General features: G+C 45.9%; 1 protein-coding gene and 1 pseudogene across 2 annotated transcripts; one reads left to right on the forward strand and one right to left on the reverse strand.

The window, feature by feature from the left end:
* Positions 1-56,417: 56,417 nt before the first annotated feature.
* Positions 56,418-76,575, reverse strand: LOC125535923 (annotated as a pseudogene).
* Positions 76,576-77,186: 611 nt separating this feature from the next.
* LOC125536904 (asparagine--tRNA ligase, chloroplastic/mitochondrial) lies at positions 77,187-97,855 on the forward strand. Of its 2 annotated transcripts, XM_048700196.1 has the most exons (16): positions 77,187-77,524; positions 81,194-81,262; positions 81,771-81,875; positions 84,713-84,820; positions 85,338-85,475; positions 93,232-93,348; positions 94,957-95,031; positions 95,590-95,667; positions 95,768-95,836; positions 95,931-96,005; positions 96,132-96,215; positions 96,320-96,406; positions 96,872-96,967; positions 97,049-97,123; positions 97,261-97,387; positions 97,563-97,855. In XM_048700196.1, the coding sequence occupies exons 1-16, from the start codon at positions 77,216-77,218 to the stop codon at positions 97,676-97,678; spliced, it is 1,728 nt and encodes a 575-aa protein (XP_048556153.1). In that variant the 5' UTR covers positions 77,187-77,215; the 3' UTR covers positions 97,679-97,855. The 2 variants fall into 2 exon arrangements, with proteins under 2 accessions (XP_048556153.1, XP_048556154.1); XM_048700197.1 differs by lacking the exon at positions 93,232-93,348.
* Positions 97,856-144,179: the final 46,324 nt, after the last annotated feature.

Genomic DNA, 144,179 nt, shown 5'->3' on the forward strand with positions numbered 1-144,179 from the left:
GAACATGGATACTATGATGAGGATGATGATAGTGACTATGATCTTGATGATGCAATGAGACACTTTGGTCTTATGGCTAATCTTCACGGCTACATGGCTGGAGGAAAGGGATGGGTTCTTGATAGTGGGTGTACTGATCATATGACCAGAGACAAAGATAAGTTTCGTGAGCTTGCTGAAAACGATTGCCCTTGAAAGTATGTCACTTTTGGTGATAACTCAAAGGGTAAGGTGGTTGGCCTTGGTAAGGTGGCCATCTCACATGATAGCTCCATACAAAATGTTATGCTCGTTGAATCTCTTGGCTACAATTTACTTTTCGTATCTAGACTTGCTGACTTTGGTTTCAATGTCCTATTTACTGAAGTAGATTGCCAAGTGTTTCGTAGAGATAATCATAAAATGGTTTGATACGTCTCCGTCATATCTATAATTTTTTATTGTTCCATGCCAATATTCTACAACTTTTATATACTTTTGGCAACTTTTTATACTATTTTTGGGGACTAACATATTGATCCAGTGCCCAGTGCCAGTTCCTGTTTGTTGCATGTTTTTTGTTTCGCAGAAAATCCATATCAAACGGGCTCCAAACAGAATAAAATGGATGGAGAATATTTTTGGAATATTTGTGAAATATGGGAAAAGAATCAACGCGAGACGGTGCCCGAGGGGGCCACGAGGCAGGAGGGCGCCTGCCCCCCCTGGGCGCGCCCCTGACCCTCATGGGCCCCCCGTAAGGCGGTTTCTGCTCTTCTTTGGCCGCAAGAAAGCTAATTTTCGGGGGGGGATTGGGGCGAAGGTTTCAATCCAATCGGAGCTACGGATCTCCGGATATATAAGAAACGGTGGAAGGGCAGAATCCCAGAACGCAGAAACAGAGAGAGACAGATCTAATCTTGGAGGGGATCTCGCCCCTCCCATGTCATGGAGGCCATGGACCAGAGGGGAAACCCTTCTCCCATCTAGGGAGAAGGTCAAGGAAGAAGAAGAAGGACGGGGTCTCTCTCCCCCTCTCTCCCGGTGGCGCCGGAACGCCGTCGGGGCCATCATCGTCACCGCAATCTACGCCAACACCTCCGCCATCTTCACCAACATCTCCATCACCTTCCCCCCTCTATCTACAGCGGTCCACTCTCCCACAACCCACTGTACCCTCTACTTGAACATGGTGCTTTATGCTTCATATTATTATCCAATGATGTGTTGCCATCCTATGATGTCTGAGTAGATTTCTGTTGTCCTATCAGTAGTTGATGAATTGCTATGATTGATTTAATTTGCTTGTGGTTATGTTGCTGTCCCTTGGTGCCCATCATATGAGAACGCGCGTGGATCACATCATAGGGTTAGTTGTATGTTGATAGGACTATGTATTGGAGGTCAAGAGTGACAGAAGCTTCAACCTAGCATAGAAATTGATGCATACGGGATTGAAGGGGGACCAATATATCTTAATGCTATGGTTGGGTTTTGCCTTAATGAACGTTAGTAGTTGCGGACGCTTGCTAATAGTTCCAATCATAAGTGCATAGAATTCCAAGTCAGGGATGACATGCTAGCAGTGGCCTCTCCCACATAAAACTTACTATCAGTCTAGTAAAGTAGTCATTTGCTTAGGGACAATTTCGCAACTCCTACCACCACTTTTCCACACTCTTTATACTAACTTTATTGCTTCTTTATCTAAACAGACCCTAGTTTTTATTTACGTGTTCTTTATATTCTTGCAAACCTATCCAAAAACACCTACAAAGTACTTCTAGTTCATACTTGTTCTAGGTAAAGTGAATGTTAAGCGCGCGTAGAGTTGTATCGATGGTCGATAGAACTTGAGGGAATATTTGTTCTACCTTTAGCTCCTCGTTGGGTTCGACACTCTTACTTATCGAAAGAGGCTACAATTGATCCCCTATACTTGTGGGTTATCAAGACCTTTTTCTGGCGCCGTTGCTGGGGAGTTATAGCGTGGGGTGAATATTCTCATGTGTGCTTGTTTGCTTTATCACTAAGTAATTTGTATTTGTTGTTCTAAGTTGTTCTCCATATTTATTTATGGATATGGAACACGAAATACCAAAAAAAATTAGGTGTACTTGCTACTCATGGAGATGGGGAACCTCCTAAAACCATCGATGTTGGTTATGTGAAAAATATTATGTACTACTTTGATAATCCTGAGAAAACCCATATTCAATTATGTAATGGGAGACATGTTGGATCAACATGAATACTTTAGGATTATCTCTTGACTCAAAAAGGGAAACTATTATGGGATCAAATTCATATGTTGCATTGGTATGCTTGGGAATTATGCTTGAGATATGACTATACTTGTTGCTCTAGGATGAAGGCTCCACACCTTCCCTTTTCATGCAAATTTAATGATGATAAAACCTTGGATTCTTATGCTAGTGGTATATATGATTACTATGATTTGGAACAAATAGAACAATTTGTTGCTTTATGGGTGCTTATGAAATTGAATCTTTGTTTAAAGAGTGTGAAAATTTTGATGATTCGGTTTATAGACCTGAAAATTTAGCTATCCTTAAATATTGCTATGAGAATTATGAATTCAATTCCGATATTGATGATTTTATTGAGAGAGTCTCCGCTGTCCAAGAAGAGACTAATATTTTGCAGGAGTCTATGGAAGAAGAAATTGATGAAACTGTGAGCTCATTGGATGAAAAAGATGATGAGGAGAGCGAAGAACAAAAGGAGGAAGAGCGGATTGATCACCCGTTCCCACCTTATAATGAGAGTAACTCTTCAACTCGTACATTGTTTAATTTCCCTTCGTGCTTACCAAAGGATGATTGCTATGATAACTGTTATGATCCCGTTGATTCTCTTGAAATATCCCTTTTTGATGATGCTTGCTATGCTTGTGGCCAAGATGCCAATATGAATTATGCTTATGGAGATGAACTTGCTATAGTTCCTTATGTTAAACATGAAATTGTTGCTATTGCACCCACGCATGATAGTCCTATTATCTTTTTGAATTCTCCCAACTACACTATATCGGAGAAGTTTACCCTTATTAAGGATTATATTGATGGGTTGCGTTTTACTATTACACATGATGATTTTGATAGATATAATATGCATGTTCTTGCTGCTCCTATTTGCAATTATTATGAGAGAGGAACTACATCTCTGCCTCTTTATGTTTCCAACACGAAAAAATTGCAAGAAACTGTTTATACTATGCATTGGCCTGTGTGCATGAATTGTTCTTTTATGACATGCCGATGCATAGGAAGAGAGTTAGACTTCGTCATTACATGATATATGTTAGTTTGTGCTCACTACCAAATTACAAATCATTGTTAATTAAAATTGGCTTTGATATACCTTGGGACCCGGGTGGATCCATTACTTGAGCACTATATGCCTAGCTTAATGGCTTTAAAGAAAGCGCTGCCAGGGAGACAACCCGGAAGTTTTATAGAGTTGTTTATTTCTGTTGTGTGCTTTTATAAAGTTTAAAAATAAAAATAATGTTCCAAGGTTTTCCTTTAGGATGTTTTAGATTGCTTGTTGGTTTGTGCGGTGCAGGACAGAAACTTTGGCTGTAGTGCGTGATTTTACGTTTTTTTACTGGAATGTCAAACGGTTCTGAAACTTTTTGCACTGTCTTTCCATACAAAATTTTTGTTATTACTAATTTTGGAAGAATTTTTGGAGTACCATAAGTATGGTGAATGTTCATATTACTACAGACTGTCCTGTTTAAGACAGATTCTGTTTTTGATGCATAGTTTGCTTGTTTTGATGAAACTATCAATTTATATCAGTAGATTAAGCCATGGAAAACTTATATTACAGTATATACAATGAAAAAAAAATGAATTGGTTGGCAACAGTACTTAGAGTAGTGATTTGCGTTATTATACTAACGGATCTTACCGAGCTTTCTGTTGAGTTTTGTGTGGATGGAGTGTTCGAAGATCGAGGAGATCTTGATGTGAGGAGAAGGAGGAGAGGCAAGAGCTCAAGCTTGGGGATGCCCAAGGCACACCAAATAAATATTCAAGGAGACTCAAGCGTCTAAGCTTGGGGATGCCTCGGAAGGCATCCCATCTTTCTTCAACAAGTATCGGTATGTTTTCGGATTCGTTTTGTTCATGCGATATGTGCAAATCTTGGAGCGTCTTTGTAACACCCCGGACGTAACTTTCCCAATTTGTACTCCAACTCTTGCCGTTTCCGGCGTTAAGTTATTATATTTTCTCGGGTTCGGGTCTTTGTCTCCGTGTGTTGTTATCGTTGTCATGCATCTCATGTCATGTCATCATGTGCATTGCATTTGCATACGTGTTCGTCTCATGCATTTGAGCATTTTCCCCGTTGTCCGTTTTGCATTCCGGTGCTTCGTTCTCCTCCGGTGGTCATTTCTACCTTTCTTTCGTGTGTGGGGATTAAACATTTTCGGATTGGACCGAGACTTGCCACGCGGCCTTGGTTTACTACCGGTAGACCGCCTGTCAAGTTTCGTATCATTTGGACTTCGTTTGATACTCCAACGGTTAACCGAGGGACCGAAAAGGCCTCGTGTGTGTTGCAGCCCAACACCCCTCCAATTTGGCCCAAAACCCACCTAAACCTACTCCATCATCTAGAGCATTCGATCACGATCGCGTGGCCGAAAACCGCACCTCATTTGGACTCTCCTAGCTCCCTCTACCTCTATCTAAAGGCCTCTCCCCGAAAATCCGAATCCCCCTCGTCTGAAACCCTAAAAATCATCTCCGCGCCGGCCGGACACGTCCGCCCTGGCCGGACACATCGCCGCCGCCCACTCCCGTCGCGCCAAGTGGCGCTGCCACCGCCTCCACCGCCGCGGCCCGCCAGGCCCAGCGTCGGCCCCCGCGAGCCCGCGAGCTGCTGCCCGCCTCCTTCGCCGCTTCGCCGCCACGCCCGAGCTCCGCCGCCGCATCGCCGCGCCGTCCCGCGCCGCCGCCTCGACCGCGCCACCCCCGCCGACGCCGCGCTCCGCCGTCACCGCCCCGGATCCGGCGCCGGCATCCCCACGCCCGGATCCGGCGCCGGCACCCCTCTCCGGCGAGCTCCGGGTCCTCTCCGGCGAGCCGCGCCGCCACCTCGGTTCGCGCGCCGGACGAACCCTAGATCCGGAGGTCGAAAATTCTACTAAGTCCCTGATATTTTCTGTTTCAAGTGCCAATGTTCATCGTGCCGTAACTTTGCATCCGTAGCTCCGTTTTTGGCATATAGCATATCAAAATGTTCATCTCAGAGAGTACATCATTTCATTCCATTGTGCCATTTTCATTTGAGTTCATCTTGATGCCCGAAATGCTTTTAGAAGAGGGCTACTTGAGATTATTGTCAGATCTGCTACTCTATTTAGCCTTTTGTCATTTTTGCCATGATTAATGTGTGCATGATATGCCCTGATGTTCTACATATGTTTTATTAAGGGTTTTGTCATCTTTCCAGAGGTGCAACCCATGTATTTTTGTGATGTGTGTGATGACTAGCACAAGCTTGCAAAGTGGTGCACTTGGTAATTCTGTTTTCAGGGACTTAGCATTTCCACCAAGTCCTTGATCTGTTATCTCATATTGCCATATGTTCATGTTGTTTCCTAGTGATCCGTGCCTTTTTTGAGGATGATCAGTAAGGATGTTTTGTTAATCTTGTAGTGCTCTTTCCATCCATGTCTTTGTTTGAAATTATGGAGCACCCTAGCTTGAGTCAATCGAGCTCTACTTTTGCTACTTTGTGAATCTGGGCAGATTGTCAACTTGTTTGCAATTTTACCGATGATGTTGTAGTTGATCCGTGCATGCTATGCTATTGTTCTTGCCATGTCTAGTTTGCATTTTGTGTAATCTTGATGGGTGTATGCTTAGATTATCATGACTTGCACCGTAGTGAGTGCATCGAGCTCGTAAACATGCCTACTTGATATCTATTTTCAGCATGCTCCAGTTTTCACTAAGTCTGTGATCTGATTATGTTTTTGTTATGTTCACATGCTTGCAATTGTATTTTATGATCCCTTTTGGCTCAAGGTCACTAAAGAACTTTTGTTAAGCTCTTTGAGTAGCTCCATGCCATGCTTTACTTTTCCATGTTCAGGTCCTGCAGCATATAGTTTTGCTGCTCCGAAGAGTGCTAGCTGATCTGAAATTCCAGACAAGTGTTAATTTCACTAAGTCCGAGCTCTGTTTGACATATGCATTTTTGCCATGCTTGTTTGAACCTATTAATGGATGAGTTGGCCGTAGCTCAGTGCTAGACTTTTGTTAAGCATCTTGTATTCATCCCTTCCATGTATTTTGTTGTCATGTTTGGGTGTTGTAGCATGTTCATCTCATTACATTTAGATGGCTACTTGCTGTAAACAGCAGACCGGTGTCATATTTGAATCGCTCGCCATTTCCAAACCGTAACTCCGATTCCGGCGTTCTTTATATCGTTTTCGAGCGATTTCATCTCATATTTCCAGTGGCACACTTGGATTCCCAAGTTGAGGCCAGGTTCATGCATTCCTTGTCATATCTTGCATTTGCATCTCGCATCGCATCCCGCATAGCATACCATCTTTGCATCATCTTGTTTGATCCTTGCACGTGGTTGATTGTGTCCTTGTTGCTTGTTTGTCTTGTTTGGGTAGAGCCGGGAGACGAGTTCGATAACGAGGAGCCTGTTGAGTTTGCTTTCGAGGATCCAGTCAACTCTGACAACTGTGTAGGCAAGATGATCATACCCTCGAAATCACTACTATCTTTGCTATGCTAGTTTGCTCGCTCTTTTTCTATGCCAATGCTACGATGCCTACCACTTGCTTTCAAGCCTCCTAAATTGCCATGTCAAACCTCTAACCCACCATGTCCTAGCAAACCATTGTTTGGCTATGTTACTGCTTTGCTCAGCCCCTCTTATAGCGTTGCTAGTTGCAGGTGAAGATTGAAGGCCGTTCCTTGTTGGAACATTTATTTACTTGTTGGGTTATCATTATATTATCTTGTTATCTTAATGCATCTATATACTTGGTAAAGGGTGGAAGGCTCGGCCTCTCGCCTAGTGTTTTGTTCCACTCTTGCCGCCCTAGTTTCCGTCATATCGGTGTTATGTTCCCGGATTTTGCGTTCCTTACGCGGTTGGGTTATATGGGAACCCCTTGATAGTTCGCCTTGATTAAAGCTTTTGCAGCAATGCCCAACCTTGGTTTTACCATTTGCCTCCTAGCCTCTTTTTCCCTTGGGTTTCCGGAGCCCGAGGGTCATTTTATTTTAGCCCCCCTCCAGGCCAGTGCTCCTCTGAGTGTTGGTCCAACCGAGCGATGTCCGGGGCTACCAGGGGCAACTCTGGGCTGGCCTACCCGACGTCTTGCTCATCTGAGTGTGCCCTGAGAACGAGATATGTGCAGCTCCTATCGGGATTTGTCGGCACATTCGGGCGGTGTTGCTGGTCTTGTTTTAACCTGTCGAAATGTCTTGAAGAACCGAGATACCGAGTCTGATCGGAACGTCTTGAGGGGAGGTCTATTCCTTCGTTGACCGTGAGAGCTTGTCATGGGCTAACTTGGGACTCCCCTGCAGGGATTTGAACTTTCGAAAGCCGTGCCCGCGGTTATGGGCAGATGGGAATTTCTGAATGTCCGGTTGTAGATAACTTGAACCTCAACTTAATTAAAATGAACCAACTGAGTGTGTTACCGTGATGGCCTCTTCTCGGCGGAGTCCGGGAAGTGGACACGGTGTTGGAGTAATGTTTGCGCAGGTTGCTCTCTAGTTTCTCGCTCGCGCTTTGCCTCCTCTTCTCGCTCTCTTTTGCGAACATGATAGCCACCATATTTGCTAGTCGCTTGCTGCAGCTCCACATATTTTTACCTTGCCTTACCTATAAGCTTAAATAGTCTTGATCGCGAGGGTGCGAGATTGCTGAGTCCCTGTGGCTCACAGATTACTATTACACCAGATGCAGGGCCTGATGATTCCGCTCCAGGAGACGCGTTTGAGCTCAAGTGGGAGTTCGACGAAGACTCTCAACGTTACTATGTTTCCTTTCCTGATGATCAGTAGTGGTGCCCAGTTGGGGGTGATCGGGACCGTGTCGCATGTTGGGTTATCTTTTATTTTGGCGTCGTAGTCGGGCCATGAGTGTTTGGTTGATGTAATGTTATTTATGTACTTGATTGACGTGGCGAGTGTAAGCCAACTATGTTATCTCCCCTTTATGATTTATATTACATGGGATGTTGTGAAGATTGCCTAACTTGCGACATATGCCTTCAATGCGATTATGCCTCTAAGTCGTGCCTCGACACGTGGGAGATATAGTCGCATCGAGGGTGTTACAAGTTGGTAATCAGAGCCTTCCCCGACCTTAGGAGCCCCATTGCTTGATCGTTTTTAGTAGCCGAGTTGTGTCTAGAAAAATGTTTTGAGTCATTTAGGAATTATATATCGGAGAGTTTAGGAATTCTTTTTACTTCCCAGTCTCCTCATCGCTCTGGTAAGGCATCCTGACGTAGAGTTTTGACTCTTCTCTTCTCAAATTTCACTAAAAAAATTAGGATCATGCGGGTATCTTGGAATCGTTCCGATGGTTTTATGATGAGAACACTGTCTTGGTGCCTCCTGTCAGGGGTTTTGTGGAAGTGTCCCGGGGAGTTGAGCTCTGAGGTGTTGTCGCCATAATTTTATCGTTGCAGTTCTGGAATACCTGAGTTTAGTACGCCGACATCGAAAATCTCTTTTATGCAGTTCGTTGGTGAGATAACCTCGACGCCACCCAGTACTGGGGCGGGAGTTCGGGAGTATCGCCATAACTTGTATAACGGATGCTTTTTGAAGGTTGAGGTAGATGGTTTCCGAAGGTTTCTTGGTTATGTGTTGAAGGATGGATACAGCTGGATGTAGGATTTGCTAGTTTGGGTGAGATATTATGCTTCCCCTGTATCCCCAACACCTGATTGCATAACCGGAAAGGTTCGGGAGTTTCATAGGTGGGAATTCTAGTAGCTCTAGTTCTTCTTCCACGGATATTGGTTTGAGATTGGGATTTCTTACCGATTATTTGTTCTTGATCCGTACCTTGTTGATTTATTTCTCTACCTTAATTCTACGTGGCTTCTCAATTTATGGATATGTGACCATTTCAAGAGGAATGCATTCGTTCATTTTGTTCGGATGTGAAGACTATATGTTGCAATTTTCATTCCGTTGGATTCAGCTTCAATATTTGTCTATCAATGTGCTAATGGATGTCAACCTCTTCAGGATGGCTCCTCCAACGCGCACGACTCCGAATCCTAATCCGCCACCACCTCCCCCTCCTCCGGAGGCATGGCAAGCTGTGATGGCCGCAACCAATGCAAACACACAGTTGATCATGCAAATTCTTCAAGAGCGCAATCAAGGCAACCAAGGGAATCAAGGCAACAATCAGAATCACTATGCTACACTCAACCAGTTCCTTGCTAACGGGCCAAAGACTTTCAGCAATTGTGTTGAGGAAACCGATGCTGACGATTGGCTTGTGGATCTGTGCAAGCATTTCGAGTGCAGTAACGTCAGTCCTGAGGACTTTGTCAAGTTCGCTTCCTTCCAACTCAAAGATCAAGCTGCAGAATGGTTCCAGCAGTACAAGGATTCCAGAGGTGGACGTGTTATCACCTGGGATGAATTTCGTCAAGATTTCCGAGCTCATCATATTCCTCAGAGCGTGGTTGAAAGCAAGTGTGAGGAATTCCGCAACCTGAAGCAAGGCTCTTTGTCTGTCTATGACTACAACAAGTTGTTTCAGAAGCTCGCCTGCTTTGCCAAGCAGGACGTCCCTGATGAGAAGAGCATGATATATCAGTTCAGGGGTGGTCTTAGAGAAGAAATTCAGCTAGCTCTTGTTCTCTTTGAGCCCTTGAGATACGATGAGTTCTACAACATGGCATTAAAGCAAGAAGCTGCTCAGTTGAGGTGTGATGCTTCCAAGAAGAGAGTCAGAGATGCTACTCCTTCTTCCTCTACTCAAGTGGCCAAGAAGCAGAAGTATTGGCTTCCTCCTCCTCCGTTCCGTCAGCCGTATCAGCAAAAGAGCAAAGGTGGGCAGTGGTTCTTCCCCCCCACCCAACCCCGGCTTTCAGAACAAGACTTTGTCTCAAGCTCCAAGATCGAGTGCTCCGTATCACCATCCGCTTTCAGAGGTCACGTGCAACAAGTGCCAACAGAAGGGTCACTATGCCAACAAGTGTCTCAACTAGAGGCGTCTTCCCCCTCCTCCTCCTGTGAGATCGGCAAGTACAGCTGTGGTCAAGCATAACACCAAGTCTGCCAAGGTCAACTTGCTGAATGCAGCTCAGGCAGAGGACTCACCAGATGTGATCATGGGTAACCTTCCTGTTAATGACATTCCCGCAAGAGTTCTTTTTGACACTGGTGCATCGCATTGTTTCATTTCCAAACCTTTTGCATCAAAGTATGAGTGCGATTAGCAGTATCTGCAAAGTTCCTTGCAAATTGTGTCACCGGGCAAGCAGATGACAGCTAACACCTGCGTCCCGGAGGTTACTATCACATTCGGCGATTACAAGTTCCTTTCTTCTCCAATGATTCTTGGTAACTCGGATATTGATCTTATTCTCGGAATGGATTGGCTTTCTAAGCACAAGGCGCATCTTGATTGTGCATCCAGGCAGATTCAATTGACTCATTCGTCTGAGGATGTAATTGTCTTTGCTGCTCATGATGATACTATTCGTCTGTTTTCTCTCAATGAGAAGGGTGAACTCGATGCTATCTCGCAAATTCCAGTCGTTTGCGAATATCAAGACGTCTTTCCAGAAGAGCCTCCAGGAATGCCTCCGCACCGGCCAGTTGAATTCATTATTGATCTTGAGCCCGGCACGGAACCTGTTTGCAAGCGTCCTTACAAGCTCGGACCTGAGGAGTTGAAGGAGCTGAAGAAGCAACTCGATATTCAAGAGAAAATGGGTCTCATCCGGCCTAGTTCTTCTCCGTGGGGTTGTGGTGTTCTTTTTGTGAAGAATAAGGATGGAACGGACCGGCTTTGTGTTGATTACCGTCCATTGAACAAGAAGACCATCAAGAACAAATACCCACTTCCCAACATCAGTGAGCTGTTCGAACAACTCAAAGGTGCCCAAGTATTCTCCAAGCTTGATCTTCGTATGGGTTATCATCAGATTCGAATCCGTGAACAAGATATTCCCAAGATGGCTTTCAGGACAAGCTATGGTTCATATGGGTCTCGCAAGCTATTGCCGAAGATTCATTGAAAACTTTTCTAAGATCGAGAAGCCTCTCTCTAATCTCCTCCAGAAGCACGTCAAGTATGTTTGGTCTCCGGAGTGTGACATTGCTTTCAACACTTTGAAAGAGAAATTGATCACTGCTCCAGTTTTGACTCTGCCTGATGAATCCAAGCCGTACGAGGTCTTTTGTGATGCCTCTCTCCAAGGTCTTCGCGCAGTATTGATGCAAGAGAAGAAAGTTGTTGCTTATACTTCTCGCGAGTTGAAGCCTAATGAGAAGAATTACCCCACTCATGATCTCGAGTTGGCGCAGTTGTGCATGCTCTTTTGACTTGGAGACATCTTCTATTGGGAAGAAAAGTGGACATTTTCACTGATCACAAGAGTCTCAAGTACATCTTCACTCAGCCTAATCTCAACCTCAGGCAAACTCGATGGGTCGAAATGATTCAAGAGTATAATCCGAGTATTGAGTATACTCCAGGCAAGGCCAATGTGATTGCTGACGCATTGAGCAGAAAGGCTTACTGCAACAGTCTGATTATTAAGCCTTATCAACCTGAGCTTTGTGAAGCTTTTCGCAAACTTAATCTGCAAGTTGTTCCTCAAGGTTTCCTCGCCAACCTTCAAGTCTTTCCTCCCTTGGAAGACCAAATTCGCCAAGCCCAGCTTCTTGATGCTATGGTGAAAAAGGTGAAGATTGGGATTGCCAAGAGTCGACCCAAGTACAAGTGCTACCACCTTGATGACAAGGATACTCTCTTCTTCGAGGATCGTATTGTTGTACCCAAAGGTGACCTCCGTAAAGTGATCATGAACGAGGCTCACAATTCTCTCCTCTCCATCCACCTTGGGAGTATGAAGATGTATCAGGACCTTAAGCAGGCTTATTGGTGGACTCGAATGAAGCGCGAGATTGCTCAATTCGTGAATGAATGTGATGTCTGCAGAAGAGTGAAGGCAGAACACCAAAGGCCAGCTGGTCTCCTCCAACCTCTTGCCATTCCAGAATGGAAGTTTGACCACATCGAAATGGACTTCGTGACTGGGTTTCCAAAGTCCAAGCGTGGCAATGATGCTATATTCGTTGTCATCGACAAACTCACTAAAGTGGCTCATTTTCTGCCTATCAAAGAGTCAACCACTGCAGCTCAATTGGCAGAACTCTATACCTCTCGTATTGTCTCTCTGCACGGTATTCCACAAGTGATCTCTTCAGACCGTGGCAGCATCTTTACCTCAAAGTTTTGGGATTCTTTTCAGAAGGCCATGGGCACCAACATCCGCTTCAGCACAGCTTTCCATCCTCAAACTAGTGGTCAAGTCGAGCGTGTCAACCAGATTCTTGAAGATATGCTCAGGGCTTGTGTGATCTCCTTCGGCATGAAGTGGGAGGATTGTCTTCGTTATGCTGAATTCTCCTACAACAACAGTTTTCAAGCAAGTTCGGGCAAGGCCCCATTTGAAATTCTGTATGGCAGGAAGTGTCGTACCCCTCTCAACTGGTCTGAAACCGGTGAACGTCAGCTTTTGGGTAATGACTTAATCACAGAGGCAGAGGAAATGTGCAAAGTCATTCGTGACAACCTCAAAGCAGCCCAATCCCGTCAGAAGAGCTACTATGACAGTAAGCACCGTGATTTGGTTTTCGAGATCGGAGATCATGTTTACCTCCGCGTCTCTCCTATGAAAGGTACTCGTCGCTTCGGTATCAAAGGGAAGCTTGCCCCTAGATACGTGGGACCTTTCAAGATTGTCAGCAAGAGAGGCGACCTCGCCTATCAACTCGAGCTTCCTTCAAACTTTGCAAATGTTCATGACGTGTTCCATGTCTCACAGCTTCGAAAGTGCTTCAAGACTCCTGACCGCACCGTCAACTTCGAGGACATTGAGCTCCAAGAAGATCTCTCCTATCTTGAGCACCCAGTTGCTATTCTTGAAGAGACTGAACGCAAGACTCGCAACAAGTCAAGCAAATTTCTCAAAGTCAAGTGGTCACACCATTCCGACCGTGAAGCTACCTGGGAACGCGAGGATCACCTCCGTTCTGAGTACCCGGCGTTCTTTCAGTCCTAGATCTCAGGACAAAATCCTTTTGTAGTGGTGGAGTGTTGTAACACCCCGGATGTAACTTTCCCAATTTGTACTCCAACTCTTGCCGTTTCCGGTGTTAAGTTATTATATTTTCTTGGGTTCGGGTCTTTATCTCCGTGTGTTGTTATCATTGTCATGCATCTCATATCATGTCATCATGTGCATTGCATTTGCATACGTGTTCGTCTCATGCATTTGAGCATTTTCCCCGTTGTCCGTTTTGCATTCCGGCGCTTCGTTCTCCTCCGGTGGTCATTTCTACCTTCCTTTCGTGTGTGGGGATTAAACATTTCCGGATTGGACCGAGACTTGCCACGCGGCCTTGGTTTACTACCGTTAGACCGCCTGTCAAGTTTCGTATCATTTGGACTTCGTTTGATACTCCAACGGTTAACCGAGGGACCAAAAAGGCCTCGTGTGTGTTGCAGCCCAACACCCCTCCAATTTGGCCCAAAACCCACCTAAAACTGCTCCATCATCTAGAGCGTTCGATCACAATCGCGTGGCCGAAAACCGCACCTCATTTGGACTCTCCTAGCTCCCTCTACCTCTATCTAAAGGCCTCTCCCCGAAAATCCGGATCCCCCTCGTCTGAAACCCTAAAAATCATCTCCGCGCCGGCCGGACACATCCGCCCTGGCCGGACACATCGCCGCCGCCCACTCCCGTCGCGCCAAGTGGCGCCACCCCCGCCTCCACCGCCGCGGCCCGCCAGGCCCAGCGCCGGCCCCCTCGAGCCCGCGAGCCGCTGCCCGCCTCCTTCGCCGCTCCGCCGCCGCATCGCTGCGCCACCCCGAGCCGCCGCCTCGACCGCGCCGCCCCCGCCGACGCCGTGCTCCACCGTCGCCGCCCCGGATCCGGCGCCGGCATCCCCACGCCCGGATCCGGCGCCGGCACCCCTCTCCGGCGAGCTCCGGGTCCTCTCCGGCGAGCCGCGCCGCCACCTCGGTTCGCGCGCCGGACGAACCCTAGATCCAGAGGTCGAAAATTCTACTAAATCCCTGATATTTTCCGTTTCAAGTGCCAATGTTCATCATGCCGTAACTTTGCATCCGTAGCTCCGTTTTTGGCATATAGCATATCAAAATGTTCATCTCAGAGAGTACATCATTTCATTACATTGCGTCATTTTCATTTGAGTTCATCTTGATGCCCGAAATGCTGTTAGAAGAGGGCTACTTGAGATTATTGTCAGATCTGCTACTCTATTTAGCCTTTTGTCATTTTTGCCATGATTAATGTGTGCATGATATGCCCTGATGTTCTACATATGTTTTATTAAGGGTTTTGTCATCTTTCCAGAGGTGCAACCCATGTATTTTTGTGATGTGTGTGATGACTAGCACAAGCTTGCAAAGTGGTGCACTTGGTAATTCTGTTTTCAAGGACTTAGCATTTCCACTAAGTCCTTGATCTGTTATCTCATATTGCCATATGTTCATGTTGTTTCCTAGTGATCCGTGCCTTTTTTGAGGATGATCAGTAAGGATGTTTTGTTAATCTTGTAGTGCTCTTTCCATCCATGTCTTTGTTTTCAATTATGGAGCACCCTAGCTTGAGTCAATCGAGCTCTACTTTTGCTACTTTGTGAATCTGGGCAGATTGTCAACTTGTTTGCAATTTTGTCGATGATGTTGTAGTTGATCCGTGCATGCTATGCTATTGTTCTTGCCATGTCTAGTTTGAATTTTGTGTAATCTTGATGGGTGTATGCTTAGATTATCATGACTTGCACCGTAGTGAGTGCATCGAGCTCGTAAACATGCCTACTTGATATCTATTTTCAGCATGCTCCAGTTTTCACTAAGTCTGTGATCTGATTATGTTTTTGCTATGTTCACATGCTTGCAATTGTATTTTCTGATCCCTTTTGGCTCAAGGTCACTAAAGGACTTTTGTTAAGCTCTTTGAGTAGCTCCATGCCATGCTTTACTTTGCCATGTTCAGGTCCTGTAGCATATAGTTTTGCTGCTCCGAAGAGTGCTAGCTGATCTGAAATTCCAGACAAGTGTTAATTTCACTAAGTCTGAGATCTGTTTGTCATATGCATTTTTTCCATGCTTGTTTGAACCTATTAATGGATGAATTGGCCATAGATCAGTGCTAGACTTTTGTTAAGCATCTTGTATGCATCCCTTCCATGTATTTTGTTGTCATGTTTGGGTGCTATAGCATGTTCATCTCATTGCATTTAGATGGCTACTTGCTGTAAACCGCAGACCAGTGTCATATTTGAATCGCTCGCCATTTCCAAACCGTAACTCCGATTCCGGCGTTCTTTATATCGTTTTCAAGCGATTTCATCTCATATTTCCAGTGGCACACTTGGATTCCCAAGTTTAGGCCAGGTTCATGCATTCCTTGTCATATCTTGCATTTGCATCCCGCATCGCATCCCGCATAGCATACCATCTTTGCATCATCTTGCTTGATCCTTGCACGTGGTTGATTGTGTCCTTGTTGCTTGTTTGTCTTGTTTGGGTAGAGCCGGGAGACGAGTTCACTAACGAGGATCCCGTTGAGTTTGCTTTCGAGGATCCAGTCAACTCTGACAACTGTGTAGGCAAGATGATCATACCCTCGAAATCACTACTATCTTTGATATGCTACTTTGCTCGCTCTTTTGCTATGCCAATGCTATGATGCCTACCACTTGCTTTCAAGCCTCCCAAATTGCCATGTCAAACCTCTAACCCACCATGTCCTAGCAAACCGTTGTTTGGCTATGTTACCGCTTTGCTCAGCCCCTCTTATAGCGTTGCTAGTTGCAGGTGAAGATTGAAGGCCGTTCCTTGTTGGAACATTTATTTACTTGTTGGGTTATCATTATATTATCTTGTTATCTTAATGCATCTATATACTAGGTAAAGGGTGGAAGGCTCGGCCTCTCGCCTAGTGTTTTGTTCCACTCTTGCCGCCCTAGTTTCCGTCATATCATTGTTATGTTCCCGGATTTTGCGTTCCTTACGCGATTGGGTTATAATGGGAACCCCTTGATAGTTCGCCTTGATTAAAGCTTTTGCAGCAATGCCCAACCTTGGTTTTACCATTTGCCTCCTAGCCTCTTTTTCCCTTCGGTTTCCGGAGCCCGAGGGTCATCTTATTTTAGCCCCCCTCCAGGCCAGTGCTCCTCTGAGTGTTGGTCCAACCGAGCGATGTCCGGGGCTACCAGGGGCAACTCTGGGCTGGCCTACCCGACGTCTTGCTCATCTGAGTGTTCCCTGAGAACGAGATATGTGCAGCTCCTATCGGGATTTGTCGGCACATTCGGGCGGTGTTGCTGGTCTTGTTTTAACCTGTCGAAATGTCTTGAAGAACCGAGATACCGAGTCTGATTGGAACGTCTTGGGAGGAGGTCTATTCCTTCGTTGACCATGAGAGCTTGTCATGGGCTAAGTTGGGACTCCCCTGCAGGGATTTGAACTTTCAAAAGCCGTGCCCGTGGTTATGGGCAGATGGGAATTTGTTAATGTCCGGTTGTAGATAACTTGAACCTCAACTTAATTAAAATGAACCAATTGAGTGTGTTACCGTGATGGCCTCTTCTCGGCGGAGTCCGGGAAGTGGACACGGTGTTGGAGTAATGTTTGCGCAGGTTGCTCTCTAGTTTCTCGCTCGTGCTTTGCCTCCTCTTCTCGCTCTCTTTTGCGAACAGGATAGCCACCATATTTGCTAGTCGCTTGCTGCAGCTCCACATATTTTTACCTTGCCTTACCTATAAGCTTAAATAGTCTTGATCGCGAGGGTGCGAGATTGCTGAGTCCCTGTGGCTCACAGATTACTATTACACCAGATGCAGGGCCTGATGATTCCGCTCCAGGAGACGCGTTTGAGCTCAAGTGGGAGTTCGACGAAGACTCTCAACGTTACTATGTTTCCTTTCCTGATGATCAGTAGTGGTGCCCAGTTGGGGGTGATCGGGACCGTGTCGCATGTTGGGTTATCTTTTATTTTGGTGCCGTAGTCGGGCCATGAGTGTTTGGTTGATGTAATGTTATTTATGTACTTGATTGACGTGGAGAGTGTAAGCCAACTATGTTATCTCCCCTTTATGATTTATATTACATGGGATGTTGTGAAGATTGCCTAACTTGCGACATATGCCTTCAATGCGATTATGCCTCTAAGTTGTGCCTCGACACGTGGGAGATATAGTCGCATCGAGGGTGTTACAGTCTTTTGCATTTAGTTTTCACTTTTCTTTTATGCACCATGCTGGTATGAGATAGTCCTTGATTGATTTATAGAATTCTCTTTGCACTTCACTTATATCTTTGAGTATGGCTTTATAGAATGCTTCATGTGCTTCACTTATATCATTTGAAGTTTGGATTGCCTGTTTCTCTTCACATAGAAAACCGCCATTTGTAGAATGCTCTTTTGCTTCACTTATATTTGTTAGAGCGTAGGCATATCTTTTGTATAAAGAATTAAACTCTCTTGCTTCACTTATATCTATTTAGAGAGATGACAGGAATTGGTCATTCACATGGTTAGTCATAAAATCCTACATAAAACTTGGAGATCATTGAATATGACATGTTTGATTCCTTGCAATAGTTTTGTGATATAAAGGTGGTGATATTAGAGTCATGCTAGTTGAGTAATTGTGAAATTGAGAAATACTTGTGTTGAGGTTTGCAAGTCCCGTAGCATGCACGTATGGTGAACCGTTATGTAACGAAGTTGGAGCATGAGGTATTTATTGATTGCCTTCCTTATGAGTGGCGGGCGGAGACGAGCGATGGTCTTTTCCTACCAATCTATCCCCCTAGGGGCATGCGTAGTAGTACTTTGCGTCGAGGGCTAATAAACTTTTGCATATATGAGTTCTTTATGACTAATGTGAGTCCAGGATTATGCGCACTCTCACCCTTCCATCATTGCTAGTCTCTTTGGTACCGTGCATTGTCCTTTCTCACCTCGAGAGTTGGTGCAAACTTCGCCGGTGCATCCAAACCCTGTGATACGATACGCTCTATCACACATAAGCCTCCTTATATCTTCCTCAAAACAGCCACCATACCTACCTATCATGGCATTTCCATAGTCATTCCGAGATATATTGCCATGCAACATCCATCATCATCATATACATGACTTGAGCATTTATTGTCATATTGCTTTGCATGATCGTAAGATAGCTAGCATGATGTTTTCATGGTTTGTCCGTTTTTTGATGTCATTGCTACGGTAGATCATTGCACATCCCGGTACACCGCCGGAGGCATTCATATAGAGTCATATCTTTATTCTAGATATCGAGTTGTAATATTGAGTTGTAAGTAAATAAAAGTGTGATGATCATCATTATTAGAGCATTGTCCCAGTGAAGAAAGGATGATGGAGACTATGATTCCCCCACAAGTTGGGATGAGACTCCAGACGAAAAAAAATAAAAATAAAATAAAAAAGAGAAAGGCCAAAAAAGGAGAAGGCCCAAAAAATGAGAGAAAAAGAGAGAAGGGACAATGCTACTATCCTTTTACCACACTTGTGCTTCAGAGTAGCACCATGTTCTTCATATAGAGAGTCTCTTGAGTTATCACTTTCATATACTAGTGGGAATTTTCATTATAGAACTTGGCTTGTATATTCTGATGATGGGCTTCCTCAAATGCCCGAGGTCTTCATGAGCAAGCAAGTTGGATGCACACCCACTTAGTTTCAGTTTGAGCTTTCATACACTTATAGCTCTTAGTGCATCTGTTACATGGCAATCCCTACTCCTCACATTGACATCAATTGATGGGCATCTCCATAGCCCGTTGATTAGCCGTGTCGATGTGAGACTTTCTCATTTTTTTGTCTTCTTCACACAAACCTCCATCATCATATTCTATTCCACCCATAGTGCTATGTCCATGGCTTGCGCTCATGTATTGCATGAGGGTTGAAAAGGTTGAAGCGCGTTAAGAAGTATGAACCAATTGCTCGGCTTGTCATCGGGGTTGTGCATGATTTGAATGCTTTGTGTGGTGAAGATGGAGCATAGCCAGACTATATGATTTTGTAGGGATGAGCTTTCTTTGGCTATGTTATTTTGATAAGACATAATTTCTTGGTTAGTATGCTTGAAGTATTATTGTCTTAATGTCCAATGATAGACTATTGCTTTGAATCACTCGTGTCTTAATATTCATGCCATGATTAGATTATGTGATCAAGATTATGCTAGGTAGCATTCCACATCAAAAATTATTATTTTTATCATTTACCTACTCGAGGACGAGCAGGAATTAAGCTTGGGGATGCTGATACGTCTCCGTCGTATCTATAATTTTGATTGTTCCATGCCAATATTCTACAACTTTTATATACTTTTGGCAACTTTTTATGCTATTTTGGGGACTAACATATTGACCCAGTGCCCAGTGCCAGTTCTTGTTTGTTGCATGTTTTTTGTTTCGCAAAAAACCCATATCAAACGGAGTCCAAAGAGAATAAAAACGGATAGAGAATATTTTTGGAATATTTGTGAAATATGGGAAAAGAATCAACGTGAGACGGTGCCCGAGGGGGCCACGAGGCAGGGGGCGCGCCTGCCCCCCTGGGCGTGCCCCTGACCCTCGTGCCCCCCCATAAGGCAGTTGCTGCTCTTCTTTGGCCGCAAGAAAGCTAATTTTCAGAAGAAAAAAATCGGGGCGAAGGTTTCAATCCAATCGGAGTTACGGATCTCCGGATATATAAGAAACGGTGAAAGGGTAGAATCTCATAACGCAGAAACAGAGAGAGACAGAGAGACGGATCCAATCTCGGAGGGGCTCTCGTCCCTCCCATGCCATGGAGGCCATGGACCAGAGGGGAAACCCTTCTCCCATCTAGGGAGAAGGTCAAGGAAGAAGAAGAAGGAGGGGGGCTCTCTCCCCCCTCTCTCCCGGTGGCGCCGGAGCGCCGCCGGGGCCATCATCATCACCGCAATCTACACCAACACCTCTGCCATCTTCACCAACATATCCATCACCTTCCCCCCTCTATCTACAGCGGTCCACTCTCCCGCAACCTGTTGTACCCTCTACTTGAACATGGTGCTTTATACTTCATATTATTACCCAATGATGTGTTGCCATCCTATGATGTCTGAGTAGATTTTGGTTGTCCTATCGGTAGTTGATGAATTGTTGTGATTGATTTGATTTTCTTGTGGTTATGTTGATGTCCCTTGGTTCCCATCATATGAGAGCGCGCATGGATCACACCATAGGGTTAGTTGTATGTTGATAGGACTATGTATTGGAGGGCAAGAGTGACAGAAGCTTCAACCTAGCATAGAAATTGATGCATACGGGATTGAAGGTGGACCAATATATCTTAATGCTATGGTTGGGTTTTACCTTAATGAACGTTAGTAGTTGCGGACGCTTGCTAATAGTTCCAATCATAAGTGCATAGAATTCCAAGTCAGGGATGACATGCTAGCAGTGGCCTCTCCCACATAAAACCTGTTATCAGTCTAGTAAAGTAGTCATTTGCTTAGGGACAATTTCACAACTCCTACCACCACTTTTCCACACTCGCTATACTAAATTTATTGCTTCTTTATATAAACAGCCCCTAGTTTTTATTTATGTGCTCTTTATATTCTTGCAAACCTATCCAAAAACACCTACAAAGTACTTCTAGTCATACTTGTTCTAGGTAAAGCGAACGTTAAGCACGCGTAGAGTTGTATCGGTGGTGGATAGAACTTGAGGGAGTATTTGTTCTACCTTTTAGCTCCTCGTTGGGTTCGACACTCTTACTTATCGAAAGAGGCTACAATTGATCCCCTATACTTGTGGGTTATCATGGTCTTTACCGGTACATGTAGAGGTGATCTTTATATTGTTGATTTCGCTAAAAAAGGCTCAACCTAGAACTTTCCTAATTGCTAAATCCTCAAAAGGTTGGTTGTGGCATAGAAGGTTAGGTCATGTGGGCATGCGAAATCTTGATAAGCTTATTAAAGGTGATCATATCCTTGGAGTAAAATATGTTATATTTGACAAGGATAGACTTTGTAGTGCTTGTCAAGCAGGAAAACAAGTTGGAGGAAGTCACCCCGTGAAGAACATTATGACCACAAGAAGAGTCTCAGTGGTAACTCATTTGGTCTAGTTATAGTTGATGATCTTTCAAGATTTACGTGGGTGTTCTTTCTTGATGATAAATCGCAGGTCCAAAAGATCTTCAAGAACTTTGCTAGGAAGGCCCAAAATCAATTTGAAGTGAAGATCAAGAAGGTTCACAGCGACAACGGAATGGAGTTCAAGAACGCAAATGTGGATACCTTTCTTGACGAAGAAGGGATTTCACATGAGTTCTCGGCTACGTACACGCCTCAATAAAACGGAGTTGTTGAGAGGAAGAACCGAAATCTTATTGAGATGGCGAGAACGATGCTTGATGAGTACAAGACTCCAAAACACTTCTGGGCGGAAGCGGTTGAGATAGATTGTCATGCAACAAATCGCTTGTATCTTCACAAGCTACTCGGCAAGACGACATACGAGCTTATCACCGGTAACAAACCCCAAGTTGGATACTTTTGAGTATTCAGCTCAAAGTGCTACATTCTTGATAAGCATCCTCTTTATAAATTTGCTCCTAAATCTCATGAAGGTTTCCTACTTGGTTATGGCTCAAACTATCACACTTACCATGTCTACAACAATTTCACCCGAGAGGTTGAAGAGACGGTAGATGTGAAGTTTGATGAATCTAACGGCTCGCAAGTAGAGCAATTGCCAATTGATGTAGGAGATAAGGATCCTTTGGAAGAAATCCAAGACTTGTCTATTGGCAAGATTCGTCCAACGGAGGTAAAGGAGAGTACCTCGTCCGTCCAAGTGGAAGCTTCTACCTCACAACAAGGTGAACCAAGAGTTGATACAGATGCATCCACAAGTGGGACACATCAAGATGAAGAAAACGAGGAAGTACACCAAGATGAACCTCATCAACCTCCTTCTCCAAAAAGACAAGAGAACAACAACGCCAATAATAAAGAAGACCAAGAAGAAGGACAAGATGATGAAGAAGATGTTCCACGCCAACCCAAGCAAAAGCTTTCACGAGTTCGAGCAAGAGTCTCAAGAGATCATCCCATCGAAAAAATCTTCAATGATATTCAAAGCGGGAGAATCACTCGCTCTAAAACTCGTTTGGCTAATTTTTGTGAACACTATTCATTCATCTCGAGCATTGAACCTATGAAGGTTGAAGAAGCATTGGAAGATCCGGATTGGATAAACGCCATGCATGAAGAACTACACAACTTTGAGAGAAATCAAGTGTGGACATTGGTCGAGAAGCCCGACGACAACCAGAACATCATTGGCACCAAATGGGTGTTTCGCAACAAGCAAGATGAATATGGTCAAGTCGTTCTCAACAAAGCTCGTCTCGTCGCCCAAGGCTACACTCAAGTCGAAGGTATGGACTACGGTGAGACATATGCCCCCGTTGCTAGACTTGAGTCCATCCGCATCTTACTTGCCTATGCTAATCACATGATATCACTTTATACCAAATGGACATTAAAAGTGCTTTTCTAAATGGTGAAATTGAGTAGGAAGTTTATGTTAAACAACCTCCCGGCTTTGTCAATCCTAAGAAACCCGATCATGTTTACAAACTTCACAAAGCTCTTTATGGTCTTAAACAAGCTCCTAGAGCGTGGTATAAATGCTTGACCAAGTTCCTTACTGAGAAAAGCTTTGAGATTGGAAAAATATATTCTACTCTTTTTACTAAAAGGGTTAATGGTGAATTATTTGTATGCCAAATTTATGTTGATGATATCATATTTGGTTCGACTAACCCTCATTTTAGTGAAAAGTTTGGGAAGCTAATGTCGAAGAAGTTTGAGATGTCTATGATGAGTGAACTCAAGTTCTTTCTTGGTTTGCAAATCAAGCAAACTAAGGAAGGCACCTTTGTTTCTCAAACAAAGTACACCAAGGACTTATTCAAGAAGTTCAACATGCAAGAAAGCAAAGGTATGAAAACTCCCATGCCAACTAGTGGACATCTTGATTTGACCAAGGATGGCAAATCGGTTGACCAAAAGGTTTATCGCTATATGATTGGTTCATTGTTATATCTATGTGCCTCCCATCCCGATATTATGCTAAGTGTGTGCATGTGTGCATGATATCAAGCGGCCCCCAAAGAATGTCATCTTAAGGCTGTGAAAACTGGAAAGGATAGCGAGATACTTAATACATACACCAAATTTTGGCATTTGGTATCCTAAGAGGTCCTCTTTTGATCTTATTGGATATTCCGATTCGGACTATGCCGGAGACAAGGTTTATAAAAAGTCCACTTCGGGTACTTGTCAATTTCTTGGTAGATCTCTTGTGTCTTGGTCCTCCAAGAAACAAAACTCGGTATCCTTATCCACCGTCAAAGCGGAATACATTGTCGTCGGTTCATGTTGTGCCCAATTACTTTGGATGCCCAAACTCTTAAAGATTATGGGATCAATGTGAAACATGTTCCATTGCTTTGTGACAATGAGAGTGCTATTAAGATTGCTCACAATCCCGTGCAACATTCTCGAACTAAGCACATTGAAGTTCTTCATCATTTCATTCGAGATCATGTTGCTAAAGGGGACATTGATCTTAAACATGTTCGTACCGATAAAAAATTGGCGGATATATTCACCAAACTACTTGATGAGAAAGTCTTTTGCCATTTGAGAGGTGAATTGAACATCATTGATGCTTCAAACTTGGAGTAGGAACTCCATTTGGATACATGCAAGGCATGACCCTATGACTAATCTTGATACTTCTCTTATGATGATGATCATATGTCTTGGATATTATTGCACACTTGCATGCTATCTAACCCTTCTAGGTACTTGGATGAATCTAAATCCATGAGATTGCAACTCACTCACATCTTGAGAAATCTCTACATCATCAAGTCTCTACAAAATGGTGGTTGAAGACAAGGAAGGATGAAACCCCTCAACATATCCTTTGACAAATTCTATATATAAAATTTCATTTGGTATCAAATTTCATGATTGTCATTTTGGATACACAAGTGCTCTTCCTTGCAAGACTAACCCATGTAGGTAGATGAACTCAACTCCAAGTGGTGCTCCCAACCATTCATGCGCTACATCAACCTTGAGCACCCCATGCAAGTTCAACTACATGATCAAGATCAACACCACCACCCAAGGTATGTCATTCCATCTTAGAGAAGCTTTACCTCAAGTCATAAGTCAAAGCAACTCAACAAGATGTGAATACATCAAATGCTTAAACGAAAAATGGTAACCCATTTTGAGCTTAAACGATGAGTATAACTTATGATCAAGTGTTCTCACTTGACTCCTTAGTCAATATACTCTAACATAGGTGACTTTGTCACCGCCCAATTCTAGATGAAGTTATCTAGTGTTTCCTTGAGTTTTTGCATTTGTCCTTTGCATATTTATTCCCTTTCCTTTTTAAAAAAAAACTTCATCTAGATTTTCTTTTATCTGTTTAGTTCTGCATTTTCTGCATCCAATTCATTGCAAATCTTTCAGTCAATTCCTTGCAAATCCTTGAGAGGTCTTATTTGCCTAGTGAGCTGAGGTGACAAGTGTTCTCTCTGTGTTGAACTCGGTCATACCGATCTGTTGCTTTCGGTCACACCGAACCAATTCGGTACCACCGAAGACTACAACTCGGTATCACCGATTTCACTACAGAGAAAACAATTTTCCACTTGTTCCTGCACTTTTGTTCCAGCTCCACTAGAAGACTCTTGTCCTCTACCAGCATCACAATCTATATGCTGCTTTGCTCTGTGACTCAAGGATCGAACCTTTTGACTCACACTCCAGAAGATCCCTTCTTGGAAATTGATGTCAAAGGGGGAGAGAGATCACATCAAAGCTTATTCTCTTCAAAGGGGGGAGAGAGAAAAAGGGAGAGAGAGGTAATCACATCAAAGGCTCCAGATGCTTGGTGTTCAAGAGGAGAGAAGTCACATGTCTTTAAAAGGGGAAAGACATGTCTATGTTATGTTTATATTTATGATATGTTTTGCTCTGATTTTGTTTCCCTATGTTCTCCCATTATCTAATACAAGATTCAGGGGGAGAAAGACTACTAGGGAAGGAAATCTTTGAATTCATTGCACATCCTTTTCCTTTGGGGACATGTATACATCCAATAGAGTACTCAGTACTCACTCTCTACATGTCATCCCAGTCTTGGTACTCTTGTGGTTTCTTTTGGTTGCTTTGGCTTGTAGATGTACCTGTGTTATCTAACCTTGTTTACTCAGGTTCATTCCTTCCTAAGCCAACTCAAGACCATAAGGTAAGTTGATGACCCACAAGTATAGGGGATCTATCATAGTCCTTTCGATAAGTAAGAGTGTCGAACCCAACGAGGAGCAGAAGGAAATGATAAGCGGTTTCCAGCAAGGTATTCTCTGCAAGTACTAAAATAAGTGGTAACAGATAGTTTTGTGATAGGATAATTTGTAACGAGCAACAAGTAACAAAAGTAAATAAGGTGCAGAAAGGTGGCCCAATCCTTTTTATAGCAAAGGACAAGCATGTACAAACTCTTATATGATGTAAAGCGCTCCCGAGGACACATGGGAATATCGTCAGGCTAGTTTTCATCACGTTCATATGATTCACGTTCGGTACTTTGATAATTTGGTATGTGGGTGGACCGGTGCTGGGTGCTGACCTTACTTGGAGAAACATCCCACTTATGATTAACCTCTATTGCAAGCATCCGCAACTACAACAAAAGTATTAAGGTAAACCTAACCATAGCATGAAACATAAGGATCCAAATCAGCCCCTTACGAAGCAACGCATAAACTAGGGTTTAAGCTTATGTCACTCTAGCAACCTAGCATCTACTTATTACTTCCCAATGCCTTCCTCCAGTCCCAAACAATGGTGAAGTGTCATGTAGTCGACATTCACATGACACCACTAGAGGAGAGACAACATACATCTCATCAAAATATCGAACGAATACCAAATTCACATGACTACTAATAGCAAGACTTCTCCCATGTCCTTAGGAACAAACGTAACTACTCACAAAGCATAAACATGTTCATAATCAGAGGGGTATTGATATGCATATAGGATCTGAACATATGATCTTCCACCAATTAAACCAACTAGCATCAACTACAAAGAGTAATTAACACTACTAGCAACCTACTAGCACCAATCTCGGACTTAGAGACAAGAATTGGATACAAGAGATGAACTAGGGTTTTGAGAGGAGATGGTGCTGATGAAGATGTTGATGGAGATTTCCCTCTCCCGATGAGAGGAGCGTTGGTGATGACGATGGCGATGATTTCCCCCTCCGCGAGGGAAGTTTCCCCGGTAGAACAGCTCTGCCGGAGCCCTAGATTGGATCCGCCAAGGTTCCGCCTCGTGGCAGCGGAGTTTCGTCCGAGAAGATGGCTTATGATTTTTTTCCCATCGAAAGACTCCATATAGCAGAAGATGGCCACCGAAGGGCCACCAGGGGGCCCATGAGGTAGGGGGGGCGCCCAGGGGGTAGGGCGCACCCCCCACCCTCGTGGGCAGGGTGTGGCCCCCTGGTCAATTTCTTCCGCTGAGTATTTTTATATATTCTGAAAACGTCTTCCGTGAAGTTTCAGGACTTTTGGAGTTGTGCAGAATAGGTCTCTAATATTTGCTCCTTTTCCAGCCCAGAATCCTAGCTGCCGGCATTCTCCCTCTTTATGTAAACCTTGTAAAATAAGAGAGAATAGGCATAAGTATTGTGACATAATGTGTAATAACAACCCATAATGCAATAAATATTGATATAAAAGCATGATGCAAAATGGACGTATCAACTCCCCCATGCTTAGACCTCACTTGTCCTCAAGCGAAAGCCGAAATCGAAAAATATGTCCACATGTTTAGAGATAGAGGTGTCGATAAAAATAAAATACGGACATGAGGGCATCATGATCATTCTTAGAACATCAACTTATATAATTCTTGTCATATAATCTATGATGCTAGAGTAATAATTCAATCACAATATCAAAATCGTAAAGTTCATTGAAAACTAACAAACTATAATCTCAGTCATTGAAGCAATTGCAATTTATCATAACATAGGAAAGAGTCAATGTATAAGAGCTTTTCAGCAAGTCCACATACTCAACTATCATATAATCTTTCACAATTGCTGACACTCACGCAATACTTATGGGTATGGAGTTTCAATAGGACACAGAGAAAGATAGGGGCTTATTGTTTTGCCTCCCAACATTTTACCTCAAGGGTAAAGTCAACAATAATAGTTCATGAAAACTCACATCCAATTAGCCATATATACCAGGATCTTTCCAACATACCGTGCTTGTCAAAGGATAAAATATAAAGAGGAGGGGTGAAGATCACCATGACTCTTATGCAAGGTAGGAGATAAAAGTAAAAGATAAGCCCTTCGCAGAGGGAAGCAGAGGTTGTCATGCACTTTTATGGTTGGATGCACAAAATCTTAATGCGAAAGAACGTCACTTTATATTGCCACTTGTGATATGGACATTTATTATGCAGTCTGTCGCTTTTATTTCTTCCATATCACACGATCGTATAAAGCTTATTTTCTCCCACACTAATAAGTCATACATATTTAGAGGGCAATTTTTATTGCTTGCACCGATGACAACTTACTTGGAGGATCTTACTCAATCCATAGGTAGGTATGGTGGACTCTTATGGCAAAACTGGTTTAAGGGTATTTGGAAGCACAAGTAGTATCTCTACTTGGTGCAATGAATTTGGCTAGCATGAGGGAGAAAGGCAAGCTCAACATGCTGGAGGGTCCAAGACAATATAATTTATCGCTGATGTAAGAAAACATAACCCATTACGTTGTCTTCCTTGTCCCACGTCAACTCTTTAGCATGTCATATTTTAATGAGTGCTCACAATCATAAAAGATGTCCAAGATAGTATATTTATATGTCAAGACCTCTCTTTCTTTATTACTTCCTATTAATTGCAACGATGACCAAAACTATGTTTGTCAACCCTCAACAACTTTTATTCATCATACTTTTTCTATGTGAGCTCATTACTCTCCATAAGATTCACATGATCTCTTTGTTTCTTTTTTATTCTTTCTCTTTTCTTTTATTCACTTAGGATCATGGCAAAATAATCAAGCCCTTGACTCAACACTAATCTTTATTATATAGCTCACGGACTCGATTACATAGAAGGATAATAAAGCAAAACTCACGCCTAGATCATACTAAGAACTTTTATTCTACTAGATCAAGATATTATCAAAAGGATCGAACTAAGAAAAAGGTAAAGATAAAAGTGATGGTGATACGATACCGGGGCACTCCCCCAAGCTTGGCAGTTGCCAAGGGAAGTGCCCATACCCATGTGATTATGTCTCTCTTTTCGGGGATGGTGATGTGATGTTCTTGGCGATGATGCCCCTCAAGATACGATTCTCCTCCTCAAGCTTGTTGACTTGCTGCTTGAGGTCCATTATTTCCTTTCGGAGTTTTCCTGTAACAGCCAAAGCTCCCTGCACCCAAGGGTGTTGCATAGCTGCGGGAGAACCAGTGACACTCTTTTTCATATTCTCATAATAAACAAATCTAACATTGGAAGGGATAACCGAGTTTGGAATAGTCGAGCTTTGCAGTTCTCCCATTGTGAATCCAGCTTGGAGGCAGGAAGTGACTTCTTGATCCTCTTCCATGGCATCTATCCTCTTCAAATCAACCTCCATCTCTTCCTCTGTTGCTGGCCCAAAGGGGCCAACATGGTTGTTTGTCGTTGATCTCGGTGCCGGATGAGACACCCGGCTCTCCCCAACTGACTCTTGCGAAGACATCCTGCTCTAATCTGCAGCAGCAACAGCTCGAAACACAAACAGGGGATAATTGCATGATACGGGAGTCAAAACCCCCGGGATATTATATAATGAATTTTTATCGACCAAAATACGTATCGTGTAAGAAAACGGAGTCCGGAGAGCACATGAGGTGCCCACGAGGTAGGGGGCACGCCCAGTAGGGTAGGGCATGCCCTCCACCCTCGTGGGGGCCTCGTGTCCTTCTCGGACTGCTTCTTATTTTTCTATTTTTCTAAATATTCCAAAATGAAGAAATATTGCCTTAAAAAATGTTTTGGAGTCGGTTTACTTACCATACCACATACATATTCCTTTTCGGAGTCTGAAACGTTCCGGAAAGTGTCCCTTATGTATTCCTTCGGTGTTACGGTTTCAATAACATTGGTTTCAACATTTATGGGATTACCTGAGATATAATGTTTGATTCTTTGACCGTTCACCACCTTCAGATTTGTGCCTTCAAAGTTGTTGATTTTTATGGCACCGGAACAATAGACCTCCTCGATAACGTAAGGACCTTCCCATTTAGAGAGAAGTTTTCCTGCAAAAAATCTTAAACGGGAGTTGCATAGCAATACATAATCACCTACATTAAACTCTTTTGTATTCTTTTATCATGCCATCTTTTAACTTTTTCTTTAAACAACTTGGCATTTTCATAGTGTCATGGAGTTGACACAGCAGATGTCCTAGAGCAAGGACTTAGTCGTAGGGCCATCGCACTAGGAAGCTTAAAGGGGTTAATCGGGATAAAGGACACGAGAGAGTTTTATACTAGTTCGGCCCCTTACGATGAAGGTAAAAGCCTACGTCTAGTTGGGATTGGTATTTCTGAGGTTTCGACTTCCAAGAGGCTCAATTCGCCGGCTTGGTTATCGACTTGGTTGTCTCTCCTCCTGAGCCGCCACCGGGTCGTCCCCTTATATACACGGGTCGACACCTGGTGGCTTACAGAGTCTCGGCCGGCTCATAATCGTGTCCGGCTCGGTGACTTCCTTTACATGCCTTTCCTTACAAGTCTTTCCGCACATATGGCAGTTTACAATAATGGGCCTTGAGCCGGCCCGAGGCCTTTGGGCTTTCTATATATACTAATAAACTATCATATTGACTGTATATTCGGCTTCTTATGTAACCCACCATTAAGGCTGACCCGGCCCCTCCTGGGCGGGTCTTAGCTGATAGTAATATCCCCAACATTAGGCCCCAGGTTGACTTTGAACTTTGTTCTTTGTCAATCTTCAATACTTAGGCAGAATCCATCCTCTGTCTGAAAATTTCCTTAACCCGCCGTGACGTCATCTTTTTGAAACACAAAAAACTTTCATGACGTCACCTTTCAACGGATCTTTCATTTTTAATGTCTTCCGGGAATCGAGGCGTCTATTCAGTTGGATAATCATTATTGGGTCTCCTTGATTTTCGTGCCTGCCTATTCGTACACTCCCTTATAAATAGGCACGACCTAGGTCTTTTCCATTCTCCCCCTTCGGTCGTCTTCTTCCTCTCGCTGCTTCTCTGCCGCTCGAGCTCCGCCGCCGCCGCCGCAGATCTTGTCTTCATCGACTCAGGCCGCCGCATCAACCTGATTAGATCCGAAGAAACTGCAACAAACCTCCGTTGCAACTCGGCATCTGTAAGTCCCTTTCTTCCTCGAGATCAGATCCGTATTAGGATCTTCAAGTTCCTTGGTGTTCTTTACTGTTCGTCATGAACTCTTTGTAGATTTCATCACCATCTCCCTTTCTTGATCTTGGGATAGTATAAAACTGACGCGGCAGCTATTTTGCCCCTGTTTCAAATGCAAACAAATTCTTTTCCATGTTCAGAGGCTTTGTTTAGCACTGATGAACTCATTTGTGCCAGTTTTAGGTCTAGATTTATTTTCCTTTTTTGAACCATCTTGATCCAAAATAATAACAACAACTTGTGAAACTTGTTTATACCAATAGTTAACTGAATTCTGCCTTCTGAGAAAATCTGTAGTCATGGCGGCTTACCACTCCGGCTTTCTTTTCCTTATATACCATTAGCCCTTAGTTAAACCGCCATTACTTGTTTTATAATTGACCGTAGGCTGAGCCGGCATGTTGTTATCTATTTTTCAGTTCTCTGCACATCATGCCGTCAAAGACACCCATCGTCTGTAACTGGGTCCCTTCGTCTATAACTGAGGAACGGTTAAAAGAGTTCTTCATCATTGGGTTTCTTCCTTCGAAGAATGTCATGTCTTATCGTGCTCCTGACCCGGAGGAAGAACGCCCCAATCCAAAAGACGGAGAAGTGATTGTCTTCACTGATCACATGAATCGTGGCTTCTCACCGCCCGATTCAAAATTCTTCAGAGAGGTCCTTCATTTTTTCAAACTCCACCCTCAGGACCTTGGACCCAATTCCATTTCCAACATTTGCAACTTAGTACTCTGTGAGGTGTATCTTCAGCAAGAGCCCACCATAGAGTTGTTTAGGGGGTACTTTTACCTAAATCGGCAGAACGAATGCACCAATGGTCCTAGCTTAGAACTTGGAGGCATTTCAATTCAGCGCCGCCAGGGTGTTGTTTTCCCTCTTATCGTCTTACCAAGTCACCCAAAAGACTGGAACCAAACTTGGTTTTATTGTCAGGATATTTCTCCAGCAAACGAGAAGCCTCTGCCGGGTTACCACCCCGGTCGTCTTGACTCCAAGTTCACCCTTCCGGATAAGCTCACCGTTGATGAACCTAAGAGGCTACTTGTAACGCCCTCGATGCGGCTATATCTCCTACGTGTCGAAGCACGACTTAGAGGCATAACCGCATTGAAAGCAATGTCGCAAGTAAGGTAATCTCCACAATAACCCATGTAATAGATAATAGGGGAAAAGGTACATAGTTGTCTTACACTCGCCACGTCACACAAAGTACATAAATAACATTACAATCATCTAATACACTCATGGTCCGACTATGGTACCAAAATATAAGATCAACCCCAACATGCGACACGGTCCCGATCGCCCCAACTGGGCACCACTACTGATCATCAGGGAAAGACACATAGTAACGGCGTGAGTCTTCGTCGAACTCCCACTTGAGCTCAAGTGCATCATCTGGAACGGAATCATCGGGTCCTGCATCTGGTTTGGAAGTAATCTGTGAGCCACGGGGACTCAGCAATCTCGCACCCTCGCGATCAAGACTATTTAAGCTTATAGGTAAGGCAAGGTAATATGTGGAGCTGCAGCAAGCGACTAGCATATATGGTGGCTAACCTGTTCGCAAAAGAGAGCGAGGAGAGAAGGCGAAGCCGAACGAGAAACTATAGAACAACCTACGGCAAACATTACTCCAACACCGTGTTCACTTCCCGGACTCCGCCGAGAAGAGACCATCACGGTAACACACGCAGTTGATTCATTTTAATTAAATTAAGGTTCATGTTATCTACAACCGGACATTAACAAATTCCCATCTGCCCATAACCGCAGGCACGGCTTTCGAAAGTTCAAATCCCTGCAGGGGAGTCCCAACTTAGCCCATCACAAGCTCTCACGGTCAACGAAGGATAAACCTTCTCCCGAGACATTCCGATCAGACTCGGTATCCCGGTTCTACAAGACAACTTCGACAAGGTAAAACAAATCCAACAACACCGCCCGAATGTGCCGACAAATCCCGATAGGAGCTGCACATATCTCGTTCTCAGGGCACACTCAGATGAGCCAGACGTCGGGTAGGCCAGCCCAGAGTTGCCCCTGGTAGCCCCGGACATCGCTCAGTTGGACCAACACTTAGAGAAGCACTGGCCCGAGGGGGTTAAAATAAAGATGACCCTTGAGTCCGCGAAACCCAAGGGAAAAAGGCTAGGTGGCAAATGGTAAAACCAATGTTGGGCATTGCTGGAAGAGTTTTATTCAAGGCGAACTGTCAAGGGGTTCCCATTATCACCCAACCGCGTAAGGAACGCAAAATCCGGGAACATAACACCGATATGACGGAAACTAGGGCGGCAAGAGTGGAACAAAACACTAGGCAAAAGGCCGAGCCTTCCACCCTTTACCAAGTATATAGATGCATTAAGATAACAAGATAATATAGTGATATCCCAACAAATAAACAATGTTCCAACAAGGAACGATCTCCAATCTTCACCTACAACTAGCAACGCTATAAGAGGGGCTGAGCAAAACGGTAACATAGCCAATCAACGGTTTGCTAGGACATGGAGGGTTAGAGGTTTGACATGGCAATTTGGGAGGCATGATAAGCAAGTGGTAGGCATCGTAGCATAGGCATAGCAAAAGAGCGAGCATCTAGCAAGCAAAGATAGAAGTGATTTCGAGGGTATGATCATCTTGCCTGCAAAGTTGTCAGAGTTGACTTGATCCTCGTAAGCAAACTCAACGGGCTCCTCATTAGCGAACTCGTCTCCCGGCTCTACCCAAACAAGACAAACAAGCAAAAGGAACACAATCAACCACGTGCAAAGCTCAAACAACATGATGCAAACATGGCTATGCGGGATGCGATATGTGATGCATATGCAAGATTTGACAAGGAATGATTGAACCTGGCCTCAACTTGGAAATCCAAGAGTGCCACTGGAAAGGTGAGGTGATTTTTGTTGAAATCGATATAAAGAACACCGGAATCGGATGCACGGTTTGGAAATGGCAAGCAAAACAAATATGGCACCGGTCTGCTATAAACAGCAAGTAGTCATCTAAATGCATCAAGATAAATATGCTACAGCACTCAAACATGGCAACAAAATACATGGCAGGGATCCAGTCATGATGCTTGACAAAAGATGAACACTGAGCTACGGCCAATTCATCCATTAACAGGTTCAAACAAGCATCGCAAAAATGCAAATGGTAAACAGGTTTCAGACTTAGTGAAATTAACACAAGCCTGGAATTTCAGATCAGGTAGCACACTTTGGAGCATGAAAACTATATGCTACAGGAACTTAACATGGCAAAGCAAGGCATGAAATGAAGCTACTCAAAGCACTTAACAATAGTCCCTTAGTGACCTTGAGCCAAAAGGGATCAGAAAATACCATTGCAAGCATGTGAACATGGCAAAAACATAATCAGGTTACAGACTTGGTGAAAAACTGGAGCATGCAAATCTGTTAACGAGTAGGCATGTTTACGAGCTCGATGCACTCACTACAGAGCAAGGCATGCAATCTAAGCACACACCCATCAATAATACATATCATAGAAGCTAGACATGGCAAGAACAACAACATAGCATGCACGGATCACTAGCAACATCCTCGGCAAAATCGCTAACGAGTCAACAATCTGCCAGGATTCACGAAATAGCAAAAGTAGAGCTCAATTGACTCAAGTTAGGGTGCTCCATAAATGCAAACAAGGACATGTATGGATAGAGCACCACAATATTAACAAATCATCATTAATGATCATCCTCAAAAGAGGCACGGATCACTAGGAAACAACATGAACATATGGCATATTGGTAAAAACAGATCAAGGACTTAGAAAAATCCTAAGTCCCTGAAATCAGCATTAATGAATGCATTACTTTTCAAGCATGTGCTAGTCACCACACACATCACAAAAATACATGGTAAGCACCCCTGTAAAGATGACATGGCATATAACAAAACTCATGTAGAACTCAGGAGCATATCATGCACACATAAATCATGGCAAAAATGACAAATAGCTATTTGATGCAGCAGATCTGACAATTAACTCAAATAGCTCTCTTCCAACAGCATTTCGGGCATCAAGATGAGCTCAAATGAAAATGATGCAATGAGATGAAATGATTTACTCTCGGAGGCGAACATTTTGATATGCTACACACGCAAAACGGAGCTACGGATGCGGAGTTATAACATGATGAAAAACGCAAAATATCTAGGGTTTCGGGGATAAAAGTCAACCGAATCAGATCTGGATCCGGATCGGCACTGTAGCGGCGCGGACTTCGAGGATGGTCGGCGCCGGAGAGCACTGTAGCCGCCGGAGGGGAGGAGCCGCGCGGTGGCCAAACTTGGCGGCGCACGCCGGTGCGGGAGGAAGGCGGCGGAGGGCGGCGGTCGTCGGCGGCGAGGCTGCCGCGGCGGGGCGGCGAGGTGCGGCCGGCGCGGGTTGGAGCTTGGCTCCGGCCGGCGAGGTGCGGGCGGCCGCCGGCGATGGCGCGGTGGAGCTGGGCGGCCGGAGTCGGAGGAAAGGGGCGGCGCGGGCGCGAGGTCTGTTCGGCCCGGACGGCGGCGGGGAGGGCCGGCGCTGGGCCTGGCGGACCTGCGCGGTGGCGGTGAAGTGGGGCTCGCCCGCGGGACAGGTGGCAGCCGCTGATTCGTCTGGCGGAGCGGGCGGACGTTTCCGGCCAGACGGAAAAGTCTCCGGCGGCGCGTGGAGAGGGAGGGGACTAGGGTTTCGTCCGGATTTCGGGGAAGGGATCTATATATAGGCATAGAGGGAGCTAGGAGAATCCAAATGAGGTGTGGTTTTCGGTCACGCGATCGTGATCGAACGCTCTAGATGATGGAAGAGTCTTTGGTGGGTTTTGGGCCAAATTGGAAGGGTGTTGGGCTGCAACACACACGAGGCCTTCTCGGTCCCTCGGTTAACCGTTGGAGTATCAAACGAAGTCCAAATGGTACGAAACTTGACAGGCGGTCTACCGGTAGTAAACCAAGGCCTCTTGGCAAGTCTCGGTCCAATCCGGAAATGTTTAATCCCCACACACGAAAAGAAGGTAGAAAGGACCACCGGAGGAGATAGGAGCGCCGGAATGCAAAACGGACAACGGGGAAAATGCTTGGATGCATGAGACGAACACGTATGCGAATGCAATGCACATGATGACATGAAATGAGATGCATGACAACGACAATAACACACGGAGACAAAAACCCAAAACCGAGGAAATAAAATAACTTAGCGCCGGAAACGGCAAGAGTTGGAGTACATATAAGGTAAATTACATCCGCGGTGTTACACTACTTCCCTCCATCAAAACAATCAATGCTCTGTTGGGCAATGGCTTAACCGGAGTAGATCTGACCCGCTGCTGGATCTCATGGTGGGTTATTCCATTAGGCTGTCGATCTAAACTGATTTATGAATATGACAGAAGCCCGGACAACTCGCTTCATCACAGCTCAGTTGATCTCACCGAAGAAGATATTGTTTCGATGTCAACCCTTTTGGTAAATGGGAAGTACGAGGATTGCAGTATTGTTGGGTTGAGTCCCTTCTGCAAGATTAATCCGGCGCCAGAAGTAAGTACATTCTGATCTCTTTTTCTTCGTGTTTTGCCCAGCTATTAGTACTTAATACTGATCTTTCTTCTTGTCTTTACAGGCCAATTCTGACTTCTGGAAGGCGAAATATGACCACGAAGCTGCCAAGAAGGCGAAAGCCGCCGCTATGAACACCAAGAAGACAACCCGGAAATCAAAGAAGAAGAAGAAAACTACTGCTGAGGATTTAATGAAGCTTGATGACTCGTCTGACTCGGAGGTAGCCCTTGATTCCCTTGGCCAACTTTTTAACAATCTTATTGATACTGATCCTTACCAGGATGATACTGGGGCTAGCCAAGCCGGGGAAGCAGAGGTAACTATCATTTCCTCCGACTCAGAGCCCTTACCAAGACACAAAGTTCGACGAGTGATCCGTAAAGTAAGGTTTTCTAACCCCTTAGCTTACTTGGATCCCAACTTTCATTTGAAAAAGCAGCAGCATGAAAGCCGTCGTGAAGTTGAGATTGAAGATGAGCCGGCTGTCATCCCTGAACAGACCCCTCGGAAACGTCCGAACGAGGTTTACTTATTACTGCCCTTAACTGGTTTTGATGAATCCTGCTCATTGTATTCCTTTTAACTCCTTTCTTTTACTTTCTCAGGAGGTGTCTCGCTCTTCGGGCGATTCATCACAAACACAATTTCCAGCTTTCAAGACTGCTCCTGGGTAATCAGAGATCCTTTTTTCTTCCGGGTTGATAAATTGTACCTTTGATGTTGGTTGTCTGTAATATATATATATATATATATATATTTAGTGGTTAGGCTAAGTCCAAGAAAGCGAGGGTAACAAAACCAGCGGAAGACCCGCCAGTACTAGCATCTGACCCGGCTAGGCCGCCTTCTCCATTAACTGACGCCCCAGAAGACCCGCCAATTATCAGTGAAGCAAATCCTCCGGAGCCGTCTCTTGATAACACCACTATCAATCCTTCTACAACCGGACCGTCAAACGCAACCGACCCGCCATCTCCACATGCTCCAGATGTTCAAATTACTGGGAGCCTCTTTGTTGAGCCGGGGAATCCAACAGTGTTGGCTCGGTGCACAACAAAGCAAGAAGCATTGGAACGGCAGAAGGTTCTCTTTGATATCACCAACTATGACCGTCTCAATGCCAGTGATATCTTATCCGGCTATCTCAGGCATGTCCACTCTAGTCGTGAGTCTGAGATCGAGATGGTCAAGAAACTTCAGTTGAAGTATGAGGTATGTTACTTCCGGTTTACCAATATTCCTTCAGCTCCCAAGTCTTCAGCTTTATGAGAGAAACGGAATAACCTGTAGACTTAAAATATAGGCCGAGACTTTTACCTCTGAATCATTGCCTGAGAGAAACAAAACTTGACCCATAGTCCCCAAGGACCGGTTTATTTTGAGCATTTATGAATCGGTACTTTTAGAATGAAAACCACCTTCAAAATACTTAACACTCCGGTTTAAACTTGAAAAAGTTGCTGAACTGCATGCATTAGCCCCCAAGTGCCAAGTGATGTTACTTTGTAAAGGACTTGGGACTTCAAATATGTTGGTAGAGTCATAAAAATTTGATTTGACATACATTAGCCCCCAAGTGTCAAGTGGTTTATTCATAAAGTACTTGAGACTTGAGTCTTGAAATTGGATACTGGAATTTGAAACCAAGTCTTGATTTATCTGAATGTTTTCACAGAATGCATTGTCTGAACTGAACTCCCAATTGATTGATACAAAGACCCAGCTAGCGAACCAGGAATCAGAAATTAAGTCTTCCACCTCCCAACTGCAAATAAGCCTTTCTGAAACAGAGAAGTTGAAGACCGACTTTGCTGTCAAAGAGAAAACGTGGGCAGATGAGAAGATACTTCTGACCCGGCGAGGTGAGACAGCCGAAACACCTCTAAAGGAAATTTCAACCGAACTAAACGGTTTAAAAGGCCGGGTGTCTCAGATGGTCGCTGCTATCTTTGGTAAGCTTCCTGATTTGATTTTTCATATGTGTTTCTTGTCAAACCGGAATATGATCCATCAACTGACTGTGAAAAATGCATGTAGGTCCGCGAAGTAAGAATCTAAACCAAGACCCGTTGATTAAGATGAAAGTCGTGTACACTTTAACTGCACAATTGTATATCGGTGCACAACGAGCTCTGGCTGCCATCTCTCCTACTAATCAAGGGTCTAACCGGATCAGTGACGTCTTGAAGAAGCTGTCCATTCTCCCTGCCAGATTCCAAGAGGTGAAACGCTCCTGCGCGCGAGCCGGAGCATTGACTGCCCTAAGCCGCTCCAAGGCTTGGGTACCAGATCTAGACCCGGCAGACGTGGCAAGGGGTTATCCTACCGTGAAGGAGGACGGGTCTCCTTTTGATTAGGATGACTTTATAGCATGCGTCCGTGAAATCCGGCCTCAGGCGACTAGCCTTGGAGATGATACCAATGTGGACAAGTATCAACCGGGTTTTGATAATGAGAATAAGAAGATGGCCCCTCCTTCCTATAAAGTAACCGACTTGATCCCACCAGTGAGAGAAGACACATTTGCCCCGGAGGTTGATCCGGTTGGCCTGATTGATGACGAAGCTGAATTTGTCGCCATGAACGGCTATGACTGGTCAAAACCCAACTTCCAGCAGATTCAAGATGTTGAGCCGGTGAGGGAAGGACAATGATCATCTTCATGGGCTTTAGAAAGCCTTGTAATAGCTTAGCTGCTAAAAACACCGTATGTTTGCTTATGCCATCGCGCATAAAACACTTCTATGTGACTCTATGCTTCCGGGTGCCAATGTTTTAATGCTTTTCTTATGCCTCGTTTAATGCTTGTCTCCGCAATGTTTAAACTCTGTTCCTGTGAACACAAGGAAAAAAGAAAGACCTGGCAAGGTGGTTTAGAAACAACTGGGATTAAACACCTCTTTTACAACTCATATCTCCACCTCAAAGAATAGAGACAAATATAAATAAAGGATAAGGTTTAATACTAACTCTTAAATTAACGCAGCTGGTAAGCGCGTGTAAATAAGAATTATACCTTGTCCTTGTTGATTCTTAGGCCGCTGGCTCAAATAACCCGGGTGACGAACTTGATAATTCAATATGTATGAAAGTTAATAATCCTTGAATATTCAATAATCATATCGCAGTTGCTCATACCTTTAGATCCTTAGACCACCGGTTTGAACAACCCGGGCGGCTGTGCTGTCTAATAATTGAGCCGGCGAACAAAACGAGGCTAACTCATTTGTAATATTGAAACAGCAAAAACTCAAAGGCAAGCAACAAACATAATTTTAACTCTGCATTCAAAATATTGGGGGTTTATGATTCAAATAAGATCAGTAAACCGGACCAAAAGGGTTAAGCTAAGGTTCGAATACGACCATATAGCCCCTAGTGGCTTTGGCGTTGCGCCGATCAAGAGGGTACCGACAGCTATGTTCTCGTTGGTTCGAATACGACCTATGTTTGAACAGGAAGCCCCCAAATGACCTTGATAGGTTTTTAACGACCCTGATTCGAATACGATCCAAGTCGACTCAAAAGGGGTTAAGCTATGATTCGGATACGATCAAGAAGCCCCCAAGTGAGTTTGGCCTTGAGCCAATCAAGAGGGTTACGACAGCTATGTTCTCTTTGGTTCGCATACGACCTATGTTTGAACAGGAAGCCCCCAAGTGACCTTGAGATTTACAGCTAGATTCGGATACGATCATAAGCCGGACTAGAAAAGGTTAAACTTGATTCAAATATGATCAGCTCCTTAATAGTCATTTGTGAAAAAAAATAAAAATGCATAATCTTTGAAAAGAAAAGAGACCGATGGGCTTACTTTATTGCTTATCATCGTATATACAACATGAACGTATGTACATGATGAGAGCCGGTGGCTCGGGTATAATATGGCCGAAGTTGAGCAATGTTCCACGGCCGGCGGGTCTCCTCTTGTAACTTACATGAGTCTGCGCGCTCTCGAACGTCAATGAGGTAGTAAGAGCCATTGTTTAAATTTTTGCTGACCACAAAGGGTCCTTCCCAAGGTGGGGATAACTTGTGTGCATCTGAAAGATCTTGGATGAGCCAGAGCACCAAGTCGCCTTCCTGAAAAGTCCTAGTCTTAACTCGGCGGTTGTGATAACGACGCAGGTCCTGTTGATAGATTGCTGACCGTGCTACTGCTAAGTCTCTTTCTTCATCCAATAGGTCAAGCGCATCCTGTCTGGCTTTTTCATTTTAGCTTCAACGTAAGCCGCCACACGGGGCGAGTCATGACGGATGCCACTGGGCAATACTGCTTCTGCCCCATAAACCATGAAGAAGGGTGTGTAACCCGTAGACCTGTTGGGTGTAGTATTGATGCTCCATAACACTGAAGGCAACTCCTCTACCCAACAACCCGGCGTTCGCTGTAAAGGAACCATAAGCCGGGGTTTTAGCCCTTTCAGAATTTCCTGATTGGCTCTCTCAGCTTGACCATTGGATTGAGGATGAGCTACAGAAGAAACATCAAGCCGGATGTGCTCTCGCTGACAAAACTCTTCCATAGCCCCTTGGGACAGATTAGTGCCATTGTCTGTGATAATACTGTGTGGAAAACCAAAACGGAAAATTATTTTCTTCATGAACTGAACCGCCGTGGCTGCATCACACTTACTCATAGGCTCCGCCTCAACCCATTTAGTGAACTTATCAACAGCCACCAGGAGATGTGTCTTCTTGTCCTTAGACCTTTTGAAAGGTCCCACCATGTCAATCCCCCAGACTACAAACGGCCAAGTGATTGGAATCATCCGGAGCTCTTGAGCCGGCACATGCGCTCGTCGTGCAAATTTCTGACACCCATCACATCTACTGACCAAATCTTCTGCATCAGCGTGAGCCGTCAACCAGTAAAAACCGTGACGAAACGCCTTGGCCACTAAAGATTTTGACCCAGCGTGATGGCCACAATCGCCTTCATGGATCTCACGAAGGATTTCTTGACCTTCTTCGGGGGAAACACACCGTTGAAATGCTCCGGAAACACTGCAATGAAATAACTCTCCATCCGAAATTGTCATGGACTTAGACCGCCGGGTAATCTGTCGAGCCAGAGTCTCATCTGCTGGCAATTCTCCCCGGGTCATGTAAGCCAAGAACGGCACTGTCCAATCTGGGATGACATGAAGAGCCTCCACCAACTGCGCCTCCGGGTCAGGAACAGCTAAATCTTCTTCTGTGGGCAACTTGACAGAGGGGTTATGCAAAACATCTAAAAAGGTATTGGGTGGTACCGGCTTACGTTGAGACCCTAGCCGGCTCAAAGCATCAGCTGCTTCATTCTTTTGACGGTCAATGTGTTCCACCTGATAACCTTTAAAATACCCTGCAATAGCATCGACCTCTCGGCGATAAGCTGCCATGAGAGGGTCTTTGGAATCCCACTTGCCAGACACCTGCTAAGCCACTAGATCTGAATCACCAAGACATCTGACCCGGCTCAAGCTCATCTCCTTTGCCACTCGAAGACCATGGAGCAATGCTTCATATTCTGTTGCGTTGTTAGTGCATGGAAACATCAATCGTAACACACAACAAAATTTATCACCTCGTGGGGAAGTTAATACAACTCCAGCCCCCGAGCCCTCCAATTGCCTGGACCCATCAAAATGAATAGTCCAATATGTGTTGTCCGGCTTTTCTTCTGGCATCTGCATCTCTGTCCAGTCATTGATGAAGTCAACCAGGGCTTGAGACTTAATCGCGGTGCGTGGAACTTACTTCAGCCCATGAGACCCAAGCTCAATTGCCCACTTGGCCACTCGCCCTGTAGCTTCTCTGTTTTGAATAATGTCTCCCAAAGGAGCAGAGCTAACCACAGTGATTGGATGTCCCTGAAAGTAATGCTTAAGCTTTCGGCTTGCCATGAACACCCCATAAACAAGCTTCTGCCAATGTGGATATCGTTGCTTAGACTCAATTAGCACTTCACTGACATAATAAACCGGCCGCTGAATCGGATGCTCTTTGCCAGCCTCCTTGCGCTCTACCACCATAGTCACACTAACAGCCCGTGAGTTGGTAGCTACGTATAACAATAGCGGCTCTTTCTCAATTGGAGCAGCTAGGACCGGTGGCTCAGCCAATTGTGCCTTCAGATCCTCAAAAGCGGCGTTTGCAGCATCGCTCCAAACAAACACATCTGTTTTCTTCATCAACTGATACAGAAGAATAGCCTTTTCCCCTAACCGGCTTATGAACCGGCTCAAAGCAGCCACACGACCCGCCAGTTGTTGAACATGATTGACGCAGGTTGGTTTGGCCAGGGATGTAATTGCCTTGATCTTCTCCGGGTTAGCTTCAATACCTTGGTTAGACACTAGAAAACCCAAAAGCTTGCCGGCTGGCACTCCAAAAACACACTTGGCCGGGTTAAGCATCATCTTGTAAATCCGAAGATTATCAAAAGTCTCTTTCAAGTCTGTGACCAAGGTGTCCTCTTCCCTAGACTTCACTACTATATCATCCACATAGGCATGAACATTGCGCCCAATTTGATCATGAAGACAATTCTGCACACACCGTTGGTAAGTCGCCTGAGCACTCTTGAGCCCAAAAGGCATAGACACATAGCAGAAAGCCCCAAAAGGAGTTATAAATGTTGTCTTCTCTTGATCCTTGACTGCCATCTTAATCTGATGATACCCAGAGTAAGCATCTAAGAAACTCAACCGTGCACAACCCGCCGTAGCATCAATGATTTGATCAATACGGGGAAGAGCAAAAGGATCAGCCGGACAGGCTTTGTTTAAATCTGTGTAATCCACACACATACGCCAGGTGCCATTTTTTGAGAACGAGCACCGGGTTAGCTAACCATTCTGGGTGGAAGACCTCCACAATGAACCCGGCCACCAAGAGCCGGGCCACCTCTTCTCCAATGGCCTTGCGCCTTTCTTCATTGAACCGGCGAAGAAACTGTCTGACAGGTTTGAACTTTGGATCGATATTAAGAGTGTGCTCAGCGAGTTCCCTCGGGACACCCGGCATGTCTGAAGGTTTCCATGCAAAGATGTCCCGGTTCTCACGGATGAACTCGATGAGCGCGCTTTCCTATTTCGAATCCAAGTTTGGCTGATGATGAACTGTTTGGATGAATCGCCAGGCACAAAGTCAACCATCTTAGTGTCATCAGCCGATTTGAACTTTAACTCCAGCTCATGCTCTGTTGTTGGTTTCTTTAATGACGTCATGTCCGCCGGGTCAACATGATCCTTATAGAATTTCAACTCCTCTGTTGCACAAACGGATTCAGCATAAGCAGCATCCCCCTCTTCACATTCCAAGGCTATCTTCCGGCTCCCATGGACTGTAATGGTGCCCTTGTGACCCGGCATCTTGAGCTGCAAATATACGTAACACGGCTGAGTCATGAACTTGGCATAAGCGGGCCGCCCAAACAGAGAATGATATGGGCTCTTGATTTTAACCACCTCAAAGGTTAATTTTTCTGCTCTGGAGTCATACTCATCTCCAAAAGCTACTTCCAGCTCGATCTTACCAACTGGGTATGCCGACTTACCAGGCACCACACCATGAAAAATAGTGTTGGATTGTTTAAGATTTTTATCCGTCAATCCCATCCGGCAAACGTCTCATAGTAAAGGATGTTGATGCTACTGCCTCCATCCATGAGTACCTTAGTAAATTTGTATCCACCAACCTGAGGTTCCACTACTAACGCCAAGTGACCCGGATTATCAACCCGGGGCGGGTGGTCCTCTCTACTCCATACAATGGGCTGCTCCGACCAACGTAAGTAACATGGAACTGCCGGCTCAACAGCATTAACGGCCCTCTTGTGGAGCTTATGGTCTCTCTTACATAAACTAATAGTAAAGACATGATACGGTCCGCTACTCAACTGCTTCGGGTTGCTCTGATAGCCGGATTGCTGCTGCTGTTGATTCCCTTGGCCGTGTTGCTGATTATATCCCCCTGGTGACCAGGATGACCATGAAAACCTCCTCCGCTTGAACCGGCGCCCGGGCCCTGAAAGCCGCCTGAGCCACCACCCGGACCGTGACCCCCATCAGACACGTTTGAATTTTTAAATGCCTTCATGATCGTACAATCCTTCCACAAGTGGGTAGCTGGCTTCTCCCTGGTGCCGTGTCTGGGACAAGGTTCATTCAGCAGCTATTCAAGGGTGGGGCCTGACCCACCCGATCGAGGGGGTTGTCTGCCCTTGCGCCGTTGATTACCACCCTGTGCATTAGTATTAGCAACAAACTCATCAGCCTTATGCTTATTACCTCCTTGATTTGCCGGGTTATGCTAGTGACCCTTGCCATTGTCGTTCTTCTTTCCCTTTGTTGCCTTTTCTTCATCAGACGTCGGGTCTTTGGTGGTATCAGAATCGGCATACTTGACAAGAGCCGCCATCAATGTTCCCATGTCATTACAGTCTCGTTTAAGCCGCCCCAACTTCTGCTTCAGAGGTTCAAAACGGCAATTCTTATCCAACATCAAAACTGCTAAGCCGGCATCCATCTTATCAGATGAATGTATTATTTCCTTGACCCGGCGCACCCAGTGGGTTGTAGATTCTCCATCCTCTTGCTTGCAATTGGTCAGATCCACAATCGACATTGGCTGCTTACACGTGTCTTTAAAGTTCTGGATGAACCGTGCCTTCAACTCTGCCCATGAGCCGATGGAATTGGGTGGTAATCCTTTCAACTAGGTCCGAGTCGTTCCATCCAACATCATGGTAAAATATTTAGCCATTGCAGCATCACTAACCTCCAACAGCTCCATAGCCATCTCATAACTCTCAATCCAAGCCCCTGGCTGTAAGTCAGCCGTGTAGTTAGGCACCTTATGAGGTCCCTTGAAATCCTTGGGCAACCGTTCATTGTGTATGGCTGGGACCAGGCAAGGTACGCCTCCGGTTCTTGTAGCCACTCCTGCCTCAACCGAGGTTGCTGGATAAGCTGGAAAGGCTTGGTGAGCTGCCTGTTCTACTGCTATCTGAGCCGCCCGTTCCGCCTCTTGACGAATCCTCTCCTGATATGCCAAGTTAAGAGCTCCAGCCCGCACCGGCTCATACCTATATGGCCGGTTGTGACATTGAGCATTACTTGACATTTCTGCAGATTCCATGTGCCTACTGTAACTCGGGCTCCGGCTTGGGCGAGGAGATGAATGAATCCTGTCTCGACTGTAGGAGTTTGCATCCTGCTGGGCCAAAGCTGTCTGAAGCAGTTCTCTTACCCTCCAGGTCTCAATTGCTGCTGGCAAGTCGCCTTCCATCGAGAGAGCCGCCAAACGGGCCGATGCTGCAATGAGGTTCTCCATGGGGTTGGAAAAGTGACCCGGGGGTGTTGCTATATAACGAGGAGCTGTATTTATGCGCGGCAGTTCCATGGTGTGTGGCTGAACTAGTGCACCGGGCGTCGCGACCCGGTTTGCCTCTGGCGGGCTGCTCCCTCCAGCTCCGGGTGTATGGAACAGATTCCTCAGATCCAGTGTTAGAGGCAGACGCGACTGAGTTTTCTGACGCCTCCTCCTCATGACTTCGTTTGATGCATTAAGGCCCACGGAGAGCCGGAAGGTTTCTGCTTGAAGCTACTGAGCACGAGCATCCAAAGCTGCTCGTTCTGCTGCCATCCGGGTTTCCTCCGCGGCCAAAATTTCCTTAGCTTGCACCATCTCCTCTCGCACGCGTGCCACTTCCGCGTCATGCTGGGCTTTATCCGCCAGCTCTACCGCAGTGGTTAACAGAGTCGTCAGTTTATCCATGAGGTCCATGAGAACCTGAGCCGGGGGGCGCGCGGGGTCTCCTGACCGGGCAGCTGCCGACCCGGTGGCTGCTGTTGTCGCTGCGGTGGAGTTCTGCCCGGGCTGCGTCCCTGCCATGAAGACTCCGGCCCAATTCGGCGGCTCAAGGGGGTCCGGAATACTGCTGCCATCGGAACAGCCCCCGAGCAAGCCGTCTTGCGGTTGGTACAACGAGTCCGTCTCCCCTGTTGATGATGTCGTATCAGAGCAGATGGCTGTCTCCCCGCCTTGCATCAATCCTTCGGAGTATTCACCGCCATGGATGCAGCCTATGAAGGTATGCTTCACGACAGATTGAACACGGGCAGACTCGGTGCGCTGAGCCATTTCGATGAGGTCGGTGTGGACATCCGGCTCAGGGCCTGACCCGCTGATCCGGCCGATGAAAACGTGGATTCCGCCAAAGGGGGCCCGGTACCCGTACTCGATTGAGCCGGCCTCGGGGCCCCAGCCTTTGTCGTCAATGTAGATCTTGCTGCGACGACTCTTGGTCATCCGGCCCACAGCGTATCCCTTGAGCCCTTCGAAGTTGCCCTTCAAGAACTCAAATCCACCGTGCACTGGCCCCATGGTGGGCGCCAACTGTCGTGGAGTTGACACGACAGATGTCCTAGAGCAAGGACTTAGTCGTAGGGCCATCGCACTAGGAAGCTTAAAGGGGTTAATCGGGACAAAGGACACGAGAGAGTTTTATACTAGTTCGGCCCCTTACGATGAAGGTAAAAGCCTACGTCTAGTTGGGATTGGTATTGCTGAGGTTTCGACTTCCAAGAGGCTCAATTCGCCGGCTTGGTTATCGACTTGGTTTTCTCTCCTCCTGAGCCACCACCAGGTCGTCCCCTTATATACACGGGTCGACGCCTGGTGGCTTACAAAGTCCCGGCCGGCTCATAATCGTGTCCGGCTCGGTGACTTCCTTTACATGCCTTTCCTTACAAGTCTTTCCGCACATATGGCGGTTTACAATAATGGGCCTTGAGCCGGCCCGAGGCCTTTTGGCTTTCTATATATACTAATAAACTATCATCTTGACTGTATATTGGGCTTCTTATGTAACCCCCCATTAAGGCTAACCCGGCCCCTCCTGGGCGGGTCTTAGCTGATAGTAATATCCCCAACACATAGGCTTGGGTTCTCCATTCATCGAGTGAACTAATATCAAATAACCTCTTCTCACCGGCAAGTTTAAAATCATAGTTGAGTTCTTTAATAGCCCAATATGCCTTGTGTTCTAGTTCGAGAGGTAAGTGACATGCTTTTCCATAGACCATTTTATACGGAGACATACCCATCAGATTTTTATATGCAGTTCTATAGGCCCATAATGCATCATCAAGTTTCTTGGACCAATTCTTTCTAGATCTATTAACAGTCTTTTGCAAAATTAGTTTGAGTTCTCTATTGCTCAGTTCTACTTGACCACTAGACTGTTGGTGATAAGGGGATGCAATTCTATGATTAACATCATATTTAGCAAGCATTTTACGGAAAGCACCATGAATGAAATGTGATCCACCATCAGTCATTAAATATCTAGGGACTCCAAACCTTGGAAAATAACTTCTTTAAGCATTTTAATAGAAGTGTTATGATCAGCACTACTAATTGGAATAGCTTCTACCCACTTAGTAACGTAATCAACAGCAACTAAAATATGTGTATATCCATTAGAGGAAGGGAAAGGTCCCATATAGTCAAAGCCCCAAACATCAAATGGTTCAATAACGAGTGAATAGTTCATGGGCATTTCTTGACGTCTACTAATATTACCAATTCTTTGGCATTCATCACAAGATAAAACAAACTTACGGGCATCCTTGAAGAGAGTAGGCCAATAAAAACCAGATTGCAATACCTTATGTACAGTTCTATCTCCAGCATGATGTCCTCCATAAGCTTCGGAGTGACACTTGCATAGGATCTATTCCTGTTCATGCTTAGGTATACAGCGTCTAATAACACCATCTACTCCTTCTTTATAAAGATGTGGGTCATCCCAAAAGTAATGCCTCAAATCATAGAAGAACTTTTCTTTTGCTGGTATGTGAAACTAGGTGGTATAAACTTAGCAACAATGTAATTAGCATAATCAGCATACCATCGAGCAGTATGAGAAGCATTTATAACATTTAATTGCTCATCACGAAAGCTGTCATCAATAGGTAGTGGGTCATCAAGCACATTTTCTAACCTAGACAAGTTGTCTGCAACGGGGTTCTCAGCTCCCTTTCTATCAACAATATGTAAGTCAAATTCTTGTAGCAAGAGAACCCATCTAATAAGTCTAGGTTTAGCATCTTTCTTTTCCATAAGATATTTAATAGCAGCATGATCAGTGTGAATAGTTACTTTAGAATCAACAATATACGGTCTGAACTTATCACAAGCAAATACAACTGCTAAGAATTCCTTTTCAGTAGTAGCATAATTTCTTTGAGCATTGTCTAGGGTTTTACTAGCATATTGAATAACATTTAATTTCTTATCAACTCTTTGCCCTAGAACAGCACCTACAGCATAATCGCTAGCATCACACATAATTTCAAAGGGTAAATTCCAATCAGGTGGTTGAACTATAGGTGCAGAGATTAATGCTTTCTTAAGTATTTCAAATGCTTCTACACAACCATCATCAAAGACAAATGGTATATCTTTTTGTAATAAATTAGTCAGAGGCCGAGAGATTTTTGAGAAGTCCTTAATGAACCTCCTATAAAAACCGGCATGACCAAGGAAGCTTCTTATACCTTTGATGTCCTTGGGACATGGCATCTTTTCAATAGCATCAACCTTCGCTTTATCAACTTCAATACCTCTTTCAGAAACTTTATGCCCCAAGACAATACCTTCATTAACCATAAAGTGGCACTTTTCCCAATTCAAGACAAGATTAGTTTCTTCACATCTCTGCAAAACTCGATCAAGGTTGCTTAAGCAATCATCAAAAGAAGATCCATAGACGGAGAAATCATCCATGAAAACCTCACAAATCTTTTCACAAAAGTCAGAGAATATAGCCATCATGCATCTTTGAAAGGTAGCAGGTGCATTACATAAACCAAAAGGCATACGTCTATAAGCAAAAGTACCAAAAGGGCAAGTAAAAGTAGTCTTTGATTGATCCTTAGCTGACACAGGTATTTGAGAGAAACCAGAATAACCATCTAGAAAGGAAAAATGTGTATGTTTAGATAATCTTTCTAGCATTTGATCGATAAAAGGTAAGGGGTAATGATCCTTTTTAGTAGCTTTATTTAATTTGCGGAAATCAATTACCATCCTATAATCGGTAATAATTCTTTGAGGAATCAATTCATTTGTATCATTAGGAACAACAGTAATACCTCCCTTCTTAGGGACACAATGGGCAGGACTTACCCACTGACTATCAGCAACGGGATAGATTATACCTGCCTCAAGGAGCTTTAGTATCTCCTTTCTTACCACTTCTTTCATTTTAGGATTCAGTCGTCGTTGATGATCACAAACTGGTTTAGCATCTTCTTCCAAATTAATTTTATGTTGACATAGAGTGGGACTAATGCCCTTAAGATCATCAAGAGTATACCCAATAGCAGCACGGTGCTTCTTCAAAGTTTTCAATAATCTCTCTTCTTCATGTTCTGAAAGGTTAGCACTAATAATAACAGGATATATCTTTTTCTCATCAAGATAAGCATATTTAAGAGTATCAGGCAACGGTTTAAGCTCAAACACGGGATCACCCTTGGGTGGAGGAGGATCCCCTAGGATTTCAACAGGCAAATTGTGTTTCAGAATAGGTTCTTGTTTAAAGAATACTTCATCTATTTCCCTTCTTTCATTCATAAACATATCATTTTTATGGTCTAGCAAATATTGTTCTAAAGGATCACTAGGAGGTACGGCAATAGAAGCAAGACCAATAATTTCATCCTTACTAGGTAATTCTTCTTCATGGTGTTGTCTACTAAATTTAGAGAAATTAAATTTATGAGTCATATCATCTAAACCGATAGTAACAACATCCCTTTTGCAATCTATGGTAGCATTAACAGTATTTAAGAAGGGTCTACCAAAAATAATGGGACAAAAGCTATCTTGTGGGGAACCAAGAACAAGAAAATCAGTAGGATATTTAGTTTTCCCACACAAGACTTCAACATCTCTAACAATTCCCATTGGTGAAATAGTATCTCTATTGGCAAGTTTAATTGTGACATCAATATCTTCTAACTCAACAGGTGCAATATCATGCATAATTTCTTTATAAAGGCTAATAGGTATTGCACTAGCACTAGCACCCATATCACATAAGCCATGATAACAATGGTCTCCTATTTTAACAGAAATAACAGGCATGCCTACCACAGGTCTTGGTTTATCTTTAGCACAGGGTTTAGCAATTCTAGCAGTTTCATCACAGAAAATAAATAACATGCCCATCAATATTATCAGCCAAGAGATCTTTAACAATAGCAGTATTAGGTTCAACTTTAATTTGCTCAGAAGGTGTATAAGTTTTAATATTGCTTTTATTAACCATAGTTGAAGCTTTAGCATGATCCTTTATCCTAATAGGAAAAGGTGGTTTCTCAACATAAGCAGTAGGAACAACAGGATCATTATAAGTGACAATCTTTTCTTCAACTTTAATAGGTGCAGGTACTTTTACTTCTATGGGAGGATGATATTTAAACCACTTCTCCTTGGGGAGATCAACATAAGTAGCAATAGATTCACAGAAAGAAGCTACTATTTCAGAGTCAAGTCCATATTTAGTGCTAAATTTATGGAAAACATCGGTATCCATAAAAGATTTAACACAATCAAACCTAGGTGTCATACCTGACTCCTTACCTTTGTCGAGGTCCCAATCTTCAGAGTTGTGTTTAATTCTTCCTAATAAATCCCATTTGAATTCAATAGTCTTCATCATAAAAGAGCCAGCACATGAAGTATCAAGCATGGTGCGATTGTTATCAGAAAGCCGAGCATAAAAATTTTGAATAATCATTTCTCTTGAGAGCTCATGATTGGGGCATGAATATAACATTGACTTAAGCCTTCCCCAAGCTTGAGCGATGCTTTCTCCTTCGCGAGGCCAAAAATTATATATATATATAAATATATATATATATAATTGCGATCACGATGAACAAGATGCATAGGATAAAACTTCTGATGAAATTCCAATTTCAATTGTTTGTAATTCCAAGACCCCATATCATCACATAGCCTATACCATGTCGATGCATCTCCCTTCAAAGATAAAGGGAAGACCTTCTTCTTAACAACATCTCCGGGTACACCTGCAAGCTTAAATAATCCACAACCTTCATCCACATATATCAGATGCTCATCAGGATGTATTGTTCCATCTCCTAAAAAAGGATTAGCTAGCAGTTTTTCTATCATACCCAAAGGAATTTCAAAGCAGACATTTTCATTTTCATATTCATTTCCAGTAGGTTGAGTAGGTTGAGGAGCAACTCTTTGCTCTACTGGTCGGGGTGAAGATACCCCAAACAAGCCCCTCAGAGGATTACTTTCCATAGTAACAAGTGACGGTAAATTTCAGCACATTATATAAATTTTCCTTACCAAATTCCACCTACCAAAGGCGCTTCACTCCCCGGCAACGGCGCCAGAAAAGAGTCTTGATGACCCACAAGTATAGGTGATCTATCATAGTCCTTTCGATAAGTAAGAGTGTCAAACCCAATGAGGAGAAAAAGGAAATGATAAGCGGTTTCCAGCAAGGTATTCTCTGCAAGTACTGAAATAAGTGGTAACAGATAGTTTTGTGATAGGATAATTTGTAACGAGCAACATTTAACAAAAGTAAATAAGGTGCAGCAAGGTGGCCCAATCCTTTTTGTAGCAAAGGACAAGCCTGGACAAACTCTTATATGATGTAAAGCGCTCCCGAGGACACATGGGAATATCGTCAAGCTAGTTTTCATCACGTTCATATGATTCACGTTCGGTACTTTGATAATTTGGTATGTGGGTGGACCGGTGCTTGGGTGCTTCCCTTACTTGGACAAACATCCCACTTATGATTAACCTCTATTGCAAGCATCCGCAACTACAACAAAAGTATTAAGGTAAACCTAACCATAGCATGAAACATATGGATCCAAATCAGCCCCTTACGAAGCAACGCATAAACTACGGTTTAAGCTTCTGTCACTCTAGCAACCCATCATCTACTTATTACTTCCCAATGCCTCCCTCTAGACCCAAACAGTGGTGAAGTGTCATGTAGTCGACGTTCACATAACACCACTAGAGGAGAGACAGCATACATCTCATCAAAATATAGAACGAATACCAAATTCACATGACTACTAATAGCAAGACTTCTCCCATGTCCTCAGGAACAAACGTAACTACTCACAAAGCATAAACATGTTCATAATCAGAGGGGTATTGATATGCATATAGGATCTGAACATATGATCTTACACCAATTAAACCAACTAGCATCAACTACAAGGAGTAATTAACACTACTAGCAACCTACTAGCACCAATCCCGGACTTAGAGACAAGAATTGGATACAAGAGATGAACTAGGGTTTTGAGAGGAGATGGTGCTGATGAAGATCTTGATGGATATTGCCCTCTACCGATGAGAGGAGCGTTGGTGATGACGATGGCGATGATTTCCCCCTCCGGGAGGGAAGTTTCCCCGGCAGAATAGCTCTGTCAGAGCCCTAGATTGGATCCGCCAAGGTTCCGCCTCGTGGCGGCGGAGTTTCATCCGAGAAGATGGCTTATGATTTTTTTTCCCATCGAAAGACTCCATATAGCAGAAGATGGCCACCGGAGGGCCACCAGGGGGCCCACGAGGTAGGGGGTGCGCCCCCCACCCTCGTGGGCAGGGTGTGGCCCCCGAATTTCTTCCGCTTAGTATTTTTTATATATTCTGAAAATGTCTTCCGTGAAGTTTCAGGACTTTTGGAGTTGTGCAGAATAGGTCTCTAATATTTGCTCCTTTTCCAGCCCAGAATCCCAGCTGTCGGCATTCTCCCTCTTTATGTAAACCTTGTAAAATAAGAGAGAATAGGCATAAGTACTATGACATAATGTGTAATAACAGCCCATAATGCAATAAATATTGATATAAAAGCATGATGCAAAATGGATGTATCATAAGTATATGCATCACACTCATGTGCATGAGGATTTCTTGCTGATGTACACACTATTTGCAAGAAGGACTCATGAGCATGTAGGTACATTTCCTATATTACATATTTGCATGACTGCATACATATAGGGGGAGCCTATGCATGTTACATGTCTTTCCAAACCTTTACTGGTTATTCTCTATATCTTTATCTAAAGCTTTGATGTATGTTGTCATCAATTACCAAAAAGGGGGAGATTGAAAGCACAAGTGCTCCCTGTGTGATTTTGGTAATTAATGTCAACATATCTCTTGTTGGACTAATGTTCTCATCTAGTATGTTTCAGATAAGTTCAACAATGGAGTGGCGTGGACTAGAGGATGTGGAACCCCTTCAAGATGATGAAGACAAATGATTGGCTCAAGCTCCAGCTCAGGACTCTACATATTCTATTTTAGTGATCCAAGATCACATTGAGTCCATAGGAAAGCCAATACTATTAAAAGGGGATGAGGTGTTGCTTAATGACTTGCTTGCTCAAAGTGCTTAGTGATATGCTCCAAAGCCCTCAACCACTTTCTCACATCCACATATGTCCCAAACCAAAAGTCAAACTCGGCCCCACCGAAATTTCCTATCCGGTGCCACCGAGTTCACTTGACATAGCCACTGCCAGAAACCCTAGTCAATTCGGTCACACTGATGGGATCTCGGTCTCACCGAGATGGGCTTGCCAACTCTCTATTGCCTATTGCAGTAATTTCGGTCCCACCGAAATATGCGATCGGTCTCATCGAGTTTACTTGCCCAACTCTCTGTTTTGCTTATTACCCAAATCGGTCCCACCGAGTTTGTGTAATCGTTCCAACCGAGATGAGGCTTTACCCTAATCCTAGCACATCGGTCCTACCGAGTTGATAATATCGGTCCCACCGAAAAGCCTAACGGTCACATTATGAACTGAATCGGTCTGACCGAGTTTTCTGATTCGGTCCCACCGAATTCGGTGATTTGTGTGTAATGGTTAGATTTTATGTGGAGGATATATATATACCCCTCCACCCACTCTTCATTTATGAAGAGAGCCATTATAACATGCCTACACTTCCAACATACATTTTCTGAGAGAGAACCACCTACACTTGTGTTGAGATCAAGATATTCCATTCCAACCACATAAATCTTGATCTCTAGCCTTCCCCAAGTTGCTTTCCACTCAAACCCTCTTTCCACCAAATCCAATCCTATGAGAGAGAGCTGAGTGTTGGGGAGACTATCATTTGAAGCACAAGAGCAAGGAGTTCATCATCAACACACCGTCTATTACCTTTTGGAGAGTGGTGTCTCCTAGATTGGTTAGGTGTCACTTGGGAGCCTCTGTCAAGATTGTGGAGTTGAACCAAGGAGTTTGTACGGGCAAGGAGATCACCTACTTCGTGAAGATCTACCCTAGTGAGGCAAGTCCTTCGTGGGCGATGGCCATGGTGGGATATACAAGGTTGCTTCTTTGTGGACCCTTCATGGGTGGAGCCCTCCATGGACTCACGCAATCGTTACCCTTCGTGGGTTGAAGTCTCCATCAACGTGGATGTACGATAGAACCACCTATCAGAACCACGCCAAAAATCTTTGTTTCTCCAATTGCATTTGCACACTCAAATCCTATCCCTTTACATTCTTGCAACTTGCATGATTTACTTTCCGCTGCCCATATACTCTTATCATGCTTGCTTGATATGTATTGTGAATGTTTAAACTTGTCCCAAAACTCCACTTCAACTTAAAGAAATTAAAAAGTGCACCTTTTCTTACTAAGAGTCTATTCACCCCCCCCCCTCCAGACACCTCTTCTCGATCCTTTCAATTGCGGGGGCCGCCTTTGGCTTAATGGCCAAGCGGGCGCCCATTATGAAACCGCCAAGCTGGAGGATCTATCCTAGAGCTAGGGCCATTCCAGAGGTGATGCTATCATTGATGAAGAGGCGAACCATCGATCCTTCCATCGACGACACAAAGGAACTCTCAATGAAAGCACCAATGCCGGTGTCAAAATCGGCCGTTCTCGGGTAATGGGTCCCGAACTGTGCGTGTGAGGATCGAGGATAACATGAGATGAAGGGGACACGATGTTTACCCAGGTTCGGGCCCTCTCAATGGAGGTAAAACCCTACTTCCTGCTTGATTGACTTTGATGAGTATAGGGGTTACAAGAGTTGATCTACCTCGAGATCATAATGGCTAAACCCTAGATGTCTTGCCTATATGAATTTTGATTGTCTCTACAGACTAAACCCTCCGGTTTATATTAACACCGGAGGGGCCTAGGGTTGTAAAGAGTCGGTTTATAGAAGCAGGAATCTATACATCCGGACGCCAATATTGCCATCTATGCAAAGGAGAGTCCCATCCAGACACGGGGGAATGCCTTCTACTTTGTATCTTCACGGCCCATCAATCTGGCCCATAATACACATGTCGGATACTTGAGGACCCCTTAATCTAGGACTCCCTCACCTACTGTGACAAACACGTATCATCACGGAAGTGTATTTTTTTGTGGTGATTGTTTCTGCAGATTATTTCATTATCTGTGTTGTGATACCTGTCGTTCCACCACATGCCATGCACGTGTACGTTGTGTGAAGGTGGCGTCTTAGGATCAATATTATGCGGAGGCTAGCAGAGGTTGCCAGATCTGCATAGAAAAAGCCTGTCCTGTGGTGCTACATCTTTGAACAATGTTCCTTAGTTGTAAAACATCTATAATGTAAATCCAATTCTTTTGATCTATGGGCCATTGTGTGGTGTATTTTATTCAAAGAACATTTGCTTGGAAATTTACAACATAAAAATAATGAGCATGGATGACTTTAACATTGGGGAAAGTCAGACCAGGGAAACTTAATCAAAAGATGTATACTGATTTTATTCTTATTTTTATACAATATATATGAAAAAAGGTAAAGGACATCGACTTTGTCCGCGTAGACCCAACTGACCCTGAATTAAGCCCTCTTACTTATCAAGGGATCGACAATGACTTGAGGCTTAAAATTTGGCTTCAAGTACTCTGAAAGCAAGTTAGCATACATGTCATACCGAGCAGTCATGCGGAAGGCCCACTTGTCTTTGATCTGGCGGCATAAGTTAAGGTCCATGTCAGATATCATCAAGCCATCTCGATAGCGCGATAGTGGCGGGGTGTAGGAAGCATCAAGCGCTGAGAAATGGCTAGATCCATAGAAATGACCAAAGTCGGCATGCTGAGGTTCCCATCACCAGAAGTGAATGGGTTTGGGAATACTTCTGTGCCTACCCGGTTCATTGATCTGACAAAGTAGCTATTTTCTATTGCAGCATTCCTTCCCTAAAATGGACCAACTTAGCATCATCAGGGTTGCTCCAGCATGAATAACAAGATAAATAATAACAAATGTCACGTGAATAGTTTTATCTATCCTCAATAGGCCACATTGGTTCACTGAGTTCACCGACGGCTGCAGATGGGTTGAAAACTATTTCAACTGCATTGAGGCCAAATGCAAGCCAATTGAGACGATGATGCATGCCGTAGCAGATGTTTACAACAACTAGTGGACCCGTTGCGCCAAATGGCGTAGAGACCTACTGATTCCATGTTAGCGATGAAAAGAAATCCATGGTTTAGTTGATTTTGTTATGGGCAATCACATATAACAACAAATTTTATCTCTCTTAGTTGGGGAGAGCGGGGACATGTTGTCTATAATAGATGTATATACACAGTTAAATTTAGTAGCATAGAACAAATCTAATCCCATTTAGTATGAAACTAAGGTATTTTGTTGTCTATAATGAGATGCATATAGACATTCTAATTTGGTAGCACACAGTCCCATTCAAAGTTATGCCGCTGGAAATACGTGCATCTTTTTTAATCCATGTGTGCATGTAGAAAAAACATGTATTAGTTGTTTTACTTGTGAGCATGCACATACAGTAACAAATTTAACCCCCTTTGATAAAATAAAAAGTATAGGTTTGTTGTCTACAATACGATGTACATGCACATTTTACTTTGGTAGCGGAGAGTCTTATTAAAATCCACATCGCATTCAAAATATATGTATTTTCAATAATCTTTTATTTGAGCAAGCACCCGCGGTAAAAATTTAGACCCTTTTATATAAAAATTAGTGGATATATTTTTGCCTAAGAACATATGCATACTTAACACCATGTATGAAATCAGTTAATGAGGCCTTATACTATTTTAAAAAGAGTAGTGTTTCTATCAATTTGTTTTCGTATGTTTGAAAAAAAAGTATTTATGTACCACTTAACCACATGTATATTTCAAAGCAGTCGTATGGCAACCAGTTCGGCCCATGAATGGAGCAACTTATTTATCCCTTCTTCCTCGACACTTATTTATCCCTTCTTCCATAGCAGCTTCGTTCAGTCAGAGAGAAAACTCCTTAGTAGTACTCCCATCATCTCAATAATTGGGATGGATATCATCCACTACAATGAAGAACAACAACATTTATGTATATCTTGAACAATAATAATGTCATTTACAGTACATTTGGTCAAGCAACCAATTAGCAGAAGAATAATAACATTTCTCTATATCTCGAATTCCACATATGGGATTATTAATATCTTAACTTGTATTGATGGCTTCACTCGTAATAATACATATGCCTTCTATTTATTTGCTTGACAAAATGTCCATCGGATGAATCAATCAAATAGGAGGAAGTGGGGAGTATTTCAAACCAAGACCAAGAATTGATCCTAAGTACATGAAGCACAGTAGCTTTAAAGCCTCTGAATTATTTTGTTGCTACTCCACCAGGAAAGTGCAGGGCTTCAAGAACCAAAAGACACCACTCGAGCTCTCTTCGGACTCATAAACCATGTTGTTGTTTATATCCCCAAAAGGTTGCCTCTTAGCATCTCTGTTATTCTCATTAGCATCTCTATTTACCATAATGGTGTTGTTTGGAAAATTCACAATACAATGCACAATGGAATTAGTGTCACATGTTGATGCCACTAATTAAAAAAACACCCTTAAGAAAAACAATCAACTGAACCTTGAACACAAGTAGGCCTAGAGCTAGAAAACAGTACATAATATTACTAAGCAAAAGCAAGTAGAAATATCAAATTGAAAACTAAAACTTAGGCCAAGTAAAACATAAACATCAGGGATTTTCTTGACGTCGCGCGGGAGACGGCAGTAGGAAACATATAATTGCCCTCTGGGTAAACCCTGGACACTTCAAGTAGAGCAAACAAAAGATAAGTATGAACATTTCTTTATTTAGTCACAACATAGCACAAGCTTACTTAATATTATGGGCATAGGCATGACTACCAGCAACATATAAGGATTTGACAAATGTGAGATACCGCAACCAATTTTAAACTTTGCACAACTTCATGAATATACTTAATCTCCTGGCAGCACTAAACCCGTTGCGCAGAGGCCTACTAATTCCGTGCATGCCTTGAAAAGAAAACCATGTATTAATTGTTTTAGTTGTGGGCAAGTACAGTAGGTGACAAATGGAATAACCTTTTAAACAAAAAAGGTTTTTTGTTGAATTTATACCTCTCTGTATCTATTTATTTTTCATTTGGAAAATAGGATCTGCGAAAATGTCCAGAAAACAAAATTTACTTACTGCATTTTCCAGAAGACGGACATACCAGAACTGTCTCAACAATGAACTAGCATCTAAACACCAGAAACTGAAGAACACTACCGTAGCACAAATCTTCTTCATAGTAAGAAAAGCAATCTTAAATTAGACAAGGATACTGATATGGGATATCACCATAAAGTACTACATAACCAAGATAAGCAGGTAAAGGGTTCATTAACAAGTATGGCCGCAGCTCACAGGCAGATTCTCATAGAAGATTCAAAGAGAACTTATTTTATTATTACTTCTAATCTGAAATGAAGACAACTTTAACATATAATACCAAGTTGCAAGAAGAAGAAAGGTCCTTGGATGAATAGCCACTATAGAACTATCTAAAAGTTGTTGTCCTACTGAGCATCTTACCGAGTTATTACTGTATGTAATGTCACGCATATAGTTGGCTCTCTGTAGCGACCATACCCCAAACAGTCTGATCTCTATGCATCAGTGTCATCCCTGGATCGGTAATGCTGACACACATAGTACTTGAGGATTTATAACAGCGTAGCAATCACACACTTATTACATCGAATGTCTCAAAAGAGAACATTAAACAATAAATATGGCTTAAGGCCATCTAAATCGATAACAACGGAAGGCTTGGAAAATAACGTGAGTCCATCAACTTCAATGGCATCACTGAGTGAAATACAACGACCTATGGCTCCTTACTCATCATCTGAAAAGTCTGCAACATGAACTTTGCAGCCCGGAACGGGTCAGCACACGGAATATGCTGGCAAAGTAACACAAGAGAATAATGAACAGAATAATTGCTATCACTACATGCATATTTGGCTGGTGGAGGCTGTATGGTAATATGTTTTTGCGAAAAGCCAATTTTTCCCTACAACAAAGGAATAAATTTATTTAACTATCATGGTAGTTGTTAAACATTGAGAAGGTTCCTCCAACTCAATCCCAATTAAACATCATCATTAAACCCAATCAATTTATCTTAAGAGTGATGAGATCAATCATGATAATCCAAGAACCAGATACTCAAGATGTCCATAACCGGGGACACGGCTAACCATGATTAGTTTATACACTCTGCAGAGGTTTGCTCACTCTTCCCCACAAGACTTGAATACCTCCATGGTCGGAGATTCGAGACACAGTCTTTCTGAAGCATTAACTCTCTACTCTGGGTAGACTATACCACCTACAACCCACTACATCTGCTAGTCTACCTCTTCAAGAGCTTCAGGCAACTTACTCAACTATGCTAGAGCCCATAATAGCTTGTGGCTGCACGCAGAAGTTTCTAGCATGATAATCTTATGATCCCTTTGAGCCTGGGTGGCGGGCCGTAGGATGATCACACGGGTCCTCCGGGATATCCTAGGACAACACTGGGTACTCCAGGTGTCCACAAGCAATCCACCCAGATGTGTATTCAAGTTTCCACCTTAAGTTGAACCATTAGTTAACAAACTCACATCTGTCATGAATACTCTCAAACCCAATCCACGTCTACGAGCATAGCATAGCGAAATAAGAAACATAGAGGTAACTCCCAAGGTTTGAAAATAGATAGGTGCATAGGTACTACCTCAGCTACTTCCCAAAACCGACAATTTAATCAGATCCTAATCATGCAAGTGTTTGAGGATTGATCTAGTGCAATAAAACTGGTTAGTAAAGAGGTTGAAGGAAATATGCCCTAGAGGTAATAATAAAGTTATTACTTATTTCCTTATATCATGATAAATGTTTATTATTCATGCTAGAATTGTATTAACCGGAAACATAATACATGTGTGAATACATAGACAAACAAAGTGTCACTAGTATGCCTCTACTTGACTAGCTCGTTAATCAAAGATGGTTATGTTTCCTAACCATGAACAATGAGTTGTTATTTGATTAACGGGATCACATCATTAAGTGAATGATCTGATTGACATGACCCATTCCATTAGCTTAGCACCCGATCGTTTAGTGTGTTGCTATTGCTTTCTTCATGACTTATACATGTTCCTATGACTATGAGATTATGCAACTCCCGTTTGCCGGAGGAACACTTTGTGTGCTACCAAACGTCACAACGTAACTGGGTGATTATAAAGGAGCTCTACAGGTGTCTCCAAAGGTACATGTTGGGTTGGCGTATTTCGAGATTAGAATTTGTCACTCTGATTGTCGGAGAGGTATCTCTGGGCCCTCTCGGTAATGCACATCACTTAAGCCTTGCAAGCATTGCAACTAATGAGTTAGTTGCGAGATGATGTATTACAGAACGAGTAAAGAGACTTGCCCGTAACGAGATTGAACTAGGTATTGAGATACCGACGATCGAATCTCGGGTAAGTAACATACCGATGACAAAGGGAACAATGTATGTTGTTATGCGGTCTGACCGATAAAGATCTTCGTAGAATATGTAGGAGCCAATATGGGCATCCAGGTCCCGCTATTGGTTATTGACCGGAGACATGTCTCGGTCATGTCTACATTGTTCTCGAACCCGTAGGGTCCGCACGCTTAAGGTTACGATGACAGTAATATTATGAGTTTATGCATTTTGATGTACCGAAGTTTGTTCGGAGTCCCGAATGTGATCACGGACATGACGAGGAGTCTGGAAATGGTCGAGACATAAAGATTGATATATTGGAAACCTATATTTGGATATCAGAAGTGTTCCGGGTGAAATCGGGATTTTACCGGAGTACCGGGAGGTTACCGGAACCCCCCGGGAGGTACATGGGCCTTAATGGGCCTTAGTGGAAGAAGAGGAGAGGCGGCCAAGGGCTGGGCCGCGCGCCCCTCCCCCCTAGTCCGAATAGGACAAGGAGAGAGGGGGCCGGCGCCCACTTCCTTCTTTCTCTCTCTTTTCCCACCTCACGAGTCCTATTCCAACTAGGATTGGGGGAGGAGTCCTACTCCCGGAGGGAGTAGGACTCCTCCTGGCGCGCCCTATGTGGCCGGCCGGCCTCCCCCTCTTGGTCCTTTATATACAGAGGCAGGGGCACCCCAGAGACACAAGTTGATCCACGTGATCATATTCTTAGCCGTGTGCGGCGCCCCCTTCCACCATAGTCCTCGATAATATTGTAGCGGTGCTTAGGCGAAGCCCTGCAATAGTAGTACATCAAGATCGTCACCACACCGTCGTGCTAACGGAACTCTTCCCCGACGCTTTGCTGGATCGGAGTCCGGGGATCGTCATCAAGCTGAACGTGTGCTAGAACTCGGAGGTGCCGTAGTTTCGGTGCTTGATCGGTCGGGCCGTGGAGACGTATGACTACATCAACCAAACGCTTCCGTTGTCGATCTACAAGGTATGTAGATCACACTCTCCCCTCATTGCTATGCATCACCATGATCTTGCATGTGCGTAGGAAATTTTTTGAAATTACTATGTTCCCCAACAGAGGTATGATCAAAGTGTTACTTGCCTTGCTGATGATCCGCAAAACCTAGAGATCGTAGTAGCACGCTTCGCACTCCGGGTACTCTATTGCAAACAGACAAGCATACAATAATCACTCAACTAGAAGCACGGGTAAAACTCAAATAAGAATATCTAACCAGAAAGTTCAACTTAAGAACTCCGGTTTGCAAAAAGAATCAAATCAAACGACGCAACGAAACTCAAACTGTGAAAGAAACAAGATTCGTTTACTAATCTGGATTAAAGTCGAATTTTACAGTAGCAAAATCTTGTTTAAGTTGGTTAAACAGAATGAGGGCTTCGAGACGAAGATCTAGGCGCTTGAATCGCCTAATTCCAACTAACGAGCGAATAGATAAACTAAAACGAAAATCGGATCAGAAATCGCGATCGAAAATAATCGCGAAAAACCTGAGAAAAAGAAAAACTAACGAACAGGCTAACGAACGAACATTCGCTGTCTGTGACTAACGGGTGAACGGAGTTCATTTAAATGAACGGACGGACGAACGTCCGCAAAATTAATAAACCGTCGGAAAAACCGATCTAACAAATTAAACCGGAAAAATAAAAAAACGGGATTTTAACCGAAGAAAACCGACTGGTCAACGGGGACGAGATCCGGCGGGCGGCGGCGTCGGCTCCGGCGACGGCGGGCGGCGGCACGGCAGCGGGAGGCGGCGGCGGCGGCTGGCGGCGTGCTAGGGTTTGGGCACGGGGTGGGCTGGCGGCGGCAGTGGGCTGCGGGGGCAGGGGCTGGCTTATAAGGAGGGGCCTGGGGAGGAGTCCGGGCCGGATACGACCCGTAGGTCGGTTCCCCTTTTTTTAAAATAATTCCGCTCAGAAAAACGAATAAAAGAAATACTAAACGGACTCCAAAAATCCTGAAATAAATTTTCCCCGTCCTTTAAAAATCTACCGGACAAGGTGAACATTTATTTGGGCCTCTAATGCAATTTTGAAAAACGCATACTTTTCCTAATTCAAATAAAATAGCGATAAAAACTCCGAATAAAATCTTATTTGATTTTAATATTAAATCTCCAATATTTCTTTATTTTGGGGAAGTCATTTTATCCCCTCTCTTTTTATTTTCATAAAAGAAATATTCGAAGAGAAAATAATTAAAATCAAACGACCCTCTTTTCAAAATTTGAGAAAACTCAAATATGAAAATAACGAAATCCCCAACTCTCTCTGTGGGTCCTTGAGTTGCGTAGAATTTCTAGGATCAAACCAAAATGCAATGAAATATGATATGCAATGATGATCTAATGCATAACATTCCAAATTGGAAATTTGGGATGTTACAAACCTACCCCCTTAAGATGAACCACGCCCTCGAGATTCGGGTTGGCTAGAAAATAGGTGAGGGTGATCCTTCTGTAGGTCTTCCTCTTGTTCCCAGGTGGCTTCGTCCTCAATATGGTGGCTCCACTGAACCTTACAGAACTTGATAACCTTGCTGCATGTGACTCGGCTGGCAAAATCAAGAATCTTAACTGGTTTCTCCTCGTAGGTCAGGTCGCTATCCAACTGAATCGCTTCTAGTGGCACTGTATCTCTCAGAGGAATATCAGCCATCTCTGCGTGGCACTTCTTTAACTGAGAAACGTGGAACACATTGTGAACTCCTGACAATCATTCGGGCAATTCCAACTTGTAAGCAACTTCTCCCTTACGTTCCAAAACACGGTATGGTCCCCCAAAATGTGGTGCTAACTTTCCCTTAAATCCAAAGCGCTTCACTCCTCGGAGTGGTGATACACGAAGATACACTCTGTCTCCAACTTCGTGAACTGTCTCCTTGCGTTTAGAATCCGCATAACTCTTCTTCCTGGACTGGGCTACCTTGAGTCTATCACGAATCAGCTTAACCTTCTCTTCAGACTCTTTAATCAAATCTGGTCCAAATAACTGACGGTCTCCAACTTCATCCCACAACAATGTTGTCCTGCACCTCCTTCTGTACAATGCTTCGAAAGGGGCCATCTTCATATTGGCTTGATAGTTGTTGTTGTAAGAGAACTCTACGTAAGGCAAATTGTTGTCCCAACTAGATCCATAGTCTAGCGCACAAGCTCTCAACATGTCTTCCAAAATTTGATTGACTCTCTCAGTTTGTCCGTCTGTCTGCGGGTGAAAGGTTGTACTGAACTCTAGCCTGGTTCCCAGAGTCTCATGCAACTGATTCCAAAACTTTGAGGTAAAATGGGTTCCTCTATCTGATACGATGGTCCTCAGAACTCCATGCAGACATACGATCCTAGTCATGTATATCTTTGCCAACTTAGAATTGGTGTACGTGGTCTTGACTGGAATGAAATGAGCTACCTTCGTCAAACGATCGACTACAACCCATATCGAGTCATAGCCTGAACGGGTCCTGGGAAATCCCATGATAAAGTCCATGCCTAGTTTATCCCACTTCCATTCGGGTATCGGCAATGGATGTATCAATCCAGCTGGCTTCTGATGTTCTGCCTTCACTCTCTGACATACATCACAAACTGCTACATACTCCACAATATCCTTCTTCATTCTGGTCCACCAAAAACTATCCTTCAAATCCAGATACATCTTGGTATTTCCTGGGTGAATCGAATACGGCAAATCATGGGCCTCTTGCAGAATCAACTTCCTGATCTCCGAATCATTAGGCACATAAACACGATCCTCAAACCATAGGGTATCGTGCTCATCCTCACGAAATCCCTTAGCTTTTCCTTTGCTCATCCTCTCTTTTATCTTAGCAATCTCCTTGTCCGTCTTCTGAGCTTCTCTGATCTTATCCATCAAAGTAGTCTGAATCTCCAATGTTGTTACATAACCTCTCGGAACTATTTCCAAACATAGCTCACGAAGATCCTCTGCTAACTCCTTGGGTAACTCTCCGGTCATGAGTGTATTGACATGGCTCTTGCGGCTCAACGCATCGGCTACTATGTTAGCCTTTCCGGGATGATAATGCAACTTCATATCATAATCCTTAATGAGCTCCAACCATCTCCTCTATATGAGATTCAACTCCTTCTGCGTGAAGATATACTTCAAACTCTTGTGATCCGTGTACACCTCACAATGGTTTCCGATGAGAAAATGTATCCATGTCTTCAACGCATGCACTACGGCTGCTAACTCCAAATCATGGGTAGCATAATTCAACTCATGGGGTTTGAGCTGTCGTGAGGCATATGAAAAAACTCTTCCTTCCTGCATAAGCACTGCTCCAAGTCCTCAACGAGAAGCGTCACAATACACCTGGTAATCCTTGCGTTGATCTAGAAGAATCAACACTAGAGTTGTAACCAAGCGTTTCTTCAACTCCTGGAAACTGGCCTCACATTCCTCAGTCCATTTAAACTTGGTGTCCTTCTTCAACAACTCAATCATGGGCTTTGAAATCTTCGAGAAATTCTCGATGAACCTCCGGTAGTATCCTGCGAGTCCAAGAAAACTCCGGATCTCTCCAACTGACGTGGGTGCTTCCCAATTTGTCACAGTGACAACCTTGGTAGGGTCTATGGCTATTCCTTCTTCGGATATAACATGTTCGAGGAATCCAACTTCCGTCAACCAAAACTCACACTTGCTGAACTTGGCATATAGCTGGTGTTCTCTGAGTTTTCCAAGTACCAAACGCATATGCTCCTTATGCTCTTCTTCATTCTTCGAGTAGACCAGAATATCATCAATGAACACGACGATGAACTTATCCAAAAACTCCATAAACACCTTGTTCGTCATGTTCATGAAATAGGCAGGTGTGTTAGTTAGACCAAATGACATAACGGTATACTCATATAGCCCGTACCTTGTGGTAAAACTTGTCTTGGGTATATCCTGCTCTCGAATCTTCAGCTGGTGGTACCCTAATCGCAGATCGATCTTGGAAAACACCTTAGCTCCTTGCAGCTGGTCAAACAAATCATTGATCATCGGTAGTGGGTACTTGTTCTTGATCGTCACCTCATTCAATCCACGATAGTCAACAACCATCCTCAGCGATCCATCCTTCTTCTCCACTTGAAGCACTGGTGATCCCCAAGGTGACGAGCTTGGGCGAATATATCCTTTATCCAGTAACTCCTTAATCTGCTTCTTAATTTCCTCTAAATCCTCTCCGGGCATCCTGTACGGTCTCTTAGATATTGGCCCTGTGCCTGGCAAAAGTTCGATCAAAAACTCAATGTCTCTATCCGGTGGCATGCCTGGCAACTCCTCTGGAAATACATTCGAGAAATCCTTCGCCACTGGTACTTCCTCCTGTACAACTCCTGATAAGGAATTTACTTGAGTCCTGTTCGGCACATGCCGGGATACATACTTGATCCTTCTTCCTTTTGGGGTGGTAAGCAAAATCGACTTAATGGCGCAGTCAATGTTCCCTTCATACTTCGATAATCAATCCATGCCTAATATCACATCCAGTCCTTGTGACTCCAATACTATTAGGTCAGAGGGAAATAGGTAGTTACCAATCCTTAATGGTAACCGATCACACCAAAGGCTAGCCATATACTCTGCTCCTGGCGAGGTTACTAACATGGGTGTCCTAAGGGTTTGGGTTGGCAGTTTAAACTTATCCACAAATCCCCTTGATATGTATGAATGTGATGCACCAGTATCAAAAAGAACGGTTGCAGTAAATGACTTAATCATAAACTTACCTATTACTGCATCGGGTTGCGCTTCAATCTCCTCCATGCTAACATGGTTCACTTGTCCCCTGTTGAAAGGGTTGAGCTTCTTTCCAGAGCTTCCATTGCCATTTCCATTGTTTGCTTCAGAACATTCTGTGGCATAATGTCTGTTCTTCTCGCACTTGAAACAAGTAATGTGACTTAGATCCTTCTTGGCGGGCGTTGCAGGGTTGGTACGGTTTTGGTTGTTGCTTCCTCCATTACCATTTCCATTCCCGGGGCCACTATGGTTGTGCGAAATCCCTCAATTGTGGTTGTGACCTCCATGGTTATGTTGAAGGGGTCCTCCCGAGTTTGGGGTAAAACGGGGTCTCTGCTAAGCTCCAGAATTATACTTCCCGTGTCCATACTTCCTCTTACGGTTGTCAATCTGTTGCTGCTTCCCTTCAATCATGAGAGCTCTATCTACCAACTGTTGGTAGTTATTAAAGGTTGCTACCATCAATTGCATGCTCAGCTCATCATTCAGTCCTTCCAGAAACTTCTCCTGTTTAGCTGCATCTGTAGCAACGTCATCTGGGGCATAACGTGCTAGCTTGCTAAAGTCATCCACATACTGGCCAACGGTGCGTCCTCCTTGGCGTAAGTTGTGAAACTCACGCTTCTTCATGGCCATAGCTCCTGCTGATACATGGGAAGTGCGGAAGGCCTGCTAAAACTGGTCCCATGTAACAGTGTGGATGGGATAGGTGACAGTGTAATTCTCCCACCATGCTGCTGCGGGTCCATCAAGCTGATGTGAGGCAAAATGCACTCTTTCAGCATATGTGCATCCTGCAGTGGTCAACTCCCTTCCAATCTTGCGGAGCCAATCATCTGCAACTATCGGCTCGGTGCTATTGGAGAACACCGGCGGATTCAGCCTTAGAAATCGGGCTAAGTGATCAACGGGTGGTGGTGGTGGTGGATTGTTGTTATTGTTGTTGTTCCCCTGATTCTGGTTCTGGACTAGAATCTGCATCAAAGCATTCTGCTGCTGGATCAACTAGGTGAGCTCCGATGGGAAAGCAAATCCATTGTCGTGTCTCGGAGGCATCTGATGGGTTTAGAAAGGATGAGAAAATAGAGTAGAATGGGGTCTAGGGAAAAAACACTACCCATATGCACATGAGACAAACACAATCATATCACTTCAATCAATTTAAACAAGGGCATACAATTGGTCTAACTATTGTGACAAAAGTGCTCGGACTATACTATATACATGGGGCAATACTACTACTGTTATGGTGGTCGACTAGAAAAAATTGCTCGGTAGAAGACTCCATAATATCTGCTCCAGCTTCATCAACAAAGTCATCATCGCTATCGTCGGGGTCTGAGTCGGTGTCGTCGATGAGGATATAGTTCTCCGGGCGGGTGGAATTGTCATCTTCTCCTCCTGGTGCGGGGTCTCCCATGAATACTCCTAGCTTTCTTGTCAGGTCGTCATTTTTCTCCACTAGTACGACGATTTCCTCCTCATAATCTTCGCGAGTAGCCTTGAGTTCCTCTTCAAGCTCGTTGATCCTTGTCATTGCCTTATTCAGATCTATCATGCCTGCGCACATCTGGTTCTCCTGGCGGCGAATGTGCTGGTTTAACTCCTGGATGAAAGCTGCAATAGATCTATCCTTCCTGGTGCTGATCATCTCCCATTGGTCATTTCGGCGCCCACAAATCTGGTAAATAGTATCCTTGAGATCCATGTGGTAAACTTCTCCAATGTGTCCCATGGTGATGTGGGCGGCCATGCTCTTGCCTAGACTCCAGGTGGGTGCGTCAAAGGAAAACTCTATGGGCTCAGTGACTGGCATGAACGTCCTTCCTGGAACTTGAACTTGGATCATCCAGCGCTCCTCTTTTGGTAAAGTGGTGTTGTAGGTCCCGATGAAGCTTGGTATTCCGATGTTCATGTACCTAGTGACTTCCTTCAAGTGTCGTCCAAAGGGTGTGTCTTCATTCGATTGTGCAAACTTGTTCCTCGCATCCGCCATCCTAAAGAGTAGAAGATGAAGAGAGGTCAGAGATGAGAAGGGAGTAGTGATCTAGGATTTTAGCTTAGTGGTCGTGTCCTACAGTCAGCGTGTGCTCTGATACCATCTTCTAGCGACCAGACATCAAACAGTCCGATCTCTGTGCATCAGTGTCATCCCTGGATCGGTAATGCTGACACGCACAGTACTTGAGGATTTATAACAGAGTAGCAATCACACACTTATTACATCGAATGTCTCAAAAGAGAACATAAACCAATAAATATGGCTTAAGGCCATCTAAATCGATAACGACGGAAGGCTTGGAAGATAACGTGAGTCCATCAACTCCAACGGCATCACTGAGTGAATGACAACGACCTATGGCTCCTTACTCGTCGTCTGAAAAGTCTGCAACATGAACGTTGCAGCCCGAAATGGGTCAGCACATGGAATATGCTGGCAAAGTAACACAAGAGAATAATAAACAGAATAATTGCTATCACTATCTGCATATTTGGCTGGTGGAGGTTGTATGGTAATATGTTTTTGCGAAAAGCCAATTTTTCCCTACAACAAAGGAATAAATTTATTTAATTATCATGGTAGTTGTTAAACATTGAGAAGGTTCCTCCAACTCAATCCCAATTAAACATCATCATTAAACCCAATCAATTTATATTAAGAGTGATGAGATCAATCATGATAATTCAAGAACCAGATACTCAAGATGTCCATAATCAGGGACACGGCTAACCATGATTAGTTTATACACTCTGTAGAGGTTTGCGCACTTTTCCCCACAAGACTCGAATACATCCATGGTCGAAGATTCGAGACACAGTCTTTCTGAAGCATTAACTCTCTACTCTGGGTAGACTATACCACCTACAACCCACTACATCTGGTAGTCTACCTCTTCAAGAGCTTCACGCAACTTACTCAACTATGCTAGAGCCCATAATAGCTTGTGGCTGCACACGGAAGTTTCTAGCATGAATAATCTTATGATCCCTTTGAGCCTTGGTGGCGGGCCGTAGGATGATCACATAGGTTCTCCAGGATATCCTAGGACAACACTGGGTACTCCAGGTGTCCACAAGCAATCCACCCAGATGTGTATTTAAGTTGCCACCTTAAGTTGAACCATTAGTTAACAAACTCACATCTGTCATGAATACTCTCAAACCCAATCCACGTCTATGAGCATAGCATAGCGAAATAAGCAACGTAGAGGTAACTCCCAAGGTTTGAAAATAAACAGGTGCATAGGTACTACCTCAGCTACTTCCCAAAACCCATAATTTAATCAGATCCTAATCATGCAAGTGTTTGAGGATTGATCTAGTGCAATAAAACTGGTTAGTAAAGAGGTATGATCAAAGTGTTACTTGCCTTGCTGATGATCCGCAAAACCTAGAGACTCGTAGTAGCACGCTTCGCACTCCGAGTACTATGTCGCAAACATACAAGCATACAATAAGCACTCAACTAGAGGCACAGGTAAAACTCAAATAAGAAGATCTAACCAGTAAGTTCAACTTAATAACTCCGGTTTGCAAAAAGAATCAAATCAAGCGAAGCAATGAAACTCAAAACTGCGAAAGAAACAATATCCGTTTACTAATCTCGACTAAAGTCAAATTTTACAGTAGCAAAATCTTGTTTAAGTTGGTTAAACAGAAAGAGGGCTTCGAGACGAAGATCTAGGCGATTGAATCGCCTGATTCCGACTAACGAGCAAAGAGATAAACTAAAACGAAAATTGGACCAGAAATCACGATCGAAAATAATCACGAAAAACCCGAGAAAATGAAAAACTGACAAACTGGCTAACGAACGAACGTTCGCTGTCTGTGACTAACGGGTGAACGGAGTTCGTTTAAGCGAACGAACGTCCGCAAAATAAATAAATCGACGGAAAAACCGATCTAACGAATTAAACCGGAAAAATAAAAAACCGGGATTTTAACCGAAGAAAACCGACCGGTCAAAGGCGGTCAATGGCCACGAGATCCGGCGGGCGGCGGCTTCGGCAACGGCGGGCGACAGCGGCGGCTCGGCTGCGGCGGCTGGCGGCGCGCTATGGTTTGGGCGCGAGGTGGGCTGGTGGCGGCGGTGGGCTGCGGGGGCAGGGGGGCGGCTTATAAGGAGGGGCCTGGGGAGGAGTCCGGGCCGGATACGGCCCGTAGGGCGGTTCCCCTTTTAAAAAAAATTCCGCTCAGAAAAATGAATAAAAGAAATACTAAACGGACTTCAAAAATCCTGAAAAATTTTCCCCATCCTCTAAAAATCTACCGGACAAGGTCAACATTTATTTGGGCCTCTAATGCAATTTTTAAAAACACATATTTTTCCTAATTCAATAAAGTAGCGATAAAAACTCCGAATAAAATCTTATTTGATTTCAATATTAAATCTCCTATATTTCTTTATTTTGGGGAAGTCATTTTATCCCCTCTCTTTTTATTTTCATAAAAGAAATATTCGAAGAGAAAATAATTAAAATCAAACAATCCTCTTTTCAAAATTTGAGAAAACTCAAATATGAAAATAACGAAATCCCCAACTCTCTCCGTGGGTCCTTGAGTTGCGTATAATTTCTAGGATCAAACCAAAATGCAATGAAATATGGTATGTAATGATGATCTAATGCATAACATTCCAAATTGGAAATTTGGGATGTTACACTCTCCTCTCATTAGACTTCATACCCGCCTATGCATATGCCACAGATGAAAGAGTGAAAGAAGGTTAAATGTTTGCCTCCGATCATACATTTATATAAAAATACTGTAACAGCGCAGAAACTGACTGGTTCCAAGCCAGAACGACAATGGAGTCTAGAAAGTATGACAACAGCATTATGTAGAAGTATACCTCAATTAGATCGACATTTAGGCCAAGAAAACGATGAACGCGGCCCATCCATTCAGCATCTCGCTGTGCCAAATAATCATTTACAGTCACCACTGAAAAAGGATTACAGTGCTTATAAATGTAAAGAAGTGGGACCAAGGACATGGATGCCTGTTTAGGGTTTAACAATGGAAATGTGGAAAGTGGATCAAATCAATGTATAATATCAACAAACTAACCCTGAATAAACATCTTTGTTTGGATCAACAAACACAGGCGAGAGTTATAATCCGAGTAACAAAAATATCTTATATATACTCATGCATAAATTATTTAATAGTATCATTTTAGGAAACTACGGTTGGGGAATATGGTGGTATTTAAGAACAAAAGAACGAGCGTGTGCATTGCGCTCATCCATGCACAATGCCATGATAGACTCAATGGTACTCCCTCCGTAAACTAATATAAGAGCGTTTAGAACACTATTTTAGTGATCTAAACGCTCTTATATTAGTTTACAGAGGGAGTACAGTTTAAGTCAGAATTTTTGATTGGCAAAACGCAAATAATCTAAATGCATACAGTACCATGAACTCCATCCCCAGTCAGTGCATTGAGATAAGCTGCCAAGGTCAACACGAGTGTCTTCCCCTCTCGAGTCTTCATCTCCGCAATGCACCCATCGTGGAGCACAGCGCCACCAATAATCTAACACAAACATAAATCAAACGAAGCTCAATCACTCCCAAACAAACTCGTGCATTACCTGAACATCCTAACAGAGCAAAACTGGTATACCTGAACATCGAAGTGTCGCATGCCGAGCGTCCTCTTTGCCACCTCCCTCACCACAGAAAACGCCTCTGGATAGAAGCAAACACACACCAACGCATATCAGACGACAACTCGAAGGGAACGCTGCAATGCAACACTAACAGTAACAGGAACAACAAGGGGACCAACCTGCCTGAACGTCGGCGAGCGTCTCCCCGCGGCCCAGGCGCGCGCGGAACTCCTCCGTCTTCCCCTTCAGCCGCAGGAACACATAAATCCATCATACGCACAACGAAAGGCCATTAGGAATCAGGAATCGTGGGTGGGGTGTTCCACGCGGCACGCCACCTGTTCGTCGGAAAGCCTCCGAAGAGGCGGCTCGAGTGCGTTGACAGCGGAGACGAGGCGGTAGTAGTCTCCCACCACCCAGGCGTTGAGGCTACATAGGTCCCTCCATGAACCGGCCTTGGTTGTCTAGCCTATGACTGGTGGGCTCGTTTGTCGCGGGTATTGGCTGGGTAGGCCGCGCGCACGTGAACGAGGATTTGGCCAATCCCCTCCATGCAAGTGCACCCAATCCCATCCTCGTCTCGCCTCAGCCGCCCCTGCACAAACCCTACCCCTTTTCTCCTCGATCCCCACAGCCGCTGCAACCCTCCCTCCCCACCTCCCTTGTCAGCCGCCGCCGCCACTCCCCCTCCCTCTTCTCTATCGCCGGCGGCCAGCTCATCCCACTACCTCGTCACCATTTGTGGAAAGAAGCACTTGTGGAGGGCAATGGCGAGCAAGGCCGTGGCGGTAGTGGCGACGCAGGACAGAGGCGCGGGGAGAGGAGAGGCCAGCACCGCTGCATTCCCTGCTTGGGAGCTCGCGCTCCCGGCCACCCCATCGGGCCCCGTGTGGTCCTCCACTCTGCTCTGGCAGCGGCGGGATCAGGCCCTGTGCGGCTGTGCTTATCCGGCGACCCCCATCTCCTGGCTTTGCACCCCCCTCGTCCACTTCTCTCCTCTACGCCCAGGCTCCTCCCACCGCTGCTGTTGTCTCTCTATTAGCGAGTAGGTAGAAGAGGAAGGCGAGGTTGAGGCACCCTGTCTAGATCTTGGCCCTGAAGATTAAACACGAATAAAAAAGTAAATCAACGGAAAGGAAATGGGAGGAGCAGATCCACGGAAGGGGGTCGGGCGGCTTGCGGGGCACCATCTAGGGTCGTCTCCGCCACCGCCTCTACGCAGGCTCCCCGCCGGCCGACGACCAGGGCGTCGCGCCACCCCACTTTTCCTAGGCTAGCTCATGCGTTTAGGTGCGGTCGTCGCTGGTGATGAGGTGGGTGCGACAAGGAGACGAGGAGGGGCTTGGGGGCAGACCAGGAAGGGGGAGGAGGACAGATGCAGGAGGGCGCGGCTAGGGTTCGTGGGGGTGGCGGCTGAGACGAGGGAGGGCCGAATCACCGGAGGAGGGAGAGGTGCGGGCGGGCGGCTGTAGGGATTGGGGGGCAATGTGCTTTCCAGGAGGCTCAACCAATTAGACCCTCACGCCGACGAACCCAGCCAATACATGACGACCCCACCGACGAAGCGGCCCATTGGTCATGCACATGGGAAAGAAATAACATGGTGAAACATGCAGTGAATATCCAACGGTGGATGAGAGGCGTGGTGGGAATTTTACCTCGATCTGACGGCCAACGAAGGAACCGGTCGAGGGAGCCTTCTCCATGCGAGTTGGCTAGCCTCATTATTGTTTTAAATTTTGCCACAAGTTGTTTCAAAGACCGGATGCCCAGTCTCACCTTCCATATAGTACGTGCTCTCATTGAAGCCGCCAACTCTTCGGATGTGATTCTTCAGTAGTGTTCAGTTAGAGACTACAACTACATTCAGGTATAAGGAAATAAAAGGGCAATGCAACCAAAGGAAAGAAAAATGTACTGATATGCGTACATTTCAATGAATGCCAATTATGTTACCATTATTTCCAATTACAACAACGGTATTCCATATAATCTCTCCATGGTTTATATCCCTTTCGAGGATCGGGCTAATAATTACCATGTTATATTTCCGTGCAAGCTCTTGAAGAAACCGAGTAGATTCTCCATCAACAGCCTCAGCAAACTCGCACCAACGTTTTTCGCGCGTGCAGAAGGCAAATGGCATTGCCTAGGCTTCCTGAAATTTGAGGGTATGGATCACAACAAATGATTTGCTTCTGTGGGAATATAAGCAAATAGAAGGTGGCGAAGCTATTTCGTAGGAAGTATCAGCCTATAAGGTTTGTTTGGATAAAGGATTTTTTTTTGAGTAATCGCAAATGGAAGGACTTCTATTCCTTCTGTGGTGCTTGGAATGGGAGACCGAGGAGATTTCAAAGGGACAGAACCGGCTACTCAATAGCTTCTGGCTTATTTTAAATAGGTGGGCTTAAGTTTCTCAAGATGATGGGTAGAGAAAGCGACTGTTTAATTAAGGCTTGAGCTTTTCTTAGCTGGCAGAAGTTGAAGTTCAGGATATATGAAGCAGAGTCTCATACACTTTGACTAATAGGACACCAGGCTTGAAAACAAAGATGTAGAAAAGAGTTATAAGAGAACACCACAAGTAAATCACCAATGTTAGAAGTACCTGTAAGCACAAAATATTAACACCAGAAGCACCAGTTGCATCTATGCTGGGTTTTAATTTCTCCATGATAGACTTCTTTTGATCAGCAAAATGACAAGTCGTTGGAACAACAATTGAGTTCTGAATTAGGCCAACTCGAACAATTCGCGGTTGCCTCATATGCTCTTTGTTAGCGTTGAAACTGAATGCCTGTCATACAAGCAGCTAAGAGTTCAAATCTTTCAAAAAAGAGAAAACAAACAAATAGTTTCAAGTTGTTAGGTACTGCTGATCTTCAAAATAGGATGTCCAGAAATGACATATTTAAAATGAAGGCAATTTATTCATAGATAACTTGCACATCAAAATTATGCGCTTGGGCAAGACCAGTGGTGGCCCTAGGCAGGGAAATAGCCTCGAGAGGGCGTGCACAATTCAGCCCCAAAAGCAACCGGGCTGCCTCCTATCACCAGATGGAGAATATATAAGTTAAAGAAAGCCCAATGTAAGAAAGAAAATTGAGCCTAAATAGATTCCTAAAACAAAATGAAGCCAAATACCATGAGTATATCGGAAGTAAAGTAAAGGGGTGAAAGAAAAATACAGGTACTTGAATACCATCAGATCACATACACAAATTCACATGGTGGCACAATTTGGAAAGTTTCAGAGATAAACGTCCTATATTGGATCAGGCATAGTTAAACTACATGGTCTCCCATCCATATTTCTAATAAATCATCGATAATTAATATGGACCGGAGGAGTAGTGGAGTAGAACATCCTATAATAATGAAGGGAGGGAGTAACAAATAGGGGTATGTTTGACTAGGAACTCTGGAAATACATACAAATTCCTTGAATATTTTTATAGGAAACATATTTGATTTCGATGTAAAATGTGAGGAGCCTTCAGTTGAATCATTTACAGCTGCTACATAGAGTATGGATTTTCTCACACTGAATGAGTCAATTGTTTCCAAATTCAGCCAAGCGGGCGGAGCCAGTGGTAGGGAGGAAGCGAGGGTCGGGTACCTTGAAGAGGTCGGGGAGAGGTTGGACTGGAGGAGCCTGTGCAACGATTCGTAGCCTCCGATCGACCCCGCCGCCTTCTTCCCTTTCCCCTGCTCCTGTCCCTACGACGGCTTGCTGTTGGACCTCTTCATCCATACGCTATGCAAGAGGAGAGAGAAGCGTGATTCATGATTTCTCCTTGCTCGTCTCGTCTTATACTACCACTACAGGAGCACATGTGATTTGATTCCGTACGTTGGCGTTATTTGATTGGATAAAACTACCCATAGTGAAAATAACATAAATAGTAATATCACATATATCTAGATAAAATATATGATGTGGCAAGCAATAAATAAGAAAAGTAACGAAAGTGGTAACATAGCTAGTTACTAGTGGTATGAGTAACATCACACATATAAGGTAAGATGAGTCTATAGTCTAATAAATAAAATATTGCATGTTACCACACATATATTACTTCACCTTGTAGAGGTAGTAACAGAGACTATTAACATATGCATCGATTAGCACTGCCGACAAAGGCAGCCAGAGAGAACCACTGAGGAATGCGCAAACCAGGAAGGAAAGCGTAGTATTGTTACGAAGGCGGGTTCCGTGGAATGGAATCACAAAACGGACGGCTCAAAAACCAGCAGATAGGCCGCGCGATAGCGTAAACCCCCCCCCCCCCCCCCCCCCCCCCCCCCCCCCCCCCCCCCCCCCCCCCCCCCCCCCCCCCCCCCCCCCCCCCCCCCCAACCCCCCCCCCCCCACCCCCAGCTGCTACCTTCGCCATGGCGGCCGCCGCCGCCGCCTGCCGCCTTCTCCGGCTGGCACCGCGCCGTCTCCGGAAACCAAGGCATTCCCTCTTTCCTACGCCACTCGCTCTCTCCTCGGCCTGGCGCCGCTACTGCGCCGCCGCGCCCCCCGTCGCGGCCGCGGCGACGCCGACGGGGGACGCCGTGGGGGAGTTCCGCCGGAGGATCAGGGTGGCGGAAGTGAAGGGCGGGGAGGACCAAGGCGCCGCCTGGGTCGGGAAGGAGCTTACCGTGCGCGGGTGGGTGCGCACCTGCCGCGCCCAGAGGACCGTCACATTCGTCGAGGTATTCTGGCTGGGCGACACTCTTGCTGCTCCTATTGTTGCCAATTTCCATGGTCCATTTTTCTATAGTTTCCAATTGCCATGGACTGCCTTAACTCGCCAGGCGTATAGTTAGCAAATTTGTTTCTGCGCAAATGTTGATGCTATTACCGAAAAAGGCTTTCGCCCCGCTTTATATATAAAGCAATGACCATCAGACAACCGGACCAAGCGATACGAACGCACGCCAACACCACACTCCTCGCACACACCCAAGGCAAGATACAAAGGTGCCGAGCACCACAACACCACCCCAATGACCCCAAACACACTACAGATACACAAGATGAACCGCTTGGAGTCGACGGAGACCAACACCAGGAGCTAGCCACCGTGGAGAGGTGAGCCGGACACGAACGAAACATGGGTTCCAAGACGGTGCCTCCAAGAAGGGGACGGCACCGGAGTGTCGCCACCATCCGATCATGAAGATCAAGTTTTCACCTGGAGTCCGAGAGAAGTGGGAGCACCGCGACGGAGCCTTCAAGAAGGGGAACAGCATCCACGATGCCGCCACCGACAGCCGGTAAAACCAAACAAGTTATGTACCCCGACGCTCACACCCTTCCGGCATACCCATGCTACGCCGAACACCAACATCCATAGTTGAGGAAAGGTCTATCTAGTTTATATGTCCTTAACTTTGGAGGATAGCTTGGTTTCACCTGTTGTCATGGTATGCCTGTATTTCCAGGAAAAATGGACCCTGAGCTTAGAAATATATATTTTCAGAGACTGGGTGACAATGGTTTCTCCAAATAAGATTAGGGACCCTTATATGGCCACTAGAAAGTAAGAGTAACTCTAGCAGACTCCCTACAATTTGGGTCTTTAAAACCTTCTTGCTGCTCCCTTTATAAATTTTGGAAGACTCTGGAGGTTCTGTGCAAAGAGTCTGTAAAACCAAGACTTTATAAATTTGAGCCCGCATGTGGGTGGGAGGGGAAAAATAATCCCCTTCTTCGACCTCTCCAGGCCCCTTCTCCCCACTCCAACGGCAGCGGTCGAATATGCGGCTACAGGCAGGAGGTAATTCAGGTGAAATTTCCTTGCTGCCAACCGCAGGAAGATATAAAGTATACTCTAAAAACTCCTCCCCAGTCTCTAAATATAAAGGCTGGTGGGCTGTTTTAGAGTGCCTTTAAAAAAATTAAGGATAGAGTGAGGTATAGGGAATCTACTAGAGTGGAAAATTGCCCTCTCTTCTTTATAATAGCCATTATTTTAAAGATCGGGGGAATTTAGGGAATCTGCTAGAGTTGCTCTAACAGTGTATTCTCTTTCCACCACATATTGGATAGCTAGCTTGAGTCCCGACTGCTACTTATACGGTTTCTTAGGTGAGTTAGGAGTTTAGAAAATCTTTCCTTGTCCAGCCTTGTGTTAGTCACGAAAGAGACCCTCATTCTCATGCATATTGTCTTTTCACCACACATTTGATAACTAGCCTGACTGCAACTTATTGGGTTTCTTAGGAGAGTTTGGAGTTTGGAAAATCTTTGTAAGGCTAGCCTTGTGCTATGACGAGAGATATCTTCGTCCTCACGCAAATTCTCTTCCCACTCTATTTGATAACTAGCTTGGCTGGCATTTATAGGGTTTCTTAGGTGAGTTAGGAGTTTTGATTTTTTTGTTGTTGACAGTCTTGTGTTAGTCATGAGAGAGGCCCTCATCCTCATGAACTAGTAGAATGATTATATTGGTCTTTGTATACATGATATAACGAATCCAAAGTTCCTCTTACCGTATCACATAAATACATTAGTATGGAGGCTGGACATTTCTTTGGCAAGAGCCCCCTCTTGCACCGTAGGTGAATCTTTGTGGGATTCACATGGTTAACCTTTTGAAACCAAATACATGGAGAAGAGATCAGCTGAAGTAGACAAAGAGGAGACTCTACTCCCCTCCTCCCCTCGCGTCGCTCCCACGAGCGACCGAGCGGGAACCCTAGCCGCCAGCGCAGAGCTCCCCTGCCTACCTCTCCTCCCCTCGCCACCGCCGGGTCGCGTCCCTGGGCAAACTTCGGTTGGTGCTGGTGGCGGCGGGGCTCTATCTCTCCTTCGCGCGTGGCGTGGGGGCTTGGCGCGAGCTGACGAACCAGGGCGGCAGTGCGACGTTGGACAAGGGCGTTGCGGCGCACGGGCGGACTAGGCGGCGTTTCCAGGTGCCGGTCGCGTGCGTGGAGGGCTGGTCGCAGCGGCGGGCGCACTTGGGTCGGCGGCGGCCGATCCAGATCTGGGGCCGGGCCCTGGCGGCGCGGGCCGAGGGTGGTGCGAGCTGCGGGCGTCCGCCACTGCCATGGCTGCGGCTGGTGGGGGTGGAAGTAGTGGCGGATGGACGTGGTGGGGGTGCAAGCTCAGGGTCGGGGACGGCGGCAGCGGCCCGACCAGATATGACCTCGCGGCGGCGCAGGCTGCGGTCGGCTGCCTCGACTGGGCCCGTTTTGGCTGGTTGCGGTGGCGGCGCAGTGGCGGAGGCTCGACCCTCTCCTCCTGCTTCATGGGGTGCTCGGATCTGCGGTTAGCGGCGCGTCCGGCGGGTGTTGTACATTGGCTCGACGCGCTCATCTTTGGCTGGCCACGGGGCCAGGGGCACTTCGGGGAGATGGCAGGGGTGCCTATACGGGTCTTGCTGTCGCCAGGGGTGGTGACGGCAGCCCGGGCCCGGTTCGAGAAATGGTGAGGTGGATGCGGCTTGGCTGGCAGCCGCCGGTGGCCTTCCCCTCGCCCGCTCCGGCCGGCTGGGCCTCGTTCTTGCCCAAAGGTGGCGCTTTGCTGGCAGCAGGGTTGGTGAACCATGGTGTAGGTGGTGGGATGGTCTCGGATGCAGGTGGTGTAGGTGGTGGGATGGTGGGATGGCAACACGGGCTCGTGGGCGGAGCCCGTGGCTCAGGTGCTGCCCGGTGGCCATGGCCATGTTGGCGGCGTGGTGGCCGGAGTGTGACGTTCAGTGGCGGTGGTGCGGCGTTTGTCCCATCTGCCAGTGGCGGCGAACTATGGCAGGGGTGAAAACCTGTTTTGTCTTCAGGCAGTCCGGCAGTGGCAATTGTCGTCCCCTTCTTGAAGACGTCGTCGCGGCTCTCGTCGCCCACCGTGTAGCTCTGGGGGAAACCTTGATCCTTGGATCGGGTGGCGGCGGCACTATGGTGTCGTGACCTACCTGAAGGCGCCGCCTTGGAGCTCACGGTTTGTCATATGCGGCTTCGTCTCCTCACGGTGGCGTGTTCACGATGGAGGACCTTGGTAGCTTGTAGTCTTAGGGGGTGGTGTTGCTGCGCTCAGCTCCTATGTATCCGGCCTTGGGTGTGTGCATGTGTTGGGGTGGCGTGTGTTTGTATCGGGTTGTCGATGATCGTTGCTTTATATATAAAGCGGGGCGAAAGCCTTTTTCGGTAAACATTGACTACTAATATATTTAGAACTATATAGTTCAACTATGTAAAATAATGTAGCTGGACTTGCAAAGTACTTTGAGAATATTTATTTTTATTCATTTGCTAGCATGATTATAAACTTGGCCAATGTGTTGCATTAGTGACTGAAAAATTAATGCAACTTATTTTTGTCAACGATGGAGTATTACTATTTTTCTTCAAGGGTCTAATAAATCCTGAAACTATATTACTCAGGTTAATGATGGATCTTGCTTGTCCAATATGCAATGTGTGTTAACTCCTGAAACAGAAGGCTATGACCAGGTACACACTTGTCTACTTGCTCGATCTAGAAGATAGAACGTGTTCTATTACTAAACTGTAACTGTTTGGAGGTGCATAGTGTAAATGCTGTTTACGCTATGCATCTTCCATTATTCTTATTGCCAGGAAAAATATGTTGATCAATGCAATGGTTACATTGTGAAAACAGCTGGGCTTACTCTGATATTTGCTCTATGCCACCAACAAATCTTAATCAGATTGGCAATACTTCTGTTATATATTTTAATATCCACTTGGACAAGGACACAGTAACTTAAAGAATAAAGAGTTACTGACATGCCTCCAGCATGCACGTCAACTCTGGGCTTGTTGTGCATAGTAAACTTTATTTGAATGGGATAAAGTAGTGAAGAACTACCCATAATTTTGGATGTTGTGATCTGTCAATTTTGTCTATGCTTCTTATTATACATAGAAGTAGTTGCTGTTAATGCGTAAATGATTGTAATACATTTCACTGGTTAATCTTTTCGTTGATGGATGTCAGATAGACTCTATCAATACAGGGGCCTCAGTGTTAGTGGATGGAGTTGTAGCAAGCAGCCAAGGCGGTAAGCAGAAAGTGGAGCTAAAGGTTTCAAAGATCATTGTGGTAAGTGTTTCATTCTGCTTATTTTTCTTTACTTTTCCTTTTTGCAGTGCATGCCTCCAAAATTTTGGCCTAAGTTCTGCATTTCTGCTTGAACGTCAATACTTCCTATTTTGCACGGGAAATAGTTGCTAAGTACTACCTCTGTTCTGGTTTATTAATCCCCATCGTATTTTGGGCCAAAGTTTGATCACATATTTGATTAGCAAAACATTAATGCATGTCATAAAAAAATATTGTTGGATTCGTATTTGAATGTAGTTTCCATTGATATTATTTTTGCTACGCATAACTTATATTTTATTAGTTAAAGTTATGGTCAAAATATGACCCAAAATACGAGGGGGACTAGTAAGTTACGATGTCTCTTTCGAATGGTAATGTCGCTAATAAGGATTGTTACAGCCAAGTTGTTACGTGCACAAATATAGGATTAGGTAATATTCTAGTAATAAATATGTATTATTTAAAATTGGGAGGAGAGTTATTTAGATAGGAAATAGAGAGGATTAGAATTAGAGATCAAAACTGTATCCTTTGATTGTTACTTAGGTTTCTAGTTGTATGAGGGACATCTGGCAGACTCTACTAGTCTGTCGCTGAACTACTCGTGGGATTTAACAAGAAATAGCCTAAACAGAGGATGATCATGAAAGATTTCCGTCAACTTTAAATAAACGTTTCATGTCAGCCAGAACATGGCGGCTAGGGTTTATACCTGGATACAGGAAGGTGAGCTCTACCTGCCCAGATCCGCGGCTTAAATAGCCTAACAAGCGGTAAAAGAAGAGAAATGCACTGAAAAGTAAAAGTGGAGCTACAGTGCTCCTTGACGGATTTTAAACAGGGACGGGTGAAGCCTTGTGAGCCGTTGGATGCTTGATGAAGGGTGAAGGAGCATAGTAACTCGTCGAACTGGTACGCTGTCATTGGATGCTAATTGGACGGCATAGGTGAGTCGAAGATGGCGTGCTCCAGCAGGTGTCCAGAATGTTCAGTTAGAAACAGTAAAACTGTCGAATTTTCAGTCAAGACCACAGGGGCCTGGCAATTCCGCCTTCTCGAGCTCAGACTTGTCCACTAGGCTGAAATCCTGGAAAGGCCTTATGAATGAAAGTTGAGTCTTCCCATGTAGCTTGTTCTTGAGGCAAGTTCTTCCACTTAATCAACCATTGCAGCACTGGTATGCTGATTTCTCCCTGCACCCTTGGTATGCTCTTTCTCTCCAGCAAAGCTTCAGGCTCAATGAGAATTGTGCCATCTGGGTTGAGCAGGGGCAGTTATGGGTTTGGTACGACTGCCGCACCAAGGTGCTTCTTTAATTGGTTCACATGGAAGGTGTCATGTAATTTGCAATTATCTGGAAGGAGTAACCTATAGGAGACAACACCCACTTTTGTCAGTACTCTAAATGGCCCATAGTACTTGGGAGTGTAACTTCAAGTGTTTGTGAATGCTGGGAGATGTGTGACTGTAAGGTTGGAGTTTTATAGACCATGTCTCTCACTGGCAGCACTCGTTCCACTCTTTTCTTGTCTGCGAAGTATTTCATTCTTTCATTAGCTTTCAGAAGATTTTGCTTGTTGGCAATTTCTTCCCGAGTGAGAGTAAAATTTGGTGTTTGCTCAGGAGGATATAAGGCTGCTTCAGCAATCATGTTTGGAGGTCTACCATACACAGCTCGGAATGGTGTCATTTTGAGGGATGTGTGGTAGCTTGTGTTGTACCACCACTCAGCAAGAGATAGCCAATTGTTCCACTTAGTTGGTTGTGCAAAGGCCATACACCTTAAGTAATTTTCCAAGCGTTGGTTTACTCTTTCTGTTTGGCCATCAGTTTGTGGATGGTATGATGTATTGAAGTGGAGTTTGACATCCATTGCTTTAAACATTTTCTGCCACAGAGCACTAGTAAAAATCCTGTCTCTGTCTGTCACAATCACACAAGGAAGCCCATGTAATTTAAAGATGTTGTCAATGAAAGCTCTTGCCACAGATAGGGGAGTAATTGGGCGAGTTATTGCTACAGATAGGAAATGATTTACCCAGGTTTGGGCCCTCCGGGAGGAGTTAAGACATTACTCCTTCCATTGATGGTTGTATTGCTCGAGTACTCAACGACAATCGGGAGGATCGCCGAGAGATCATTTTCCTGGGTTAAAAGCTCTCAACCTTGGCGATCGACAAGAAGAGGATGGTGGTAGCTGTGAACCCTAGCTGTAGGATGATCTGGAATGTGTTGGATTACCCGAGAAGGACCCCAGCTTGCCTTATATACCTGGCTGAGCTAGGGTTACATGGCGGGGGTCGGATGGCCGGTGGGCGCGCGCCACTTGGTCCCGCCAGACTATGCCGTGCGCCGGTGACTTCCTGCTTCGGTGTCTCCCAAGTTGATGCGGCCCGGGTTGATGCTTGGGCCCAAATGGCTGACTTGGCACCTTGATAGAAGGCATGGCCGCGGTACCTGGCTGGCGTCCCTGCTGGCATGCCCGTGTGGCATCCCCTCGTCACTAGCTATTAGTATATTATCTCCCTCCTTTGTCCTCACTAACCAATGTTCTACTACCCAATCTACTAGGCCGCACTGTCTGCCCATCTTTAGTGGTGGTTACCCAGTTTGTTTCATAAGTGAAGCCTCCTATGATGAGTAATTTTTTTGATGAATTTTAAGTTGTAAAGACTTTGTCCTCTTCGCTATGTTTAGGAAACTCTGATGAACTGATAATGTTGATTGTTCATCCGCAGTTGCCTTGTTGTTTTGTCAGGTTGTAGACAAAAATCACAGATAAACTTCTATTTTTCTTTTGTATTCTGATATATTTTTACCTTTTCATCTTGTAGATTGGGGAGAGTGATCCCACATCTTTTCCTATACAGAAGAAACGAGCATCAAGAGAATTTCTGAGGACTGTGGCACATCTCCGTCCTCGGACAAACACTTTTGGTGCAGTATGGTCTTACTCATTGCTCGCTCTTCCATTTTTCTGGTTCTTTTCCTTATTCTTGAGGAATTACCAAATTTGATAATGTTTTGACTTTTGTGTTCAGTTTAGAGATGCACAAGCCATGAGTCGTAGATATTATTTATGCCCTTTTGTTCCATTACTTGACCACAGACTTGCCTGCTGTTTCTATTAAATCAGCTTATAAGCTAGTATGCAAGTTATAGCATGGTTAGTTATGCAAAGAATTCAGAATAGGCGACTATATGTAGTCCTGCTGAGCAGTTTAACAAATTTAGCAATGCAAACCATTTGTAGGACTGCAACAGATACGACAAGGCAATGTGTGTGATTCTCTTGTTTTTATTGATAGTTTTATGTGTTAACACAAAATGAATTCTGGTTTGGAGCATGTCTTTCTTACGATGCAGTTACAGATAGAAGATGCTAGCTAGGGCTTCTATGCTTCTTCCCTATATAAATTTCTAAGGTGGATTTCTTACCGACGTTTGGTGCTCATTTAGGTGGCAAGAGTAAGAAATGCTCTGGCATATGCAACTCATAAATTTTTTCAAGACAGTGGATTTATTTGGGTATCAAGCCCTATTATTACTGCCTCAGATTGTGAAGGAGCGGGGGAGCAGTTCTATGTCACTACTTTGGTTAGTATTTCTTCAATAAGCTTCTATAGATAGATTAGGTGTGTTTTAAAACTTCTTGTGTGGAATGTTGCTCACCAAGTGTTTCTGAGTGCTGATTTGTTGTGTTCATATCTAGTATCTAGTGTCTAATATACCTAAGAAGTTCATCCCCGATCCCCACTATCTTATTTTTCTTAAAACATGCAGCCTATCCACCTTATCACACATGCCCCACACATGCCACCTCCCATTTAAATGCACATGCAAGTCATCCACATCATCAAGTGCATGCAACCAATCAATGTTTCACTTTCCAATTTCCACCACACGCACGCCCTCCACATCATCAAGCGTCATGCAACCATTCAACTTTCCACTTTCCACCACATGCAAGCCCTCGACATCATCAAGCACATGAAAACCCTCCACATCATTATTTTTTATTTTTATGTTTCAACAATAAATAATTGAACCTGAATGTCACAAGACAATATAACATGCATCCATCCTCCATTTACTTCTAAGTTGAATGTGGTGCAGTACTATTCTCATATATTATAATTTTATTTTTGATAAGGTCATTGCTAAAAAATTCCGCAGCAACGTGCATGGGGTTATCTAGTTGTAATAATATTTACCGCCAAACTGAATGAGTTTTTTTAGTATTAAGCGCAAGCAATAAACTATTTAGGTTTGTTAGTTGGCTTATCCTCATGTACAGAATATACATGTTGTTTTCGTTATTTTCGTACCTTTGTAGCTGATTAGAAAAACTTCACATTGTGTTAGCAGTGATGGAAGTAGATGATCTTTGCAACTGGAATTAGCGCCCAAATGATAACGTCTGTTGCACCAGAGGGGATTATCCCCGTGCTAACGTTTGGTGTTTTCTGAACAAGTCTTATTGCTTGACTAAAAAAAGGCTGTGACTTATTCCGTATGCAACTAGGATAAGACTAGGACCAGCTAACTGAGTACCACTAGGGAACACCCTAACCAATATGGAGGACTTTGCTGATTCTGACTTTGACTAGGGCTATTACTATGACTTGGAAGCTTGTTCCACTGCTTCTGGTGCTAACTCTCGCTGAGGTTGACACTGGTAGATCTTTCCCAAGAGCATTCACAATAGAAGTGCAAGATAATCACTGAATGAGTGTCATGTGGGGCCAGCCCTATAGGCGCAAGGGACCTGCACGGGCCGGCCCTGCACCTGCCTAAAAATATGTCCTAGTTTAATTATAGTTTTTTTTAGATTAGGAGTATTGGTATTAGTTGGAAAGGTTTAGCCCCGTAGAAGGTTACCCTGCCAACACCCAATTGTAATAGGAGTCTATAATCTGGTCTTGTAATTAGGCTATATATAACCAGCCCTTGGATAAACGCAAGCAGAAAATAACCTACAACCTCACCTCCTTGCTCCTGCGTCACGGCGCCCCTCCTCAACCCTCTTCTCCAACCATAGGCCGGCGAGGGCCTCGCCCTCGCCCTCGTCCTCCTACAACCCACGACTACAACCTGCGCAGCAATCAGCCAGGCCGTGACAACTTGGTATCAGCTTCCTCGTCGATCCCAGCGGCCATGTCTCCGCCACCGCCGCCGGTGCCCCTGCCGCAAACCCTAGCAGACCTCGCGACCAAACAGCATGAGGATCATGAGGCCGTGGTCGCCACTTTGAACAGCCTCTCGGAGAACCACACCGCTCGGACAGAGCGCACCGAGGACCGCGCCACCCTCCAGTCCATCGCCGAGACGCTCAAAACCCTCCAGGGCCAGCTGGCGGACACTTCACAGCAGCAGCGTGCGCAGAACCTGGCCCTCCTTCGGCTGGAAGACAAGGGCACGCCTCAATTGGGTGGTATCGGGCTCCTGCGGCCCCTAGATGCGCCGTCCCACACCGGGGTCCCGGCCGATCTGGCGGATCGGGCTCAGCGCCTCTACAAGATTGATTTTCCCCTCTTTGACGGGGCCAGCGCTTCGCGGCCATGGCTGACACGCTGCAATCTCTTCTTCCTCGGGCAGCGAACGCCGGAGTCGGATAAGACGTGGCTCGCCACATACCATCTCACCGATGTCGCCGCATTATGGTATGGCCACCTCGAGACTAAGCTGGGCCATCAGCCGTCCTAGACCGAGTTTCAAAAACTGATCGCCAACCACTTTGGACCGCCGACCCGCGCCAACCCCATTGGCGATAAGGTGACCTGTCGGGGACTCCTTCAGCAGGCTGCGAGACAAGGAGCGTTTCGTTGTTGATCTGCATGCCATTCCATTGGGCGGGTTTGACATCGTCCTGGGTACACGATTCCTCAAAACTCTTGGGCCAATTCTCTGGGATTCACTACGCGTGTGGATGTCGTTTTGGCACTCGGATCACCGTGTGGAGTGGTCGGGCCTCGGCTCCCTTGGATGGCATGCCCACCTACATGCGTGGGAAGGCAAGGACCTTCTGGACAGCCTGCTGGCCACTTTCACCGATGTTTTCGCCGACCCACAGGGCCTGCCGCCGCAGCGCGCACATGACCATCATATTCATCTTATTACCGGGACACCGCCGGTTGCTGTCCGTCCCTACCGCTACCCAACGATTCAAAAAGATGAACTGGAGCGCCAATGTTCAGAGATGTTGGCTCGCGGTCTGATCCGTCCTAGTTTTTCTGCATTTTCATCCCCCGTTCTACTCGCCAGAAAGGCCGACGGGACTTGGCGTTTATGTATCGACTACCATGGTCTCAACCTTGTCACCATCAAGGACAAGTTTCCAATTCCTGTTGTCGATGAACTTCTGGATGAACTCAAGGGCGCCCGCTTTTTCACCAAATTGGATCTCCGGTCGGGTTACCACCATGTTCGGATGGCCCTTGAGGATATCCACAAGACGGCATTCCGCACACATGAGGGCCTCTTTGAGTTTGTGGTGATGGCCTTTGGTTTGACAAATGCCCCAGCGACGTTCCAAGCACTCATGAATGACGTCCTCCGTTCCTACCTTCGTCGGTTTGTGCTTGTGTTCTTCGATGATATCTTGATCTACAACTCGTCCTGGTCGGATCACCTACGTCATGTCAAGCTCGTTTTGGAGGCTATGCGCACACATCAACTGTTTCTCAAGCGCTCCAAGTGTTCCTTTAGGGAGGAAACCATGGCTTATCTGGGACACGTCATCTCCGTTGCAGGAGTTGCCATGGACAGCGACAAGGTTCTAGCCGTGGTAGACTGGCCGGTTCCACGCACTGTCCGCGCTGTGCGTGGTTTCTTAGGACTGGCAGGATACTACCGCAAGTTCATCTGGGATTTTGGCACCATTGCAGCTCTCCCCTCACGGCGCTCCTCAAGAAAGATGGATTTCTTTGGACGCCTGCAGCGACTATCGCCTTTGAAGCCCTCAAGAAAGCTCTTACCACCGCCCCTGTGCTTCAGCTGCCGGATTTTGCAGTTTCATTCATTGTGGAGTGTGATGCATCTGGATCTGGTTTTGGGGCAGTCCTGCATCAAGGTGGCGGCCCTATTGCCTATTTCAGCAAAACCATTGCTCTGCATCATGCTTCTCTTGCCGCTTATGAGCGGGAGCTCATTGGTCTGGTGCACGCCGTGCGCCACTGGCGGTCCTATCTTTGGGGACGTGCATTTGTCGTCAAAACTGACCACTACAGCCTGAAGTTTTTGCTGGACCAACGCCTCGCTACCATTCCACAGCATCATTGGGTGGGCAAGCTGTTGGGGTTCGACTTCACGGTGGAATATAAACCGGGTTGCCAAAACATCGTCGCCAATGCTCTTTCTCGCCGTGATGCTCCTGCCGGCCAGGCACTCGCCATCTCCGGACCTTCTTTTGATCTGTTTGAAGCTCTCCGTCAGGCAGCACACACGGACCCGACGCTTGTCACTTTTCGGGAACAATTAGAATCTGGTGAGTTAGGACAGCCTTGGGCTCTCGTTGATGGTGTTGTTACCTTCCAACAACGGGCTTATGTGCCACCCGCGTCGCCGCTGCTCAGGGAGGTCCTGGCTGCAGCCCATGATGCGGGCCATGAAGGTATCCAGAAGTCACTTCATCGTCTTTGCCGAGATTTCCATCTGCCGCAAGCAAGGTGTGTCGCCCCCGATTTGACCGTACACTAATCATACACGCAAATGTGTGCGATCAAGATCAAGGACTCACGGGAAGATATCACAACACAACTCTAGACACAATTTAAAATAATACAAGCTTTATATTACAAGCGAGGGGCCTCTAGGGCTCGAATACATAAGCTCGAATACAAACAAGTCAGCGGAAGCAACATTATCTAAGTACAAACATGAGTTAAACAAGTTTGCCTTAAGAAGGCTAACACAAAAGTAGCAACAATCGAAAAGGCAAGGCCTCCTGCCTAGGACCTCCTAACTACTACTCGTAGTCCAACTCCATGTAGAATCATCCTTGGGATCCCTCTGGCTCCTGGACTCCATCATATGATCGCAATAACCGGGAAAGGGGGGAAAAGAAATAGCAAAGCAACTGTGATTACTCGTCCAAAGTACTCGCAAGCAAGGATCTACACTACATATGCATTGGTATCAATGAAATGGGTAGTATCTGTGGACTGAACTGCAGAATGCCAGAATAAGAGGGGGATAGCTAGTCCTATCGAAGACTACGCTTCTGGTAGCCTCCATCTTGAAGCAGTAGATGAGAGTAGATGGTAAGTTAACCAAGTATCATCGTATAGCATAATCCTACCCGCCGATCCTCTCCTCGTCGCCCTATGAGAGAACGATCACCGGGTTGTATCTGGCACTTGAAAGGGTGTGTTTTATTAAGTATCCGGTTCTAGTTGTCATAAGGTCGAGGTACAACTCCGGGTCGTCCTTTTATCGAGGGGCACGACTATTCGAATAGATAAACTTCCCTGCAGGGGTGCACCACATTGCCCAACACGCTTGATCCCTTTGGCCGGACACACTTTCCTGGGTCATGCCCGACCTCGGAAGATCAACACGTCGCAGCCCCACCTACGCACAACAGAGAAGTCAGCACGCCGGTCTAAATCCTATGCGCGCAGGGGTCTGGGCCCATCGCCCATTGCACACCTGCACGTTGCGTACGTGGCCGGAAGCAGACCTAGCCCCCTTAATACAAGCGCAGGCTTACGGTCCAATCCGGCGCGCGCCGCTTAGTTGCTGACGTCAAGAAGGCTTCGGCTGATACCACGACGTCGAGTGCCCATAACTGTTCCCGCGTAGTTGGTTAGTGCGTATAGGCCAGTGGCCAGACTCAGATCAAATACCAAGATCTTGTTAAGCGTGTTATTTTGAAGTAACCGCGAACGCCGACCAGGGCCAGGCCCACCTCTCACCCAGGTGGTCTCAACCCGCCCTGTCGCTCCGCCACAAAGAAACAATCGGGGGCCGTCGGGAACCCAGGCCCATCACTACCGGGATGGAACCACCTGTCCCTTCAGCCCCCACATTGGAATCACTTGCGGGTACTCTACGAGCCGACCCGACTTTAGTCATCACATGTATCATATATTATGTATATAAGTATATACCCGTGATCACCTCCCGAGTGATCACGGCCCGGTAGTATAGCATGGCAGACGGACAAGAATGTAGGGCCACTGATGGAAAACTAGCATCCTATACTAAGCATTTAGGATTGCAGGTAAAGGTAACAACAGTAGTAGCAAAGACAGGCTATGCATCAGAATAGGATTAACGGAAAGCAGTAACATGCTACACTACTCTAATGCAAGCAGTAGAGAGAAGGAATAGGCGATATCGGGTTGATCAAGGGGGGGGGGGCGCTTGCCTGGTTGCTCTGGCAAGGAGGGGTCGTCAACAACGTAGTCGATCGGGGCACTAGCAGCGGTGTCAGTCTCGTAGTCTATCGAGGAGAAGAGGGGGAAGAAACAATGAATACAATGCAAACAGATGCATATCGATGCATGACAAGACAAGTATGCCCTAACGCAGTAGGAGGAGATACCGGTGAAGGGGGGAAGCATCCGGGAAAGTATCCCCGGTGTTTCGCGTTTTCGGACAGATGAACCGAAGGGGGAAAGTTGCGTGTTCGCTATGCTAGGGATGTGTGGCGGACGAATGGGCTACGTATCCAGATTCGTCTCGTTGTTCTGAGCAACTTTCATGTACAAAGTTTTTCCATCCGAATTTAAAAAAGGATTTAATCATTTTCTAGAATTAACGGCATATATGATGTCATCATGATGTCAGTGGTCAACTCTGACCGTTGACTGGTCAAACTGACACGTGGGTCCCACTGGTCATTGACTGTTTATCTAATCAGACAATTAAGGTTAGTTAACAGGGTTAATTAGATTAATTAATCACAATTAATTTAGTTAATTAAATTTTATTTTTAACTATTTTTTCCTTTTCTTTTTCCTTTTAATAAAAGGGGCGTGGGGCCCATATGTCATAGGCCTAGAGGGCCATATCGGGCGAGGGCGACGGGTTACGGGCGCGACCCGATCGGGCGCCCAGGGGCACGCGGGCGCGGGCGCTGGCGGCCAGGAGCCAACGCACGCTCGCGAGGGGTGGTCGGGCGGCGCACGAGCGCCAGTGGTGAGCGGGACGGTAGGGCCGTTGGCCATGACGAGCTAGTCAGGGAGCGGGGTCCTCGAGCGGCGCAGCGAGGCAGTGGCTGAAGTGGGAGCTAGACGGGCGCCGCGGACAGGGGTGGAGGGCGCGACGGGCTCGGCTCGCCGCTCGACTCGCACGGCGAGCGGTAGCGGCAACTGCAGCAGAGGGCGGTGGTGTTGGCGGACATGCATGGCGCTGTCAGGCCGGCGAGCGGGCGAGCCCGTGTGGCGTGGCCGCAATCACGGCGCGGGGCGGACGGCGAAGACGGGGCTGGGCAAGGCCTGGACGCGGTGCGCGCGGCCGGAGTGCGTGCGGGACGGTGGTGGCCGCGAGCGGGCGCGGGAGCGCGTGCGCGACAGAGAGGGGAAGGCGGGGAGGTGTTCCTCACCCCTGATGTAGAGGTGCGAGCGGCGTGGCTCGAGGAGGCTGGCGGGGTAGGGGCGACGGGACGGAGGAGCACGGTGTTGGAGCGGCGGGGCAGCACCGGGCGGCATCAGGCTCGGCGAGGCGGCGCCGGGCGTCAGCGATGACGCGGGGCCTGGGGCGACGCGTCCAGATCGGGGAGGGGGGGCGCCAAGGAGAGTGGAGGGATCGGGGAAGGATGTGGGGTGGGTTGTGGGGTAGTTAGGGTTTGGGTGGGGGTTTAGGCCAGTGGGTAGCGGGTGGGCCGGCTGGAGTAGCCAGTTGGGCCACGACCCTGTGTGTGTGTGTGTGGGGGGGGGGGGTTCTGTTAACCTTTTATTTTTATTTTGTTTCTCTTTTTTTAGTTTTTAATAGTTCTGTAAATATATTGTTAGTACCTAAATTAGTTTTATTAAATACACCACTGCCACAAAAAGTTTAACCCCAAATAAAATAGTTTAACATTTTATTAACTACCAAAGTTATTTAAATAATTGCTTATGCTGCAGTTTATTTATTTTTAGAGTATTTAAACATTTTATAAAAATGGGGTTTCTCCACCATTACTACTTATGATTTATCTGGCACAACCCGAACATTTTAGTTATTAAACTTGAAAACTTTTATTGTTTGCTTGATTTTGAATTTGAATTTGAATCAGTTTCGAACTAACACGTGATTAGCAACAGTAATCGAAGTGACGTGGCATCATTAGCAGGGGGTTGCTGTAGCTTAATTATCCGGGCATCACACAAGGGCAGAACTTCAGCAGTATATTCGTGCTTGTCAGGTTTGTCAACGCAACAAGACGGAGCAGCTTCATCCAGCCGGCATATTGCAGCCCTTGACAGTGCCATCTCGTGTTTGGGAAGACATCTCCATGGATTTCATTGAGGCACTTCCGAAGGTGGGCGGCAAAAGTGTGATACTGACCGTCGTGGACCGTTTCTCCAAGTATGCGCATTTCATCCCCTTGGCGCATCCGTACACTGCGGAGTCCGTTGCTAAGGCCTTCTTCTCCAATATTGTCCGACTCCACGGGTTTCCCACATCCATCGTTTCGGACAGGGATGTGGTTTTCACTTTGGGCTTTTGGAAGGCTCTGTTTGCCGCCGCGGGGACGCGCTTGCACATGAGTTCGGTCAATCGCGTCATCACCATGTACCTTTGTTGCATAAGTTGGGATCGCCCCCGGCAGTGGCTCCAATGGTTGCCTTGGGCGGAGTACTGCTACAACACTTCGTACCACTCGGCGTTGAAGGACACTCCTTTCCAGGTGGTTTATGGACGGGATCCCCCATCATTGCGGGACTATACGCCGGGCGAGATTCGCAATCAGGCGGTGGGACGGCAGATCGTCGACCGCGATCAGTTCTTACTCGACATCCGTGAGTGTCTCCTTCAGGCAGCACAACAGTACAAGCATTACTATGATGATAAGCATCGGGCCCTTTCTTTTGATGTTGGAGAGTGGGTTTGGCTCCGTCTTCCGCACCGCACCGGCCGACGGCATTCCTTGGAGTAGGCGCCAAAGGGATATTGGCTCCCAAATATTATGGGCCTTTTGAAAGTCCTCGCTAAAATCGATATGGTTGCTTACCGTTTGGAGCTGCCCCCACGCGCCCGCATTCACAATGTCTTCCATGTCGGGTCCTGAAGAAGTACCATGGTCCACCGCCGGAAGTTCCACCGATGCTTCCATCTCTGTTTCAGGGTCGAGTACATCCAACCCCTGTCCAAGCATTGCGTGCTCGTATTGCTCGCGGTGTCCAGCAGGTGCTCATTCACTGGGAGGGCCAGCCGGCGTCTGCTGCTTCATGGGAGGATGTTACAACCTTCCGCGAACGTTATCCAAGCTTCCAGCTCGAGGACGAGCTGTTTCAGAATGGAGGGGGAGATGTCATGTGGGGCCAGCCCTATAGGCGCAAGGGACCTGCACGGGCTGGCCCTGCACCTGCCTAAAAATATGTCCTAGTTTAATTATAGTTTTTTTTAGATTAGGAGTCTTGGTATTAGTTGGAAAGGTTTAGTCCCGTAGAAGGTTACCCTACCAACACCCAATTGTAATAGGAGTCTATAATCTGGTCTTGTAATTAGGCTATATATAGCCAGCCCTTGGATCAATAAACGCAAGCAGAAAATAACCTACAACCTCACCTCCTTGCTCCTGCGCCACGGCGCCCCTCCTCAACCCCCTTCTCCAACCATAGGCCGGCGAGGGCCTCGCCCTCGTCCTCCTACAACCTGCGCGGCAATCAGCCAGGTCGTGACAGAGTGCACTACTAGATCGGTGGGTATTTGTCATTTGTTCATTTTCGAACGAAACCCAAGTTCTCAGTTATGATGATGTCAGGTTATTGCACTATTGTCGGTCTACACATATTTTGTTATCCATATCTGAAAAGATGGTTTTCCATTGAATGATGAGACGCTCTATACTTTGGCATTTTACTACTTGTTTTTCCTCATATAATCGTGTTTAAATTGTTTGATTTTATTTCCTTCTGCATTGCAGCTTTCAAATAGTGCTGAAGGAGGCTGCCTAGTCAACAGCATTCCTTCGAAGGATGGAAGGGTCGATTGGTCACAGGTAGTGGTCAAATGTCAAGCACCCTTTACTCCCTATAAGCAATTTTTTTTTCAAGAAAACGCATGAGAGTGTGCGTTTCTTTCATTGTAAAGAGAGAGTTGTAGTTACATTCCTCCTAGGAGGCTGTTACAAAAACTGAATTAATGGACGTCCCAAGTCTGGGGGGTAATGGCTTTGAGCCCTAGCGCGCCCGCGTTTGCCCAAAAGGCGGCCTCTTCCTTGATCTTCGCTAGGAGGGTGTTCACGGATGGGCACGCTCCGTTGAAGATGCAGTCGTTGCGGTGCTTCCATATCATCCAGGGGACGAGGAGGGTCACGGTACCTAGGCCCTTGCGCATGGGCGTTGGGGTGGAGTGTCGCGCCGATTGCCACCAGTCCAGAAGCGAAGGCTCGTTGTCTGGCGGGGTACACGCCTATAAGCAATTTTTTATCTGTATCATTCTGGTGATGTATGCTATTGCACATGCTGTTTGATTTAACTGCTGTTCATGTAATCTTAATGCTTTCAATGTTTTGTCTTTTCCTTTAACAATGGTTATTTGCATCCACATATGCTAGGATTTCTTCTGCAAACCAGCATTTCTGACGGTGTCTGGACAACTGAATGGCGAAACATATGCTTCAGCTCTATCTGATGTAACTTCTGTCTGCCTGATTTGTTTGAAACAGCTAACACTGTAGTTCTTGCCAGCTGTAACCAATCTTCTCATTTCCTTGTGGTCACCCCTTTCTACAGATTTACACATTTGGTCCCACATTTAGGGCTGAAAATTCAAACACTTCAAGGCATTTGGCTGAATTTTGGGTATTTAAACATTCTTCTACATTTGTATTTTGAGAATCTTACATTTGTGAACATTGAATTTACAGCTTTTTTTGTGTCATGTGTTCTGGGGAAGATGATTGAGCCTGAACTTGCCTTTGCTGATCTAAATGATGACATGGCGTGTGCAAGTGCATATCTCCAGTATGTAGTAGGTGCCCTTGTCTATAGCATGTTGCTTGATACTTTGTGCTTCAGATATGGATGCTCCATGTTTATTTTCAAGCAGATGTCTACACTTACATCATTTACCTAATTACTGTTCTGTTTGATGCAGGTAAAGTATATTCTTGAGAACTGCAAAGAAGATATGGTTTTTTTTGATACGTGGGTTGAGAAAGGGATCATAGATAGACTAAATGTATACATCTTATTTATAGCTTCCTTCTGTTGTTACATATATGGAAGTGGTGTGTATGTCTTTGCTTACAACTGCTGAAATATTGATATGTTTCTTGCTCCCAGAATGTAGCTGAGAAAAACTTTGTTCAGATGTCATATTCTGATGCTATCAAGCTACTTATTGGGTCCAACAAGAAATTCGAGTTCCCGGTAATTCATGACTTACATCAATAATGTTCTCATTGTTACCTACAGTACAATTTTGGAACTTAGATTCATTGATAGTCTATGGAAGTTCAAGCAAATGCTTTTGTATAATTAAAAATTGGTTGCATACTTAGCTTGTTTATTGCCAACTCATGGGATTGTAGTTGGGGTACGCTGTCTTTCTGGCTTCAGTGTTGGATGAAATCGCCATGTTAATGTTGAATGGATAAATTTTGTTTGCTTGTTATTGAGGATGATGTGTTCCATTCGTATTAGTATGTGCAAAATTATCTGTCTTTCTGCTTGTACAGACTTAAGCTCCACATACTGCAAAGTCTTGTTGTATCTTTATTTATATTTTAATGCCCTTTTCTTGAGCAAGCAAGGGTGAAAAGCAGAAATGCTAGTGATTATTATTACATATAACTGAAAAGGATCTTTCTGATTCTTCTGAAATACCTTCCACAGGTAAAGTGGGGGTTGGATCTGCAAAGTGAGCATGAAAGATATATCACAGAAGTCGCATTTGGTGGCAGTCCTGTAATAATTAGAGATTATCCAAAGGTTTGTAATGCACACTTTGCAGTATTTAACTGGTTCAGCAAGAATTTAATAATATCTTAAATTAACTGGCATCGTCTTTAGGAAATCAAAGCTTTCTATATGCGACAAAATGATGATGGGAAAACAGTTGCGGCAATGGATCTATTGGTTCCTCGGGTAAGCCCATAAGCAAAACCTGAAACATCGCATCCTAGTAAACTTGTTAGTATATGAACGAATCAAGTTCAAGAGAAGCTTTTATGAATTTGAAGGAATAACTTTGTCATCATATTTTATGTTGTGTTCAATTTCAGGTAGGTGAACTTATTGGAGGAAGCCAAAGAGAAGAACGACTTGATTACCTTGAAGGTCGGCTGGATGAATCAAATCTTAACAAAGATAGCTACTGGTGGTATTTGGATCTGCGACGATATGGATCAGGTTAAGTATCGCAACCATGCAGAAGTTGATAACATCTGACAGTGCAATTATCTTGCTTTTTGTTTGTTTGTTTGTAGCAGATGATTCCAAAATTCGTAGGTAGCTATATCCTTAGTGTAGCCTGCTTTTTGTTCTTGTGATGGGAGCTAACGAACTTGAACCTTTCCTGTTACAGTTCCTCATGCTGGTTTTGGCCTTGGATTTGAACGGCTTGTACAGTTTGCAACCGGAATAGACAACATCAGAGATGCCATTCCATTTCCCAGGGTTCCTGGTTCTGCAGAGTTTTAGCACTTGAAGAGTGCGTGTATAATCTCTAAAAGCATTCTTGCCTTGGACTGGAGAAAACCTTACGTTGATTTGTTCATTGTAAAGAGTTTACCTGACTGATTTATAATCTGCAGGAGTGTACTGTATCAGCAAATTCCCTTTGCAAATTCGTTGAATGCTGGGATTTTAGTCGATGAATTCTTTGTGTACGTTCCCATTCAGTAAACAGACAATTTTGCCTTGGGGACTGATACCAGACTCGTTATGATAGCCACTTTTAACCTGTTGTCTGGTTCTGCCATAACACTCAAAAGATTCACCTTGAAGGAAGCATTTGTTTAGACTCTAGCTTTTCAGCAAGCTATTTATCTGTTTCTGGTATGACCAACAAGGTTCAAGCTTGAAATTACTGGAGCTAGGCGCAAGGCAACTTGCATGTGCTTGGTATTCTTCATTTCATCTTACCTCTATCATACAATCTGATGCTACTGATCTAAGTATCTTGTCAGTATGAACATAGCACAGTACAGTACTTGTTTACAAAAATCAAACAAAGAGAAGTATACAATCTTTGATTTTTGCTGTATGAACCCTGCCTGTCTAGATATTAAAACAAAAGCTAGCGTGGAAGCAAGAGTGGTTTCTCTATATCGTCTGCCACGACCCTGTCTGCAGGAGGAAGAACATGGCCTTCTTTCTTCTTTGCCCACAGAACTGCATAAAGGCCGGAGAAAAGAAATAGCATCCCTAGTATGCTGCAGCAAAACAAAGCCCCCCCAAAAATATCAGCCTATTCCTTGCCATGGACAACATGAAAACCCAAGAAAATTGTCTCAGGGTTACATTTGTGTAGACTCTAGCTTTCCCAATAAGACACACACACACACACACACACGCACACACACACGCCCACACGCACCCGCGCACCCGCACCCACACGCGCACACGCGCACGCGCGCGCGCGCACACACACACAAGTAGTTTTTTCTCTCATCATGCATGCATGAACTCTTATCTCAGGCAGGGGATGCATGCATGTATGTACGAACCTTGCTGGTTGCACCACCCGTCCCAAGAAGAGGGCGGAGAAGATTGCGGAACCCATGGTCTGCGTGGGGCTAAACAGTGAGACGAGCACAGGCCCCTTCTTCTCCAGCACCCACGTCTGGTACATGATGGACACGGAGCTCACCAGACTACCCTGTTATGTTGTTATAAATGTAGTACTGGGTCAAGCTCAGCCTCAGTAGCCGCATGGTGGCTCATTTGACGCAAGTTTTGGCAAGCACGCACCACAAACACAAGGGAGAGGATTATTCCGGTGCTGATCTGGAGCGTCCCAGGGCCGAGCCTCCCTGTGGTAGACACCTGGAACATCCCTGTCAGCAAGGCGCCGATGAGTGAGGTCATGGCGCAGAGGGTAAAAGGGGCCGGGAAACGGATCAGGGTTGCTGCCTGCAATTGCATGCATCAGGGCCAAGACACGCAAGACGATAAGTTAATCAAGATACTATTTGTGAGCATGGAAGTGAACCTGCAGGATTATTGTGCCCGACAGCACGAGCACCGCACCCAGGAGGCACAGGCAGCCGACGACCCAGGCTGCTAGGTCTGGCGATCTTCGGCCCTGTGGAGTGGCAGGGCTCTGCAGGATGCTCATGGTGATGGCTCCCCCCAGGCATAGAAGGGTCCCCACTATCTTGGCTCTTGTGTACCGGCACTTGAGATCAACCCTCTCAAACCTACAATTTATTAGCATTTATTTACAGATCACGGACACTCGCTGCCCTCTAAAATTTAGAAGACGGCAACAAATATACCGGAGGCAGCCCGCGACAACGAAGATGAATCCCGGGGCCAGGTTCAGCATCGCGGAGGCGATGGCGGGGGATGTCTTCTTCATGCCATCCAGCATGAGGGCTTGGAACACAGTCACCCTGTAAACAATTCATTAATAAAAAAAAAAAGCATACATACATACATATGCTTAGTTTCTTACCCTCCCAGAGACAGCACCACCAACTCAAGGATCAACCTATTACTCAGCTCCGACGGCCATTTGTTCCTGCATGACACACGTGATGAAAGCAGCTAACGAATTGTTCAATGCGCATGCATGCATGCACGCGAGAGCGAGATACCTCCTACCTGTCGAGGTTGAGGGCGAAAGGGAGGGTGAGGATCCCCGTGGAGAGGCTGCCGAACGTCACCAGGAAGAGCGGGTCCAGGCCCAGCGCCAGGATCGGCGTCAGCACCACCATGTATGCTGCGCCGGCAAGCTGCACGGCAACCATCCCCACCGAGATCGCCGCGTCCTCCCACCACCGCGCGGCCACGGTGGCGGCCATGTATGGCTGCCGGCCGGCCGGGGTGCCAGTGCTATACCTAGGCTAGCTAACTACTCGCTCGCTCGGTCGTCCAAGCCTGGTTGCCGGCCGCCGGTTGTTTTTCTCCTCCTTCCCCTTGTCTCGGCGTTCGTGGTGCATGCAAGCGGCGGGTGCCCACTCCCTGCTGCGCACATCTCGGCACTGTCTCTCGCCGTCAGTTCCAGTTTGCTATTTTGAGGCCAGAGCCTCCCTCCCTGTCAGGCCCGAGGCACCTGTTGCTTAAGGAGAATCCTTTTTTTTTCAAAATAAACGGAACATTTATTCATTAGAAATAACCAATCGTCTGTGAGAATCATTACAATTTCATTTGAAGGCTCCTCAAACCAATCCGAGGTCACAAGAGGAGCACTCGTCATAAGAAGGGACTACGAAGGCTCGGCTCGCCCCTGCGTCGCCCTCCTCTGGCGGCGACACGGGGGAAATCCTACTCCGCCGCCGCCGCCCCTTCCCCCTTCCCATCACCTCGTCGCCACCGGAGGATCCGCCGGCGAAGCCCGCACCGGTTCTGGGGAAGGTGGCGGCAGGGCGCTTCCTCCCTCGTGTGGTGACCCTGTGCGGTCGGTGGCTGCGGCAGGGGGGCTGCTCCATGGCGTCGATCCGCGCGACGTGGGCCGTTTCCTAGCGCAGGGCTTCCAGCGTAGGTGGCGCGGTGGTGGCTTCTGTGTCGCGTGGTGGGTGGTGGCCGGTGGATCCTGGTCGGTGGGCTCCAGATCTGGCGCGGCAACGGCGCTGGTTGCGGGCGGCGGTGCGGTGGCCTCGCAGATGCTTGTGGCTGGGCCTACCGGCGGAGGTGCGGGGTGGTGCTCCGGTGCCCACGGTCACGGCCACCGGCGTCTACCTCCTTTGCCGGCAGCAGGTGACGGCTCTCCTCCTCGCAGCACGTCCCAAGCCGGCGGCTTTGCTTCCTCCCCTCCGATGGCGCTGCTCCGGCGGTCTCCTAGGGGTTCAGACTGGCCGAGAGAAATCCGTGGGCGGCAGCAGCCCGTTGCAGACGACGACGACGCCTGCGGGTGCGTCTCCTCCTTGGAGGCGTCGTCTTGGTCATGTCCGTGCCCTTCCCGGGCACCAGGGGAATCTTTAGGCTGGCTCACTAGCTAGGCAGCAGCGGCGCAGTGGCGTCGCGTCTTACTTGGAGGTGCTGCCGGGGTGCCATGGAGGCCACCAGAATTGTTGCTGGAGGTGGTGGCTTCGTCGATGCTTCGTCGAGGATTGGGGCATTGTGCCGTTGGTGATGGTGGCTGCTGTGAGCATGGGTTCTTGGGGCGCAATGTACGCCAGCACCAGCTTTGACACCTTCTTCGGAACCAGCTGGTTCCCGCTGTTCACTCACCGACTCCTAGGCGTGAAGGGTGGAGAGTGCGTTGACCTAGCCTGTGATGTAGTTGGTGTTGTGCTTCTAGGTTTCTGGTGTTGGTCGAGACGCGGCCCTTGATCTGTGAGTCTTTCCTCCTTGCCATTGTGGCTAGAGGTTTGACTAGGCGAGTTGTAACCGCTTGGCTCTTCTTCTATGCTATTGATGCACCTCTCCATGGTGTATCCTTGAAAAGAAAATCTGAAGTCACATAAAATCTAGCTAATTTACCGAACTCATGAGCTACTTTATTTGTTCCTCTATTACAATGTCCGAATCTAATAATAATGAAATCACAGGCATAATGAAAACAATCAACGAAGATTGCCGCCGTCGACCGTCTTCCGTTTTGCATGATTTCGACCACCTTCAGATTGTTTGAGTTAATAATAAGGCGATTACATCCCGTCCTCCGTGCCAGTGATAGACCAAATTTGAGAGTTGAAGCTTCCGACATCAAAACATCCGCGCAATAGTCAATTTTCCCGTTGTCTCCTGCAATAAACCTACCTTTGTCATCTCTCAATACTGCCCCCCATCGTGCCCTTAAGGAGGTCGTAGTCAAAAGAAACATCAACATTAAGTTTCACAAATCCCTTAAGAGGACAGGACCAACCCCTCTTTTTCATAGAAGTCGCGGGTATGATGCATTAACGTAATTTGATGTAAGGGCAAGAATTCCCATAGAAATTTGAAGTGCATTATGCGTTGTCTTCTTATGCACAATTTTTCGTCTTTCCCACCATAGATACCATGCTGAGACAACAATCATTTCACGCACATTGTGATGGCCAAAAATCAACAATTCTTAGTCTTGTAGAAGTAGTAAATACTCCAACACCGCTTCTCCAGCACGATCTACCTCACAGGCTTTATCAATAATATCATCCAACCCAAGCCTTTTCCAAACCTCCTTGGCTTTTCTACAAAGGAACAACATGTGTTTTGTATCTTCTAGGCCCTCCGAGCATGTAGGATAAATGGGCGAGATCTTCATATGTCTATTTGCAAGTGTAACTCGGCATGGAAGTGTACCATGTAGTGTACGCAATATAAATTTTTTGACTTTTGCCGGGCAAGATAACTTCCATATCTTGTTCCAAATTGGGTTTACTGTGATTCGTCCCATCCCATTAGAATGTCTTAATTTATTTCCATACCAATGTTTCCACTCCCTAGAGTAGGCAGACCGGACCAAGAACATACCATTTTTCGTATAGCTCCAAGCAATAAAATCTGGCATATCATATTGTGATATTGTGAGATTGGAATTGAAAGAATTCGTTGTACATCAATGGGCCACATAATTTGTCTAATGAGATCTTCATCCGAACTATTCGTAGAAGGATCAATTAGGTCCCCCACCTTTGTTAACAAATGTCCCCCCTTGGGCGTTACAATTTTCCTTGTGGCATAGTTTGGGATCCAGGCATCTTCCCAAATGTTAATATTTTGACCATTCCCCATTCGCAAAATGTAGCCGCGTTTTAGGGAATTCGTCCCGGCCATGGTACTTTGGCACGCAAATGAAGAACCTTTCATTAATTTGGTGTTCAACAAATCGCTGTCAGGATAGTACTTAGCCCTTAGGATAGTAGCACACAAGGAGTCGGGTCTATCAATAAGACGCCACGCCTGCTTGGCAAGCAAAGCCAAGTTAAAACAGTGAATATCACGAAATCCCATCCCCCCTTGGTTTTTAGGTACGCACATTTTCCACCAGGCCATCCAATGCATCCTCCTCTGGTTTTCCTCGTCTCCCCACCAGAAATGCGCTATTGCGTCAATGATTCCTTTACAAATGCTTTTAGGAATTTTAAAGACCGACATTACATAGGAGGGTATGGCTTAGATAACAACCTTGAGCAGGGTCTCCTTCCCTTTAGTTGACAACAATTTTTCCTCCCAACCACTAATTTTCTTAACAATTCGTTCAATCAGAAAGTGGAACAGTCTTTTTATCTAACCCCACATTTGCTGGCAAAACCAGATATTTATCACTGAGAGCCTCAGTCATAATATTCAGCGTTGTACACAATTGTTCTCTAATCTCCACCTTCGTGTTGGGGCTAAACAAAATGCTGGTCTTTTCCACACTTACCAACTGTCCCGATGCCGCACAGTATAAATCTAGCACTGATTTCAGTGATTCGACACTATATTGGTTAGCTTTCATGAAAATCAAAGAGTCATCCACAAAGAGGAGATTTGTGATAGGCGGGGCATATCTACATACTTTTACTCCTAAGATATTTCCATTTTTCTCTACATGTGTAAGTAAGGCATTCAACCCCTCTGTGCACAACAGGAATAGATAAGGTGATAATGGGTCTCCCTGTCTCAACCCCCTTGTAGGCTTAAAACTTTCGCTTTCCCCTGTATTAATCCTTACACTGCATTCAACAGTTGAGATGCATTGCATGATAAAGTTCACCCAATCTTGATGGAAACCCAGTCTTAACATAATGTCCTTCAGAAAAGGCTACTCAACCCTGTCGTAAGCTTTGTGCATGTCGAGTTTTATAGCACATAATCCCTCTTTACCTTCTCTTTTGGTCTTGATTGTGTGAAAACACTCACAAGCCACTAGAATATTATCCGCAGTCAATCTACCAAGCACGAAGGCACTCTTTGTTGGACTAATGATTTGTGGTAGGAACACCTTCAAACGGGAGGCCACCGTTTTTGCAATTATTTTATATACCACATTGCATAAACTTATCGGTCTAAATTAGGTTACCTTTCCTGGTGTATTCACCTTTGGAATCATCACAATTGCAATATCGTTTCAACCCGTTGGAATAGTACATGTATGTATTGCCTTCAAAACCTCCTCAATTAGATCATCCCCTAGCATGGGCTAAAACCTCTTATAGAGGATAGCATGGAGTCCATCTCGCCCTGGAGCTTTTAAGTCCTTGATATCAAATATTTCCTTGCGAACATCTTCAGTAGTATAAGGGGCACAAAGAGCATTGTTCATTTCAGTCGTCACTCTCCTACAAACTAGGGACAACACTTCTTGATTCGGATACTGTACTTCCGATGTGAAGAGTTTTGAAAAATAATCAGCGATGTGATCCTTCAACTCCTTATCTTCCCTCCAGACCAACGACTCATCTAGGAGTTTCTTTATATTATTTCTTTTTTTCCTGGCTATGGCTGCATTATGGAAGAATGAGGTATTATGATCCCCGTGCATCAACCAGTTAGCCCGACCTCTTTGTAACCAGAATATCTCCTTTTGATCCAACATGTTCTCAATGAGCGTAATAATTTCCTTCTGATAACCATGAGATTCTGTATTTAAAGGGCCACGCCTCAGTCTCTCTAACTCCTTTTTTAATTTATTTATTCTTCGCTTCGGGCCCCTGAGAGTTTCCCGGTCCCAAGAATGCTAATCGGCATGCACAACTCACCTTCGATCAACAACAGAAGGGCCAATACCTGCTAGCTTTGCTTTTTCCCACGGTGTCCAAACAATCTCAGTGAACGTCTCCTCCTTTAACCACCTAGCTTCGAATTGTTTCCGACGACCCTCCAGTCTTCCGAAGATTTTGTCATCCAAATAATCCACATGCAGGATCAACGGGCGATGGTCAGAGTGAATGTGCTCTTCGTTGATCACCTCCGCTCGGGGAAATTTATGGGCCCAACCAATATTGCAAACTACCTGATCCAGGCGCTCGCGTACATCACCTCTTCTCCAAGTGAAGGGGCCGCCGATATAACCCAAATCCTCCAACCCACAATCCATGAGGCATTCATGAAAGTCTCTCATCATTCCATTTGGTCTCGCATTGCCCTTATTGTGAAAATTGTGAATGTCATCCCAAGATAACCTGCGTTCATTCTAGTTCAGATAACCATAAAAACCAGTGAACCGCTAGTGCACACCATCCTCATACATAAAAAAATATCAATAAAATGAGGCGATACGCAATTCAACTCGATTTTATTCAACTTATGATAATACAAAACAAGGCCACTGGCCCAACCATCACTTTCCACTACAAACATAGAATCAAAATTTAAAACACGAGCAACTCATTGGCTTTACATTTATTCAAATGAGACTCTGAGAAAATATTAAATCTTCCCTTGTGCGCTCCTAAAGGTCCAAGAGCTCGCGAATTGCTGTATGGGAGAACATACCACGACAATTCAACCCTAAAATTTTCATTGGGCCCGACGGACCTCCTCCTCGGAGGCCGCCGATGCACCATTTTCACCTTTCTCTTCTCCCAACGATTCCACCCCTTGCTGGCTGTACACTTCTTATTTCTCATCCATCTCCTTTGCCACATGCTTTACCACACCCTCTACGTCCTGCACTGCTTCAACTCTACCTGTACACACCCGCTTGGAAGATACAATCACATCTCCATATAGAAGGCGCTCATAGCTATCCAGGGATTTCTCAAAATAAAACTCTACATCACTCCCTCGGACGAGCAACAGAAGAACATCCCCCTTTTTTTTACCTAGGACTTGCCTACGTGCACCCTCAGATCTCTCTGCTCCCCCTCTCTTTCTATCTTCCCCCCTTTCTTTCTTGGATGGCCCTACATGGGGTTCCTTTCAGCAGTAAACTGAAAACCTGATACATCATTCTTTGTGTCATCACCTACAGCAGCAAGTCTCACTAGAACGGCACCGGACAGGGCCTCCAACACTCCAGGTTGGAATAGCAGCTGGCCAATACCAGCAGCTGCCATGGGCACCTAATCATTCACAGCCAATGGCCTCTCACCCAGGATCTCCTATCCAGCCAAGGCACCCTGGTACATAGAATCAGCAGTAGTACTAAACCCAGCCATCGACTGCATGCCCAGGCTAGTCTTTCCAGCCGGTGCAACCTGACACAGAGAAAAAAGCAGTAGCATCTCGCACTGTGGGAAGGGAAGTAGCAGTAGTAGCATCTGGCGCTATGGGAAGACCCAGCCCCAGCTGAAGATGGCCTCCCTGGTCTTGCATATGTTGGGGAACACAGTAATTTCAGAAAAAATTCTACGCATAGGCAAGATCATGGAGATGCATAACAATGAGAGGGGAGAGTATCATCCACGTACCCTCGTAGACCATAAGCGGAAACGTTATGAGAACGCGGTTGATGTAGTCGAATGTCTTCACGATCCGACCGATCCAAGTACCGAACGTACGACACCTCTGAGTTCAGCACACGTTCAGCTTGGTGACGTCCCATGAACTCCGATCCAGCAGAGCTTCAAGGGAGAGTTCCATCAGCACGACGGCGTGGTGACTGTGATGATGATGCTACCGACGCAGGGCTTCGCCTAAGCACTGCTACGATATGACCGAGGTGGATTATGGTGGAGGGGGCACCGCATACGGCTAAAAGATCAACTAATCAACTTGTGTGTCCATGGGGTGCCCCCTTCCCCCATATATAAAGGAGTGAAGGAGGGGGAGGGCTGGCCCTCTACTATGGCGCGCCCTGGGGAGTCCTACTCCCACCGGGAGTAGGATTCCCCCCTTCCATGTAGTAGGAGTAGGAGAGAAGGAAAGGGAAAAGAGAAGAGAAGGAAGGAGGGGGCGCCGCCCCTCCCCCTAGTCCAATTTAGACTAGGCCTTGGGGGGGGGGGGCAGCCTCCCCTCTCTATTTCCCCTAAAGCCCAATAAGGCCCATATACTCCCCGGCGAATTCCCGTAGCTCTCCGGTACTCCGATAAATACCCGAACCACTCAGAACCTTTTCGATGTCTGAATATAGCCTTCCAATATATCGATCTTGACGTCCCGAAAATTTAGAGACTCCTCGTCATGTCCCTGATCTCATCCGGGACTCCGAACAACCTTCGGTACATCAAAACACATAAACTCATAATACCGATCATCACCGAACGTTAAGCGTGCGGACCCTACGGGTTCGAGAACTATGTAGACACGACCGAGACTCATCTCCGGTCAATAACCAATAGAGGAACCTGGATGCTCATATTGGCTCCTACATATTCTACGAAGATCTTTATCGGTCAAACCGCATAACGGTATACGTTGTTCCCTTTGTCATCGGTATGTTACTTGCCCGAGATTCGATCGTCGGTATCTCAATACCTAGTTCAATCTCGTTACCGGCAAGTCTCTTTACTCATTCCGTAATGCGTCATCCCGCAACTAACTCATTAGTCACATTGCTTGCAAGGCTTATAGTGATGTGCATTACCGAGAGGGCCCAGAGATACCTCTCCGACAATCGGAATGACAAATCCTAATCTCGATCTATGCGAACACAACAAGTACCATCGGAGACACCTATAGAGCAACTTTATAATCACCCAGTTACGTTGTGATGTTTGGTAGCACACAAAGTGTTCCTCCGGTATTCGGGAGTTGCATAATCTCATAGTCAGAGGAACATGTATAAGTCATGAAGAAAGTAGTAGCAACAAACTAAACGATCATCGTGCTAAGCTAACGGAATGGATCAAGTCAATCACATCATTCTCTAATGATGTGATATCGTTAATCAAATGATAACTCATGTCTATGGCTAGGAAACTTAACCATCTTTGATTCAACGAGCTAGTCAAGTAGAGGCATACTAGTGACACTCTGTTTGTCTATGTATTGACACATGTACTAAGTTTCTGGTTAATACAATTCTAGCATGAATAAGAAACATTTATCATGATATAAGGAAATAAATAATAACTTTATTATTACCTCTAGGGCATATTTCCTTCAGCATAGTACCGCGATTGGGATCCTCCATAGGTGGCAGGACCTGGCCCTCCTGGCCAGGACAAGCAGCAGCAACTGATGTGGTTGTCTGGTCTGGCTGACCAGACTGGGCTCCAGCCCGCACCAGTGAAGGGGGCGCCTAGGCCCGACCCTGCTGGCCGAGCGGGGGGAAAGCCTAGACAGTCTCCCTCGTCGCCTCGACGGCCACCATGGAGGGATCAGCAGCTTCCTTTTCGGAAACCGTGAGATCACCCAGCGCCTTGGACTTCTTGTTGTTGCGACACCCCCAATTGGCATAAATATAACACCCCGAACCCCTTACCCTCATAGACTTTGATCCTGTAATAATAGACTTAACAAAGAAAGAATGTCAATAACTCCGCCGTTTCCTAAATTTTCTAGTGAAAAACACTCTGTTGTCCACCCTCGAAATTAAATCAGCAGATTTCAGGAAATAATCCATAGAAACAACAACTCTCTACTGATTCCACTATGTGGATTCTATTCCTATTGAAGGTCCTACCAAATTAATCAGCGGCTCATCCAAATCCATTTGTCGGTGCAACAAACCCTGGGACCGTCGCCCAGACGGTGCATAGGCCTAAGGACAAGATTGCAGCACCCAAGATCAGACCAAGCACAAGGGATCAGTTCTTTAAAGGATCAAAGTGCAGACCAAGAAGACCAAAATGAGCCAGAGAAGCAGGATATCACTAAGGGAAAAACCTCCCTTGCCAGGCAGGCGAGCCTGGCAGGGTTGGGATTACCCCAGAAGCAAGCCTCCAGATTGTCCCGGCAGGCCTGTCGGGGCTTGCGGAGGCAAACCACTCCACCGCACCACAGCAACGCAAGTCATCGATCAGTGTGGTGTAAAGCCCCTAAGTGACTAAGTGGCTGCTTCCTGCCACATGGCGGCCACTTCCCACAGAAAACACCTCCATACGGCACCCGTCCTGAGACGTGTCAAGCAAGCAGGCGCGAAGCTGGCAAAACAGCCCGGCAAGGCCTACCGGGTACACTGTGATGTGAGACTGAGCGATGCATTTAATGTGCTCTGTCAGCCTGCAGAGATAGGTATGATAGCATTATTAGCTATCATATCAGTGTGTAAATGACTAATTTGCCATTGTGGTGACCCCTTCATCTATAAAAGGATGCCCATGGCAACCGTAGAAAGGATTCGGACCCTCACACATTCATACTCACGTAGCCACTCTCGCCCCGAGGCAACCCTTCCAGGCTAGAGCGCCGCGTTTTCCACCATTATCCACCATTGATCCACCAAAGAAGGAGTAGAGTTTTATGCCTCGCGGCGGCTCGAACCTAGGTAAAACTGCCCGTGCGATCTCTGCCATGCTGTGTTATGCTTCTCCGCTCTTTGTGCAACGTGCCCATCCCCCCGCCGAACCAAAAGGGGCTCATGGCCCCATATGTGGTCATGGTTTTCCACGACATCTTTGGCGCGCCAGGTAGGGGAGGAAGGGGAAGAGCGGAAAGACGAGGCGGCAGGTCACCAGTAGGAGACGAAGGCGTCGGTGCCATCGTACTCCGACCTGACGCCCTACCACCCGCCTTCTCCGTCTTCGCTCGTTTTCTCTCCATCACCACCACTCCAAGGAGACGCCAGACCCCCGGCCCGTCATCTTCCCCGAAGAAGCGGCCGAGAGCCAAGATGGCCAGGGCACTTGAGGTGCGCCGGTCCCCACCTTGGCGGGCAGGAAGGCGCCCCTTTCTTCAGCATCGGCCCCAGTTCCGCTGGAAGGAGCAGTGTTGGGATTACCAACGATCCCGGGCCCTACATCCCGGACGGGTGTCAGAGGCTCCAAGAATCTGGTCACCAGGCCGACGAGTTGCAATGGCTCGTGGCAAGATCCAACACACCCCACCATACGGCTGGCCGAGGTAGAGGAGATAAGCATTTCACCACAATGGGAAATCTGGATATCTCCTGCACCGTAGACGGCTCGACCTCCGCACCTCCTCTAGACTTGGACCAGGCACACTCCCCAAGCATCAGCACGAGCATTTGGCATCACCAACCCCAAGCTAGGGCCTGGGGCCTTGGCCCCGGGCTCTCCCTTTCAGCATACCCAAGAGAAAGCAGAGGATGGAGGAAGAGAGGTATATGGATGAGTACTCCCACTCCTCCCTTACCCCTCCTTTTATAGGCGGGCTGGGGCTGGGGGCTGATCCCCCGACAGGTACTCACCATCCTCCTCCGCCAATCCAAGAAGACCGACCCCCTGCCTTGATGCTCTCCCGCACCACGCGCCTCCGTTACCTACCCCCCTTGATGCATGTAGCATACGTGCCTAAGGATAAGGGCACGGTGGGAGGAGTGAATTGACGGTTACTCGCCCGTGCGTTAAAGTCATTCATGGGCCATTACAAGAGTGACTCCACTACAATTGACATTACGCGACGCACGGAAGAACCGGAAAGTGACCTGGGCTCAGGTTAATGAAGAAGCAAAGAAACATCTCAAAAGGGCAAGCCACCACTACGCTCCTGCCTATGCACTGGTTAGGGCCTACCCCGACGACACCCCACAATGCGTTCGGGCCAGGCCCGGGGGCTCCTGTCGGCGCAACAAACCCTGGGTTCGTTGCCTAGATAGTACACAAGCCTAAGGACAAGATTGGAGCACCCAAGATCAGACCAAGCACAAGGGATCAGTTCTTTGAAGGATCAAAGTGTAGATCAAGAAGACAAAGACGAGCCTGAGAAGCAAGATATCACTAAGGGAAAAACCTCCCTTGCTGGGCAGGCGAGCCTGGCAGGGTTGGGATTACCCTGGAAGCAAGCCTCCAGATCATCCCGACAGGCCTGCCGGGGCTTGCGGAGGCAAACCACTCCACCGCACCACCTCACAGCTATGCAAGTCATCGATCAGTGCAGTGTCAAACCCCTAAGTGACTAAGTGGCTGCTTCCTGCCATATGGCAGCCACTTCCTACAGCAAACACCTCCATACGACACCCGTCCTGAGATGTGTCAAGCAAGCAGGCGAGAAGCTGGCAAAACAGCCTGGCAAGGCCTGCCGGGCACACTATGATGTGACACTGAGCGGTGCATTTAATGAGCTCTGTTAGCTTGTAGAGTTAGGTATGATAGCACTGTTTGCTATCATATCAGTGTGTAAATGACTGATTTGCCACTGTGGTGACCCCTTCATCTATAAAAGGAGGCCCGTGGCAACCGTAGAAATGATTCAGACCCTCACACATTCATACGCGCGTAGCCACTCTCGCCCTGAGGCAACCCTGCCGGACTAGAGTGCCGCATTTTCCACCATTATCCACCATCAATCAAGCAAATTAGGAGTAGGGTTTTACGCCTCAGGGCGGCCCGAACCTGGTAAAACTGCCCGTGCGATCTTCGCCGTGCTGTGTTATGCTTCTCCGCTCTTTGTGCAACATGCCCATCCCCCCACCGAACCAAAAGGGGCTCATCGACCCATAGGTGGTTGTGGTTTCCCACAATATCTTTGGACTCGCGCTGGTTGCCGTGGTGGGGATTGCACCGTGGGGGTGGCCCCTTCCGCATGGCCAGCAGCGTGGGCCGCGACCAAGAGCTTGATGACGTCTCGATGGCTTCATTCGATCCTCGAGCATGTTAAGGCCGACGGTGGGCCCCAGAGGACAGGCAGATGGAGGGCGCGCGCGTCACCCTCGAGCGACGCCGTGACAACCACCACTAGTCCAATGGGCGCGATGGACCCAACATCGACGAGCCTGTGCTCGGCGGAGGCGGGTACTTGCCTTTTGAGGCTGGGTGCCCTGCCTTCACCCGTGAGCTGCGGCAAGTCCGTCGGCCATCCGCTCGCATGTTCAAGCCAGAGATACCAGAGAAGTATGATGGGAGACTAAACCCGACAGAGTTCCTGATCATCTACACCATCGCTGTTCAAGCTGTCGGGGGAAGAGATGAGAAGGTTTTTGCCAACTACTTCCCTTTTGCACTCAAGCCAAACATGAGGTCTTGGCTGATGCATCTGCTAGAGAACTCCATCTCGACCTGGGCTGACCTGTGCCATGAGTTCGTTGGCACCTTCACAGGCGGCCATCAGGAACCAGGGCGGCCCAGTGATTTGTAGCTTCTCCCGTAGAGGAAGGAGAGACTCCGTGGAAGTACATGCAGAGGTTTAGCCGAGTCCACATAAATATTCCAGATATCCACCCGGCAGCTGTGATAGCTACGTTCTAGTCCAATGTGCACAACCGTCGGATACGTTCCAAGATGAACGTTCGGTTGCCCAAGACAATGAAGGAGCTTTACACCTTGGTGGACAAGTGTGCTCGGGTGGAGGAGGGGAGGAAACTCCCTGGAGAATAAGATGATGTCAACATCGACTCAGAGGATGATGATGAGGCCACCAGTCAGAAGAAGAAGAACAAGAAGCACAACAAGAAGCGCAAGGATAAGGAAGTACTGACCGTTGAGGGATCGGGCATGCCTAGTACTGGCAAGAAGGCTAAGGCCAAAGCTCTCAGCAAGGAAGCTGCCGCGTGCACTGATTGCCGGGAGGCTGCGGCTGCCGAGAAGGCTGGGAAAGGTGATGGGCCGTACTGCAAGATTCATCAGACCAAGGGCCATGATCTCCAGGAATGCCATCAGGTCGAACAACTCGTCAAGAAGCAGAGGGCTGAGTATGAGAAGCGTGATAAGGAAAAAGGTCAGAATGACACTAGCGGGAAGGGCCGAGTCGGTGAAGCAAATCACCCCGGCAAGGCTCCTTGGAACCAAGGAAAATCCTCCAGGGGCTGAGAGAAGGAGGATTGCAATGATGAAAGTGATGGAGGGGATGAAGAGGAAACCAGTGAGCAGGAATTTCAGAAGGCCATTGACGCCCTGTGCATTGATGGGGGTGCATCTCTGCACTGCTCTCACCGCCAACTTAAATAGTGGGCACGTGAGGTCAATGCCGTGGAGCCAGCGACAGATTCTCGGAAGCTGCTCAAGTGGCCACGCACGCCCATCATCCTCGATGAAGAGGACCACGCTGACCACACCACCGCGGTTGGGTGCTTCCCGTTGTTGGTCTCACCAACAATCTGCAATCTCAAGGTCCCAAAGATGTTGGTTGATGGCAGGGCCGGGTTGAATCTGATTTCCCCAAAGGTCATCAGCAAACTTCAGATAGCAGAGGAAGAGCTCAAGGTCACGGGCACGTTTCAAGGAATCAACCCTGGCAGGAGTCGTCCTAAGGGAAAGATCATGTTGCCAATAACATTTTGGGGAGAGTTGAATTACAGGACTGAGAAGGTTGTGTTCGATGTGGTCGACCTCCCCCTGCTGTACAATGGAATCCTTGGACGCCCATCTCTGGCCAAATTCATGGCGGCATCCCACTATGCCTACAACACCTTGAAGATACTAGGGCCGGTGGGCGTCATTTCCATTCTGTCAGATGAGAAGGATGCAATTATTTGCGTCGATAAGATGTACCGGGACACGGTCACGACAGAGGCAGCTGAAGCCGCAGTTCCCACCAAGGAAAGAAAAGGAAAGAAGAAGGCCAGCAGGGACGCCGACAAGGAATCTGGGAAGCGTACCTCTTCGGAGTGTGTTGCGCCTGTTGTTGACTTGCTGGAGAGTTCCAATAGCAAGAGATCCAAGGCTGCTGCACCCCATGTGAAAAAGGTCCCGATAGGGCTGGCTGGCGCTGATGGTACTTTCATGATGAGTGCCACCCTTGATGACAAATAGGAAAGCGCGCTCATTGCCTTCCTGCGGGCGAATATCGATGTGTTTGCCTGGCAACCATCTGATATCCCATGTGTTCCTAGGGAGGTAATCGAGCACCACCTTGCTGTTTGCCCACATGCCCCACCCGTCAAGCAGAAGGTCCGAAAGCAAGCCTTGGAGCGACAATAGTTCATTGCCGAGGAAATCTAGAAACTTGAGACATCTGGTTTGGTTAGAGGAGTACTACATCCAACGTGGTTAGCAAACCAAGTGGTCATGCGCAACACTAATGGGAAATGGAGGCTTTGCATAGATTTCACGAATCTGAACAAGGCATGCCCGAAGGACCCATTTCCCTTGCCGCGCATTGATCATATTGTGGATTCCACTTCCAGGTGTGATTTGCTCTCCTTTCTGGATGCATACTCTGGATATCATCAAATATTTATGTCCAAGGAAGACGAAGAGAAGACTTCATTCATCACCCCATGTGGCACATACTGCTTCATGCGAATGCCTTTCGGGTTAAAGAGTGACAGATCCACTTTTGCAAGAGTAGTCAAGATTGGTTTTGAATCATAGTTGCACAGGAACATTGAAGCTTACATTGATGATATTGTGGTCAAGACCAAGGACAAATCGACCCTCATCTAGGACTTGGAAGAGACGTTTGCTAATGTGCGCAAGATCAACTTGAAGCTGAACTCGGAGAAGTGTGTGCTTGGCGTTCCCTCCGGCAAGCTACTTGGTTTCTTTGTGTCCCACCATAGGATAGAGGACAACCCCGATAAGATCAAGGCCATCGAGTAGATTCAGGCACCCAAGACAGTCATGGATGTGAGGCGCTTGACAGGGTGCGTTGCTGCACTTAGCAGGTTCATCTCCAAGTCTCCTGATCATGCCTTGCCGTTCTGCAAAGTTTTGAAGAAGGCAGGACCCATGGAGTGGACCCCAGAAGTAGATGCATCACTACAAGATTTGAAGACCTACTTATCCTCTGTGCCCACTTTGGTTACTCCCAGACAACAAGAGCTATTGCTGCTATACCTGGCGGCAACTAATCAAGTGGTTAGTGCAGCACTAGTGGCACAGCGAGAAGTGGAAGAGGCAGTAGCCTCAGCCACTGTCCCTTCCGGAGGAGAGAGTGAGCACAGCCCGACAAGGCCAGATATGGATCAAGGCAAAGAAGAGCACGACAGCGGAGGCAACCCCAAGGATGCGGCAAGGAAGAAAGTGGTGCAGCGCCCAATGTACTTCATCAGCTCCCTATTGCAGGGGCTAGGTCTAGGTACTTTGGTGTGCAAAAGTTGATTTTTGGCGTTGTCATGGCCTCAAGGAAACTACGCCACTACTTCCAAGCCCATGAGATCACGGTTGTCAGCTACTTCCCTTTGCAAAGGATACTCCGAAACCCTGAGGCTACCGTGTCACATCCCTAGTTCTGGTATGATCTAGGCTTGCTTTGTGCATCATGTTTAATTTTCAAATGAAATTGAAATGGGGAATGTTTCAAACCCTAGCACCAAAGCAAATTCAAATAGATTCAAATTTAAAATGGAATTTCAATGAACCCAAAATGCTCTTCAAAAATGTTCGTGCTCTTTGGAAAATGTTGGAAACAACAACCAGAGGTGATGCACATTTTTGCTAAACATTTTGGATTTTTGAATGAACCCATATGTATTTGAATTGGAGCTGTTTAAAATAATATAAATATTTTAAAGGCTCCAAAAATGTTGGAAATTGGTGAGGGCCTCTGGTATATTATAACTAGTGGTCACAAGGAATCCCAACATTTTTAGATTTGTGCTAGTATTTATTTTAACTCAAAAACAAATTTTAGAAATAGAAAAGAAAACAAAAAAGGGAAAACTTACCTGAGGCCTGGCACTGTGCGGCCCAGCTGGCCGGCCGAGCCAGCTGGTCGTGCCAGTCATCTCCCTCCTCTCGTCAGGGGGACGAGAGGCGCGTGCCCAGCGCCTGCGGCCACACGCCGTGGCCACCTCCTGTCTCCCTGCCTGCCTGTCCCCTTCCCGACGCCGCTGTGGACGCCATGGAGACGCCCCACACCTCTCTCACTCTCCCTCGCCCTCTTCCTCTCCTCTGTCACCCTCTCCTGTGACGGCCGAAGCGCTGCCGTCGCCGCCGACAAGCACCACCGTGGCCACTGCCTCCCCCTCGCCCCCTGGACATGCCCATGAGCTCCGCGACGTCGTCTTCGTCATCTCCACCAAGTCAAGTGAGCCGGGGCGCGTCATAGCATCGTCATCACCATCGTCTTCAACCTCGGATGCTGCCGACTGCCGACTCCGATTCACCGTCTTCAGCGCCTCCCCGAGCCCACTGGCCTGCTCAATGAGTCCTCTGTGAGCTCCGCCGCCTTTCCCCTCCTCCCCGAGCTCGTTCCTCTCCTCTAGCCGCCTTTGCCACCAGAGCCGAGAGCTCCGTGCCGTCGGCCATGGCGCCACCGTGGCCAGAGTCCGAACCAGCCGCTCCCGCATGCGTCATCGTTCTCCTCACCTCCCCAGGAGCATGTAGCCACCATCAGCTCCTCCCCACGTGCCCCCTAGCTCCAACCCGAGCATGCCCGAACTCCGGCCGCCGCACTCGTCGTCGCCGGTGCCACTCCGGCCACTCCCCGACCGCGCCACCACCATAGTTGGATGCGGACGAGCGTCCGCACCCCGTAGCTGCGCTCCGTGCGCCAAATGGCGCCCTGTAGGCAAAACCCGCAGCGCACCGCCGCGTCTGGACTCGCCGGCGGCTAAACGCCGGTGACCACTGACCGTTGACTGGCGTGGGTTGACCCCACTGCCCAGTTTGACCTCTCCCTCTCTCTCTCAATGACTTGCGGGCCCCGCCTGACTAATTACTCTAGTTAGCACTAATTAACTAGCTAGGTGTAACGCCCCGAGACCGATGTGCCAGGTGTCTTCCAGTTATTCGCTGTTGTTGCGTTGTCATTGCTTGCGTGTGACGCATTGCATATCATGTCATCATGTGCATTTCTTTTGCATACATGTTCGTCTCATGCATCCGAGCATTTTCCCTGTTGTCCGTTTTGCAATCCGGCGCTCCTATGTCACCCGGTGTCCCTTTCTACCTCTTTTTCATGTGCGGGTGTTAAACATTTCCGGATTGGACCGAGACTTGCCAAGCGGACTTGGTTTACTACCGGTAGACCGCCTGTCAAGTTTTGTGTCATTTGGACTTCGTTTGATACTCCAACGGTTAATCGAGGGACCGAGAAGGCCTCGTCTATGTTGCAGCCCAACACCCCTCCAAAGTGGCCCAAAACCCACTTAAACCTCCTCCATCATCTCGGTCGTTCGATCACGATCGCGTGGCCGAAAACCACACCTCATTTGGACTCTCCTAGCTCCCTCTACCTATAAATACGTGCTCCCCTCCCGAAATTCACGGTGCAAACCCTAACTTCGTCCTCCTCCCACCGACGGACATGTCCACCCCGCCGCCGGACATGTCCGCACTGCCCCTCAGTGAATCAGAAGCCGCCACCTGCCCCGGCCGGCCGCCGCCCGCCACCGCGCCGGCCCCGCCTCCCTCGCCGCTGCCTTGCGCTGAACTCACCGCCGCCCCGCTCCCTCACTGGCGCCGAGCCGCCCGACGACCTCCGCACCATCGCCGCCGGCGTCGCCCCGGCTCCGGCCACCTCCGGCCCTCCACCGCGGCACCTCCCTTTCCTCCAAGTCCGGCGACTCCCTCCTCCGGCGAACAGGATTCCGATGAACATTGAAGTGCATGCCGCCTTAGATCCAGATCCGGACGAAAACCCTAGGGTTGACTTTCTTCCCTTCTCTCAGATTCATTTTGCATACTTTGACCCGCCGTAACTTTGCATCGGTAACTCCGTTTTGGGCATATAGCATATCAAAATGTTCGTCTCGGAGAGTACATCATTTCATCCCATTGCATCATTTTCATTTGAGTTCATCTTGATGCCCGAAATGCCGTTGGAAGAATGCTATTTGAGTTAATTGTCAGATCTGCTGCTCCAAATAGCTATTTGTCATTTTTGACATGATTATTGTGTGCATGATATGCCCCTGAGCTCTACATGAGTTTTGTTATATGCTTTGTCATCTTTACAGAGGTGCCATCCATGTAATTTTATGATGTGTGTGGTGACTAGCACAAGCATGCCAAGTGGTGCATTCGTTAATGCTGATTTCAGGGACATACCAATTCCACTAAGTCCTTGATCTATTTTTATCAATATGCCATATGTTCATGTTGTTTCCTAGTGATCCGTGCCTCTTTTGAGGATGATCAGTAAGGATGATTTGTTAATTTTGTGGTGCTCTATCCATCCATGTGTTTGTTTGCAATTATGGAGCACCCTAGCTTGAGTCAATCGAGCTCTACTTTTGCTATTTCGTGAATCTGGGCAGATTGTCTACTTGTTAGCGATTTTGCCGAGGATGTTGTAGTTTATCCGTGCTTGCTATGTTGTTATTCTTGCCATGTATAGCTTGTATTATGTGTATTATTGATGGGTGTATGCTTAGATTGTCATGACATGCTCTTTAGTGAGTGCATCGAGCTCGTAGACATGCCTACTTGATATCTGTTTTTGCATGCTCCAGTTTTTCACTAAGTCTGTAACCTGATTGTGTTTTTGCCATGTTCACATGCTTGCAATTGTATTTTCTGATCCCTTTTGGCTCAAGGTCACTAAGGGACTTTTGTTAAGCTCTTTGAGTAGCTCAATGCCATGCTTTACTTTGCCATGTTCAGGCCCTATAGGATATAGTTTGCATGCTCCAAAGTGTGCTACCTGATCTGAAATTCCAGACAAGTGTTAATTTCACTAAGTCTGAGATCTATTTACCAATTGCATTTTTGCCATGCTTGTTTGAAGCTGTTAATGGATGATTTGGCCGTAGCTCAGTGTTCATCTTTTCTCAAGCATTATGAATGGATCCCTGCCATGTATTATGTTGCCATGTTTGAGTGCTGTAGCATGTTTGTCTTGTTGCTTTTAGATGGCTACTTGCTGTTTATCGCAGACCGGTGCCATATTTGTTTCGCTTGCCATTTCCAAACCGTGCATCCGAATCCGGCAATCTTTATATCGATTTCAACCAAAATCACCTCACCTTTTCAGTGGCACACTTGGATTTCCAAGTTGAGGCCAGGTTCATTCATTCCCTTGCAAATCATGCATATGCATCGCATACCGCATCTCGCATATCATACCATGTTCATGTGTGGTTGTTTACTATGTTGTGTGCTTCTTTCCGGTGTTTGCTTCTTCGGGTTGGTTACGGTAACGTCGCGTTTGTGAGGACCCGTTCTTCTACGTCCGTTTGTCTTCTTCATGGACTCGTTCTTCTTCCTTGCGGGATCTCAGGCAAGATGATCATACCCTCGAAATCACTTCTATCTTTGCTTGCTAGTTGCTCGCTCTTTTGCTATGCCTATGCTGCGATACCTACCACTTGCTTATCATGCCTCCCATATTGTTGAACCAAGCCTCAAACCCACCTTGTCCTAGCAAAACCGTTGATTGGCTATGTTACCGCTTTGCTCAGCCCCTCTTATAGCGTTGCTAGTTGCAGGTGAAGATTGGAGATCGTTCCTTGTTGGAACATTATTTACTTGTTGGGATATCACAATATATATTATTTAATTAATGAATCTATATACTTGGTAAAGGGTGGAAGGCTCGGCCTTTTGCCTGGTGTTTTGTTCCACTCTTGCCGCCCTAGTTTCCGTCATATCGGTGTTATGTTCCCGGATTTTGCGTTCCTTACGCGGTTGGGTAATAATGGGAACCCCTTGACAGTTCACCTTGAATAAAACTCCTCCAGCAATGCCCAACATTGGTTTTACCATTCGCCACCTAGCCTTTTCTTTTCCCTTGGGAGTCGCGCTCCTAAGGGTCATCATTATTTTAACCCCCCCGGGCCAGTGCTCCTCCGAGTGTTGGTCCAACCTGTCAGCTGCCGGTGGCCACCAGGGGCAACTCTGGGCTGGCCTACCCGTACCTAAGACAATCTGAGTGTGCCCTGAGAAAGAGATATGTGCAGCTCCTATCGGGATTTGTCGGCACATTCGGGCGGTGTTGCTGGTTTAGTTTTACCTTGTCGAAATGTCTTGTAACCGGGATTCCGAGTCTGATCGGGTCTTCCCGCTAGAAGGAATATCCTTCGTTGACCGTGAGAGCTTGTCATGGGCTAAGTTGGGACTCCCCTGCAGGGATTTGAATTTTCAAAAGCCGTGCCCGCGGTTATGGGAAGATGGGAATTTGTTAATGTCCAGTTGTAGAAAACCTGAAGTTGACCTTAATTAAAATGCATCAACCGCGTGTGTAACCGTGATGGTCTCTTTCCGGCGGAGTCCGGGAAGTGAACACGGTGTTGGAGTTATGCTTGACGTAGGTTGTTATAGGATCACTTCTTGATCATATTTCTTCGTTCGTGCTTTGCCTTCTCTTCTCGCTCTCTTTTGCGAACAGGTTAGCCACCATATATGCTAGTCGCTTGCTGCAGCTCCACCTCATACCTTTTACCCTTCCTATAAGCTTAAATAGTCTTGATCGCAAGGGTGCGAGATTGCTGAGTCCCCGTGGCTCATAGATACTTCCAAAACCAGCTTGCAGGTGCCGATGAGTACGTGCAGGTGACACAACCAAGCTCAGGAGGAGCTCGATGAAGATCTTGCCCTTTGTGTTGTTTCGTTCTAGTTGATCAGTAGTGGGGCCTAGTCGGGTCGATCGGGGATCTGTGTAGCATTTGGGGTAGTCTTCTTTTATTTTGGCTCCGTAGTCGGGCCCTGATTGTATTGGGATGATGTAATGCTTTATTCATGTATTTGTGTGATGTGGCGATTGTAAGCCAACTATGTATCTCTTTCCCATATGTATTACATGGGTTGTGTGAAGATTACCTCACTTGCGACATTGCTTTCAATGCGGTTATGCCTCTAAGTCGTGCTTCGACACGTGGGAGATATAGCCGCATCGAGGGCGTTACACTAGGTTAGTTATTACAGTCACTGACTAGTGGGCCCTGCCTAATTAGTTAGGACTAACTAACTTAGTTAGTTGACTGGGTCACTGACCAGTGGGACCCGCTGGTCAGGTTTCACTTGGTCAGCCCCGTTGACTCGCTCACGTCATGCTGACATAGTGCTGACGCAGTTATTCATTTTCTGGTATTAAAATAAATTAGGAAAGTCCAGAAAATGATATAAACTTCTAAAATTCATAGAAATTCAACCGTAGCTCAGAATGAAATAATTTATATATGAAAAATTATCAGAAAAGTGCAAGGAATCCATTTATGCTAGTTCCATGCATGAAAAACCAACTTATACATGCTGTATAAGTGAAAACATAATATGGGCATTTTAAATGCTTCATTTTGAATTGCATTTGAATCTTTGATTCAAATGGGCTTCAACCAACTTGGTAGCATCTTGCATTAGCCCAAACACTAGCATTTGCACATGTCATGTTCATGTGTCATATTGTTGCATTTGTTTGTGTATTGATTGCCGGCACCGTTTCTTCTTGATAGGTTCCACTCCAGAATGTGTTCCTGAGTACCTGTCAGAGGAGCAGTACCCCTTCGTTGATCTATCAGGCAAGCAACCCCCCCCCCCTTGAGCATTTCGATAAATCCCACTCTCTCGCTCCTGGTCCTTATACTGCATTAGGACAACAACGATTCAGCTGCTACTTTCTGCCGCAGTAGTTGAACCCATTCCTCTGCATGACCTGTCATTGCCACAGTAAATAGTTGAAACCCACTAGCATGAGTAGGAGTTGCTTGAGCCTTGATGTGCCTACTCATCCATGATTGTTTTCTTTATGCCAGCTATGCTTAGAGTTGTGTCAGGTCTGATTCATCGGGAATGAAGCGGAGTGGTGAACATGTCCTACCGATAAAGGCTAAGTGTGTGAACACGTTTGGGTAAAGGTAGCGATGAGAGGCCATTTAGGAGTACATGGTGGGTTGTCTCATTGGAACCGTCCCTAAGCACTGAGTTCTGTGTATGTTATCCAAGTCCAGTTACTACCACACATTGGGTTCCGGTTATCCGGCCCCTCTCGGCTTATTAATCTACTTGATCTCTGTCCAGGAGTTGCAACTAGTTTTTGGCGTTTGTAGGTAGTGCTAGTTGTCTACCAGGTGGTGTCCGACGGGACGGGCTTGGGACAGACTAGGCACTGTGGCGGTGTACCAAGTGGCACCCGGATGGTGGGCTTGGGAACCCTGCACACATTGTTTGGGGCCGTACTGGAGACTTCGGCCGGAACTCCTTGCGGATGGAACTCGAATAGGTGATAAACCTGGACGAGAGACTTGTGTGGTTAGTCAGGTCATAGCCGACACCCTCGCCCGGCTTCCGCTTGAAGGTTGCCGAGGTACATGATGTGTACAGGGCGATAAGTGGCGAGAGCGTGTGTGAAGAAGTACACCCCTGCAGGGTTAACATTATCTATTCGAATAGCCGTTTTCCTCGGATATGGAAACTTGGAGGACTTATGTAGTACATAGAAAACTTGAAGTGGATACTCTAAAATCAGCAAGATAAGCATGAGTGCTATGGATGGCCTTCTCGTAGGGAGACGGGAATGGATCCATAGTGGAGTATTGATATGGTGAATATGTGGACTCGTGTGCGTCTTCTCTCCTCAAAGAAGTTTCTAATACTCGTAGTATAGGTTAGCCACTGAGTCAAAGTTGGCTTGCTGCTGCTAAAACACCACCACCCCCTTGTTGATAATGTTGCATATGTAGATAGTTCTGATGTAAGACTTGCCGAGTAGCTTCGTACTCACGTTTGCTTATTTATGTTTTGCAGTTGGTTACACTAGTGACTTCGACGAGTAGCTTGTATCCCAGCTACGATCTTGTACCCTTGGGAGGGTCTTGTAGATAGTCGGGCTTCTCAGCCTTTTTCTTTTGTAGTTGTCTGTACTCAGACATGTAATGATTCCGTTGCCTGTATGCTCTGAATGATGGGTCATGAGACCCCTGTTTGTATTGAATGCTACGTGGCTCTTCTGGGCCTTTATCTATATGAGTTTGAGTTATGTTGTGATGCCATGTTGTACATCACGTACTTGCATGTTATGCGTACGTGTAACGTGTATTGCTATGTGTGGGATCCGACAATCTAGTTGTTTATCCTTGGTAGCCTCTCTTATGGGGAAATGTAGTCTAGTGCTTCCACTGAGCCTTGGTAGTCCGCTACAGCCCGGTTTACCGGAGTCCTGTTAGCCCAGCACTACTGCTCCGGAACACTTAGACTGGCCGGCATGTGATTCACTTCGTTCCTGTGTCTGTCCCTTCGGGGAAATGTCACGCGGAGACATCCGGAGTCCTGTTAGCCTGCTACAGCCCGGGTTCCAGGAGTCCTGTTAGCCCAGTTGCTACAGCCCGGATTCATATGCTGTTGACCAACATGCTCGAGGTTGATTCATGTATGCCTGTCCCTGTAAGTTAGCGCCACTTTGGGTTCACGACTAGTCATGTCGGCTCGGGTTCTCTGTCATATGGATGCTAGCGACACTATCATATACGTGAGTCAAAAGGCGCAAACGGTCCCGGGCCATGGTAAGGCGACACCCATGGGGATACCGTGCGTGAGGCCACAAAGTGATATGGTGTGTTACATGCTAGATCGGTGTGACTTAGAATTGGGGCCCCGACAACGTTGGTATCAGAGCCTGACTGACTGTAGGATTACCAAGCCAAACTGGTCGAAGTTGAGTCTAGAAATGCTTTAGTTATATAAGGGAATTGATTGTGGAAGGGAACGTAAGGCTCTTTTACTCCTTTACCTGATGTCATTCTTTCTGAGTCAGCCTCTTCTTTTCTATGAGGGTTAAGGACCAGGCTTCTCCTCTATCTCTTAGGATGACATGTTACTAAACCGTAAAGTCTTAGGATTGTTGAGTTTATGTCTCCATACAGTTCTACTACTTCAGTGTGTCATTAGTTTGACCCAGAACCTTGATATTATGATGCTGAGTGATTATGCTATTCCTTTGATGAATGTCTCAAAATCTTTTTTGAGCATTTACAGCCGTTATGCTGCCGAAATTGTCCTAGGATTTCAAGAGTTTCCAATGCTTTTGCATTACATTCCGCATCCTTATGTCGAGGCTAATTCCATCCTTGTTTCCTTGGTTTCTGTGCCAGGATGTCGTCTGCTAACCGAGGATCAGTTGCTCATAGCAAGAACCATGGAGATGGTAGGGATGAGGATCCTCCTGACCAGCCTTTGATGGCAGAGTTCTTGTTAGCATCCAAGAGGAACAAGCGTGAGACTAACCGCTTGCTGGCACAGATTGAGCAGAACACCGCACATCAGCATAAGAAGTTGGTTTCCATCACCGACTTCATTGGTCTGAAACCACCCACCTTCCATCATTCCATTGAGCCACTCAATGCAGATGACTGGCTCCGTAGCATCACTCTTAAACTGTGTTCTGTGAACGTGGCTGAAGGTGACAAGGTCACCTATGCTACCTATCACCTGGAAGGTCCTACTAGTATTTGGTGGCAGAGCTATGAGGCTATGCTTCCAGCTGGCCAGATTCCTACCTGGAGGGATTTCACCGAGGCTTTTCATGAGCACCACATTCCTCAGGCTCTCATTGACCGCAAGAGGGAAGAGTTCTGTAGTTTTACCCAGGGTAAGCTACCTGTTGATGCTTACAGTAGAGAGTTTGGAAACCTCGCCCACTATGCTACAGAAGAAGTGTCCACGGACGCCAAGAAGCAGGCTAGGTTCCGGAAGGGTCTCAACCCTAAGTTGCATCGTGATCTCCACCTGCATCATTGTGATACTTTCCAGGCTCTTGTGAACAAGGCCATTAATGCAGAGACAACTCAGCTCACTTACGAGGAGTCTTGTAAGCACAACCGTGATCTCGGTTCTTCCTCCCGCTCTGGCTCTCAGAAGCAACGGATTTGGATTCCGAACTCAGCTCTTCCACCTGGATATGCACTGAGGCCATCCGATGTGGCGCCTCACCTAGCTCAGCAACGTGCTCCACCCAGGCCTATTAGTGGACCACTTGCCGATGTAGGTCCACGTCCTACCTTAGGAACTTGCTTCACCCACGGAGAACCAGGACACTATGCATGTGACTGCCCTCAGTCCAGTTATACTCCACCCCAGTCTGAGAGGTCTGTTGGCCGTGAAAAGCCATCATGCAAGATGATCAGTACCAAGCCAGCCACCACTGAACAGGCATGTGTGCACCACGTCTCAGCTACAGAAGCTCAAGATGACCCCGACGTCGTATTGGGAATGCTTCTTGTCAATTGTCACCCTGCTTCAGTTCTGTTCGATACTGGAGCATCTCACTCCTTCATATCCGAAGGTTATGCTCGGTTGCACGACATGTCATTCTGTGATATGCCAACTCCACTAATAATCCAGACTCCTGGTTCCAAATGGAAAACCTCCAAGGTAAGCCATGGTAATGAAATCCTTGTTGACAGACTGGTATTCCTTGCTTCTTTGATATCTCTCAAGTCTTCAGATATTAACATCATCTTGGGCATGGACTGGATGACAGCTCATCATGCCAAGATCGATTGTTACACTAGATCTGTTCAACTTACACATCCATCTGGCAAAATAGTCACTGTCTCCACTAGAGTTGCAAGGCGTCAACTCTATTCTCTTAATGCCAGCCCTCTTCCAGACCTTGAAGATATTCCGGTAGTCCGTGACTTCCCGGATGTCTTTCCAGAAGAACTGCCAGGTGTCCCACCTAACAGAGATGTAGAGTTTGTCATAGAACTTATCCCAGGAACTGTTCCAATCTCTAGGAGACCATACAAGATGGCACCTTTGGAGTTAGCCGAGCTTAAGAAACAGCTTGATGAGTCCTTGCAAAAGGGTTTCATCCGTCCCAGTTCTTCTCCTTGGGCTTGTCCTGTCCTCTTCGTTAAGAAGAAGGATGGTACGGATCGGATGGTTGTACATTATCGTCCCGTTAATGTGGTCACGATAAAGAACAAGTATCCGCTCCCCAGGATCAACGACCTGTATGATCAGCTCGCTGGATCCTTAGTCTTTTCCAAGATGGATTTGAGGTTAGGCTACCACCAAATCAAAATCAGAAATGGGGACATCCCCAAAATGGCCTTTGTCACTCGTTATGGTCAATACGAGTACACCGTGATGTCTTTCGGCCTAACCAATGCTCCAGCTACTTTCTCTCGCTTGATGAACTTGATCTTTATGGAGTACTTAGATAAGTTCGTCGTGGTTTACCTCGATGATATTCTTATTTACTCGAAGAACGAGGAAGAGCATGTCGAACATCTTAGACTTGTGTTAGAAAAACTCAGAGAGCACCGCCTTCATGCCAAGTTCTCCAAATGTGAATTTTGGTTGCCATAAGTAACCTATCTAGGCCACGTGATCTCTGGTAAGGGCATTGCTGTCAATCCCGAGAGAGTTAAAGCCGTTCTCGATTGGACTCCACCCAAAATGGTCAAACAAGTTAGGAGTTTCCTTGGTCTAGCCAGTTATTGTCGCCGCTTCGTTGAAAACTTCTCCAAAGTGGCCAAACCCCTCACGGAACTTCTCAAGAAAGATAAAAGGTTTGAGTGGACCCCACAGTGTGAGCACAATATTCAGGAACTAAAAAGACGCCTGACTTCTGCGCCCATACTCGTGCCACCGGATTTCACTAAAGACTTTGTTATCTATTGCGATGCTTCGCGTTAAGGACTAGGTTGCATTCTTATGCAGGATCATCATGTGATTGCCTATGCATCTCGACAGTTGCATCCACATGAGGAAAATTATCCTACACATGATCTAGAGCTTGCAGCTATAGTCTATGCACTTAAGACCTGGCGACATTACCTTCTTGGTAACCGTTGTGAAATCTACACTGACCATCAGAGTCTCAAGTATATCTTCACCCAACCGGATCTGAATCTCAGACAGAGACGTTGGTTGGAGTTGATCTCGGATTACGACTTAGGAATCACCTACACCCCAGGCAAAGCCAATGTCATGGCTGATGCTTTAAGTCATAAATCCTATTGCAACAACCTCATGTTGCAACAATGTCAACCACCCCTCCATGAGGAATTCTGTAAGCTTAACCTTCACATAGCTCCTCATGGTTCCCTTTCTACCTTGGTGGCAAAACCTACTGTAACATCCCAAATTTTCAATTTGGAATGTTATACATTAGATCATCATTGCATACCATATTTTATTTTTGCATTTTGGTTGATCCTAGAAATTCTACGCAACTCAATGACCCACGGAGAGAGTTGGGGATTTCGTTATTTTCATATTTGAGTTTTCTCAAATTTTGAGAATAGGATCATTTGATTTTAATTATTTTATCATTAATTATTTATATTACAAAAATATGAGAGAGGAAAAAAATGACTTTCCCAAAATAAAGAAATATTGAGGATTTAATAATAAAATCAAATAGGATTTTATTTCGGAGTTTTTCGGTGTTTTATTTGAATTTAGGAAAAATGTGCATTTAGGTCCCAAATAAATGTTCACCTTGTGCGGCTTGATTTTAGAAGCCCGTGAAAATTTATTTCGGAATTTTTGGAGTCCGTTTAGTATTTCTTTTTACTTTCTTCCGAGCAGAATAATAACAATAATAAAAAAATGAACCGACCTACGGGTCGTGTCCGGATAGGACTCCGGCCCGAGGTGGCCTTTAAAAGCCGGCCCAGCCCCCCCGGGAGAAACCTAGCCGCCCAGCCCCTAGCCGCCGCCACCCGCTCCCGCGCCGCCGCCGTCGCCGGGGTTCGCTGCGCCTCGACTTCCGTGCCATCGGTTTTTTTTTTAAAATTAGATCGGTTTTCGTCGGTTTTTCACCGTTTTTTCAGTTTCGGTTTTTTTAATAGATCGGTTTTTCCGATTTATTTAAATAGCGAGCGTTCGTCCTTTCGTTAGTTCTAGCGAACGCTCGTCGTTTTTCTTTTTCTCGGATTAAATCCGCGATTTTTTTGATCGCGATTCCTGATCCTCTAGAGTCGACCTGCAGGCATGCAAGCTTGAGTATTCTATAGTCTCACCTAAATAGCTTGGCGTAATCATGGTCATAGCTGTTTCCTGTGTGAAATTGTTATCCGCTCACAATTCCACACAACATACGAGCAAGAAGCATAAACTGTAAAACCTTCCCTAGAGCCAGATAACTAGAACGAAGTTGTTTTCTTTCGCCGTTTGACTTTCGTTGCTTCGTTCGATTTCGAAACCTACCCTTACGGATCAGATCATAGAGGCTCAGAAGCATGATACGGGAATTTCAGATCAAGAAGAATATTTCCAAGGGAGTTGCTGGCTGTTTCTCTATGGATGAACGAGGTGTTGTTTACTTTGGAAACCGTTTGGTGGTTCCCAAATGTCAACAGATGCAGCAACTGATCCTTAAGGAGGCCCATGAATCCCCTCTCACGATTCATCCCGGTAGTACAAAGATGTATCAGGACCTACGCCAGAGGTTCTGGTGACTAGGATGAAGAGAGAAATCACTCGGTATATTGCCAACTGTGACGTTTTGTCGCGTTAAGGCAGAGCATCAAAGACCTGCTGGCACCCTTCAACCTTTAGCTATTCCCGAGTGGAAATGGGACAAAGTTGGTATGGACTTCATCACCGGCTTTCCCAGGACCAAGAAAGGAAATAATGCTATCTTCGTAGTCATTGATCGTCTTTCCAAAGTGGCTCACTTCCTACCTGTTCGAGAGAGTATCACTGCTAGTCAGCTCGCTGACTTATATATCTCCCGAATAGTGTCACTCCATGGTGTTCCACTAGAGATCAATTCAGACCGTGGCAGTCTTTTCACCTCTCATTTCTGGGAAAGTTTCCAGAATGCCATGGGAACCCATCTTTCTTTCAGTACTGCTTTCCACCCTTAGTCAAGTGGTCAGGTGGAAAGGGTCAACCAAATTCTCAAAGACATGCTTAGAGCTTGTGTTATCTTATTCGGTATGGATTGGGAGAAGTGTCTTCCTTTCGCCGAGTTTGCTTATAAGTTATAACAATAGCTATCAATCCAGTCTTGAGAAAGCTCCTTTTGAGATTCTCTATGGACGAAGATGTTGAACACTTTTGAACTGGTCAGAAACAGGTGAAAGACAATTCTTTGGGCCGGATATGATTCAGGAAGTAGAAGATCAAGTTTGCATTATTCGTGAGAATTTGAAAACAGCCCAATCTCGTCAAAAGAGCCAGTATGACCATCATCATAAGGAAGTGGCTTATGAAGTTGGCGACAAGGCTTACCTTTGGGTTACTCCTTTGAAGGGTACCCATTGTTTTGGTATCAAGGGCAAGTTGGCTCCTCGTTACATTGGTCCTTTTCACATTCTCGCTGAACGACGAGAGGTTGCCTACCAGTTGGAACTACCCCCACCCCTTTCTCGAGTTCATGATGTCTTCCACGTCTCTCAACTCAGGCGTTGCTTCTCGTATCCCATCCGTGGAGTGGACCACGAAACGCTTGATCTCCAAGATAACCTCACATATCGAGAGTACCCTGTTCGCATTCTTGATCAATCAGCGCATGTCACTCGACGTCATAACATCAAGTTTCTCAAGGTTCAGTGGTCTCATCATTCCGAGAGAGAAGCTACTTGGGAGCGAGAAGATCGTCTTCAACTTGAGTACCCCGCTTTCTTTCCGCCAACTCCTGAATCTCAGGACAAGATTCTTTAGAGTGGGGGTGAGTTGTCACACCCCTAGTTCTGGTATGATCTAGGCTTGCCTTGTGAATCATGTTTAAGTTTCAAATGAAATTGAAATGGGGAATGTTTCAAACCCTAGCACCAAACCAAATTCAAATAGATTCAAATTTAAAAATGGAATTTCAATGAACCCAAAATGCTCTTCAAAAATGATCATGGTCTTTGGAAAATGTTGCAAACAACAACCAGAGGTGATACACATTTTTGCTAAACATTTTGGATTTTTTGAATGAACCCATATGTATTTGAATTGGAGCTGTTTAAATAATATAAATATTTTAAAGGCTCCAAAAATGTTGGAGATTGGTGAGGGTCTCTGGTATATTATAACTAGTGGTCACAAGGAATCCCAACATTTTTAGAATTGTGCTAGTATTTATTTTAAGTCAAAAACAAATGTCCGAAATATAAAAGAAAACAAAAAAAGGGAAAACTTACCTGGGCCACTTACCTAAGGCCTGGCACTGTGCGGCCCAGCTGGATGGTCCAACTAGCTGGCCCTGCCAGTTGTCGTCTCCACCGCGCCAGGAGGACGCCGAGCACGTGCTCGCCGCACGCGGCCATGCGCCCGGCCACCTCCTGCCTCCCTGCTTGCCCCGCGACCCCTGTAGCGTCGCCACGCACCCCCCAGTCCTCTCTCACTCTCCCTCGCCCTCATCCTCTCCTCTGTCACCCTCTCCCGCGATGGCCGAAGCGCTGCCGTCGGCGCCGACAAGCACCACCGCAGCCACTGCCTCCCCCTCGCCCGCTAGACATGCCCAGGAGCTCCGCCTCCATTCCCCACGCCTCTACGTCAACTCGCGCGACGCCGAACCCTCTGCATCACCCTCTGCACCGCCATCCTCGCCGCCTCTGCCCGAGATTGCTCACGACCTCCCATCATCGCCAGCCCCTCCTCGAGCTCGCCAAGACCACCGTCGACTCCGCTGTGAGCTCCTCTGTCGTTCGCCTCTTTTCCCATTGCCCCGCACGTCCCCTAGCGCTAGTTCCGTCGAGGCCGAAAGCTTGCTCGCCGCCGGCCGTGTCGCCGCCATGGCCACCATCACCTAGAGCCGTAACCGAGCACACCACCGTGCTCCAGCACATTCCCAGGAGTCGACCGCGACCACCCGTGGCTCATGTCGTTCCCTGCAACGCCGTTTCGCTCGACGGCCGAACTCGAGCCGCCGCACTCGTCATCGCCGGTGCCACTCCGGCCACTCCCCGGCTGCGCCACCACCACGGTTGGATACGGACGAGCGTCCGCATCCCGTAGTTGCGCTCCGCACGCCAAATGGCTCCCTGTAGGCAAATCCCGCAGCGCACCGCCGTGTCTGGACACGCCAGCGGCTAAACGCCGGCGACCATTGACCGTTGACCAGCGTGGGGTTGACCCCACTGCCCGGTTTGACCTCCCCCTCTCTCTCACTGACTTGCGGGCCCCGCCCAACTAATTACTCTAGTTAGCACTAATTAACTAGTTAGGTTAGTTATCTCAGTCACTGACTAGTGGGCCCTGCCCAGTTAGTTAGGACTAACTAATTTAGTTAGTTGACTGGGTCACTGACCAGTGGCACCCACTGGTCAGGTTTGACCTGGTCAGCCCCTTTGACTCTCTTACATCATGCTGACGTAGCGCACCGCCGCGTCCTGGACTCGCTGGCCGGCTGAACGCTGCGACCACTAACTGTGACCCGGCGTGGTTAACCCCACTGCCCGGTTTGGACCTCCCCCTCTCCTCTCTCACTGACTTGCGGGCCCCGCCCGACTAATTACTCTAGTAGCACTAATTACTAGTTAGGTTAGTTATTTTAGTCACTGACTAGTGGGTCCTGCCGAGTTAGTTAGGACTAACTAACTTAGTTAGTTGACTGGGTCACTGACCAGTGGGACCCACTGGTCAGGTTTGACCTGGTCAGCCCCGTTGACTTGCTTACGTCATGCTGACGTAGCGCTGACATAGTTATTCATTTTCTGGTATTAAAATAAATTAGGAAAATCCAGAAAATGATATAAACTTCTAAAATTCATAGAAATTCAACCGTAGCTCAGAATGAAATAATTTATATATGAAAAATTATCAGAAAAATGCAAGGAATCCATTTATGCCAGTTCCATGCATGAAAAACCAACTTATACATGCTGTATAAGTGAAAACATAATATGGGCATTTTAAATGCTTCATTTTGAATTGCATTTGAATCTTTGATTCAAATGGGCTCTAACAAACTTGGTAGCATCTTGCATTAGCCCAAACACTAGCATTTGCACATGTCATGTTCATGCATCATATTGTTGCATGTGTTTGTGTATTGATCGCCGGCACCGTTTCTTCTCGATAGGTTCCACTCCGGAAGGTGTTCCCGCGTACCTGTCCGAGGAGCAGTGCCCCTTTGTTGATCTATCAGGCAAGCAACCCCCCTTGAGCATTTCGATAAATCCCACTCTCTCGCTCCTGCTCCTTATACTACATTAGGACAACAACGATTCAACTGCTACTTTTCTGCTACGGTAGGTGCAACCATTCCTCTGCATGACCTGTCATTGCCATAGTAAATAGTTGAAACCCACTAGCATGAGTCGGAGTTTCTTGAGCCTTGATGTGCCTACTAATCCATGCTTGTTTTCTTTATGCCAGCTATGCTTAGAGTTGTGTCAGGTCTGATTCATCTGGAATGAATCGGAGTGGTGAACATGTCCGACCGATAAAGGCTAAGTGTGTGAATATGTTTTGGTAAAGGTAGCGATGAGAGGCCATGTAGGACTACATGGTGGGTTGTCTCATTGGAACCATCCCTAAGCACTGAGTTCTGTGTATGTTATCCAAGTCCAGTTACTACCACACATTGGGTTCCGGTTATCCGGCCCCTCCCGGCTTATTAACCTACTTAATCTCTGTCCAGGAGTTGCAACTAGTTTTTGGAGTTTGTATGTAGTGCTAGTTGTCTACCAGGTGGTGTCCGATGGGACGGGCTTGGGACAGACTAGGCACCATGGCACGGTGTACCAAGTCGCACCCGAATGGTGGGCTTGGGAACCCTGCACACATCGTTTGGGGCCGTATTGGAGACTTCAGCCGAAACTCCTTACGGATGGAACTCGAATAGGCGATAAACCTTGACGAGAGACTTGTGTGGTTAGTCAGGTCGTGCCCGACACCCTCGCCCGGCTTCCGCTTGAAGGTTGTCGAGGTACATGACGTGTACAGGGCAATAAGTGGCGAGAGCGTGTGTGAAGAAGTAAACCCCTGCAGGGTTAACATTATCTATTCGAATAGTCGTTTTCCTCGAATATGGAAACTCGGAGGACTTATGTAGTACATAGACAACTTGAAGTGGATACTCTAAAATATGCAAGATAAGCGTGACTACTTTGGATGGCCTTCTCGTAGGGACAAGGGAACGGATCCATAGTGGAGTTTTGATATAAGGCTCTTTTTACTCCTTTACCTCATGTCATTCTTTCTGAGTCAGCCTCTTCTTTTCTACAAGGGTTAAGGCCTAGGTTCTCCTCTATCTCTCAGGCCTGTTAAAACTCCACCACCCCCTTGTTGATATGTTGCATATGTAGATAGTTCTGATGTAAGACTTGTTGAGTACCTTCGTACTCACATTTGCTTATTTATGTTTTGCAGTTGGTTACACTAGTGACTTTGACGAGTAGCTTGTATCCCAGCTACGATCTTGTACCCTTGGGAGGGTCTTGTAGATAGTCAGGCTTCTCAGCCTTTTTCTTTTGTAGTTGTCTGTACTCAGACATGTAGTGCTTCCGTTGTTTGTATGCTTTGAATGATGGGTCATGAAACCCCTGTTTGTATTGAATGCTATGTGGCTCTTCTGGGCCTTTATCTATATGAGTTTGAGTTATGTTGTGATGCCATGTTGTACAGCACATACTTGCATGTTATGCGTACGTGTAACGTGTATTGCTATGTGTGGGATCCGACAATCTAGTTGTTTATCCTTGGTAGCCTCTCTTATGGGGAAATGTAGTCTAGTGCTTCCACTGAGCCTTGGTAGTCCGCTACAGCCCGGCTTATCGGAGTCCTGTTAGCCCAGCACTACTGCTCCGGAACACTTAGACTGTCCGGCATGTGATTCACTTCGTTCATGTGTCTGTCCCTTTAGGGAAATGTCACGCGGAGACATCCGGAGTCCTGTTAGCCTGCTACAGCCCGGGTTCACGGAGTCCTGTTAGCCCAGTTGCTACAACCCAGATTCATATGCTGTTAACCGACATGCTCGAGGTTGATTCATGTATGCCTGTCCCTGTAAGTAAGTGCCACTTTGGTTTCACGACTAGTCATGTCGGCCTGGGTTCTCTGTCATATGGATGCTAGCGACACTATCATATATGTGAGCCAAAAGGCGCAAACGGTCCCGGGCCAGGTAAGGTGGCACCCATGGGGATAACGTGCGTGAGGCCGCAAAGTGATATGATGTGTTACATGCTAGATCGGTGTGACTTAGGATCGGGGTCCCGACAGGGGGTTAGTGCTAATGGTGTTGGTCCCAAATAGAGCACCGTGCCGGACCGCCCCTAGGAAACTTGGGGTATTTCGATCCTATACGCCTCGCTCATCCGGTGTACCCTGAGAACGAGATCACGCAACTCCTATCAGGCTAGGTTGATGCATTGGGAGGTCTTGCTGGACTTGTTTTACCATTGTCGAAATGTCTTGTGCACCGGGATTCCGAGTCTGACCGGAGGGTCCCGTGATGGAGGATTGTCTTCACGGATCATGATCTTGTCATGGGCTAAGTTGGGACATCCCTCCAGGGTTTAAACTTTCAAGAGCCGTGCCCGCGGTTATGTGGCAGATGGGAATTTGTTAATATCTAGTTGTAGTGGACTTTAAGTAAACACAATTAAAATAAACCAACCGCGTGCGTAGCCGTGACTGTCTCTTTTCGGGTATGTTCGAGGAGAACACGGTTGGGTTATGTTTGAACATAAGTAGTTCAGGATCACTTATTGATCATTACTAGTTGGCGACCGTTTGCGTATCTTCTCATCTTACTCTTGTACGTTGAGTTAGCCATCATACATTGCTTAGTCGCTGCTGCAACCTCACCACATTACCCCTTCCTTACCAACTAAGCTTTGCTAGTCCTGATACCCATGGTAATGGGATTGCTGGGTCCTCGTGGCTCACAGTTTACTACACCAATAGTTGCAGGTACATGTAATGCGATGATCATGACGTGAGAGCGACATTTTCTTGTGTTGGAGTTCTTCTTCTTCTTCTTCTTCATTCAGGGGATAGGTTCCTAGTCGGCAGCCTGGGCTAGCAGGGTGGATCTCGTTTGAGATTTTGTTTGAGTTTCATCCGTAGTCAGACATTGTTCTATGTATGATGTATTGATGTATTCTGTGGACTTGTATGCCTTTTGTATGTACCCCAAATATTATGTAATGGTACGATGTGATGATATCCACCTTGAAAAAGCGTGTCAATATGCGGTTCTATCCTTGGTGGGACCTTCAAGTCCCTTTATGATAGTGTCGCATATTGGGCGTGACAAGTTGGTATCAGAGCCTCGACCGACCATAGGAGCCCCCTTGATTGATCGATGGCTTTGTTGAGTCTAGAACAAAACTGTTTTGAGTCTTAGGATTATAAATATTGGAGAGTAGGATTCTTTTTACTCCTCAGACCCCTTCCTCGCTCTGGTGAGGTCTCCTGATGTAGATGTTTTGACTTTCCTCTCCTTGTTTTCACTAAAAAAAATAGGACCACGCGGGTATCTTGGGATCGTTCTGATATTCTTGTGACGAGAACATTGTTCTTGGTGCCTCCTGACATTTAGGGGTTGTGGCAGTGTCCCGGGGAGTTGAGCTCCGAGGTGTTGTCGTCACAATTTTATCATTGCAGTTCCGGTATACCGGAGTTTTTTGCCGATATCAAAAACCTTTTATATGCACTTAGTTGTGAGATAACCTTGACGCCACCTAGTACTGGGGCGGGAGTTCGGGAGTATTGCCACAGCTCGTATATCGGATGCTTTCCGAAGGTTGAGGTACATGATTTCCAGAGTTTTCTTGGTTATGTGTTGACGGATGGATACAGTTGGAGTGTAGGGCATGTTAGTTGTGTGATATATATTGTGCCTCCCTGTATCCCCAACACCAGATTGCATAACCAGAAAGTTTCGGGAGTTCTTGGGTGGGATTTCAAGTATCACGTAGGATTTCTTTCCAACAGACACATGATACGATATGGGGTCTATCATATGTTTGTTTCCAACTTATTCTACAAGCCAACCCTTTGTTTTGTTTTCTGTTGTGGTATTCGAGTTGCTTCGAAGTCAATTGTGGATTCCATATATTTTCTAAACGGTGTTCTCATATTTCTATGTGGATGCTTGATGTCTACTACACAACCTTCTTCTTGTAGACGTTGTTGGGCCTCCAAGTGCAGAGGTTTGTAGGCCAGTAGCAAATTTCCCTCAAGTGGATGACCAAAGGCTTATCAATCCGTGGGAGGCGTAGGATGAAGATGGTCCCATTCAAACAAGCCTGCAACCAAATAACAAAGAGTCTCTTGTGTCCCCAACACACCCAATACAATGGTAAATTGTATAGGTGCACTAGTTCGGCGAAGAGATGGTGATACAAGTGCAATATGGATGATAGATATAGGTTTTTGTAATCTGAAAATATAAAAACAGCAAGGTAACTAATGGTAAAAGTGAGCACAAACGGTATTGCAATGCGTTGAAACAAGGCCTAGGGTTCATACTTTCACCACCTCAAAGTTATCCTTTCTGATCAATCTATTCAAGAGTCCGTAGTAAAATAACACGAAGCTATTCTTTCCGTTCAATCTAACATAGAGTTCGTACTAGAATAACACCTTAAGACACAAATCAACCAAAACCCTTAATGTCACCTAGATACTCCAATGTCACCTCAAGTATCCGTGGGTATGATTATACGATATGCATCACACAATCTCAGATTCATCTATTCAAACCAACACAAAGTACTTCAAAGAGTGCCCCAAAGTTTCTACCGAGAGTCAAGACGAAAACGTGTGCCAACCCCTATGCATAGGTTCATGGGCGAACCCGCAAGTTGATCACCAAAACATACATCAAGTGGATCAATAGAATACCCCGTTGTAACCACGGGTATCCCACGCAATACATACATCAAGTGTTCTCAAATCCATAAAAACTCAATCCGATAAGATAAATTCAAAGGGAAAACTCAATTCATCACAAGAGATTAGAGGGGGAGAAACATCATAAGATTCAATTATAATAACAAAGCTCGCGATACATCAAGATTGTATCACCTCAAGAACACGAGAGAGAGAGAGATCAAACACATAGCTACTGGTACATACCCTCAGCCCCGAGGGAGAAGTACTCCCTCCTCGTCATGGAGAGCACCGGGATGATGAAGATGGCCACCGGTGAGGGGTCCCCCCCTCCGGCAGGGTGCCGGAATGGCTCTATATTGGTTTTCGGTGGCTATGGAGGCTTCTGGCGGCGAAACTCCCGATCTATTCTGCTCCCCCAAGTTTTTAGGCTATATGGGTATATATAGGAGGAAGAAGTACGTCGGTGGATCTCCGGGCTGTCCATGAGGCAGGGGGCGCGCCCAGGGGGGTGGGCGCGCCCCCACCCTCGTGGGATCCCAGGACTCTCCTGGTCCATCTCCGATACTCATTGGGCTTCTCTGGTCCGAAAATAAGTTCCGTGAAGTTTCAGGTCAATTAGACTCCGTTAGATTTTCCTTTTCCGCGATACTCTAAAACAAGGAAAAAACAGAAACTGGCACTAGGCACTAGGTTAGTCCCAAAAATCATATAAAATATCATATAAATGCATATAAAACATTCAAGATTGATAATATAATAGCATGGAACAATCAAAAATTATAAATACGTTGGAGACGTATCAGCATCCCCAAGCTTAATTCCTGCTCGTCCTCGAGTAGGTAAATGATAAAAACAGAATTTTTGATGTGGAATTTCTACCTAACATATTATCATGTAACTCTTTATTGTGGCAGAATATTCAGATCCATAAGATTCAAGACAAAAGTTTAATATTGACATAAAAATAATAATACTTCAAGCATACTAACAAAGCAATTATGTCTTCTCAAAATAACATGGCCAAAGAAAGCTATCCCTACAAAATCATATAGTCTGGCTATGCTCTATCTTCACCACACAAAATATTTAAATCATGCACAACCCCGATGACAAGCCAAGCAATTGTTTCATACTTTTGATGTTCTCAAACTTTTTCAATCTTCACGCAATACATGAGCGTGAGCCATGGACATAGCACTATAGGTGGAATGAATGGTGGAAATATGCCCTAGAGGCAATAATAATGTTATTATTTTATTTCCTTATATCATGATAAATGTTTATTATTCATGCTAGAATTGTGTTATCCGGAAACATAATACTTGTGTGAATACATAGACAAACCAAACGTCACTAGTATGCCTCTACTTAACTAGCTCATTAATCAAAGATGGTTATGTTTCCTAACCATAGACATGTGTTGTCATTTGATTAATGGGATCACATTATTAGGAGAATGATGTGATTGACATGACCCATTCCACTAGCTTTGCACCCGATCGTTTAGTATGTTGCTATTGCTTTCTTCATGACTTTATACATGTTCCTATGACTATGAGAATTATTGCAACTCCCGTTTGCCGGGGAACACTTTGTGTGCTACCAAACGTCACACGTAACTGGGGTGATTATTAAAGGAGCTCTACAGGTGTTCTCCAAAGGTACATGTTGTGTTGGCGTATTTCGAGATTAGGATTTGTCACTCCGATTGTCGGAGAGGTATCTCTGGGCCCTCTCGGTAATGCACATCACATAAGCCTTGCAAGCATTGCAACTAATGAGTTAGTTGTGAGATGATGTATTACGGAACGAGTAAAGAGACTTGCGGTAACGAGATTGAACTAGGTATTAAGATACCGACGATCGAATCTCGGGCAAGTAACATACCGATGACAAAGGGAACAACGTATGTTGTTATCTGACCGATAAAGATCTTCGTAGAATATGTGGGAGACAATATGAGCATCCAGGTTCCTGCTATTGGTTATTGACCGGAGACATGTCTCGATCATGTCTACATTGTTCTCGAACCCGTAGGGTCCGCACGCTTAAGGTTACGATGACAGTAATATTATGAGTTTATGCATTTTGATGTACCGAAGTTTGTTCAGAGTCCCGAATGTGATCACGGACATGACGAGGAGTCTCGAAATGGTCGAGACATAAAGATTGATATATTGGAAACCTATATTTGGATATCGGAAGTGTTCCGGGTGAAATCGGGATTTTACCGGAGTACCGGGAGGTTACCGGAACCCCCCGGGAGGTACATGGGCCTTAATGGGCCTTAGTGGAAGAAGAGGAGAGGCGGCCAAGGGCTGGGCCGCGTGCCCCTCCCCCCTAGTCCGAATAGGACAAGGAGAGAGGGGGCCGGCGCCCACTTCCTTCTCTCTCTCTCTTTTCCCACCTCGCGAGTCCTATTCCAACTAGGATTGGGGAGAAGTCCTACTCCCGGAGGGAGTAGGACTCCTCCTGGCGCGCCCTATGTGGTCGGCCGGCCTCCCCCTCTTGGTCCTTTATATACGGAGGCAGGGGCACCCCAGAGACACAAGTTGATCCACGTGATCATATTCTTAGCCGTGTGCGGCGCCCCCTTCCACCATAGTCCTCGATAATATTGTAGCGGTGCTTAGGCGAAGCCCTGCAACAGTAGTACATCAAGATCGTCACCATGCCGTCGTGCTGACGGAACTCTTCCCCGACACTTTGCTGGATCGGAGTCCGGGGATCGTCATCAAGCTGAACGTGTGCTAGAACTCGGAGGTGCCGTAGTTTCGGTGCTTGATCGGTCGGGCCGTGGAGACGTACAACTACATCAACCAAACGCTTCCATTTTCGATCTACAAGGTATGTAGATCACACTCTCCCCTCATTGCTATGCATCACCATGATCTTGCGTGTGCGTAGGAAAATTTTTGAAATTACTACGTTCCCCAACAGTGGCATCCGAGCCTAGGTTTTATATGTTGATGTTATATGCACGAGTAGAACACAAGTGAGTTGTGGGCGATATAAGTCATACTGCTTACCAGCATGTCATACTTTGGTTCGGCGGTATTGTTGGACGAAGTGGCCCAGACCGACATTACGCATACGCTTACGCGAGACCGGTTCTCCCGACGTGCTTTGCACAGAGGTGGCTTGCGGGTGACAGTTTCTCCAACTTTAGTTGAACCAAGTGTGGCTACGCCCGGTCCTTGCGAAGGTTAAAACAGCACCAACTTGACAAACTATCGTTGTGGTTTTGATGCGTAGGTAAGATTAGTTCTTGCTTAAGCCCGTAGCAGCCATGTAAAACTTGCAACAACAAAGTAGAGGATGTCTAACTTGTTTTTGCAGGGCATGTTGTGATGTGATATGGTCAAGACATGATGCTGAATTTTATTGTATGAGATGATCATGTTTTGTAACCGAGTTATCGGCAACTGGCAGGAGCCATATGGTTGTCGCTTTATTGTATGCAATGCAATCGCGATGTAATGCTTTACTTTATCACTAAGTGGTAGCGATAGTCGTGGAAGCACAAGCTTGGCGAGACGACAACGGTGCTACGATGGAGATCAAGGTGTCACGCCGGTGACGATGGTGATCACAATGGTGCTTCGGAGATGGAGATCACAAGCACAAGATGATGATGGCCATATCATATCACTTATATTGATTGCATGTGATGTTTATATTTTATGCATCTTATCTTGCTTTGATTGACGGTAGCATTATAAGATGATCTCTCACTAATTATCAAGAAGTGTTCTCCTTGAGTATGCACCGTTGCGAAAGTTCTTCGTGCTGAGACACCACGTGATGATCGGGTGTGATAGGCTCTATGTTCAAATACAACGGGTGCAAAACAGTTACACACGCGGAATACTCAGGTTATACTTGACGAGCCAAGCATATACAGATATGGCCTCGGAACACGGAGACCGAAAGGTCGAGCGTGAATCATATAGTATATATGATCAACATAGTGATGTTCACCAATGAAACCACTCCATCTCACGTGATGATCGGACATGGTTTAGTTGATTTGGATCACGTAATCACTTAGAGGATTAGAGGGATGTCTATCTAAGTGGGAGTTCTTTGAGTAAATTAACTGAACTTAAATTTATCATGAAACTTAGTACCTGATAAGTATCTTGCTTGTTTATGCTTGATTGTAGATAGATGGCTCGTGCTGTTGTTCCATTGAATTTTAATGCGTTCCTTGAGAAAGCAAAGTTGAAAGATGATGGTAGCAATTACACGGACTGGGCCGTAACTTGAGGATTATCCTCATTGCTGCACAGAAGAATTACGTCCTGGAAGCACCGCTGGGTGCCAGGCCTGCTGCTGGAGCAACGCCGGATGTTATGAACGTCTGGTAGAGCAAAGCTGATGACTACTCAATAGTTCAGTGTGCCATGCTTTACGGCTTAGAATCGGGACTTCAACGACGTTTTGAACGTCATGGAGCATATGAGATGTTCCAGGAGTTGAAGTTAATATTTCAAGCAAATGCCCGGATTGAGAGATATGAAGTCTCCAATAAGTTCTATAGCTGTAAGATGGAGGAGAACAGTTCTGTTAGTGAGCATATACTCAAAATGTCTGGGTATAATAATCACTTGATTCAATTTGGAGTTAATCTTCCAGATGATTGCGTCATTGACAGAATTCTCCAATCACTGCCACCAAGCTACAAGAGCTTCGTGATGAACTATAATATGCAAGGGATGAATAAGACTATTCCCGAGCTCTTCGCGATGCTGAAAGCTGCGGAGGTAGAAATCAAGAAGGAGCATCAAGTGTTGATGGTCAACAAGACCACTAGTTTCAAGAAAAAGGGCAAAGGGAAGAAGAAGGGAAACTTCAAAAAGAACAGCAAGCAAGTTGCTACTCAAGAGAAGAAACCCAAACCTGGACCTAAGCCTGAAACTGAGTGCTTCTACTGCAAGCAGACTGGTCACTGGAAGCGAAACCGCCCCAAGTATTTGGCGGCTAAGAAGGATGGCAAGGTGAACAAAGGTATATGTGATATACATGTTATTGATGTGTACCTTACTAATGCTCGCAGTAGCACCTGGGTATTTGATACTGGTTCTATTGCTAATATTTGCAACTCGAAACAGGGACTATGGATTAAGCGAAGATTGGCTAAGGACGAGGTGACGATGCGCGTGGGAAACGGTTCCAAAGTCGATGTGATCACAGTCGGCACGCTACCTCTACATCTACCTTCGGGATTAATATTAGACCTAAATAATTGTTATTTGGTGCCAGCGTTAAGCATGAACATTATATATGGATCTTGTTTGATGCGAGACGGTTATTCATTTAAATCAGAGAATAATGGTTGTTCTATTTATATGAGTAATATCTTTTATGGTCATGCACCCTTGAAGAGTGGTCTATTCTTATTGAATCTCGATAGTAGTAACACATATTCATAATGTTGAAACCAAAAGATGTAGAGTTGATAATGATAGTGCAACATATTTGTGGCACTGCCGTTTAGGTCATATCGGTGTAAAGCGCATGAAGAAACTCCATACTGATGGACTTTTGGAACCACTTGATTATGAATCACTTGGTACTTGCAAACCATGCCTCATGGGCAAGATGACCAAAACACCGTTCTCCGGTACTATGGAGAGAGCAACAGATTTGTTGGAAATCATACATACAGATGTATGTGGTCCGATGAATATTGAGGCTCGTGGCGGATATCGTTATTTTCTCACCTTCACAGATGACTTAAGCAGATATGGGTATATCTACTTAATTGAAACATAAGTCTGAAACATTTGAAAAGTTCAAAGAATTTCAGAGTGAAGTTGAAAATCATCGTAACAAGAAAATAAAGTTTCTACGATCTGATCGTGGAGGAGAATATTTGAGTTACGAGTTTGGTGTGCATTTGAAAAATTGTGGAATAGTTTCGCAACTCACGCCACCCGGAACACCACAGCGTAATGGTGTGTCCGAACGTCGTAATCGTACTTTACTAGATATGGTGCGATCTATGATGTCTCTTACTGATTTACCGCTATCGTTTTGGGGATACGCTCTAGAGACGGTCGCATTCACGTTAAATAGGGCACCATCAAAATCTGTTGAGACGACGCCTTATGAACTATGGTTTGGCAAGAAACCAAAGTTGTCATTTCTGAAAGTTTGGGGCTGCGATGCTTATGTGAAAAAGCTTCAACCTGATAAGCTCGAACCCAAATCGGAGAAATGTGTCTTCATAGGATATCCAAAGAAGACTATTGGATACACCTTCTATCACAGATCCGAAGGCAAGACTTTTGTTTCTAAATTCGGAAACTTTCTGGAGAAGGAGTTTCTCTCGAAAGAAGTGAGTGGGAGGAAAGTAGAACTTGACGAGGTAATTGTACCTGCTCCCTTATTGGAAAGTAGTACATCATAGAAAACTATTTCTGTGACACCTACACCAGTTAGTGAGGAAGCTAATGATGATGATCATGAAACTTCAGAACAAGATACTACTGAACCTCGTAGATCAACCAGAGTAAGATCCGCGCCAGAGTGGTACGGTAATCCCGTTCTGGAAGTCATGCTACTAGATCATGATGAACTACGAACTATGAAGAAGCGATGGTGAGCCCAGATTCCGCAAAATGGCTTGAGGCCATGAAATCTGAGATGGGATCCATGTATGAGAACAAAGTATGGACTTTAGTTGACTTGCCCGATGATCGGCAAGCAATTGAGAATAAATGGATCTTCAAGAAGAAGACTGACGCTGACGGTAACATTACTGTCTACAAAGCTCGACTTGTCGCAAAAGGTTTTCGGCAAGTTCAAGGGATTGACTACGATGAGACCTTCTCACCCGTAGCGATGCTTAAGTCTGTCCGAATCATGTTAGCAATTGCCGCATTTTATGATTATGAAATTTGGCAGATGGATGTCAAAACTGCATTCCTGAATGGATTTCTGGAAGAAGAGTTGTATATGATGCAACCAGAAGGTTTTGTCGATCCAAAGGGAGCTAACAAAGTGTGCAAGCTCCAGCGATCCATTTATGGACTGGTGCAAGCCTCTCGGAGTAGGAATAAACGTTTTGATAGTGTGATCAAAGCATTTGGTTTTATACAGACTTTTGGAGAAGCTTGTATTTACAAGAAAGTGAGTGGGAGCTCTATAGCATTTCTGATATTATATGTGGATGACATATTACTAATTGGGAATGATATAGAATTTCTGGATAGCATAAAGGGATACTTGAATAAGAGTTTTTTAATGAAAGACCTCAGTGAAGCTGCTTACATATTAGGCATTAAGATCTATAGAGATAGATCAAGACGCTTAATTGGACTTTCACAAAGCACATACCTTGACAAAGTTTTGAAGAAGTTCAAAATGGATCAAGCAAAGAAAGGGTTCTTGCCTGTGTTACAAGGTGTGAAGTTGAGTAAGACTCAATGCCCGACCACTGCAGAAGATAGAGAGAATATGAAAGATGTTCCCTATGTTTCAGCCATAGGCTCTATCATGTATGCAATGCTGTGTACCAGACCTGATGTGTGCCTTGCTATAAGTCTAGCAGGGAGGTACCA

Source organism: Triticum urartu, chromosome 2 (assembly GCF_003073215.2).
Source record: "Triticum urartu cultivar G1812 chromosome 2, Tu2.1, whole genome shotgun sequence".
Taxonomy (NCBI): domain Eukaryota; kingdom Viridiplantae; phylum Streptophyta; class Magnoliopsida; order Poales; family Poaceae; genus Triticum; species Triticum urartu.

Excerpts from the sequence above, each read along its gene's own strand:
- LOC125536904 (XM_048700196.1), top strand. The coding sequence starts at position 77,216 with ATGGCGGCCGCCGCCGCCGCCTGCCGCCTTCTCCGGCTGGCACCGCGC. Across the intron at positions 95,837-95,930 it reads GGCATTTGGCTGAATTTTGG|ATGATTGAGCCTGAACTTGC; the intron begins GTATTTAAACAT and ends GTTCTGGGGAAG. Across the intron at positions 96,407-96,871 it reads ACAAGAAATTCGAGTTCCCG|GTAAAGTGGGGGTTGGATCT; the intron begins GTAATTCATGAC and ends TACCTTCCACAG.